We start from the raw sequence: 133181 nt of genomic DNA, 5'->3' as shown, positions 1-133181 counted from the left end.
GTCCGAAGGTTCTCTAGTTCGAAGGGTCGCTAGTCCGAAAACCAAATTCAGTTCGCGAATATAGAATAAGGGTTAGGGTTAGGGTTGGGGTTAGGATTAGAGTTAGTGTTTAGGGTTAGGGTTAGTGTTAGGGTTAGGGTTAGAGTTAGGGATGGGGTTAGGTTAGGGTTAGCGAGCCTTCTTCTATATTCGGACTAGAGAACCTTATTTATTGGTGGTTGTATATTTTCTCATCCGTGGTTCAGCAGCACAAAGAATTAATTTTACATGAAGCAGCTTTTCGCAAATTTATATCACATATAAAATATTCTTATAGTTGCAGGACGATGTGAAACTCTACCTGTTGGTTCAGCTGCTCCTGTCCAAAGTCATTTCCTACATGCAAAATCATGCCTTGACCACATGACGCTGACTATGCCACGCTCATGACTACCCGGTTACATGAAGCAACATTAGGCCTACATTTATTGCTTGTCATCAATGCAGATTATTCATATCTGTGAACAGATGAAGGGTATTTTTAATTATAACTCTGCAGAGTCATTTTGTAACAATAGTTGAAGGACAAAGTCAATGTTGTTCAATTTGTTCATTGTTTTCTTGTATGTCAGGATAAAAAATAAATGAACCTTAGAGCCCTTTGAAGCCGCAAGCCTTACACTAAGTCAGTATGCCTGGGCCATGAGCTAAAATGAGCACCTGGACCCAAATATGGCTCCTGGTCCTATAGTTTGTAGTGTAGTGTAAAATATTGGACACACAAGGAGCCAAAAAAAGCCTGGGTTCAACTTGAAAATTCCCCTGGACAAGGAACTCACTGTTAATTATCCTGTTGCAACCTGTACGGACTCAGGGTGCTGATCCTGGTTGTGAAAGCATACTGTGGCTTGTCTGGGGTTTGTGCTTCATAGCTGAGGCTATGTGGGTTTATGCTTGTACATGGAATGTGGGACATTATAAATCACATCATTTTTTTTAGGAAAAAACTCACAAGCATATCTCACTACTACAATAGAGCTTGCAATATCATCAGCTAAAAATGAATGAGTTAATGATAATAATAGTCAGAGAGATATTTAAGCTGGTCATATGTGCATACATTTCAAGTACCAGTAACAATCATGAGTATTTGCTAATTACAAACCATTTCTTTTATTTAAAGGGCCATAAATTGATCCTTGTGGAAGCCCACTGATCTAAAATTGAATTGACCATAATCTTCCAAATATTGCCCCTAAACCAGGCAATATGCTTGAAATACCACTGCTTGTTCAATAAATGTCTGCAAAAGTTGACTTAAATGCAAGGAAACACCCTGCAAAACTAACTGGAAAAGACTGAAGATCACAACTTTTCAGGGGCTATATGCACTGACTTCATCACAGATTGAGTCTTCCTCTTCAAAAGATGCTAACATCAGTACCTATAGCATATGCATCCTGCAAGTTTCAAAATATTTCTGCCCCACTGAGGTAAAAAGGTTGTCCACCCTAGTGTTTTTATGCAAAGAGCTCTTTTTCCAGCTTTTTGCTCACAAATGAATCTTGGGTTAAGAGATTAAAGGAAACACCAGAGACTGTGACTTATAATTTGGCTATTCCATTTGATATCCATACACCCCCCTATGGAAGATATGACCGAATCTCCCACACAGGGAGTGTGAATTTCAAATGGGGGTTACCTGAATGGCTGGCTCCATTTGAAATCAACACCCCCTGTGTATAAGGTCATGTCTTCCAGAGGGTGTATGGATTTCAACTGGAATAGCCCAATATTTGTATCTCCAGATGATGACAAAAATAAGTTGGATTCCGGCTGAGTCAAAGGAGGTCGGAAATGTACTGAATGGCCAAAGAAATAAGAATGTGTCATTAATCACTTGGGATGAGTGTACAAACCACATTCTTAATGTGGACATTGAGCATGTTTATACTGAGTACCTTGCACTGGGCTGGGGGGCACATCAAAAATTTTAGTGGGTATGTTCCCCGAATTTTGAGGTGGTGGGTCTTTGGGAGCTGACGGCGTAACGGTAAAAGGGGTCTTTTGGAGCTGCGAACCGGGCTTCGAACAAGTAAAATGGGGACTTTTGGACCTGCGAACAGTCAAAATCAAGGGTCTTTCATGGCTTTTTGGTTGACAATCGCCTGAAAAAACAGAAATATTAGGAATGAGTAATCTCTGGGTCTTTTAGAGCTGAAATTATCAAAATCAAGGGTCTTTCGTAGCTCTATTTTGGTCAAATATAGGGGTCTTTTCGAGCTGCGAAATCCAAAAGGTGGGTCTGGAAAAACGAAAATTTCCCTGGAAGATTATCAAAATTTCCCTTTAAAAAGACACATTTCCCTCCAAATTCTTATGTATTTCTTTGTTTAAGGACCTTAATTTCCCTCCAAACTTCCAAATTTCCTGGGAAGGAGCTTCCCACTTTCCACATTTTTTCCAGGCCATTAAAGTATGGTCATTTGTGTTGCGTTCATCCAATCTGTTTCTACTGGGGCTGTTACCACATAATCCTCCCATCGCCCCAAATTAACTCAAATTCACCATTAACAGTTTGCTCAGTAGAAATACACTGAATGCTACACTTGACTTACACAAATTGAATGCTTCCATAATTTTATCGAATCAAGTTTATGTGACAGTTACAGATGAATAGTATATAAGAAGTTTGTGTCAGTAGAAACACTGTTTGCTCAGTAGAAACACACCAAATGCTACACTTATACAAATTGAATGCTTCCATTATATCAATAAATGTATCGAATAAAGTTTATGTGACAGTTACCGATGAATAGCATATGAGAAGTTTGTGTCCAAATTTTATCACTTTTAAGGCACACTCCAATACCACAGCACGGGCCACAGCATCACACAATGACAGCATCGCATGAGGAACTCACACCCCGTGTGCAATATATCGGTATTACAAGGGGGCTCTATCATGATAGCTTATGACTTGGTGACCTGACCTTGCATTTCCAAGCAGCCAATCAGAAGCTTGCAATGCTGTGATCCAAGTTGAACAAAATTCAACTCTTGGCACAGACCAGATATTAACCGCAATGTGATTTTTATTATGGAGACATCATAAAAATTTGTCACAAATTTCATCACAGCAGTGACATATCACTCTTGCAAAGACACCTGACATAAAATAGTGATGGTGATGATGATGATTATAATGATGATGACATGCATACTTCATAAAATATGATATTATCACATTTTTATTTTTCCTGCTGATAAATAATTCACAGGTTTACACTACGGACATGACAGACCGGCATAACAGTTGCAAAATTAATTTTCAATACTAGTTTACCAGGTCCAGACCAGCGCTGGTCTAACATGCTGAAGGTGACATACCCTCTCTGTCACTAAAAGCGGGCTCAAGTGGCTGCTTCTACACAAGGGTGTCACAATCAGAGAAACTGAGCCAGTTCTAGTCCAGACCAGTTCTAAAATTAATTTTCAGTACTAGTTTACCAGGTCCAGACTAAGCGCTGGTCCAACGTGCTGAAGGTGACAAACCCTCCCTTGCACTCAGCGGACTCGAGTAGCTGCTTCTACTCAAGGGTGTCTTGATCATAGAAACTGAGCCACTTCTAGTCCTGACCAGTTCTAAATCTGACCGTTCACCGCAAAATAGGCTGCAAAGTTGGCATCTTCAATTTAAGATGTCAGAAAGGCTGATTCTCATGAAAATAAACTTTACAATGATATTTTGCACATCCCTATTGTTATAAGCAAATGAAATAACAATTCAATGAGTTGAGAAATCCTTTCTTTTCTATTGTTTATTAAAAGGTTCAATGACCATATGTCAAAACTAGTTCTGCCAACATTCCAACCCATTTGTGGTGGATGGTCTAAATCTAAAAAAAGATTCCACTGCTAGCCATTGGCAACAAAAACTTGCAGACATAGGGACTAGGTCTCAATTCAATACTTGGTGACAGAAGACATCTCAGAATTTTCCCCAAAACTTGCAAGATTTGTCTCTAATATTGTTCTTTGCTTCTTTAATTAAGTATAAAATCATCTCTAGAGCATCCATAGTCTGTACGTCTGGGGTCCATGTCTGAGGTTTAGACTGTTTAGAGGCCACTTTGGAGGCGGCTTGACCTTCTTCTTGTCTGGAGAAATGTCTGTTCCAACTCCTGCCACATTTTTTGCTTCACATGCACTAATTGTGTATTGTTATCCCTTGCAGCTAAATTCATGCTCTATATAAGTTAACTCTATGGGAATTGTCTCCTCTTTTGTCTCCAAGTTTTAACTTACTTTTCTTATTCAATTTCTCAAAATAAAAACATGCTATTTTCACCGAACAATGGCATGCACGTACTGCTTACATCTTTCCAAAATTGACCAAGGCATAAATGCAGCATGCCAAGAACAGGGCCTCAATTTTGTGAGAATCAAGTGAGTATTGACTGATCATTGTAACTTTACACATACAGAATGGATATGATTTGAGGAGAATCAAATCAGATTCTCACAAAATAAGGTAAATAAAAAATCGTTGTGAGAATCGATTCTCTGATTCCTGCCAAATTTAAAGCCCTGAAGACTATACTGGAAACAATATCTTTGGAATAGTCTTGGGGTTCCAACAGTAATTAAAAATGAACTTGAACCACACATCTAGGGTCAAGTAAAGCAATCATAGCTAACCAGTTTGCTTCATTTCCATTCCAGGATTACCCAAATAGAGTGCCAATGAAGACAGGATATGCTGCCAATTTGGAGAAGATCACATCTTAATCCATACCAACATGGCAAAGGTTGACTTCAATATCTCAAGCAAGTATAACCTTTCATAGGCACTGTAATTTATTTACTCAGTTAAACCTAAAAAATTACAGTTAAGGGACTCAATCTTTTGTGCGTAATTATAGAGGGCCAGGGGATTCACTCTATCATTTAAAAAATTATTTGAAGAAGTTAAAGAGCCCTAAGAATAAAAAACTGTAGTGCAATTCACGCCAGACACAATTTCTTTATATGACAAAATTTAATTTTTGTAATCGATCAAAAATCAAACGTTTTATATCAATTTTAAATTTAGCCTGAATCGGTAAATATGGTACCTCTCGCCATTTTTTAGATCAAGGTTGTTTTTACCATTATGCAGCGAACCATTGTTGAAGCTATTTCACATACATGTACAAAACATTCTAGAGAAAGAATGAGGCCATATACTGTTGAAATATCTTTTGTTGATTTCGAATGATAATGTCATGAAGTCGTAAATTTTAAGGTCAAATTCCTAAAACCAAAACAAAACATTGCGACGCAGATATTTCCTGACTTACGCAATTTCATCATCACATCAGTGTCTTTATTATTTGTTTGAAACCTTTCCCAAACGTTCGTGCTCTTTATGCATAAAGCGGCTAATCCATCTTTACAAAACGCTTCTTTTTTTAGTAAACAAAAGGCTAAAGATGGCATTATGAGATTTATCATTTATCATTACACTCCTCCAATCAACTCCCACCGTGGCTGAGCGGTAAAGCGCTAAACGCGTAATCAAAGAAAGTTCCGAATCGCTGGTTCAAATCCCAACAAAGCCTGTGGAATCTTTTTTTTTCTTCAAAATTCATGATCGCATTCCGAAATGAGTCACTTGTCGGTAAATCATGTATCGAAGCTAATGTGTGTATTGGTAAAACCCAAATTTTTGTATAAGTACAGCTTCTAATATCATTTATTTCAATTTATTCAAAGCAATAATATATAAATTTAAACATACTTTTTAGATCAATATATTTACTTGTAATCAAACCATTTGAAATAAAGTTTCATTTGTGACTCCTCGTCACAACTGAGCCCGGAAGTCGCCAATCATCATTTTTGAGATATTCAACCAAAATATTCTGCTTTAAATTAGCTTTAAAATGATGTATATCATGTCTATAGTACTTGACATTTAAGTAGTGAAAAATCAATAAAACAGTCAATAAATCCTTTGTTTCCTATTGTTTATTGTTAAGTTCGATGGAGCATATCTCAATAGTGGCACTGGCGACATCCGGGCTCAGTTGTGGCGAGGAGTCACATTTAACAAAAAATAGACAATGAGAACAACTACTGTAAAAACTTGATAGTTAGCATAATGTGCTTACAATCAAGCGCTTTTTAAAACATGCAAACATGAAGAGTCCCATCCACAAAAGTGTAAATGGTTTTGAGCAAATCATTGATACACATAGTTAATAAATACGAACAAGTAAACCTTAAAATATGTGTCTCAACCCCATTAGCTCAGTTGGTAAAGCGCCGGACTTTGGTACAATTTCATGTTTTTAAAAAGTGCTTGATGATAAGAAAGCACATTATGCCAACTATCGAGTTTTTACGGTATAGTATCAAAAGCTTAAATTATTAGAACTACATGTAGCACCGGTCGCAAACCACAACACCACTCAAATTGTGCGAGCAAAGCGAGTTAATAAGGGACCATTCACAAACACTTGTAAGGGGGGGCCTGATGCAAAAAAAAAATCATCGCGAAAGTTTTTGGGCCCCCCCCCCCTTTACAGACCTCAAAAATTTCAGGGCCCCCTTTTTGACATGAAAATTATGGGTCAACCCCATAGAAAAGCATATAAACTTAATTTTTCCAGGAAAATTTGTGGTCATTTTTTCAGGGCCCCCCCCTTAGGAGGGTCAAAAATTATCAGGGCCCCCCTTTTTGCATCAGGTCCCCCCTAACAAGTGTTTGTGAACGGTCCCTAAATGGGATATCTTGGATCATCATACAGATATTAGAGTTCCAGAAGAGCCTGTGCTTTGCACCTTCCAGGATCTGTGCTGTGCTATAACATAAGAACATTAAAAGTTGTTTCTATATTTGACCAAGTTGTCACTCTTATTTCTTGACATGCAAATCATTCTACATGATTAACTGCCAATCAAAGTGATTCGCAAAAGTTAGTTGCAAACTTGATGGGTGCGAAATAAAAATACAAAATGATTCAGAAATACATCTTTTGTGTTCAAGTGCTACCACATGCATGCCCTATGGTAAGGGAATTCAGGACTTACAGATGCATACTATTTCTAGAGCTTCAAAAGTGAATCACAGCTATAGCCAAAACCTTTATGACTTATGAGGAAATGTGATTCCTTTCATTACCAAAAGGATCATGTTTATTTAGCAAAGCTTTCAGTTCTGTATTACTCTCTAGGATCCTGTGATTACTTGGATACTGATCCCTTGAATGTTGGTGATTAAACATGCATTTAAGGTACCAGCACACTCCAACAATTTATTTGGCTGCTACTGACTGAGATAATTCAGAATCACTTCAAAAAGAGTGCAACTGTAGCGGTAAAACAGCTCATCTCAGCACTCAGATTGTAATTGACCCCTCGGCTAACAGCTCCCCAGTTACACCTGGGTGGGATGAGGAAAGCGAGGTAAAGTGCATTGTACAAGTGCAAAACATGTTGGCACTACAAGGACTCGAACCCAGAATCATAAGCTACCTCACGATTAAAGGGTACTTTTGATCTGAATTTGAAAAACATTTTTCCGCAAAAATAAATTGTTAATATCCAAAAAGTGGATATATACCCTATAAAAGTGGAATTGCTATTTTGAACAGTTTTACATGGAAAATGTGACCCCTTGGTTTGTTTTTCATTGCAATTTGGAACTTCTAGGGTACAAATTAACATTTTAACATGAAAAGTGGTCCTTTGTTGAGGACCACTTTGTTGAGGATCACACCCCTGTTCACCGCTCAGGATATGCGCCTGGATTATAGGAGCTAGCAACCTAAAAGCAAAAAATTTTGATGTTTAGTTCCATTATGGTTTCACAACTTTTATAAACCTTTTTTTTTCATAATTTTTCCACAGCTAATAATAGTTTGTCCATGGCAATACCGGACAACCGCTTAATTTGATTGCTGGTTCCAAGGAAGTTGGAATCAAATTCATCCACTTCCATCAAAACGTAACACAAGAAGCTACAACATTGACTCATAATTACTGCAATATCTTATCTATATAGGGCCTATACACAAATTTGCATGAAATTTGGAACAATGTAGCCTGAAATTGTCAGGGGCTATCTTTCAATCAATGACATTCATGCCAGCATGCAGTTAAGGTTGGTCTGAACCCTGGAATTATGGAAACTTTCGGCCTCATAACTTCTAAATTGTTGGTCTAAAGTATATAAAAGTATACATATTTAGAATGGCAAAGACTTGATAAGTTCATCTGTGAGGTCAAATTTGGGCCAAAATGCCATTTTGGCCCAAAATCTAAAAATAACGGTTTTGGCCCACTTCTTTTCAAAACAAAAACATTCTTGGGCCAAAATTTTTTTTTTATTAATTTTTAAAAACTAGATCAAAATATCTAGGACCCGTTTTTTTAAATTTCGACCAACTTTGAGAAATTTGCACCAAAAATGGTCAAAAATGCCGATTTTTCAAAAAAATCATAAAAAAGCCCGATTTTGGCCCAAATTTTCAAATATTTTTGGTGAAATTGGTTAAAATTCAAAAAACATTAGACCAACAATTTAGAAGTTATGAGGCCCGAAAGTTTCAATAATTCCAGGGTTCAGACCAACCTTAACTCAAACATCGCCAAAATGTTGCACTTTTCTGCCTGACCATGATGTTCATCCTTCCATTTATACATGGGTACGTCATTTCAAAAGATAATTTCATAAATTATGTTTAGTAAGCACTAAACAGCAGTCCTTTGACTAGAAACTCTTAAATTATACAATTTTAATTAAACTTACAATATGAATTAGACTAAAATAGATGCTTTTTAAAACAGTTAATGACCTACAAACATTCATGACCCAAAATTGTAGAAATGTTGTATAACTGCATCTTAAACCTCTAAAGAAGAACATGAAATTTAATTTGTATCCTTACACTAAGATCTGATATGTTGCCTGCTCAGTGCCAGAAGTGGGTAAGTGCAATAGTTGCCAATAGATGAGTACAATACACTGTGTGTAAATTGCCAAATGATCACAGGGCAGCTATTGCACTTACCCACTTCTGCCACTGAGCAGTCAATATGCTCATCTGTCAGTACACAGTTCTTTAACTGCAATAGGCTTCTACATGCATAGCATGACTTTTGGGTCTGTTGGGTACAAACACGCATACTCCAGAAATTGAGGTCAACATTTGCCATGTTTGTTACATCAAGGTTATTGAACTTCGCCATCAGAGTTGATATTGGGTCATAGTGTTTCTTGCTCTTTGTTGAAGAGCTATGATGTGTGGTTTGATCTTTCTACCAACGACTAGACTATTTTAAAGTCCCTGTGCATTGTATGTTATGAATTCTTGCATATTCGTAAGGGCCGAGCATTCGATCATGCCATATCACGCCAGCGTTGTGTACCTTCACATATACACATTAGCGTGTTGGGTGTCTGTGTGTTTAAGCAAAAGACTGTAAAAATATGCGGTAAGTGCGTAGCAGTTTTGCCTATCGCATTTCATGCAACGATCTGCCCTCATTATCGGATGATGCTAAGACTTTGTGGAGTTTGATAATCCATGTTTTCAAGAGATAAAACAGACATTTTGACTGACATAACTGGTTCACACTATTTTTGAAGTAATTTGTAACAATTTCTTGCTTTTAAATAGTTGTATTTTTAAAACAAATATGCAGTTTCAAGTTACTAAATTGGTTCCTGAGGAAATGCGTGTCAGGAAATTGGTCTGCTAATGTTTCCTTTAGACACATTTTTCTCTCTATTTCTGATTTCTGATGCACTAAAATCTAGATTTGAACAAACAAAATAAACAGAAAAAAAGTATACAAACTTATTTATACCACACAAGGTAGACAAAAGCCAAGTTAATTATATCCCGGGAAATATTGGAGAGCTACCATTTGAAGAAGGAATGAGCAGATAGAAGCAAACTGTTTTGAATGACCCACATAGATTAGATACACACACTATAGACCACAATGGCCTCATCCCAATGGCATAGTCCAATAACCTCAATTAAACAATCATTGTGCAAAAATTGACCTCAAGTTGCAGAATATTAGTTTTTGTACCCAAATTTTAAAAGGTCATTCAATGAATGTCACAATGTATTGGGGTTACAGTACTGTGCACTAATAGATGAGAATGTTTTGGATCCTAGTGATATAACTATTTTGGTACCCTTGTCCACTTTTGATCTCAACTTTACATCAACCAAACACTGAAGATAACATGGCATACATCTTCTACCCGATGCTAAGGATGCTGAGGAAATCAATGACTCAATGGTTGCAGGAATCAATGGGTGATAGGATGCACGCAAACAGGACGCCTGACTGCCAAGAAGCGTTTAATGTCACACAGCGGTAAATAGATGCTGTGACAAGTTCATCCCATGTTATATACGTACGTACTGGAGATGAAAGAAACGATGAATCTGTACAACAGAGCTAGTTTGTTGGATGGGTTGCATTGCATACATAAGGCAGGGGTACCCTAGTTGACAGTCAAGTTAGCTCAATCGATAAGGTGTTCGTCTATCGTGCGAGAGGTTGTGGGTTCGAACCCTGGCGGTGCCTAGTACGCTCTTGTGGGAAAATTGAGCTGGCTTGAAATTCTCCTCAACAAGGAACTAACTGCTAATTGTCTCGTTGTAACCCATATGAAACTCGAGGAGCTGATCCTGGTTGCAATGGTTATTTGTGGATTGTCTAGGGTGTGCGCTCTTGAAGCAGCAAAGTCCCTGATTTGAAAATGATGTGGGCCGTAGTGGTCAGCGACAACCTTTAAAGTGTGCTGTCAGGCTCATGGATCAACGTCTAGGCATTGTGCCTGTGTGTAGCGCACTATAAATCACTGCGCTTTTTCTTTGGACCTAATTAGTGCCCCTCCCCTAGCACCCCAAAAGAACTGTCTAAGCACACCCATTTATTAAATGCACCTGCACAACTTAATTCCATCAAACATACCCCTTGCACAGTGTCATCGACCCTATATCTTCATGGGAGAAATCGCCATGGTAGGTTGAATCCACAGCCACGATTGGCCATTTGGTTCAGACCTTTGAAGCTCTTTGAGACGAATAATTAGTCGAGGGACATGACTAAGGCTACTCACAATAGCCATGTAATTGATCTTGGTTGTGCGTGAATAAGCTTGTATACCCCATTGAAGTCAATGGTCATCGACTTTTATACTGCCTTATAGTAGTGAGTGCAGCTGTACTACACGATGTAGTCCATACAGGACCAACGCAATATAAAATTAGAGTTTTGGTCCGATTTTGAGTTCAAAGCGCACAGCCAATTTTCAAAGCGCATTCTAGCGACCATTATATCTGTTCAACACGTATTTTCAAGTGTATGAGACCACATCTGGTTTCTTGAGAAAAATTCATTTACGGGAGATATTCATCATTTTCTAACCCGGTATCCGAAGATTTTCGTCTGATATCAAAATCGTGCATAGCAATTCACGTGTATCGATCCCGTGTATTCATTTTAGTGTCTCTGCTACACCAAATAATTATTAGCCAGGCGGTGTCGGTGTACCTTGTTATGTTCATTTCATAATTTATAAGCACCCCCTGAAAATGGCTAACTTAAGCACCCAAGGTGACGTGCAAAGTAGTCAAAAACAGTATACAACTTATGCAGTTGTAGCACAGACCACACAAAAAGATTTTTAGGGGCTGTAATAAAAGTTTAATAGGAAAGGGGAAATGTATTCCATTGGGGATTAAATTCAAGACCTTCTGCATGAAAATGCACTCAAGTTCACATGGGGCAAAGTCCCCGGCAAAGTCAGCTGGGAAGGATGTGTAGTTGGATCACCACATCCACATTACTGCTTTTCTAGAGCCATGTGGTACACATCTGAGCTGTCAAGTTCAAAAACCTCTTTCCTACTCCCAAGATAACCCAAAGTGACCACTCCTTTGATCTGGCTCTTTTAAAGGCCCATTCAGTGATTTGCTCATCTGGACCATCGTAAATATCATCAAAATTCACATTTTGGTGCCTTTGTCATTGTCATAAACGTGCTAACATAGCAGGTTCAGCCGAAAGCCCTGTATTTAAGACAAAATTAGATATTTTACACGAATCTGTAATTTATATACTGACAGTATTTATTGACATGTATTTGACTGGGGCTTCAACTTCGTCAATATACTGCTGTTTTTTGTTTGTTTTTTTTGCCAAATTGTTCAATTCAAACATACCAAATGACAATTTGAATGACTTATCATTCACTTTTAAGCAATTTATATAGCTACTTTTAATTTTTTTTACACTTGTGCTGGGATGACTGAATGGGTCTTTAATAGGTTGCTTTAGCATATAGCCTTTTAATGGGAAAATTGTGGTAAGTTGTCTTTTGAATTGGATTTCTCATGCATTCCAACTTTAAAATGCTTATTTTGAGGTGGACACATACCCGGGAGTGGCGGGGGGTGTCTTCAACAAAAATTGTACAGCGATGTGCCACGCAGACTTTTGGATGCTGAATTTCTCTATACCTACTTTTTGCTGTTTTTACAACACATCGGTATACCCCTTTTTCCCAAAAAGCACCTCAATTTGCCCAAATTGGGGGGAACTTTTGCCCGTGAGCCCAATTTGGGATTTGGTCTTCACTAAAAACCCACCCATTGATCTACTAAAATCACTGAAAGATACCCCAAACTGTTGCACATCCTTGTATGCCTTCAACCTGAGGAAGACCCCTGCCAGACATCTAAGTGTTTTGTTCATAAATAGACCAGATCACCCCACTGTTTCCGGCGACGGTTCGCTATCTCTAACGACCGCTATCTCTAAGGTTCGCTATCCCTAAGGTTCGTTATCACTAATTACGAAAAAGGTCCACTATACCTAAGGTTCGATATCACTAATTTTTAATAAGGTTCGGTATTTCTAAGGTTCGATATCACTAATTTTAAATAAGGTTCGCTATCTCTAATTTTAAAAAAGGTCCGCTATCACTAATTTATTGAAGGTTCGCTATATCTCTAAGGTTCGCTAGCACTAATTTAAAATAAGGTCCGCTATCTCTAATTTTAACAATCCCGGTATCCCTAAGGTTCGCTATATCTAATTTTAAATAAGGTCCGCTATCTCTAAGGTTCGCTATCACTAATTTAAAATAAGGTTCGCTATCTCTAATTTTAAATAAGGTTCGCTATCTCTAATTTCAAATCAGGTTCGCTATAGCGGTCCTTATTTAAAATTAGAGATAGCGGACCTTATTTGAAATTAGAGATAGCGGACCTTATTTAAAATTAGAGATAGTGGACCTTATTTAAGATTAGTGATAACAAACCTTAGGTATAGCGAACCTTAATCGAAATTAGTGATAGCGAACCTTAGAGATAGCGAACCTTGATTAATTAGGGATAGCGAACCTTAAACAAAATTAGTGATAGCGAACCTTAGGTATAGAGGACCTTTATTGCAATTAGTGATAGCGAACCTTAGAGATAGCGAACCTTCAAAAAATTAGTGATAGCGGACCTTATTCAAAATTAGTGATAGCGAACCTTATTTTAAATTAGTGATAGCGAACCTGATTTTAAATTAGTGATATCGAACCTTAGAATTAGCGAACCTTATTACAAATTAGCGATATCAAACCTTAGAAGTAGCTGACCTTTTTTTAGGTATATATCGAGCCCTTTTCTCTATTAGAGATAGCGGGATTCTCATCTCCATATACTTAACACGTTAGTGATAGCGAACCTTAGAGATAGCGAACCTTAGAGATAGCGGTCCTTAGAGATAGCGGGATGTCACGCTGTTTCCCACATCACAGCTGTAGGTAGCCAGAATAAAGTTCACAGTAGCAACATTGCACTACTGTGTAATGAGTGAATGACGTTAATTTTATAGAATGCCCCTTTTTACCTTATTATGTCCACAATAGATAGGAAGAGGGGAAAGCCATCATTTCAAACACGAAAGACAAGCAAATCCTACGTCCATGACCAGATGACAGACTAAAGACCTGTTTCCCCTCCCAAGTTAACTATTCTGTGAAATTTACCAGCAAAAACATAAACTGCAAATTGGGCATTTGGTGATAGACTGGGTACCGTATAGCGTTAGATTATGCTTCAAATCCAACTTTAAATGCCACAAAATCCACCCCATAATCTTGGCATTTTTCAAAATTTCCTTATCTCCAGCAAGTCTTCCTTCCAATGGTACAAGACTTTTTCCTTTTTTTGGTGGGGGGGGGGGGGTAATAAAACCATACAGTATAATGTCATAACATGCTTGGATGTAACAACCTATGCAAGATCTGAAGGTCTGCTCTACTAAAGAAATTCAAACTGCTGGTCTTCAGTGCAACCACAGATATTGGAACATGTGTTGCAACAGAGGAGTCTGTGATAACATATGGGAAAAGCCTGTGGACCATGGCTCTCAAACTATCTAATGCAAGTATCAATTAGCAAGCTTGAACCTATACCCACCTCAAGCCTCGACATATTATCGATGTCGAATTGTTGCCGATGATTGAGGTCAACAAAAGTATGACCTCAATCATCAGCATCGAATTGATGTCGATAATATGTTGTTGAGGCTTGAGGTGGGTAGGTTCAAGCTTCAAATTGACGCTTGCATAAATACAAAAGAGCTGGATGGCTGTTAGTGTTAAAACAGAATGGACTATTCCATGTTAAATCTACACTACCCCTGTAGAAGATTTTGGAAGCATCTACCACAGGGGGAGAATGAATTTCAAATGGAATTAACACATAGCAGCTCCATTTGAAACTCACCCTCCCTCAGTTGAAGATTCAAGTTGAATTTTACTCAGAAGGTGTATGAAATTTTAATGGGACTGCTTAAAGTGTTTGTTCCATTTGAAATTCATACACCCCCTGTGGGAGATATTCCAAAATCTTCTACAGGGGTAGTGTGGATTTTAAATGGAATAACCCAATGCTCAGGGCAGTGTGCCATGTACAACATTCACTGGAGACAGCATTATAAGTAACCAAGATCTGTAAAGAGACCTTCCAAGAACCTCAGAGAAGATCAGGGAAAGAAGGACACACTTTGCTGGACACTGCTTCAGAAGTAAATACCTGCTGCTATTCTCAATTGCATGGACACCCAAGCACCAAACAAACAAGCAAGCAAGCAAGCAAGTTAAGAAATATGAAAGTCAGACATCTGGTCACTTTTTGAACCTTAAAGTCCAGAAATAGAATTTTAAAGTGATATCATTAAAATAATATATACTGGCCATTTGATGACAGATTGGACATGGTATTAGATATTAGTCAAATTTAACATAAAATGCCATATAAAATCCAACCCCATAATCTTGGAAGTTTCTCTCAATTTCCTGAATATGACCAATATGTCTTCCTTTCGATAACACAAGATTTCTAACACATTTCCTTTTTAAACTTCTGGAATAATAAAACTGCAATGGATGTCACAAGTTGGGGTCAGGTTTTGAGCCTTCAAGTCAAGAAACTGATCACTGATGGAATTTTAAGGGATACTCTGTGAAAGTTGTTTCTCATTTACTTGTGGGATACAATCAAAATTACTTTAACAAGTTTGACATTAGCAACAATGAGTTGTACCATCAACAAGCCATTATTTACCACAACAATGCTGCTAAACAATATGCAGACTATTGTTCTCATTTGGGAAACAAAGGCCTCAACAGTATTGTTACTGTGCATCCATCCACTGTTTGCTTTGTAATGGTGCATCCAACTGAAATTACTATACCTATAGTATCACAATCCATTGCAATATCATACAGGTAAATCAGACACACGTGTTTGTGGACTTAACATGGTTTGGAAACAAGCTCTTCAAATGTAAACTGTAAATTGGTCACCTGGTCTGACAGATCAGAAAATATTATCAGATTAGATGTTGAATACTGTATAAGTGGTAATTTTCGCGTACAGTTATTTTCGCGATTTGGAGTGAGAGACACATTTTCGCGAATGTTATTTTCGCGATTGCCCAGTCCTTCCCTATACTTGTAATACATTATTGCATACATTCGCGAGGTGTTATTTTCGCGGTTGGAGCTCTAATCGCGAAATTCGCGAAAATAAAACCCTTACGAAAATTATACAGTACCTCATAAGCCCACCCGAAAATAAACAATCCTATCTCCAGCATATTTTCAATCCTGGAAGCTCGGCATGCTCAGGACACGTGTCACACTACACCACTCTTGATCATCCCATTCCTGCATGGTCATTTGCATACCAAGCCAATGTAAATGACCAGTGAATCTTCCTTTCAACTCTGATAGAGACGTCTGGGACTTGTCTTTTTAACTTAAATGGACACTAGGATATTGTTATGTGTCCTATAATGGCTATATGAGATGTTCCAGTCCACATGACTTTTCCAGTTTCCTTAATATCTGTACATTTCCTCTGATCTGGGACATTTCTTGGCTATAGGATCCTGTGCCAAGAAATGAGATGTAACCGCTAAAAAATCTCAATTCCGCTCTACATGTATGTCCAGGAACAGCCAATTTGTTTACACTGGCCGGGCTACCATCAATCTCTAACCCCTGGACTCAAACATGTTGGCCTGATGGGATAGTAGATTTTGACTTCAATAAATGATATAAGCCACAACCAAAAGATTTAGTGATTTAGCCAGTGGCGTCGCTAGACCAATATGATTCGGAGGGTGTAGGCCTACAGTATGTTTTGCCGACGGAAATCAATTTTTCGGTGGTTTGAAAAAGTGAAGAGCAAGTAATGTATAGTACCATTGGGTAGGAGTCAAAAAAATTTCGACAAATTTTTATTAATGAGTAACTACTATAACAATAACAATAGCTATATTACATAACAACAGCACAATTTCGTAACACATTAATATTTTATATGACTCTTGCAATTTGCTGACAATCACACATAGCTTTGACTACATTTGCCGACAATCACATGGTTTTGACGACAACAGTCATTTTTTAGCGTCACCCCTGGATTTAGCTAATAAGCTCAAAACCCTGAGTTGGTAACCAGGACAAATCCAGGAGACAAATCAACACTTAAGGGGTGGGGTATGAACGTTTGGACAGTATTTATTGTGGGACATTAGAGCACATCAGACATATCGAATTGCATTCTGAATACGAAGAATGTCCTTCTGATATCAAATAATTTAGATTTTTTGAAATTTGCAATGTAAAACACATTTTATAGCAAATCATTAAAAATTGATATTTTGATATTTAACAGTACTCAAAGTAAACTTTATAAATCGCGAATTTCAGCGAGTGGACATAAAATCGCGAAAATAAAAACTCGCGAAAATTAAATTTTGCATTAGGTTTCTATTGTATCAATATCAAAACTGTTAAATTTAATTCTTGTGCAATTCGTCGGCTGTATTCCATAGTGGCGTATAGTGATTTTTGGTCATTTTTTTGAAAATTGCCACATATGTTTTTAATGATGTTCTCTTTCATTTTTCTAAGTCTCATCAGTCATAATTAGCTAATTAATTAGTAATTAATTAATTAAATGTATGCGTATAGTTACAAAGTGACATTTTTGTATTCCATAGTGGCGTATCGACCATACGCCACTTTTTATACACATTTTATAATTATGAAATATCGGCAAAAATGAAAAACATCGTATGTCATAGTGGCGTGACGCGTATCGGACCTATCGCCACTATGGAATACTGAACGACTGAAAAAGTAACGCCATAGGGATTACACGGCGACCGAGGTGGCGTGCACGGTTAACGTAAGGTTAGGGTATTATGCGTTTTGTTCGCTTTTCCATAGTGACGATAGTTTTATTGTCAGTTTGCCAGCAATAGTATGTATTTATTTCTTTTGAAAAATATATAACAATAAAATCTATTTAGTTTACTACAGAAATTTCACATCATTTACAAAATATAATGAATGTCTGATTTACACAACTCGATTTTAAATTGGCATTTCTTCAAACCCGATTTTCTCGAAAAGTTGTTTATTCATGGCGCCCACTATACGCCACTATGGAATACGGACGGACAATTGACAAAATCTTCAAAATATTGACTTTTACAGTATCTGTGTTTTAACTGGACAAGCTATAGTGAAATTTTCTTTAAAAATGTAAGGAATCGATGCTGGAGGAGGCCCAACTAGGTCAACTTAATAACATTCTTTTGTCCGTTATCACTACTGTCATCAGAAGAGGACAATTTGATGACAGCAAAACATCCATTATTTTTGTTCAAGTTCCTAGTAATTTTTATTATTGCACCATTCACAAATCATTTACCCATTTCCTTTCTGTACCAAAATGGAAATAATTTCTTTCAACATGACTTTTAAGGAAGATTTCTGTTCAAGTTTCCAAATCATTCAAAAGTGACAAAATGGCATATCATATTCTTGTGACTGTGACCTACTTCAAGGGGACGTACAGGGATCACCATGGACCACAATGGCCTCATCCCAATGACATAGTTCAATAACCTCAATTAAACAATCATAGTACAAAATTTCTGAACAGTCAGGGGAACCAAGACCTGTGGCCCCCTACTTTTGAAAACCTGGGGATGCCACTGAATTGGTGTAAGTTGGGACATGTGTAAACATTACAAATATGTGCCAAAAATCATTATAAATGCTTATACATTATGGCTTGGTTACCAACTCTTCAAGATGTGAATACAGCAATGGTCAAATCACTAGACTTGGCTTGCCAGCCATAACTTGAGTAACCCTTGTTTAAAGGAAGTCATTGGTTGTTATGATAAAAATATGATTCTATTCTTAAAACATGAAGCACCTGCTTGAGACATATGTAACATGCTAACACAGCAGGTGTACTAAATCACACCCATCCTCTGAACATGAAAACTGTAGGCAGTAGCATAGTCAGCGGGGGGGGGGCAGGGGGCAGAGTGCCCCCTGACAAATAAATGAAAGAAAAAGTGCCCTCTGACAAAAAATGAAAGAGAAAATCAGGAGGGCAAAGGAAAAGAAAAAGGGCAAGGAGCTCCTTTTCTAGCAAAATTCAGGGCCAAAATAGTGTAAAATAAAAAAAATTTCCGCACTACGCGCGCACATTGTAACAATAAAGCCCTTTTTAGCCGGATAATGGGCGAAAATACGCGCGCACATCATCCCAATAAGGCCCTTTTTGGGAAGCTCAAGACATACAGTCTCTATGTATTGTATGATGCAACTGCAATTTTTTTCGTCTGTGCCCCCCAAAATTGTATTTTGCCCCCCCTGACCAAGAAAGCTGGCTACGCCCCTGACTGTAGGGATATAACATTGATGTTAAGATAATATAACAAAAACCAGGGCCGAAGCAAGTTGAAAAATATGGGGCGGCCATCACAAATGTGGGGCGGCCAAATTACACATACATGCCCAAATTGAAATAAAGATATAAAGAAAAACAAAACAAATTTCTCAAAAGTAGGCGGCCATGGCATCCCGGCCGCCCGCTTACTACGGCCCTGACAAAAAACGCAGTATATTTTGGTGGCATATCAAAATTTTCATTAATATCTGGACCCTCCCCTACTGCTATAGTCGTAACATATCTACCTTGAGTCACTACTGGTACTAGCTTTGAAGTTTAGTGTGTGCTGCGTTGGCTTAGCGTGATTTCTTGCGTGTACATATGCGGCGCGTAAAAGTATTTACATGCACCAAGTAACACTAAGCTAACGCAGAACACACTGAACTTCAAAGCTAGTGCCGGTGACTCGAGGTAGATATAGACTATAGACAGCTGCGTGGCGACATTAAGTTATTACTTTACCTTGGGAGGGGGCAAGGTGGTGATATATCTAGGCCTATGATAGATGCACAAAACACCCACCTTCGGACACAAAATGTCAAAAATTACACACCTCAAAATGTCTCAGCCTGCACAAGTCTGAGGAGCAGGGCTGCAGCAAGGTTGAAAAATGTGGGGCAGCCATCACAAAAATGGGGCAGCCAAAATACAAAAATATGCCAAAATTGAAATAAAGAAAAACATAACAAATTTCTCAAAAAGTGGGATAGCCTCCCCAGCTGCCCTGTTTGATATGGCCCTGCTATATGGAGGCCACAAGTTCATTGAGTGGCAAGAAAAATCCTACCTGATTAACATGGAACACACCTGAAAACATATAAATATCCCCCATACACACACCACAAATAGATTATGCTATCGTATTATCTCCCATTATTATGATTATGGCTAACAAAATCAACTAACGCTTTCTTAATTTTCATCCGGTTTTTACATCATCGAAACAGTCTTTGTCCAAAAGCCCCTAGATAATGCCCTTGATACCTAGGCGAAATGTCAACCGTGCTAGCATGGTCAACCATGGTCAACCATGGTCAAAACATGGTTGACCATGGTTAACTATGGTCAGCGATGATCAGCCATGGTGGCTTGACCATGGTCAACCATGGTTGCCATGGTCACCATGGTATACCATGGTCGACCATGCTTTAGCATGGCCGAGCATGGTCAGCCATGGTCTTCACCTCACTTGACCATGGTTGACCATGGTCACTTTTAAGTATACCATGGTCAACCATGCTTTATCATGGGTGAGCATGGTCAGCCATGTTCATCACCTCACTTGACCATGGTTGACCATGGTCACTTCAAGTATACCATGGTCAATCATGCTTTAGCATGGGTGAGCATGGTCAGCCATGGTCATCACCTCACCTGACCATGGTCACTTCAAGTATACCATGGTCAACCATGCTTTAGCATGTGTGAGCATGGTCAGCCATGGTCATCACCTCACCTGACCATGGTTGACCATGGTTACTTCAAGTATACCATGGTCAACCATGCTTTAGCATGGCTGAGCATGGTCAGCCATGGTCATCTCCTCACCTGACCATGGTTGACCATGGTCACTTTTAAGTATACCATGGTCGACCATGCTTTAGCATGGCTGAGCATTGTCAGCCATGGTCATCACCTCACCTGACCATGGTTGACTCTGGGTAGTGAATGAGAAAAAGCACCCTCTGTTGTTATTAATCGTATTTAATGCGTATTTACAACGCTGTGAATAAATATTTGACACCATAGAATATAAAAACTAGTAATTTGATAAGTTAAAATAAGATTTTTAACGGAATAAATCTAAATAATATGATTATGCAGTTTATTCTGTTAAATATTTACCCTATAATTTTTGACCATGGTTGACCATGGTCACTTTAGATAGACCATGGTTGACCATGGTCTCTGGCCGTGGTGCCATTTTTCAAAAACATGGTTGACCATGGTTGACCATGGTCAAAACATGGTTGACCATGGTCAAAAACATGGTTGACCATGGTCAAAACATGGTTGACCATGGTCAAAACATGGTTGACCATGGTCAAAAACATGGTTGACCATGGTCAAAAACATGGTTGACCATGGTCAAAACCCTGGTTGTTGAACTATGGTTGACAATGGTTCAACCATGGTCAAACATGCTAAGTTTTAACCATGGTTGACCATGGTCACTTTAGATAGACCATGGTCAAAAGGTTAACCATGGTTGACCATGGTCTCTGGCCGTGGTGCCATTTTTCAAAGCATGGTTGACCATGGTTTGACCATGGTCAAAACCCATGGTTGAACCATGGTTGACCATGGTTAACCATAGTTCAACCATGCCTTTTTCGCATAGGTATTGTACTTCCACCCACCAATCTCATAATATATCCGCTCATTATGGAACCCAGTAGAATCGAGTCTATAGCAAATTCAGTTACGATGAAAGCATAAAAAGTTTACACTTTCAATTACCTATGCACTAAAGCCTGCACTAACTAGGGCTTAGTCATGTACTTTTCTTCATCAGAACCAGGACCCGATATGCACTGACAGTTTTGCAGTGATTCACGCCTCAAACTAGCCAACATGCTGCCAAAATAAGTAAAAACAAATTACTCCGAGAGATTTACCATTAGATCAGCCTTAGTCAGTTGTCTGTAACTATTACATCCTGTGCCTCCAGAGTTGTAATTCTGAGCTGGGATTTCAAATAATTTTTCACTTTATGATTTTGATCATGCAAATTCCCCGGCTAATTCAACAGTTCCTTGTCATTTTGTTGGCAAATTGTTCAGAATTTGGAGACAATCTATCATTATCATAGAATGAGAAATGAGAAACTGGACTCCATGTATTCCCATATGTAATATCCCTGTGGCAAACCTGCCATTTTGGATTGTCACCTATGGGAACAAAATGAGGTAGAACTCGACCAAAATTAGAGAGAAATGATTACCAAAGCTTGCACAAATAGCACTTAAGTCCTTATCTGCATTATACTGCATTCATGTTTATACATGTGAGGTCCCAAACAACCACACACCAAGTTTGTTGAGGGCATGGTATGCAATTTAACAGCAATTCAAAGGTACAGGGTCGTAGCAAGTGGGGCGGCAGGGGCAGCCATGGCCTAAGCTCCCCACCTTGAGCAATTTCTAATGCATTTCTTTATAACATCATATCAATTTGGACCCAAACCTGACTATGGCAGCCCCAAATTCTTGACGGCCGCAACAATCATATTTTCAAATACTACGTCCCTGCAAAAAATGCAAACTTGACAGGATCCACCTCAAGCCTTGAAATAAGTGGACTGAAACCAGGAGTAATTTGTTTTTGAACATTGCTCCTGGTTAACTTTGATTTTACAAGAACCAAGAGCAATATTTCTAAAGAAACAGGGGAAATTTTCAAAGAGTAAATATGCTTTTCTGCATATATACAATACAGCATACCAGCACTACTGCATCAAGTGCAAAACTGGAACCTTCAGGAGCAATTTGTTTTAGAAAATTGCTCCTGGTTCATGTGAATTTTACAAGGAGCAGGAGCAATTGGTGGCTTTACGAGGGCAAATTTGCTCCCAGTGGCCACTTCATTCAAGGCTTAATCCACCTTCTATGGCTCATTCTCTAATTATAAATAAATAAATACAGGGATTTAAAATGTGCAACTTATATCCACCAAGTGGATGTCAAGGTGCTGAAGTGCATTTAACACAGCTGTAACACAACAAGGTGATCTTGATAAAGCTTTGGGGAATCAAACCTGGGCCGCAGTGGCGAGAGGCCAGTGCTACTACCACAACACCAACCTGTCCTCCCAGGTTCTAAGTTCCTCCCTTTTACAAAATTACAAAATCAACAATTATTGGTAGCCTACTTTGTTTTACATGGTCCCCTACAATGTCACACATAGTTGTATAGGGTCTATGGCTTGGTTATGCTGGCTCATCATGCACAAAAAGATGCAGTTTTAAAAGTTGCACTTTTGTGCATTCAAATCTCACAAAGCATGCAGAATGTAATCTACAGTAGGTAATGCCTACTGCATTGATAGAGAGTTCAACAGTCTATAATATCGAATTGATTAATTCGAATTAAACCGCAATTCATTGAGTGGCCATGGGCAGCGCCATTAGACATGTTACAAGACTACCAAGTGACAGGTGATGGACCGTACACACACAAAAGAATAGGCACTTTTTTGATAATTTTCACTAAGGTTACTCAAAACTTACCTAGCTAATTTATTATACAGCAGGGGTCTCTGCCTTTTTAATATGTTATGAAAAACTTAATTTAAAAAATATTTACCGACGGAAATAAAAATCCATCGACGGATAGTCTTGTTATGCTCTCACAAACTTACAAAAATATCTGAAAAATCCAAAATTTTGGTCTAAAAATTGGCCAAGGTTACTGCTGTCTCATTCAAAAGCACAGGAAGACCACCCACAGCGTTGAGGTCAACTTTCTAGACTTCCTGTCTACTGGCAGTAATGGCTACTACCCAGTACTAACATCAATGAATTGTTTAATTCGAATTAATAAATTCGATATTATAGACTGTTCAATGGTCCAAAGTGCAACTTTCAACACTGCATCTTTTCTTACATGATGAGCCATTGTGACCAAACACAATGATGTGTGATTTTTGATTAAAGTTAAAACTTTTGATCCAAACACAAGAAATAATTCCTATTTCGGAATTTTCAACTGGCTCTCCATCTTTCATCAGCGACAATGAGACTGTGATGTGCATCATCTCCTAGACTCCTGGAAGTTTGTATCTGCCCCTGTCTTTGTTAAGAGAGGGCGAGATATTAACTTTGATTTGTAGTCTGTCCTTGACACCTTCGTCAAACCATCTGTGGTCACTGTCCAAGATCTTGACCTGGTGCAAGTCCACAAAATATCTGGGAGACTCAAAGTGAATGTTGTTTTAAAACGTCTGATTTAGAAGAATTTGGTCTTCCTTGTTCCAGAAACTGTGTTTTCAAGGAGCATTCTGTCTCCCCTATGTATGCTTCCTTACACTGGCTAAGGTTTCAAGGAGGCAGTGCAAATCAAAGTTAACCAGCCATCTCTCAACAAAGACGGAGGCAAGTACACACTTCCAGGAGACTACATGCTGTATCAAAAAGGTCGTGACTTGATGATACGCATCAGTCTCATGATGGGGAGCCATCTGAAAATTCTGAGGTAGGAATAATTTTGTGTGCTTGGATCAAAAGTTTAAATTTTTTTTTAATATACCAACAAGAACGATGTACGATATTGCAGATTGGACCAGCTCCCACAAAATGATGAGCGTAAAGTTGCAAGTTGGTAGTTTCAAAACCCCTGGCTGCTGAATTGATATTCTTTGTTTGACGCACACCTGTACATGCCAGAAGTACGTCTTTGTGAATGGGATATTCTGTCAGCCAGTAGTATGTCAAAGAAAAAGACGGGAACCAACAAACAAGACTCATCAGAGAAGCGATTTGGATTAGAAGGCGGGGGGACAAAACAGTCAACAGGGACATCGGCAGCTACTCTCTAGACCATGTATACGATCCACTTATAAGAACCAAGCCTCCGAGAGATGAGAAAATCACCGGAAGCAGTGGCCAAAACCAAGGGAAAAGTGGATCCCAATGGTCATTTCTGAAGAAGCCATCAGCCGAGATGGCGAAAGTCTAAAACTAGTGAGTATTTTATGGATTTGGCAATCATAAAATTTAACCAAGTTTAATTTCTACAATCCTACAAATGCATCTATTTCATCAGTAGTATGTCCTTTGTGAATGGGGCACAACATGCACTTAGGACATTCACATAGAAACAAAGTATTTGCTTGTTCCTGTGTGTATCAACTTAGCAGCCAGGAGATCTCCAAACTACCAATTTGCAATTTTATGCTCATTTTATAAGAGCAGGTCACATTTAACCTCTCAGCCCCCTCCCCTTGTAAATCCTGTGTCTAATGTTGAATACAGTGGCAGCACCAACCAAAAATTGGGGGGGGGGGGTATTGGGGAAAAGTGAATTTTAGGAGGGCAAAATCAACAAATTTTGCACAAAATTGACACAAAAGTGGAAATATTTGTAATTTGGGGGTTTTGCCTTAAAAGTGGGTAGGGAGGGGGGGGGCAAATGCCATAGTGCTGCCACTGGTCGAATATAGTATTACTTGACACTACTTGTGTCTCAATGTTATGTCTGTGACTAAGGCTTCCTTATGCGGTTGTGGCGAGTACACTCAATATCAAGACGGAAATTCAGAGAAACTGTGATATATGCAAGGTATGACAAGAACGAGCAATAAGCTTAAACTATATGAACAGTCAATTCATACATCTATTGCACATGTCAGAACCACCAACACACATCTCCCAAAAAAGAAATGTACATCTGCACAAAGTTAGAAACATAAACACATCTAAATCTATGTCAACTCGTAGCCGTCTTCAATTGCAGAACATGGGCTGCAATTTTGACAGATTTATAGGTGACATCCTATGAGTGAGATTTCTTCGACTGTATTCGGGGAGATACCCGTCATGACATATCACATGTGATTCCAATGACGGCCATCTATTTTACCTGCGCAGAAAAGAAAATAGATGAAGTGATAGGCGGTAGAGGTGTTCATCCGATAACTCGTCACTCTAATTGACAAGTTCCTGAACAAAAATAACGCTCAGGAATCAAAATTCTTACCCATCCATCGACAGCTTCTTGTAAATTGTACAGGTGTGTACAACTGGTTCAAAGTATTGAACTCTTTGAAGGTTAAGTTGATGGCATAAAGGAGATGGAAGGAATGAATGAGGAGACTACAGGAGTTCTCAACTGGTTGGAGATGTGGAGTACATCTACAGGCTGGCTGGTTCAAGCCTTAGTCAATTCCAGGATGGGGAAAACAATTTTTCTCTTCATCTTCTTTCTTCCATCCTTCTTTCCTTCCACTTACGCAAAAAGAGAGGGAGTTTGGGTTAAAGTGGCCTAAAAAAGTCCCAAAAACAATGATCCTAAAAGATGTAAAAAACAACTCAATTTCCTACACTTCATTTCAGGACTTTTAGTGTGATTTTGATACCCATTTAATATGGAATTGCTACAAGATTTGACAAAAAATTGAGTAAATTTGGTATCCCTTCTTAGAAAAACAGTGAAAATGTGTGATTTGGTTGGCCCATTTTGGAGCCCCCTCCCCCTTTTTTTCTATTTTCACCACCTTAATAGTCCTGCACATTGTCTCCTGCGATTTAAAGAGGAAATCATTTCATTCAATCATTTTGCTTTGCTCATTGAAGACTTTATTTTAAAGAGAACCCATCTATGGCAAATTTGAAAAGCTACAAACCACACAAAAAGGGTGTTTTGCTTATAATTCACTACACTATTAGAACACTGGGTAAAAATGATTGGGTAAGATTTTTTACCTAAAATTGGATACATTTTACACAACATCAGGTTATTTTCAATAATTTAACCAATGCTGGGTAAAATTTTCATTTTCATTTTCAAAAATCCATTTTACCCAATATTCGGTCAATTACTTAAAATAACCTGATGTTGGGTAAAATATACCCAATGTTGGGTATAACAGTGTAGATAGTGCCAGATTTTTGTTCAGAGTTTGTTTAAAACAACACTTTACAAAATTATAGAGAACATCTATTCTAGATCAGCTCAATAGCTTCAAGAAGCTTCACTCTATCACACATCATAATGCTACTGACAACAGCAATGTGTTTTAGACGGTTCAGAAAGTTTTACCACCAAATTTTTAAGTGCTGGTCAATTTGACGTAAGATCATTATACATCAGATACAGGTCCAGTGCCTCTAGCCGTCTTCAGACGCAGGGTTTTACACCCGGCGCAAGGTCGGAGTAGGGTCGGAGTAAGGATGGGTCGGCGGAAGGTCGTGGGAAATGTCGGAGTAGTGTCAATGTGAACGCTGGTCGTTTTAAGCTACTCCGACCTTCCCACGACCAATTTACTACCGACTTTTGTCAGGAGTAATGCGTAAACATGATCTGGTGGGACGGAGTAGCTGCCTGTGTAAACAAGTATAACACGACCAGTCGGTGTGAACTTTCACAATGACTGAGCTCGTGACTTTTTGTTTGCTTTTTGGGAAAGATCACCATTAAGCAAGATGCAAATAGTGCTCGATGCGATGTTCATGCACTAGTTCATACTTTTTCATCATTCTATTTACCACTGAGCTCCGCGCTGTTGATCATGTTGATGGGAAACAGTAGTGATGCAAGGGGTAGGCATGGAGAAATTAGCAGTAAAATGTCTAAAAAAAGTATTAAAAAGCAGAAGAACAAATTGCGGTTGACAAAAAAAGGGTAAAACACTGTTAGTAGGTATGTCACAGTGGCTGCACAATAATTCTGTCATACTGTGCACGCATACATAACAGTGAATCAAAAAGCGCGCGGATCAAAGTTGGCCAATTTTTGAAAACATACATGTCAAAAAACGATTTCCTAGTTATGTTTCATTGATCACAATAAGTTGTCTTTTTAATATATGGTAGGTGAAACATTTCCTAAATCACTATCAACTCCGCCCAAATTAAACACTGCCTAGTTTAAGAGTTAAGACCTGTTTTATGAATTTTTTAGATCGTCCATAAATCAATAAATATAGGTCTCTCGAAATAGAGGACCTAGTACCACCGGTCTGAAATACCAGTGTTTGTTATCATGTATTTTTTTTTTTTTTTTGGACAATGAGTGAAACACTTCCCTATACCAATTGAAAACTCGGTGCACTTAGGCAATTAACTGCAGTTTCTTTATTTAACATCACAGCAGGTTCATATTTGACAAAATCATGCTGTATGAATAAAACATAAATAAAACATTGAAAAAAGTAAAATTACATATGCCTAATTAACAATGGCATAAATATATAATTAGATGTAATTAGCTAATTTGCATAATTAATGACTTTTTGTGTATTTTTTGTTACCAAATGAAAGAACTTTGGGTACTTATGTGTGCAAAAAAAACCGCATCCTCATATCATGTACGGTTCTCTGTTGGCATTATTTTTGCATATTAATTAGCTGGACTTAGTCATTTTTTTTAAGTTAGGCGGGCAGCCTAACTTATTTCTTTCTTGCCATTTCCTCTTTCTTTCTTTCTTTCTTCTTTCTCACAATTTGCTACTACTTCCACATCCTTGATCGGATTTCGACCAAACTCAGTCACAAGCAGTATTGGGTAGCTGGCTACAAAAGTTATGGGTTGTTTAACGTCAGAGGTCATCAAAGGGGTCACAGGGGTCAAAAAAGGTCATTTTAACCAAAAATGTTCTGATTGAGCTGAAATTTAAATGCAATGATCCTTATGACATTCTAAACATGTTTAAAATATTTTAAAAATTATTTAAGGTCATTAAGGGGTCATAAAGGGGTCAAAGGTCAAGTTTTTCAAAATGCTCCATTTGAGCTTAAATTTAAATGCAATGATCCTTATGACATTCTTACCATTTTAAAAATATTTTAAAATTCATTTAAGGTCATTAAGGGGTCATAAAGGGGTCAAAGGTTAAGTTTTTCAAAATGCTGCAATAGAGCTGAAATTTAAATGCAATGATCCTTATGACATTCTTAACATTTTAAAAATATTTTAAATTTCATTTAAGGTCATTAAGGGGCCATAAAGGGGTCAAAGGTCAAGTTTTTCAAAATGCTCCAATTGAGCTGAAATTTAAATGCAATGATCCTTATGACATTCTAAATATTAAAAAAATATTTTAAAATTCAATCAAGGTCATTAAGGGGTCATAAAGGGGTCAACGGTCAAGTTTTTCAAAATGCTCCGATTGAGCTGAAATTTATATATGCAATGATCCTTATGATGTTCTGAACATTTTAAAAACATTTTAAGATTCATTTAAGGTCATTAGGGGGCAATAAAGGGGTCAAAGGTCAAGTTTTCAAAATGCTTCAATTGAGCTGAAATTTAAATGCAATGATCCTTATCTTATCCAGCACAGTATTGCTGCTTCATCAGATCGTCACAATCATCCGCCTAACTTACCTCGTGCCCTTGCAAAGGGCACAGTTGCTCTAGTTTCCTCTTTCTTCTTTCTCACAATTTGCTAGTACTACTGCCACATTCTTGATCGGATTTCGACCAAACTCAGTCACAAGCAGTATAGGGTAGCTGGCTACAAAAGTTATGGGTTGTTTAACGTCAGAGGTCATCCAAAAGGTCACAGGGGGCAAAAGGTCATTTTAACCGAAAATGCTCTGATTGAGCTGAAATTTAAATGCAATGATCCTTATGACATTCTAAACATGTTTAAAACATTTTAGAATTTATTGAAGGTCATTAAAGGGTCATAAAGGGGGTCAAAGGTCAAGTTTTTTCAAAATGCTTCAATTGAGCTGAAATTTAAATGCAATGATCCTTAAGACATTCTAAACATTTAAAAAATTCATTTAAGGTCATTAAGGGGTCATAAAGGGGGTTAAAGGTCAAGTTTTTCAAAATGCTCCAATTGAGCTGAAATTTAAATGCAATGATCCTTAAGACATTCTAAACATGTTGAAAACATTTTAAAATGCATTTAAGGTCCTTAAGGGGTCATAAAGGGTTCAAAGGTCAAGTTTTCAAAATGCTTCAATTGAGCTGAAATTTAAATGCAATGATCCGTATGACATTCTTAACATGTTTTAAATATTTTAAAATTCATTTAAGGTCATTAAGGGGGTCATACAGAGGTCAAAGGTCAAGTTTTCAAAATGCAAGCTTTCCACGATCAAGGTATATTAAAACCGCAATAAATTAAACAGTCTCATTAAAATTAATACTATCCAGCACAGTATTGTTGCTTGATCAGATCGTCATAGTCATCCGCCTAACTTACCTCGTGCCCTTGCAAAGGGCACAGTTGCTCTAGTTAAGCTTTTATTTGTCTGCAGATTGGTCAAAATGGCTAAAATTGTGTATTTGGTGGATTTATTACATTTATTCGAGGAGAGATTTTTTAATCTTTTTTTTTTTAACGAAGTCCGGAAAGATATGCAATTAATCTGTGATACTTAAATCAATGCTACCTTTTCAAGTAAGTATCCGAATAAGCATTACAAATCCCAAAAATTACCATTTTGCCATTTATAGCAATTTGTGGCAGGTTTTCACCCGATTTCCGGGTATCTTCAAGTTGATGTTACATCACTTTGCATTATCCGATTTCAATTCTGTTTTTTGTTTTTTGAAGCATTCATAACGATGATTCAATTAAAAGCGTCAAATAACATGTTTCTGCTGCGCTTATTTTTGGGGTGATATACCTACTGTTAGCAGCAACTTCTTTCAAAATGAACAGGACTCAAGCTTTAACATGGCGGACAGTGAGCCACGATAGAAAACGTCGTCGTGCAGGCCCATCTGTTTTCTCCATCTTCATGTGTTTATAACACCTCAATTATATTTCATTTGACGTATCATGATTTTCTGAACACTTCTGTCTTCACGATATATCAGCAGGTATTATAGATTTTCTAATATAAACTGATTTGTTGCTCATTTGATTCACCACTCCGTCGCTTTGCTTTGCTTTGCACTGTGTGTTCGCCCGCTTCATTCAAAGCCGTGTTATTCGCCGTGTCATCCATTGATTCTCCATTGCTTGTATTGTGTATACTGTATCGTGCTCTTCGGCGAATTTTGAACTGACGTGCTTCTTTTGACACCACGGTGTTACGCATCACTAAATCCTTTTGCACGGTTACGCTCTTCAGCAATTTATGAACTTGTCGCAATGGAGGAACTTAAAACAATTCTCAATGACATGAGAAAGGAAAACAAGAATAACTTTGCGGGTATTTCGTCACAAATTGAAACATTAAAGAATGATTTAACAGACCTGAAACAGGAAGTGACGGACCTGAAGCTAAGCGTTGAATTTATTGACTCAGAAATCAACGCTGTGAAAGAAGAAACGGTGCCGGCGTTACGTGCTGAATTAATGAAGGAAATACAGGCCATGAAAGCTCAACGCCTTTCGTCAGAACTGTATAGTAAAAAGACAAACCTTCTCTTTTATGGTATCCGGCAAGAAACACCTGAGGACTCTGAGCTGGTTGTTCGCAACTTTCTGAAGAACACTCTCAAACATCCCAGAGCAGATACGATGCCCTTTGTTAACGTGCATCGCCTTCCCACCCGTCAACCAGACAGCTCAAAACCAAAACCCGTCATAGTGAAATTCGTCAAGATGAAAGATAGAGATTCTGTCTTAAGCATGGCTCCTGATCTGAAGGATGCCCCTGTCAAATATGGCATTTCATCTCACCTTCCGCAGGAGATGCAACAACAGCGTCAGAAGCTTCTACCAATCAAACGACAAGCTATGGCAGCCGGCAAGAAGACCTTCATCAAGACTGTGGGCACCGACATCAAACTCTACATAGACAATATACTCTATGATCCTACTTGTATCTTCCCCCCTGTTTAACGCAGCCTTCCAAACTTTGTGAGGAATTGACGATGCATTATGATACACTACTTGACATTTTTGTGTGTCTTTAATGATAATGAACTGCATCCATAAATTGTATGACTTTGGATAACTAGTTAGAAAGTTGGTTCACTTAACTCATCAACTCTTGAACTTTTGCATTTTGAACTTTCTGCCTCACCATTCACAGTTTCAGTCAATTGTATTTTGATATCTATTTATCGTATAACCGTTTGTACCCAATGATCTTTATGCTTAAGGTTTAATAATTCTTTATTTGTATGTTCCTTGCTTTTGCATTGCAAGTCTCGTTCCTGCATATTATGTTTTTCACCCCCCCCCCCCCCCCCACGGTCTTACACGGAGAGGGATGCTGCTTTGAGATGTGCGTGGCATCGCCCTGGGTATGGGGTTTTGACGGCATTTTTCTCCGTGTACGCTGGCCTGTTTTTATTTTTCCTCCATCCATTCCCCGGGGTCCTCTCATTCCTTCCTTTTTTGACCTGTGATTGCGGACCCCGGGGTCTACTTATTCCCTCCAATTTTGGTCTGAGGTGTTAGACCCCGGGGTCCACACATTCCTTCCAATCTTGTCTGTTTTCATGGCCCCACTTATTCCTTTTATGCATCCTTGATCTGTTTTCATGGTCCCATTCCTATAAAGTATTATGTTTTTCCCATCAATGTTTACCTTCTTTCTTAATTATTTGGGTGTTTTGAAGTATTTTGGCCTGACCGTCGTTTCCTTTACTTTCTCGAAGCCTTGTCCACAATTATTATTATATATATTTTTATTTTTTTATAAGTAACTTCTTTTTTGTTTTTTTATGTTTGTATGTTGTATGTTGGCATCTTATGGCAAATACTTGTAATACTTGTTGTAAACTTATTTTAAGACATCAATCTCGTATTTTATGCAATTCATGCAACTCATGGTATCATAATCGTTGTGTGTTTACTGATTGTAATGTTAATGATGCGTGGTTTATTTGTTTTAAATGTACAGGCTTAATTATTTCCATTTAATCATTATGTTGATAATGATGAATTCAAATTTGCTTTATTCTGTCATGACAACACCATTGATTTTAATAGACTGCTAGGTCTCAAACTTAATCCTTTTGTTTACGATGATATTCTTTATAATAAATTTAATGATTCTGACAATTTAATTAATTATGATATTTCCAAATCGTGTTCATATGTTTTTGATCGTGACAATATCACCGCTTCTTGCAATGATGATTTCTCAATTCTTCATCTCAATCCACGTAGTTTCAATAAGAACTACGATTGTATTTTAATGAGTTTCTTTCAGGCTTAAACCATTCTTTTACTATTATTGCTTTGTCTGAAACTTGGTTTAAAGATGATGATTCAAATTTAATTGATATTGATAATTATGTCTTACTGAATGCCCCTCGCCGGGGTAGAAGAAGTGGCGGTGTTGCTATTTATGTTTCTAATTCAGTTTCTTATCATATCAGGAATGATCTCAAGCTTATCAATCATCCAACTGATGAAACTGATCATTCTGAATCTATTTTTATTGAAATTGTCGTCACAGGGAAGAAAAATATTATTGTCGGCAATATCTACCGTGCTCACCGCACCAATACTGATATGTTTATTACAGATCTTGCCCGTTGTCTTGCTCAAGTTAATTCCGAAAACAAACAATGTTATATTTCAGGTGATTTCAACTTTGATTTATTACTTCATGAAGATAACCAAACTATTAACGAATTTCTTTCTATTTTCCATGATCATGGCATGTTTCCTATAATTGATAGGCCTACAAGAATCACTCCTACATCCGCCTCATTAATCGACAATATTTTTTACCAATGTCCTTACTCATAAAATTAATTCTGGTGTCATCATTGCAGACATTACTGATCATTTCCCGATTTATCAAATAACTCAGTCGCTCCCAATCAGTTATCACACCGACAAGCCTACTCCTACTCGTGCTTTCAGTCAAGACAGAGTGAACAGCTTCCAGAACCATCTTAACCTTGTTGATTGGAATTTTGTCCTTGATTTTGATTCATCAGATGATGCGTATAACGCATTTATTTTAAAATTCACAAATATTTATAATGTTCACTTTCCTATCAGGTCTAAATGCAAAACTAGGCACAGTCATCGTATTCCACGCAAACCATGGATTACACCCGCGATTCTGACTTCTATCCGCCGTAAAGAAAGGATCTATAAAAAGTACATGAATCATCCGTCTGACTCGAATAAATTTGCCTATGTTACTCACCGCAACAAGTTAACTACTTTGATTAGGCTTTCTAAGCGTCAATATTTCGCCGAAAAACTCGAAGAAGCCAAATTTGATTCAAAACAAACTTGGAATATTTTGAATAATTTACTCGGTCGACATAAAAATCCGAATATTTCATCTTCTTTTAAAGTTAATGACATGCGTATTTCCAATCCGAACACAATTGCAGATTACTTCAATTCCTATTTTGTTCATGTTGGTCCCAAACTGGCATGTACCATTCCAAACCCTGACATTGATTTTAACCACTTTTTAACCAATATCAATTCCCCTCCTAGTTCACTTTTCTTTTCTCCCACCGACAAAGACGAAATAATTTTAATTTGTAAATCTCTTAAGTCTGGCTCTAGTGGTTGTGACGACATTAAACCTGACATTATTAAATCTGTGAGAGATTCATGCTTTACCTCTTGCTTATATCTTCAATTTATCTTTAAGTACTGGCAGCGTTCCAAACCAACTTAAAACTGCCAAGGTTGTTCCTATATTTAAAAATGGGGATAACGATATTATGAGCAATTATAGGCCTATTTCAGTTTTACCTGTTTTCTCAAAAAATATTAGAACGTTTAGTTCACAAAAGGTTGTATAGTTTTATTTCCCGATATAATTTAATCAACAAAAATCAATTTGGTTTCCGTTCAAATTTTTCTTCAGAAATGGCTATCCTTCAAGCATATGACAAAATTATTTCTGATTTGGATAAGAAAAAACATACTCTTGGCATCTTCTTGGACCTCTCGAAGGCATTTGATACCATAAATCATGACATTCTTTTATCTAAACTCTCCCATTATGGTATCCGCGGAATTGCCTTCGAGTGGTTCAAAAGTTACCTCACAAATAGGTCCCAATACGTTTCTTTCAATAACTACAATTCATCCAGTTCTAATATATCTTGTGGAGTTCCACAAGGCTCCATCCTAGGACCTCTCCTATTTATTGTATATATCAATGATATAATTCATACTAGTAATTTCTTCACTTTTATTTTATACGCCGATGACACCAATATTCTTGCATCGCATAAGGATTTAAATATGCTTATTAACACTGCCAACAATGAACTTTCAAAGATCTCCGTTTGGTTTCAAGCTAATAAGTTATCTCTCAATGTCAATAAATCAAATTTTATGATTTTCAAAAATAGATTTAGTAATCGCAAATACCAAGACATCAGCATTTTTATAGATAACTGCTCTATTTCGAGAGTTTCACAGACAAAATTTCTTGGTGTTATCTTAGATGAGTGCTTAACTTGGAAGCCACATACAACTTCTGTCGCTAATCTTGTGTCAAAGTATTCTGGAATTCTTTATCGTCTCAAACCTACTTTAAGTGTCAACATTTTGTTCTCCTTGTATACAACTTTAGTTTTGCCTCATATTCAATATTGTAATTTAATATGGGCTGATCGTAACAATTGTAATTTGAATTCCATTCATATCAAACAAAAGAGAATTATGCGCTTATGTACTGACTCCCATTTCCTTGCACATACACCACCCTTGTTTACCAAACTTAAAACTCTTACCGTTCATGATATTCATATGTTTCAAAAAGCCGTCTTTATGTACAAGTATCATAATAAATTACTTCGAGATAATTTTTCTGATTATTTTGTCCTAGTTAATGCTATTCATGATTATGGGATCAGGTCTTCTGATTTGTATCGCCCAACCAATTTTGTTACAGATCTTGCACGAAATACAATCAGAAGACAGGGTCCCATATCATGGAACAACATTGATATTTCTATTCGTAATTCAACATCAATCAAGCGGTTTAAGTCACTTTATAAGATTCATTTATTATCAAATCAGTAATCTCTTGTAGTACAAATGTTTATTGTAATAATTATTATTCTATACTTTTCTATGTGTATTAGTCTTGATTCATATTTCATTTGTCTATGCCAACATACGTACGTTGCCTGTCTCACTTGTCCTGTCTTCTTGTTGTTTTCACCATGTCTCTCTTTTTGTCTTTTGTCTTGTCCTTAGTCTCTTTGCACTTTTCAACATTTTCTTTGTTATAGGGTGGCCAAATATTTTCGAGCTGTGCTCTCATTTGGCCATCCTTCCATTATATATTTATATTTATATTTTGTATGACTTAGTGGATAAATAAATTATACTGAAATGAACTGAACTGAACAATATATAAACAAATTTCATTGAGCGTTTCGATGATACCCAATCATATTGGAACTTGTGCCACTTGTTGAAAGCAGCGACATGTATGCAGCATTGCCACTTTACTTCCAGAAGTTACTCTGAGTATTCAATGGTCCCCTGCGAAGGTTGTGCTAAATTTGTCTGCGAGCCCGTGGTAAAGTAGTCAGAGTAAGCGGGGGTGAACGTGTGCGTGTGAAATTAAGTAGATTCTTTGGAATGTCGGTGTAAATTTACGCCACCAAGTACCCACGTCTGAACATGGCTTCTGTGTACACGGTGTATGCACCACACCTAAAGTGAAATTTTCTTTTTATTATCTGCAACCATTAATTAATCAGTCTTCCTTTTAAAGGAAACAATTAAAGATACATAAACCCAGTATTACAGCACCAGACATGACAAACCAGGCAGTCAATCAAGAGGCCTATTAAATTACAGTGATGGTAAGCAAGAGACTGGTACAGCAGGATATTCCTATAATAAATTCCATGCAACTTTTAAGACCAAGCATCATAAGCGAGCAACTGAGATCTATCCAGTGGGTAGCCAGGCAGGGGCAGGGGCAGAGTGCCCCCGCAGAAAATTTCAGGGACAAAAGGGGGATGGTAAAGAGCAAAATGTCCTTAAAATGATGTAAAATCATGCAATATCAAGAATCTTAAAAACCTGTAAATGGGTTTTAGAAAATGGAAACACATTAGGACCTATACTGAAAACAAATAGTTGGCACATTTGTACCAATTAATTCAAATGCGTGCCCTATTAAAATTGGAGAGACGTGTGAAACATGCATGCAATATAGACTCCCCTTGTATCTCACCTTCCTCACTCCCCAATCTTTCAATGTTGGAGGGTCTCACAAACCTGTTGACAACATTGAACTTGGGTAGAGATACCAAAAGACAGGCTGGATTGCCTTTATTTTTGATATTTTGGTACATTTATACACCAAATTGTGGATAAAGATTTATGATACATGATTTGATTCTGAAATATAAAGTTCTACAATCTGAAACTTTCCTGTTGATTTTTTTTTATGCAAGTAAAGTTTGATATGATTATAGACCACTTGACTTGTGACGTCATTGCCCGGCAGTATGCGCACAAATTATGGCAATTTCCATTGTTCTTTGCCATACGCATCATAGTTTGCTCAGGTCATGTGCATTTTAAAATCGCCCACTGCATTTCATATAGTACAAGAAAGCCATTGAACAGTGTAGGGGTTCGTTCAAGCATATCGATAGACCAGTCCCTGTCTTTGTCGATAAACAATGATGTCAAGTGGTCTATACATGCAGTGTCACTTTGGTTCATATCATGTGACACTTTTCAAATGTAAACAAATAAACAAACCAACAAAGAACAAAGTTTCCTGGCACAAGCCCACAAAATAACTTTTCTAACTTGTGTCACTAAATGACAACCTTCTTTCGAATTTGAGGTGCAAGGTCATATGAAATTGGGATATGAATTGCAATAGAATGCTTATCATTATATCATTATAGAAATATTATACACAAGAGTGCCAGAAATTGTGTCATTTTTTGACACAGAGAGCTCCTCTTTCAATGTTCACTCACTATGGACCACAATGGCCTCATCCCATTGGCATAGTTCAATAACCTCAATTAAACAATCATAGTTCCAAATTTGACCTCAAGTTTCAGAGTACGAGTTTTTGTACCCAAATTTTCAAAGGTTATTTAATTAATGTGCAAATGTATTGGGGTTAATTGCCAGAATAACTGGGATTTGGCTATGTTTCATTTGGAAAAACAAAATAATAGTTTTTTATTCCACAAAATTAGTGCTGTATTTTTCTGGAACAGGGAGTACAGTAGAGTTATGCTATGGAAGGCCCTTGACATTTATAGGTCCCTGGATTGGAATTTTTTTTTTTAATCAAAATTAGTAACATCCTTTTCTAAATCAAGGCATTTTCCCTTAGTTTTAACCTATTTATAAATTGGAGCAGGGGATGAGTTTTGCTGTAAAATATTATAGGCCTATAGCATTTACCAAGTGGCAGAGGAGCAAAATGGCCACTCATGATTAGTAATGTTAAATACTGCAAGTGTACGTGTACCACAGATTGGAGAGATGAAGTAATTTCTATCGATTTAAATCGGATGTTGGATGTTGTGTCATATTTTCCCTGTTTTTAATTTTATCGATTTAAAGCAGCCTTTTTCGCCAGCGCATAGGGCGCTGGTACCTAATTCTGAGATGGGGTTTGTGTACACTAAAGATTAGCTAAGATTATAGCCTTCTTCTATTGGTATGAATTATTTTTTTACTTCTCGTGGTGGAAATGTTTTTGATGTCTGCTAATTCGATTTGCAAGGAAAAGAAAGTATATTTTGCCGTTTCAACGAACGAAAACGATTGAGTATTGCCAAAGTTATGTTTGAATTAATTATGCCTTAAAAAGTTATCATAGGTTAGGCCTACACATATAAACATAAACTTGTTCAGCAATCAGCATATCAAAAAATGACATGGTCAAAGCGGGGAATGATCACGAGGTCATATCACTATTATCAGTGGACTACTGAGCATAGCATGATGTTTGGTTGCCTGTGAGTGCATAATTGATATGTTGATAACAGATCTAATAATGTTGTGGAATCAAAATCTCCATTATATGGACCACATTGAAGTCAAAGTAATTATCTATCCTATCCTGTATCGTTTTATGGATAAAATTGACTCAATATGTTATTGATGATATTATTGCTATCTTTAACATCAGTTTTGTCTTTTCAACGGGAAAAATCCGATTGAAAATAAAGTTTTTAGGTGCTAGCTATAATATTGAACAATATATCCCATATTTTGACACGCACTTATAGAAAATAAATAAATTATTGTCTTACTTTATAAATGATAAATACTGTAAAATGACACATAACTAAAGTGAGGCCAATTTCTATCTTTTTTATTTGATTCATAAAATTACATTCAACAAAATGATTGAAGACTGAGAAAACACACAATGCAGACTACAGAATGGAGTAGGTAAGATGCCATGTCCATAGCTTTGCAGGAGTTTCGGACTAACAATCAACACATTCATAAAATACAGTTTAAAAGTGAAGATTGTAGTGAATGATCAGTCCTTTATCATGTGCTTGCCACTATCTACTTTATAGTAAACTATACATTGCGAAATAATATAAAATTATTTTAAAATAAAATGTGCATGTAAGTTGAGTTAACATAGCGAATTAACTAACAACTGCAGTGTATTTCTTGATTTTTATAATAAGCATGGGTAAAAAGCAGTAAAGACAAAAATACAGAACAATTTGGAGTAATGAATTAAAGAGTTGACAGGAGTTATAGGAGTTAATGTGTTTTGCTGTTTCAGTGTGCATGTTCTCACCATTGATGGTTTGGTGAACTGTCATGTAACATGGATGTAAGCGTGATCCTAAATAATGCCTTTCACGGTGACCCAAACTATTTACAAGACCTCTTCTGCATTGACGCTGGACTTCCCTTTTAAAGGGAATTTTTATCCAGACATCATAGACTTTGAGGGCCAGTCGTAAAAAATAATGACTGTCAACCTATTTTTTCCCAGCCAGAATGGATCAGGCTGTCGCTTAAAACCGAGTCCCTCCCTGTGAAGAAAAAATGATGTTTTTTAAGGCAAATTTGGCACATACCTCTATGGGACTCTGATTTGGTGGTGTGAGATCTCAATAGGGCCAAAGGAGACATTTTTGAAAAATTATTACCTTCAATACAAACATTAGGCTTATCATGTACTGAAAACACAAAAAGGTCTAGTATACTTGGTTCTGACATTTTGTGACGTGTATTTTATTGTTTTTCTTATTCCATATTTTTGCCTTCATCTCAATTTCAAATTTGGCGCCTATTTTAGCCCCATGGACCAGATAGTGTCACTTATGTTGAAATATAGGGGCTTACAAAGATGTGATAACAAGAGGCATGTCCGGTCAAATGCCAATGGGGACCAAATTCACCATACCTTACTCATTGTTTATGCTTGAAAACGCCTTTTTCATTGCAATTCCATCAATCAAATCCTGGAACACATCATTTATGCAAGTCATACAAGTAAGACATTTGGCAATGTACCATATTATACAGACAACAACAAATTAAGTTAAAACCAGCAGCCAATACCTGTACCCTTAGCTCTGATTTAAGACCTCGTTTGTTGAAATCGGTTGAGAATTAAAGAAACGGTAACCGAAAACCCAAGGAAGGAAAAAAGAGTTGCATTTCAATATTCTTATTAATGGAGCTACATTTTTCTCTTGTCCGAGAACGCTTTGTGCACAAATCGTAAGAGCATCTATATCATTTATGGAGCAATCTGCAAACTTTTGAATTTGAATCTTCTTTGGGACTTTGGATCACTGTGTCTTTATTTCGTGGCCTATTTCAAGAAATGAGCTAAAATGCAGTTATTTGCTGCTGGTTCTATATCTGTCTTTGTTTAGGATATATATATATGGGTGAAAATAACTGGTACCTTCATTCTTTTACATAATATGATCTGAGCTTCAGGATGGAATGCTACAGCTGCATTACTGTAAATCCCAGGTGTGTATCATGAAGGGTATTTTGAGATAATTGTGGAACATCTTTAACAAGATTTTTAATTACCTCCGCCACATCACACTAGCGGAAGCCATTTAACAAGATCGTTAGACCCACAAATAACATTATTGCCATACATGATCTCAACTACTCATGATCACCTACAAACGTTATATAACATGTATAACCATGTATCTGATTTCAGCAATTAAAAATTAACAAAAATAATACTTGTAAAGTGTTAATAACAAATTCTAATTCTGACAATGATAACTTTACTTGTGATTTGCCATATACACCAGGCACAAAAAGAAACTCATCAGTTATATTCATCCTTGCTGTTCAATAACTTGATAATTTTGGATTATTCTGAAATACACATTTTGTTAATTGATCTTTTCTTTCTCATTTGACACCCTGTTCGTGAACATGGAGCAAGAATTGACAAAGATAGGCGCCTCCAAACTCGTAAACCCCAAAATGAAAAGTTGCAATTTTAACGATTCAATTGTGCCTGTTACACTGTGTACTTTATTGATTGGCCCGTGGTGCTTGTGTGCAATACAACGATGCGTTCCCATTGAAAATCTTCGAAAATGCAACTTTTGATTTTGGGGTTTGAGACTTTGGAGGCGCACATCTTGGTCAATTCTTGTTCGTTTTTCACGAACAGGGTGTCAAATAAGAAAGCAAAGTCTAATTAACAAAATGTATATTTCAGAATAATCCAAACTTATCAAGTTTTTGAACAGCAAGGATGAATATATTAAACTGACGAGTTTCTTTTTGTGCCTGGTGTATTTGTAGGACTGATACAGCTTCATGAGCCTCATGAAATTCCAAAAATGTAAATTCACAGGATATCTTATTATACAAATAACAGATCATTTAAATTAAATAAAAAATCAACATTTTTTAGATATTATCATTAGGGCCATATTGTTCTGATCATAGGTATTAGAGGAAAACCTCTAATACCTATGTTCTGATGTACTTATGTGCATTTTACCATTAAGCCCAAAAAAGGGTTGGTTGATCAATTTTCAGACCATGCTGGTCATGGTGTATTTCTAGATTGCGAAATAATCTGCATATTGAATGTACACTTCAATATTGTAAACTGCTCACCCGACAGGGAGGATACATAGATGAAGCCAAGAGTAACATTGCAACTTATTATTCAGTAGACATGAATAACGACATTTCAGTGGTTAATGGCCAAATAATATAATTTCGTATTGTTCAGCGTTCATAAATTTCCGTACAATATATAGCCGTATTATTCAGCTCTTAATCAGTACCGGCAATTAACGGGCCTACATACTCGCGTTGTATTGTACACTGTGCTGATCGTGCATGCGGTAGAGACGGTAATTACGCGCTACCTCACGTCGCGTGCTAAGTGTGCGTCGTGCGTTGGCAATGCCGCGCTGTATTACATGGCCTGGCTGTAGTTGCATGACAGAAAACTGTAAAGCATGCATGGAAGAGTTTGGAGTAGGCCTATAACTTGATCATTTTATGATTGTGGTATTTATTCATTTATTTATTTATTTATTTATTTATTTGTGTTAAATTCATGTCTACTGAATGATAAATTTGTTACCCCCTGTCTGTTCATGCAATACGAAAAATATCACTGGTTTGGGGTCGTATCACACGAGGCCGCAGTGACATTTTTCGTATTGCATGAACAAACAGGGGACAACTAATATTATTTCAAAAGAAAGTATGCACCACTAAAAACCAAGAAAACAATCCAAAAGGCAGGTGATTTCTGGATGTTTTTGGTCGGGCGGTCAGGAAAGGGCAAACAAACCTTTCACAGTTTTTTGGTTTTTTTTTACCTCACAACAAATACAGTTTTAGCTCTCTACTGCAATTTTTGGTTCTTCAAATTAGAATTTTCCACTCACATGATTAGTCATGTTATGCAGCTGTCCGTTGCAATCCCTGCCCCCCCCCCCCCGACCCAAAACTAGTCTTGACTTTGATGGTGATGTAATCTGGAAACTGTTACAAACAAACCTGTGTTTCTACCCGCATACGGCCCAGAACAGTTGTGAGCACTCTTTTATAACATCCCAGCTACACCCCGGCCGTTTTGAGACCCATTACATCCTCGTATAAGTCCTGGCTATGACCAGGATTGTAATTGACAACTACATTACAGGGGGGGGGGCAAAATGCATTCATCTTCTCAACATTTTCTTGCTGTGGCAAATTTTCTACTGCAGCAACAATATGACCATGGTGACACCCAAAATGTTGAACTATTTACTGATGACCATTTTCTAAACATTATGGTCAGCAGCCAGGGTAGACCAGTGTTTCGGTTGATGTTGCAGGCTTTCAGAGATGACTGTAGTAAAACTACTATCATACAGCAGCTATACAACATTCTCCTCATTTTTATATCAATTGTATAAATAAGTTGTGCTCAGAGTTATGACTAACTTATACACATGGAGACTTCTTTTATTTAGGTCTTAATGTTTAAATTTAATTAGCCTAAAATCAAAAATGCCACACACATAATAATGAAAATAACTTCCCTGATTCCCATCAATCCCTCATCAATCCATTTTTATGACATAAATACGTAATATTTATTTTAAAAATCATCACACGATCGTGAGACTGACACCAAAAATTGTGAGTACTAGTAATTGAGAGATAATTAAACTAATATAATTAGCCATCATTAGCAATAAAATGCAAGTGATTAGCAAGATATTAATTAACCCAAATGACTCAGTCTTAAGGTGGTATATAAGGATATTTCTGGAAATTAGGAGATGCTCTGGACATGTTTTCAATAGATTAATTGAGTTGGGCAAAGTACACTGATCGCTTTTGTTTGAAGCAAATCGGACATACAGTTTTCATGATACATCAATTTATATTTTCTATGTATCTTACTGTTTTTATCAATCAATGTAATTTATGAGCTAAAATGATTGAAAAGGCTCAATAATATGTAATGAGCTAATTTGCATAAATGTAAATTAATTATGCAAATATGCAATTTAGAGGGCAGCTAGACTATATTAGAAACACTTTAACCAAGGCAAACACATGCAAAATAAAAGTAGCACTATATACCCTCAACATTTATGCATGGATTTTTAGCAACATATTGGCACCCAAAAAAAACTGTATGTCCGATAAGCTTCAAATAAAAGGCATATTGATCAGTGTTTTTTGCCCTAGTCAATAAAAAAAATATGTTTAAAAACATGCATAGTGCACTTCCAAAATGCCTCAAATACCACCTTAATTACAAGAATCACTTGTCTGCGATTTCTTTAATTAAATTATCTCCTATAATATAACATGATTCATTTATTTTGTATGTGTTAAACACTGATAGCTTTGTTTTAATTAAAATTATTATCATGATGAATATTTATTGGTCTTTATCATAATTATACAAGATGCGACGATTATTATGAGTTATCAAACCATAATTTCTCTGACTTGCTTTGTTTATTTCCGATCCTCGCATACATTAATTTGTGTCTCGCATTGTCTTACACCCTGCTAAAGTTTGTTCGGCTTATATAAGGCGGAAATTATTCGGCTTTTGTTACTGCACACGTCAATAAAGTCCCAACTCACGCTCGCGTAAATTCACATAAGCGTGCACCACTCACGCATTACGCAACACACAGCTAGCGTAAGCATTGCGACCAACTGCGTGCATGCCATTCTATATCAATACACGGTGTTATGAGTCCTATTTTTTCTGCCTTATATAAGCCGAACAAACCTTAGGGTGAGGCATATAGGCTGTCTCCTTCTTCATTGTTTAAGTTTAAAACTTGTGAGGTCATATCATATAAAACTGTAAAAAATGTGCACTTGAACAGTGTCCTAATAATACTTACTTAATATAGTAATATAGTAAGCCAAAGAACCAAAGACTCTTCCCTGATTGGTCTGTCTGCCTGTAAAAGGGATGAAGAAAGAAAGACAACACATACAGCTTGCTTAAACATGAATTGTGTAAGAATTGATAGTCAGGGTCGGGCTTATATGAGACCACCTCCTTTCCACTTTGGGCCTAGGCTTTGGCATCTACAATGTCAGCTTGCGGACCCTTACCCGGCCCCAACTCAACACAAAAGTTTGTAATCATCTGAGTTACCAAATCTTTCAAAGACCCCCTTTGCAATGATATTTCATCAAATTTACCCCCCTTTTTCGAAGACAAAACTTTGCCAAAAACAACCCCTTTGTTGTGGTTTTCAACGACTAGAACACCCCTTTTCAATGACACGAAATATTGACATAAAATTACCGGATTTTCCCAAGTACCCCTTTTATCCAAATTTTGTGGACACTGCAAATTAAATATACCCTATTTTGCTGATTTTGCTGTCCTCGCTACTGGTAAAAAATACCCCTTTTCTATGCTATTAATTTAACCATCTCATAAACTGTATAACAATTAAGGTGGTTTGGGAATCACTTGACCCCTGCCCACCACGGAAGTAAAAGGAGAGATCGAGAGATATCCTGTTAACAAGGGTTATAGCAATTAACCCTTTTTCACCTTTGACCCATGACCCACCTCCAAAGTTAACCAATGTCAACTTGAGATATAATTTAAGACCGAATTAAAAAGACTAGTTTACGTCTGACGTCAGGGCAAACGCGCGACGTTATTGGTTGCTGACCTGCGCAGTACAGCATTTTTGGTCTGGTTAATAGGACGTCATGGATACGCAAACTAGTTTTTTTAATTCAGTCTTCAATTATACATCTATGCCAAGGCCGTAGCAAGTGGGGCCGCCGGGGATGTCATAGCCGCCCCACTTTTTGAGAAATTTGTTATGTTTTTCTCTATATCTTTATTTTAATTTGGGCATATATTTGCATTTTGGCCGGCCCACATTTGTCATGGACGCCCCACATTTTTCAACCTTGCTACGGCCCTGATCTATGCAGTGAAGATGGACACCCATATTCACTTTGATCAAGATATCGCATTGGCAAGGTTATAGCAATTTCATCCAACTTGACTTTCAAAATCTGACCTTTGACCCATTATGACACATGACCTACCTCCAACATCAACCACTGCCTACTTGAGATTCACCTCTGTTGTGAAGATGGGTACCTTTTATACTAGCTTAGATCAAAAACTATCACGTTGACAAGGTTGAAGAAAACACACAGATGGACAAACATGCACACCCCCATCCACCCCCCACACACCCCCACACACCCACATAACGCCTAGCATTTCTAGAGCCCCCTTCTCTAATTCTTGGCAGGGGACCAATATTAAGTAACATATGGCAATTTTAAACATGCAAGATTTGCTCTAAAAATATGAAAATAATATTTATCAAAAACCACACAACATTATAAACAGATCCTTTACGACTTCCTGCAAGGATCAATGTGATATATCAAGTTCCTCTACTTTGGGTGAAATTTGTTGGGATTGTGTCCTACATAGCATGGGTGGGGTCAAAATTAGCTCAAATTTTATTAAAACCATACATTGTTTTTAACTTTTATGTTATTTTCAAGGGCAACAAATTATGACTTTATTAATAAACTGCCATGCCATGTTTAAAGAAAAAAGGATGTAAACAAATTTGGTGATTGCAAAAACAAATTCCTAAAGTATGTTTTTACAATCTTTTCACTTAGCATGTCTTCTATCAAACCTGTAGCTATTCTGATCAAGTTTACACATTTGGTAATTGATCAAATAATGGAGAAGTTGAAATTTATTTCAGAGCATCCCTGAATGTTACTTTTTACTGAATCTTCTTACCAAAATAAAACAAACAATAAAGACCACATTAAAATATACATATGGCCCAAACACAATCAAAAATCATTGTGGTGCATGTTTTTACATGATAAAGTTTAAATTGTTTTAATTCCTAAAACTTTATTTCCCAGTTTAGGCCTCAATCCAGCAACGCTCTTTGATTTCCATTCCTATTAATGAAAAGAAAATGTCCGAAGTATGTGTAAACGAGATATGCAATCGACAAATTTAAATGGGTTGGAGCTAAGTACCATGTGAAATAATATTTTCAGCATGAAATTGCTAAGGAAACACTTGTGATGTGTTTAATCAGTTCATGATAGCCTCAAATTGCGTTGAAATTGGTCACTCCCATTTCTTAAATGGCTATTTGATTTGCTTCCATCGTTGCCAGAGCTGTTATATGTGAGCCCAATTGGGATGATTCCACATGATTCCTGCTGTCATTTGTGGTAATAATTTGTCCCATAGAAACTTTTCAATGTCTTGTCACCATAATATTAAATCACTTCTTGCCATTGCTCAAAGGTAAAAAGGCTTAAATTGATCAATAAGAATGCATATGTTAATTGATATATATTTTTTAATTTAAAGGTTTGCTTGCTTGGTAATAAAGGTATCAATTGTAAATGGGGTCTATGATACGAAAATATGCTAGTGTGGACTGGGTCTTCGGCTAGAATATTCTGGCAACCCTGTTTGCCCTGTCATTTTTCCTCTCATTACCCATGTTAACTACACCATTAAGCACCTATTAAGTCTGTTGTGTTTGAAGTGATAACCCGATAACCTGTTCATCCATTAAATTACCTGTGTTTATACGAGTCAATTAGGTAGAAAATGGGACATAATTGGGTGTGCATAGGGCTTAACCCTACCTGTAACAGATGGTTCCTTTCTGTTTGGGACATCCCTTCTATGATTACTTTGGCATTGCAAAAAAAATGTGTCCTCAGAAGATATTGCACTGGTAAGCACCGTAGCAGCATGAAATGGAGTGAAACTGCACACCTTTGTATTTAAAATTATATTAAGTGAGGGTTTTTCCTATCAATTTACACGCTTTACCGCAAGCCACTTGATTTTGGGTTAGTTGTTAGTGTTCAGTTATGAGGCATAAAACCTAAGCGTGGGACCTTCCTGTACATACCTTCAATTTGCTCCAACATTCAGTATCAAGGGTGATATCGAGGGCAACAAACTGCCATGTCTCAGGTACAAGGAACCAAATGTAGGCGTTGCTATCCAGTGTTCTAAATATGCCAATAAAATATGACAGCCAGTCAGACATCAGTTAATTCTAGAAATATATTTCCAGTCAAAAGTTTCAATATGATCCAAAACTGGTTTCACTCAACTGTGACTGAAAAATTTCAATCACTGACAAAAACATGGCAATAAGTTTCACTGCAATAAGTTTTGATGCAAAAGTTTCACTTTTAGCCAAAATAGCCTCAATTCCAATGGCATGGTTCACTATAGTCTCCAATCAACATCAGCTCAACATCTGACCTCCGATTGTGAAGTATGAGTTTGCATACCCAACATCTTCAAAGGTCATTCTGTTAATGTACACACATATTTGGGGTCAGAGAACTTCGTTTTGACAGAGGAGCATGTTGAAATGCTGGTGTTACCGATTTTCAAAGTTTTTCATTTTTCAAGGTAGTAATCAAACATTTAAGTTTAGGATTCTTAACACTTTCCACGCGGGTGCTGACTGCAGACGACAAGTTTCAATTTTGTTTTAAATTAAAAAATTTCAGAATAATACATTTTCATGATCATATGAGTACTAACAAACCTTGTATTGGTTCAGTGGTTCTTGAGATAGCTCTTGAGAAAATATTTCAAAACTGAGTGGACTTTTTATGTTGAAGCCTATGGCCAGCATGCAAACCATTAAGATGGGTCAGCGGATTTGTAAAAATTTGTAGAAAATTGAAACTTGCATATACAGACACATTATAAAGTTGTGCAAACTTTGCTCTGTCAATTTCCCATACCACACACAATGCCTTTGTGCTATAGCTACAGTTCTTGATATCCTTTTAACAAGATCTAGACCTGGGTGTACTCCAAGACACACACCCAAACACCCTGCAGGTCTTCTAAACATGCTTTTGTCAAAATAAGCACAAACTTCAAACAACTAAATGCAACATGTGATATGTACATGTATGTAAAAGCCTATGGCAACTCAGATATTGAGGTTATGTTATACACTCCATTAACACAGGGTTGTATGCACACCAATCATTAGATCAGCATTGATTCAGTCTCAATACTGAGCTGGATTCATGTAATTTCTACAATCAACACCTTTAAAGTCTTCAGTTTTGGGTTCTCTATTGTTCTGAAGAAACACTACATGTACAATCAGAATGGCAAATGAATGAACACACCACCACAAAGGACAATATGTGGGCAGAGAAAAAATACTGATCAAACAAATCAAAAGCCATTATCAAAAATACCAACCAAATAATCTGCAGTGAGTTTGATTCACTTCCGCATTATGCAGCACACAAAGTCTTTGTCAATCAAACTGTTTTTGTTCATTTGCCATTCTGACTGAAGAACAGGCCAAAGTCCAGAAACCAACATTTTCTGTTCGTAATACATGTATATTTCCATTTAAATGTATGTCCGGAAAGTCAATCGAAGTCAATCAAAGTCCGGAAATGGTAATTCTGTCCATTATGATCATGAATGTCCAGGAAGGTCTATAATTATCTAGAACTAGCTACAATTTATCCATTATGTCCATGAAATTACTCCATCTTTCTATCCCTGCAGAAGTTTTGAAAATACTAGGTATGCAATAAATTCCCGGTGGGTTCAGTTTGTATTTAAAGGTAGGACGTATGACCGTTCCAGGATTTGAAAATGACCCCTATTTCACAGGGAATCGAGGACATTTGCAGCAATTTTACCCCCTATTTTGCTCGAAATCAAGGAAATTTTGCCCCCAAATACCTCCCCTATTTTTATCATTTTGAGGACACATTTTCATTTCCCCTTATCACGAGAAATCGAGGACATTTTTCTGAAATAAATACCCCTATTTTTACCATTTCAAGGACACTTTTGAATTTTCCCCCTATTTCACGGGGAAATGAGGACAATAACGAAAACTGTAGCGGTAAAACACGGACGAAAGTCCTAGAAATACACCCTATTTTTCATTTCAAGGACAATTTTGCTCCAAAACACCCCTAATTTAAACAATCGCGAACAATTTTGTCCTCAAAAATTCCGGACATCTCTTGAAAAGTACCCCTAATTGGAACCATCATGCATACACATTGTCAGTGAAGATTGAACCTACCGGGAATAAATTGCACTCCTTGCTCCTTGAAATATTAAGGTGATCAAGCTGCCAGGTGTGCTATAAACTGCACTTGGGTACAAGTTAAGAGTCTGGCAGATGTTATGAGGCAAGCTAAAACTCTCACTCTGATGGGCAAATTAAGGTGAGCCTTAAGATGAGTCCAGCCAGGGGCGTATCAAGAGCCTTGCATGAGGCCCATGGACAAGGAGCAGTGCGGGGCCCTTTTTACATCTCCTTTATCAGCCCATATTTCTTTTTTTTTTTCTTTTTTTCCCCTGAACCCTCAGGGCCCCTGGACTTCATCAACCCTGTCCACATGCTTGCTTTGCCCCCGAGTCCGACTTCAAAACAATTTGGACAATTGAGAAACATTGTGTGGTGCAGTATTTGACACAAAACATTTTACTGGGTTGAAGAATCGTGTGGACACCACCAGCATCTCACATCAGCCAACAGCGGCAGTAACAACCTTGATATGAAGGAAATCAAAGGCATCTAATTGAATCTCTTTTCATTTCCCTTAATACATAGAAGACCCAGACAATGTAGGCCTACAGCTGTGATTGTCTGTGATCCTTAACTGGAAATCATGTAACTAGGGCTTGTTACATGCCATCTACAAGTCAACATTTATGAGAATGTCAATTTAGTGTGAATTAGCATGTATCCTATGCTGATACGAATACACAGTTGAAACCATATGAGGAGACAGAACGAAGGATACTTTCTCTTTGTTACAATTTAAAGAGACATGATATATAGGCCTATATCTATATACAAGTAGTATGTTAGCATAACTACTTAAAGTAAAGAAGTGATCACGGAACACATAAATAGTGTCACAAACTGCTCACTTCTGGTCCTGCCACGAGCCCAGGACTCGAACCCACACTCTTGGGATTAAAAGGTGCGTGTGCTAGCGTCAGACTTGTAGTACCCGTACCCGTACTCGTACCCGTACCCGTACTCCAGTCCCAATTTCCGTACCCATGGCTCCGTACATACTCATGCCTTATTTTGACTTCGGACCCGTACCCGTACTCATGGACTGGGACCCTTACCCGTACTCATGGCTTCGTACCCGTACCCGTACTCATGGCTTGGGACCCGTACCCATACTCGTACTCATGACGGGTCCCAATACTACAAGTCTGGAGCGTATAGACCAAAAGCGGACATCCCCGTCAGGTCTATAACACTAACACAATTTATACCTCTGTGATAATAGGACATATGACGAAAATAGCTCATTGTCTTCAAAAATGGCTTCTAGCTCTGGAAATGAATTCTGTTTCCCTATCATTACAAACAATGAAACGAGACAGAACAAAGGATACATTTTCTTTTGTTACAACTTGTAAAAAGACATGCAAAGATAAAGGCCTCATTCTTTACAAAATAGCATATTTGCCTAAACTGCTCAAAGAATCGAATAAGGAACACAAAATAGGCCACATTGATCAAAATAACACATTGTCTTCAAAAATAACTCATCCAAGTTTTGCTTCAGGCTCTGGAAATGAATTCTGTTTCCCTATCATTGCAAACAATGAAAACGAGACAGAACAAAGAATACATATTCTTTTGTTACAATTTTTAAAAAGATATGCAAAGTTAAAGGCCTATATCTTTACAAAATAGTATGTTTGCCTAAACTGCTCAAAGAAGCGATCAAGGAACACAAAATAGGCCACATTGATCAAAATAGCTCATCCGTCTACAAAAATAGCTCATCCAAGTTATTCCTTCTAGCGCTGGAAATTAATTATGGTTGTCCTATCATTGCATCGTCTGCTAGTGTAAAGGCCTATAACATAGTTGAACTTGAATTCATGACATGGACTGGAACGAAGGATATATTTTCTTTTAATTTAGTTATAATATAAATTATAATGAAAATATTAAAGATACTCTGTATGTATTTCACAGTATCTTTGCCCCACAAATTGTTAATCTAAGTTAATTTGATCATAGTAGCTCCTGATTGTTTTGTTTTGTTTATAATTATTCCTTTTGCTATCAGTAAGCTGCAGTGGTATCCTCCTCCCCCCCCCCCATGCACACTTTTGTCATTCAGTTCAGTTGGGGAAATCCACCCAGTCTAGGAAATATGGGGGAGTTACCAATTACGGCGAGCCAAACAAGCTGAAAATTTTTGAGCAGTCGGGGGAATCTAGACCCATGGCCCCCTACTTTTATACATCTGCGGGCACCACTGGTAGGCTACAAAGCCTACACTAAAGTCAGTGACGTAGCGTGGTCATCATATTGGGGGGCACCGACCATGATTGGGGGGAACCGGTCTGATGCGGGGGCACAAGCCATTTTTCAGCAATTTTCCTATGGGATTATCTAAATTTTGCAATCGATTGGGGGGGGGCACATGCTCCTGTGAAGTACTCTCCGAACTACATGACATTTGAAATTACTTAATTAGGATGAAGGACAAAAGGCTGGACAAAAGGAGGCTATAAATTCTCATTTTGGGCTTGAATCCAAACCTTTGAAGCATCTGCCTGCACCATATGGGTGCAGATTATTGCACTATGGAGGTTATCAATATCATTCAAAGTGTATTATGGTGCTAAGCCTTCCACATTATCGTCTGACCTTTCGGACCAATTCTAGTGGCATCTGGTACCACCCGGTGCTGTTAGCATTGAAAAAGGAAGGGGAAAATTTGATGAGATACTTTGGACAATAAGAAGACTTCCTACAAAGACAAATCCACATCAAGCACAGAGTCTTATAGCTCCAATTATGGAATTATTTACCCCTCCCAAAGATGATTGAAAATGTCCTGTTTATGACAATATATTACTGCTTTAAATGAGCAAGGATGTCTACCCTTTTCATTATTATAATTTATGGACAATTAAATTGAACTTGACAGAATGAGCTTCAGGCAGCATTCACATATTTTGGAATATTTTGATGAAATTTTAAATTGTTTATTTTGTGAAATGCTGCTTTATCCCTTAATTTTTTATTACTACCAAAAGATTTTTGGTCTGAAAAGGCCAGTTACCAGTATTAAGCTACTACTACAGTAGGAATATCAATTGAATAAACACAGCTTTCAACAGCTGTACTTGATTCAACCGCAATCATATATCGCATATTTCAAACTTATGCAAACGCACAACCTTGGATACAATACTAACCAATCACAAGTGTGTTGGTATGGTTGGATTCACTTCCGCATTACGCATGCATAGTCGCACACGCTGGCGTACTAGTACATCACGCAGTGTACGCAGAAAATTGTCACGCTATGTCAGGCTGTGTTCATTTAATTGAAATTTCTACTGTAGATTGGATTCTATTGGGCTAAGCTACTCTATTGGACTTACTATCTCATACGGTACTTCAGACAGCCAGTGGGACCTGTGCTATGCAAGTGATCTCTTATTATTGACAAACAAATTATTCTGAAATAGTGGTTGTTGTTGCTAAATTTTTTATTCAATCAATATTATTATTCTATGTCATAATAATGTATAATTGAGGAAATATTCACTAATTTCCCTATGTGTTGTATGCTCTTTTAAAATTGCAGGTCCTGGCTTTACTAAATGTTGGTGATTTAATGTAAACTTCATCAATTTTTCCGCTGCCATTAGGATATATCAGAATCATTTCCGCTTCAACAAGTCTGCAACTGATGTGCAGGTACTCTCAACCAACTTAGATTTTGATTACTCCCAGCAGCTCCCTATTTTACACCTGGGTGGAGTGAAGCAATTGGGAATTAAGCCGTCTTGCCCAAAGACTCAACACACTGGCCATGGTTGGCTTGAACCCGCAACCTTTCGATTATGAAGCTCGCGCCCTAACCATTAGACCACCGTGTGCTTCCAACTGAATGAAGCACTCATTCAATCCTCCCAACTGACTGAAGCATTCAATGTCCTTTGAATGACTGAAAGAGATACAAACTAGTCATGGTCATCACAGCTCTGTCTCCTTTAGTGACATATTCTAGACAATGTGTACTTGCTCAACTCAGCCATTACACTATGGACCACAATAGCCTCATCCCAATGGCATAGTCCAATAACCTCAATTACATAATCATAGTGCAAAATTTGACTTCAAGTTACCGAGTATGAGTTTTTGTACCCAAATTTTCAGAGGTCATTCAATGAATATTCATAGGTATTGGGGTTAAAGAACTGTGCCCTGATAGATGAGCATGTTGTGGATCCTATGTCCACTTCAATTTGCTCTCAGTCTCATCTTTGTTCTTCCCAATACAAGGAAATTAAGGAAATCAGCACAATAATGCTGTCACTTTATGTACATGCGGGAAATGAATCATTTTATATCATTTGTCTTGTATAATTTCCACTTTTCAAAGTGTGCACACTGTAAATGATTCTTACGTACTGAGTGTATATACTGATTGTATGAAGTGTTATCAGCAATTTTTCGTAAAATCTGAAATATGATCGCAGATGACACAATAGATTTATTATTGACCTGATAAACGTCATGTCTTGCATGTTTTTAAAAGTTTTGCTATTGTGTCATCATGACAAATTTAATTTAAGAAAAGAGGCAAAAATTAATCTATTGTGATCTTTGATGAAACCTGAGTGGAAAATCTACATACAGTGCACACCCCCAATATTTGGGAAAAGAAAAGGAAGAAAAGGAAAGGAAGGATGTAGGCCTATTATTTGAGAGGCTATACTGCAACATAATTTTGAGTTTCCAAATATGTAATTCACTTAATTCACTTCATAGGGCCCTGGCCCCTTAATACTGTCACTTGCTTCACCATAGATAATATATGGGGAAGAAGATTATTTACTTGTAAAGTGTAAAATTTGCTCACCCAAGAGCTTAGAACAATGCAGAAATTGGTATTTCCCCCACCCAATATTTTTATTGCCCCCTACTTTTGAGGCCTTGACAGCCTTAAAAACCCAAGTTACAAAAATTTGAACTTTTTGCGGCACTTTTATGCAAAATTTGTTGATTTTTTTCCCCGCCCTGAAATTCACTTTGCTCCCCCTAAAAAATCCTGGCGCCACCACTGAGATGAGGTATCCTGCAGATTATTGACAACATGCCATGGAACTACCAATTGAAGTATGTAGGAAAGGGGCAATGACCACTGTAAATTAGATGTGTTGTTCATCATGTTCATCTATGATGTCACCCTATTATGATGGTCCCAGGAGTGTCTGTAACATCATAATTTATAAACACTGAATGCATAACCCTATCCACCTTGTCCACTTGTATGTTTGCCTGTTTGGTGCTTTTATTCTGAGTATACACTGGCATAGCATAAAGTAAATTGGGCCTACACTACTAGACATCCAACACCATACAGGACAAAGCAACTGCAAGCTCTGTGCAAGACCATGCATCCCACATGATCCGATTGCATAATCCTGTCAAACTAGATATGAAACAGTTGGCTAGGCGACAGTCACATGCATGGCTTGCTATCCCTGGTGTGGTGGTTGGCACTCGGATGAGTCTGCGGTTCAACAATTTTTCTCTTCTTTTTTCCTCCCTTACTTCCTTTCTTCCACTTACAGGCAAAAAGCAGCTTGGACGTTGGGACTAAATTTCCCTTCATATAGGTTTGCCCGACCCCTTACGCTACTAGACCATACAAAATCATATTTGACTGCAACACTATGCATCCCAAATGATCCAATTGTGTAAAGTCGGATTCAGACCCCACTTCGCAGTGCCATACGATGCTGCGATGCTTTTAAAACTGAAATCTGAGCCAGGTTTTTACAAGCTCGGAGGTAAAAATTCTCATCGCACAGTGGAAATTTTGTCCGCGATGAAAGTAGAATTTTGTCAAACGTTTTCACATTGCGCTGCGAAATATCGCAGCCATGCACACTTATGATTGGCTGCTGGAAAATCAAGGTCGGCAGAATGACCATAAAAAGAAATTGCAACGTACTGCGATATGGAGTCTGAATGGGACTTTATCCTGCCAAACCACATATCACACACAAAATCATTGGACAGGTGATGATCACACACATGGCTTGCTATCCAGGTGTGGTGGTTGGCACCCGATGTGTCGGTGGTTCAAAACTGGGGTGGGGAAAACAACTTTTCCTTCCTTCCTTCCACTTGGGCAAAAGTTAGCTTGGACATTGGGTTTAAATCTTGGTGGTCTACTGTTTCTTTCTCTACATTTTCACAAGGAACGATGGACTCCCCTAGCTCATCTTTTCCTGTCCCCGTCCCTGTCCTGTTTAACCCCATGAGAACTACCTGCCGATTGGCCAAAGAGAAGTTTTCATTATCAATTGGACCAATCAGCAACATTGTTAGAATAATTTCACCACACACAAAAATTGGGGTGAATTATTTGCAAAGCTCCATTCTGATTGGTGATTAAAGTGAAGATATCATGTAATTGACCAATCAGAGGTAATGTTAGATCGGCAGGTAGTGCTCAGGGGGTTAATAAAAGACAGATGAAAGATGAGCAATCCTATTGCAGACTATGAACAACTAATAGTGATAAGTATGTGAGCAATGACCATAGTAATTACTGTTGTGCATTATAATTATGATTATACAGTTCTAGGGGTCTATGATGTCACCCTATTATGCTGGTCCCAAGAGTGTCTACATGTAGGTATGCTCTGTGACAGCACATAAAGAATGCATCACCCTAAACTTGTACTTTGGGTTCTTTACCCTTAATTATACATTTGGTGTAGAAGAAAGTGAAGGGTGACTTGGTCTAATCCCAATCATGCCATTGCCAAAGGAGACAATATTTAAAATTTAGTTATCATTATCATCAACTTGCTCAGGTTGCTCATCCCTAGTATAGACGAATCCAATTTCACGCATTCCTACACCTCAGTGGCAGCCATATTTGGGTCCCCGTCAGCTCCATCTCACCTAAAATGTAAAATGATGCGGCCTTGGAGGGTATTTCAAACTGCATTCTGTCACCCGTGTTACACGTAGACAAAAGAATGATGACAGTTTACAACACAAAAGAATCTAACATCAAATTTTAAGCGGCTTTAATCCACCCAATTGGGCAGTCACAACACCAGTTTGGTGCTGCGGGAGCCAGTCAATGGCCGACGAAATCCTGACCATGACTTGGCTCATTGGATTCATCTATACTTGGATGTAAATTTATGAGCTATTTATATTGACAATTCGTTGGCTCCATCACATACTCTTGTATCTCAAAAGGCTGTCTTGTGTGATTTTTATTATCATTGTTGTATTTTATATTTCAGCACGCTTCTATTTTCTATGAATGGACATGAGATTGTAGTATTGTGAAAATACCTCAAAAAGTTATTTTACAGTGTATCGCATCACATATGATACCTGCAAGCCTGCAATAATGACAAAAAATGACACAAAGTAGCCTTTTGAAATATGATGGTATGTGACGGCAGAACAAATTTTCTGTACTATTTTATTGTTTTTTGTGCCATTCCTTTTACCTGTATCTCAATTTAATAATTGTTCCCTTTGGAAACATTGAATCAGATCACATCATAAATATGATAAATTATATTCTATTCATATAATAAATTATATTCTGTTCAGCTATTAAAAATAAATAAATTATGTTTGCCCATGGCTGCAATTTACTCAAAGATTTATGGTTATTAATTGTTCAATATTTTCTTTACCCTTTTCCCCATGGAGCTATAAGAAGTACATAATGTCATTTTCTTGAAATACTTTAAATTTGTTGAAATAAAATAAACTGGTAGATATTTATGAACATGCCAAGTTTGCAAGTTAAACAGCCACCGTGGTCCCCAAGCTGCCACATGGTTGTTTGATGTGATCATGTATTAATGTTTCTAACAAAACATTACATAATTTTCAATTGTAGACCTTTAAAATACCAACTGAGTTATCACACTAATATTCATATTATTTTTTAACTATTTTTAACTAAGATTTTCTTTTCTTTGTCAAATTTTTTTTTTTTCTGCCTTTTTGTTGTAATTCAATGAATTGAATACATGAATTCAAACCCCACCCAAGTCCATGGGAAGTGATTTTGAGGGAAAAAATGGTGTATCATTTTAATTCCTTCAGTTAGATTTATTTACCTGGTCAATATGGTAAGTTTTACGTGCAAATGAGTGGGTTAAACTGTATTAGGTATGACGATTAGCATTTCAGGGACTTCGTGGGCTGCATTTTAAATGCTGGACTTAGGTGGTTTTTTGAATCATATACAAAGACAACAGTGTTGGAATGAGATTACCACTAGTAAGATAATACAAAATAAAGCACACAGGTATGTATAATGTTGATAAGCATTCTGTCATGTAATATAAACCACACACTTTCCTTGATTAAACCCATTTTTTTTTTTCAAAAGTCACTCTCCAGCAATGAATGTGTTACAAGTGGACTTTTATATATACTGGATTTCAATCAATGTGTTACAAGACTCAAATCATGGACTTGGGTGGTTCTTTCATACAAGCTATTTTTCACATGCTCAATAGACACAGAGGATGAATTTGAGTTGTTCTTTCATACATATGACAGGCCTATGTATAGCAACAATTTTCCATGCTTAACTCAATTTGGCCAAAGTATGGACTTGGGTGGGTTTTGTATATTTGTGTGCAAATTGAAGGTGCTATTTACATTATATTTTTAATTCAATTTAGCCCAATAATATATGGGTTATTCCTTTCATTTCATGATGAAAAAAATTAGTTTGACAATTTTCTTGCTATATGCACCCTGTTAAGAGTAACTCGCAAGAGAAATGTCATCCCACACACATACACAATGATGGGTACAGAGCTGACTCAAATGGAACACCATCCCTATCTTGGAGTCGAGTTGTCATCTTCACTGGATTGGAAACATCATGTCAAATTGGTCACCGGGAAGGCTCGTAGGAACATCAACTTCCTCCAGAAATCTGTACAAATGCCCACCAGATGTGAAGAAACAGGCCTATACTGCGCTCATTAGACCTACCCTGGAATATGCGGCAACCTGCTGGGATCCATACCATCAACAAGATAAGAAGGCACTGGAAAATGTCCAGAGGAAAGCTGCGCGCTTCATCACCAACAACTACCGCAGAAGAACCAGTGTAACCGCCCTGTTGTCAGACCTCAATCTACCATCTTTGGAACAGAGGCGAGAATCTGCCAGGCTATCCATGATGTACAAAATTCACCACCAAGAAGTACAGATGGATGTGCCCAGCCACTACACTCAACCCAGCAGAATAGTTGTCAAAACAAGAAGCCACCACAGTGACCAGTACACCATAATCACACCCAGGACTGACGTTTACAAATACAGTTTCTACCCAAGAACGATACCGAAATGGAACAGTCTACCTATCACAACCATACAATCACCAACAGTCAAGAGCTTCAATGCATGCACCAACCAAGCTGAAACCAGTGGGATACCAGAGCTGTATATTGGCCAGGTCTCCTCAGCAGCTGGTCCAGCCTCCTTCTAGATCTCATCTGTATTTCCTGCACTTTTTAATCACCGTTATCTTTGCCATGCACATATGGTGGTGGGCCGTGTATTTGTGTTTTGTTATTACTGCACTGGATGTGATACTGCACCACTGGGCGCGATACCAGTCTTGATTGGTCTACCCAGAATTCCTGTAGATGTAGATATGTTTTTCATTTTAATGATGTTTTAATGCATATTATACAAGTGTCTACCCTTTGTAAAGATGCAAACAAGGATTAAGATAAATAGCGCCCTCAATGTTCAACTTTTCTTTAAAATAAATACAGTTCTACATCCATCAAACAACCATGGCCAATGACACCCAATATAAAATAATCTAATTACAAACGTATGTTACTATTCTGCTTTGCAGGCCATACAAAAACATGGTTTTCATCAAGTTTCATCATTATGAAAATGGAATCAAAAGTGCAAAACATTAACACTATCATCATTATCACTTTCTTTCACCCTTTTTAATGCCTTTTTAAGTAGAGACTGACCGATCAGATCGGGAGCTTCCTAATCGGGCCGATTATTAGCTTATCGGTAGTGATCTGCATCGGCCGATTTTTCCTTCATCCGCCGATGTAATGCACCGATCACCCAATATCTTGAAAGTAATTGTTGAAGCTTAACAAGTATTCATTTATTGGTATATTTCTTTCTTTAAATCAAGCGAAATTTAGCAAAAGAACAAGCTTTGTAGGCGATAAACATATATAAAATCATACCGTGATTCAGGCACGCAGCTGAGATAATCAGGTAATTGCCCGCATGCATACGTCCGGGTTACACACGCGCGCCAGTGTCAGATTGGAGAGAGCTACGGGTCGCGTGCAAAACTCAACACTTCCGGGTTACACACGTGCGTGTCAGCTACGGGCCGCGTGCAAAACTCAACACTTCCGGGTTACACACGTGCGTGTCCGCTACGGGCCGTGTGCAAAACTCAATACTGACTTGAACGTAAACACAATATTAAAATGGGGCGATCGAATGATTCGACGGACTCGGATATCAGGGGGAAAAGGTAAATTGAACTTGGAATAATCATGGTCAAATTAAGTATTGTAAATGAGCACGGGAGTGTAGTTTTGTGCTCAGAGCATACATAATTATGGTAATACTTTGCGTACACGTACCCTTTCAACATACAGGTGAAATTTACTCATGGCGATGGCAGCCATTGTTTACAATTGGGGAATTGGTAATCGGTGATCGGTGATCGAATCGGCAGATTAAAGAGGGAATTGATCGGCCAATCGGCCGATTCAGATAGGGACCTGATCGGTCAGACACTATTTTTAAGAACAACTTTCACTTTTCCTTGTAAAGTATAGGCCTACATTTTCAATTCATTAACAGAAACATCACAAGCAAAGTCCCCTGACATTAAACGAAGTAGGGTGGTTCTTGCACTATAGCTGGACCATGAGGCTTTGACAATATCATGGTATACCGGTATTCAGTAATGCATGCTGGGGTAGTGTTCATAACATTCCTGATAGCTTTAGATATTGAGGTCATCACTACCAATACAAGTTGGGCAAAGCCCCGGGCAAAGCTAGATTGAAGGTCTTTGTTGCAACGTAATGCACAAGGCCATCACGCAAGACCAAATCATGAGTAATAAGGGGTCTTTGTTGCAAGGTAATGGGTAAGACCATCACGCTATTGTGCAAGACCAAATGTGTACATCCATATCAAAACGATGCACTTGTCGGCTGCTACATATGTACATGTGTCTCATTTCACATAATAGCTATGAATAAATACCAGACTCATCTCAAGAGAAGGTCACTTCCAACCATCCCCAAGTCATAGGGTTTAGGAATACAGAGAACATTCCTTAACCCTATGACTTGGGGATGGTTGGAAGTGACCTACACTTGAGATGAGTCTGGTATTTATTCCTAGTTATTAGGTGAAATGAGACACATGTAGCAGCCGACAAGTGCATCATTTTGATATGGATGTACACAAATATGAGTTAGTAAGGTGTTTTTGTTGCAAGACCAGCAAGCTTTTGTGCAAGACCAAAACATGAGTTAGTAAGGGATCTTTGCTGCCAAGGTAATGGGCAAGACCATCACGCTATTGTGAAACACCAAAACATGAGTTAGTAAGGGATCTTTGCTGCCAAGGTAATGAGCAAGACCATCACGCTATTGTGCAAGGCCAATTATGAGTTAGTAAGGGATCTTTGCTGCCAAGGTAATGAGCAAGACCATCACGCTATTGTGCAAGGCCAATTATGAGTTAGTAAGGGATCTTTGCTGCCAAGGTAATGAGCAAGACCATCACGCTATTGTGCAAGGCCAATTATGAGTTAGTAAGGGATCTTTGCTGCCAAGGTAATGAGCAAGACCATCACGCTATTGTGCAAGGCCAATTATGAGTTAGTAAGGGTTCTTTGCTGCAAGGTAATGCACAAGATCATCACGCTATTGTGAAACACCAAAACATATGAGTTAGTAAGGAGTCTTTGCTGCAAGGTAATGCGCAAGACCATCTGAAAAATCACCCTAATGTGCAAGACCAAAACATGAGTTAGTAAGGATCTTTGCTGCCAAGGTAATGCATAGACCATCACCCTAATGTGCAACACCAAAACATGAGTTTAAGAGATCTTTGCTGCCAAGGTAATGAGCAAGACCACCACGCTATTGTGCAAGACCAAAACATGAGTTAGTAAGAGATTTTAAGGGATTTTTGTTGCAAGACCATCACTTTATTGTGCAAGGCCAAAACATGAGTTAGTAAGAGATCTTTGCTGCAAGGTAATGTGTAAGACCATCACGCTATTGTGCAAGACCAAAACATGAGTTTGAGTTTGTAAGAGGTCTTTGTTGCAAGACCATCACGTTATTGTGCAAGGCCAAAACATGATTAGTAAGGGATCTTTGCTGCAAGGTAATGCGAAAGACCATCACCAAAACATTAGTAAGGGTCTTTATTGCTAGACCAGCAAGCTATTTTGCAAGACCAAAATGTAAGTCAGTATATCGGTATTGGATACAGAGTTATAGAGCTGGTCCATAGCCCAGCTAAAAATTATAAGCCAAGACCTATAGATCTCTTATCTTTGCTATAGTTAATTAGTCTTCATGCCATAGTTGCTGTCATTCAAGCCTAATCTCTATTCAAAACAAGATAGAAACACTGACAGTCTCCACGGTGACTAGCACCTGAAGGCAAAGTCTAAAACATCATCAGACCACACTTCCTGAAGAATCAGGGAATGACAAACCGGACACTATCAAAAATGCCAAGTATTTTCTAAAAGATAAAACTAACAAGAACCCATATCAATTACTGTGCTCTTTCTTCTGTATTATTGGGCTATTCTAGTTAAAATCCATACCCCCTATGGAAGACATAACCTTAATCTTCCACACCGGGAGTAAGAATTTCAAATGGGGTTACCTGAATAGGTGACTCCATTTGAAATCTACACCCCCTGTATGGAAGATTAAGGTCATGTCTTCCATAGGGGGTGTATGGCTTTTAACTGGAATAACCCATTACTCTAGCAATGGGGTATTCCAGTTGAAATCCATACACCCCTATTGAAGACATATATCCTTAATAATCCACACAGGGAGTGTGAATTTGAAATGGGGTTATGGGTGACTCCATTTGAAATCTACACCCCCTGTATGGAAGGTTAAGGTCATGAATTTCACAGGGGTGTATGGTTTTCAACTGGAACAGCCCATTAATCTAGCATAAACCTTTCAGTGACTAGAGCAAGCATATCAAATTGGCCTATGGGTTAAAATATTTTTAGAAATAAATGGGGATCTGGGATAGGAAAAATAAACATCAAAATAGCCATGTAATTCCTGCGCAGAGCCATCAAAGTCCCTATGAATTACAAGCCATAGAGTTGAAACAGAGAGTGATGAAATATAAATACAAATAATGCAAATTACCCTTGGCATTGATGTATGATGCAAGATATTGATAGCGTAGTTACACCCAAATATTCCAGGCAAATATAAGCTGAAATAATTAGCATTATTAAAGGATCACAAAGAGATTTTAAAATAAGCTGTTGTATTTTTCCCATGAAACGGAACCCGGCAAAGAAGTGGCTGCATGATATGACCACTGGAATAGGAGTGATAGGACTCAGGCATGCTCTCTCAATTTTTCAAAGGGGGAATTCGCTTTATTTTCATCTGCTGGGTGTAAGGGTGTGAGCGAGTCCCGGGAATTCGAGTCCCGCCCGATAATCCTATTACCCGGCAGGAAATTCCCTGCCCGGTACCAAATTTTTTTTTTTTAAATAATTTGAATTGCATTTTGATATCATTAATAGAGTATGACATGAAAACTATGTATCAATTTTCAGATTAAAAACACAAAACAATGTGCAAAATTCAATTTTTTTTAATTTTTTTTTTTTATGGTCAACCATGATCCTAGCATTTAGGTCTAGGTCCAGAGACACTACAAAATCATTTTTCATTTTTTTTTTTTTTTTTTTGCAATTTGGTACCGGTTACCCGCCGAAAAATGCGCTGGTACCCGGGCACAAAATTACCCGAAAATCACACCCCTAGCTGGGTGTAAGGTTATGGTTGCAAAGGTGTGGAAACTTTCGGGAAATTTGGGAAACTTTCTGCGGAATGTTTCGAGAGTTTTAAATGGAAATTTTGGGAGTTTTAAAGTTTTGTCATACTGTAGTACTCCATCCACAGGCAAAACGAGGTTTGTTTTTGTTTTGTTTTTTTGACAAAAGAGATGAAATCAGTCACCATCCACAAAAACATAACTTGGAGTTCGACCAATTATATCACTGATACAGGAGGCTGTACAAACATGTATTATCTTTCGTAAAACCAATCTATTGTAATGTTTTTGTGGAGGGTGTCTGCCTTTCATCTCTTTCGTCAAAAAAAAAGAACTCATTAAGGGGCACATATGCTTGTCAGCTTGTAGACAGAATTCTACAGAATTTACAATTTGTTTAAAAGATTTTCTAGAAAACCGTTAAATTGAAATAATTATGCACTTATCACACCACTCAATTGTGACATGATCAAGGGGAATGAGTCGCATGTCGACTCTGGTCGGAAATGAGTTTTTCACATGTTTCTAAAGAGGACATTTAGAGCTTTCAGATACTGAAAACCCCATGTTGATACAACTTTTCTTTGCAAAGTTACATCAATTTATCAATCGCTGAAAACAATGTAAAACAAAAGAATTTTAACACTTTCTTTGGCAATATCTCAAAATCAATATTAGCGACATCAGACTCATTTCCCTTGATCGTGTCACAATTATGTTGTAGACTAACACAAGTAGTCATCATTTTTTGTTTGTGTAGAATATGGAAAATTACCAGGCTTACATAATCTGCATGGAGAATACGATTTGCTACTGTGTATTAAATCATAATTGATCAGATTTCATATGGGACTTTTGTATGTTGTTATTTTAAGAACAAAATCAGATTACTTTTCTCATTTTTTCCTGTTATGGTTAAGATATAATGTGTGGGAAATCATGTATGTCAGCAGTTGGAAAATTCCCCCACCATGGTAATGCTATAATAAACAATTTCTGTCCAATTTTGATTTTGTTATTTTTTGCCCAAAATTATGAGATAATTATATTAGCATCAGGAAGGTTTTCTGGTAATTTTACGCTGCCATAATAGAAAAACATTTTGAAATCTTTATGACCCAGAGAGGGAAATTGACCTCATACTCAGGGCCATAGAAAAGGGGGGGGGGGTGATGCAACCCCTCCTGCCAATCTGAATAAAAAGGTCCACTCTTGTCTCTAAAAACATGGAAATCTACTCTTTTTTACTCTGCTTTTTTTTGGGTAAAAACATGGAAATTAATTTAAATCTTAGCTTGCAAGCCAAAACATTCACCTAAAATCTGCATACATTTTGTGGCTCTTTAATAATCAGCACTTGATACAGGAGTTGTTCATATGATAACTACAGATTTATATCTGTATAAGTCATCAGTAAAAAGAGGATGCTAGAAACTATATATGTAAAAGTAGAAATTTTCGCGAGGTTTTTATTTTCGCGAATTTCGCAAGTGGACATAAAATCGCGAAAATAAAAACTCGCGAAAATAACCTTTTGCATTAGGTTTCTATTGTATCAATATCAAAACCGCGAAATTTAATTATCACGCAATTGACAAAATGTTCAAAATCGCGAAAATATCTTCTCGCGAAAAATATTGACTTTTACAGTACCATGTATTGTTGCTAATAGAAAATGAAAAAAAAAATCACTTTTTGCGCATGTGTATGCATGGAGAACCTGGCCTTGTTTTGATAGCAAGATAGATGGCAGATCCGTACAAAGGGGCAATAGTAGTATAGTCAATATAATTGTTTAAATGATAGAAAGTAAAATGTCTACTCCATCAATTCCTTTTGTACTATTTAGTTGATTTTTACATCATAACTCACCGGATATGCCAATGTCAGTGATATCAACTTCTAAACTGTTTGAGAATTTTATGGATTCCAAACTTGATAAGAAGATCCCACATATGATTTACAAGCTCTATTAAGTCGTCAAATCCTAGCTTCATCCGATATTTGAAGCAAAATTGCTTCCCAAACTCAAAAGTCAGTCTGTCACAGTCCGTCAGATTTTCTGACAAATGGGTTATTCCAGGGTAGGTAAATTTTATCTGTCTCGGATCTATGACAATGTTCATCTGGTAGATTCCAAGTCAAGCAACTCCAAAGAGCAGGTCATTCGCTCCGTCCTGAAGGCTCCCCTGTACTCCTGACACAATCACTCCACTCTTGATCGATCAATCAAACTCTCTATCTGGGTTCATGTTGAACTGGCTGGTTCCCTTAATCTTTTTTGTATGTATATATGTGTGTGTTTTGTAAATATTTAATGTGAAAGTTGAACAGGAACCTCCTGTTTTGCTAGACTTAGTCACATCCTTATAATCATTAGACTTCTCCCAAGCAACAGGCAAGTTTGGGATAAAATATTGTCAAGTTTGAATTGTTTGGTAAGTAAATTGCCTGGAAAATGTAGAAATCAAGATGCTCCTTCCAGGAAAAATATGTTTGGAGAAATGTTTTTTTTTCCAAGTTGATACAAAATACATAAGAAATTGTTACAAAGTTTGCTACTTTGGTAGAAAATTTGGCTTATCTTCCAGGAAAATAACCATTTTTTCCAAACCTGTTTTTTAATTTTTCAAAGCCTGCAATATCATTATTTTACAATAACAAATAATAATAAACTTAAACTTAATGCAACATATTCATTTTTAGGCTAACATGATGGGGGAAATTCCTTTTTGTGACAAAGAGGAAGAAAGGTCACTTTCTGTTGGCTACCCAAACCCTTTATTTCTGCAACAAAAAAAGCTGCTCACAAGACCCTTTAAAAATAATTGCAACATAGTGACCAAGACTCCCAACTCTGCAAACTTACACCAAAACACCTAAGTTTCATTTGTTTATGCCCATACCCCCCACCCACCCACCAAATTTGCAAAAGTATATAAAAAAGTTCCCAAAAATCGAGAGTGTAGTGAGCAAACAAATTGGCTTTTTATGCTTTTTTGGTCAAAAAAGATCCAAATTTTAGGAAGATGATCCACTTTTCACAAATTGCTCCCCCTTCCTGGGAAAAAAAGTCAACTTTTTAAAAATTTGCACCCCTCCTAAAACCCTTAACAGACCTGCCTGCTGTCACCCATATCCTTACTAGAATGGCCCCTAAAAGTCCAGCATGACCAGTATATCACAGAGGCCATTGACACCTACCCCTAATAAGACATTTTATCAGTTTCCAAGTAACCACTATGTGCTAGTCATCATTTCATGTGCTACGAATGATCCTCATGGGTCTTTACATCCACACTTGATAACGTCCATGTTTCTGCAACTTCACAAATGGGAATTGAAGTTTAAACCCAACAGGAAAACTTTGAAGTTCAGCATCAGGACAAAATACTTATCTGAAGAGCACGATCAGTGCAATTATCTATATACGAACTATGAAGAATGATAGAATGTATAGCAGTGTGATCTAAATTGATCTTTAAAAAGGGTTTGGGGTTCGAACCCCACCACAAATAAGCAAAAAATTCTGATCCTGTCAAATGAAGCTCCAACCTTCCCCCATACAAGGATATTTGCCTTTCTTTTTTTTTTTGTTCAATTTTGACCATCCCAAATGACAGTTTCAACCTCCAGCCTAAATGAAATTTATCATAGACCACACCGAAGTAGTAGAATATATTTCGACATGTTGAATAATTAGAACCGATCCACTTATTCAGGCCTACAAAATACATAATTTTGAAATTGAAAAAAAAAAAGATATGCAGCAAATTCAACAAGAATATGAAAATTTTGCACTGTATCTCAGAATAAAATTTGCCGAGTTTACGGCTCATTCGTAATGTCCACTCACATATTGTCACAAGTTTTGAAATAATTAAAACAAAGCTGAATGTATCCAACCTTTACAGTCTCATACTCTCATGTTGTTACACTTTACATTTAAAATGATGAATAACATAGACAAAGAAAGTTAAAAAGAAAGTTTGTTGTATATATATCAAATTCAATATTATTATATCTTTTGGGGTCACCTTAATATTAGAGTGAATTGTAATAAAAAGTTAACAAGGCTGATGATTCAATCTTTACCATCCCATAATATACATATTAAACTTAACATTAAATATGGTGAATAACTCAATATATCCTAGACCAAACATTCAAAGAAGTTTGTTGTGTTGTATCAATTTCAATAAGTGTACTTTGGGGTCACCCTAATATTAGAATGAATTGTCATAAAAATTTGATGAAATAATATTAACAAGGCTGATGATTCAATCTTTACCATCCCATATTACACATTAAAACTTAACATTAAATATGGTGAATAACCCAATGAATAAGCTAACCGAACATGAGCAGGAATTACCACAATAAAATCCCAGGCAATCATAGATGAACAGCAAGCCTAAACTTCCTGTGCACTGTAAATTAACATCCCCCAAACCCAGCCCCCTGGGACAGGGGATCCTATGACACATTAACTGTCTGATAGGTGCCTTTAGCTCCACCGTGTCCTTTCCCCTCCCAAGATCAGGAAATGCACTCTTAAATGCTATCTGTTACTGCAAAGGTTGGCTAATTCACTGCCTGATACACAGACGTATACTACAGGTAGCATCAATGTATCCTCCATCCTGTTTATACCTTAAATTATTGTCTCTTATTTATATCGCTGGGCCAATATTCTCGTATAATTCTCTTAGGGGGCGTGTATTAGATGTGCATCGACCGCCATGTACAACGTGGCCGCGTTGCTGTTACATGGATCCATAATATACTATACACCCGCCACCAAGGCCACCTGGCAGATGCGAATTCATCACCAGATTAAAACAGGTGTTGCAGATTTACACAGATTTCAAAATATCTGCTACTTACACCGCCAGTGTAACTATAGTCTGTCTCATCTCAAGTTGAGAGTATAACGACATGTTTGATTTTGCAGTGGCAGATTTGAATCATGCAGCACGCTAACCTAATCGTGCGGGGCGTACATACACAATTTGTCCGTAAACTGGCAATGCAACTGCATAAACGCATTGATTTGAATATACCACACTATAGGGTGTAGCCAGCCACATCCAAAGCAGCCAATCAGTACGGGCATGTTGATACAGCCCGTTTACAAAATATCTTATAATCAATTGCAGTAAACCTTTGACTAGCGCATATTTTAAGCATACATCGCGTATTTACTGCGTTGGACGCACTTGTCTCTGATTGGCTGCTGAAGCGATCTGCTGTTGCCGAGTGGAAATTTATGAATGAACTGTGCGCCGTACGCGTTGTTAGCTCCGAATATGCAACATCACAATAGTCATGCTCGTCAAAGGTTTACTGCAAAAGAGTATAGGATATAACTGCTGATAAAGGATGTAGAATTTTCCAGTATAGTAACTGGCTCCAAATAGGGGGGCACTTTCCTATATATTTAGAACTGGCCCAGTTCCCTCTGTTTTTGCAAGAACAGCGACCATTTCCTCAATATTATAAAAAATATATATTTAAATTATATTTTGACATAGCAGTGCAATAGACCTTTTCATATTGAGCAATTCCCATAAAACCTGAAGCATAAAATTTCCCCTATCGCACGCGCATAAAAGTACTCTTCAGCATCATGCACAGTGCAAAGTTCCAATGTGTAATAGGTATCATAAACTATGATGAACTTTCGACAGTCAATTATGGATGAGAGAGGTACTTTTGCCAAAGATACTTAATGTACAATCAAGAGTGTGGTGTTATGTCTACGTTGTGTAAGAGACTGACCTGTGGAAGAGGTGATGCATAAAACAAAAATTTAACTGACGAAAAATGATGAAAATTTTATCATATCTTTCCATTAGTATCTTATTGTGAAAAACCAAGTAGCGGAGGTGTTAGCTCAATATGCTACGAAAATATTATAACCGATGACCGCATGTTCATGTTGGCTTAATAAGCTGTATTTTGGCGCAAAAGGGTATCGTAATTCATGACATTTCTTGTACGCAAGTTTGGGTACAATTTGACCCCCTAGCTTACTGGATAAATAGCATGGTTTTCCGAACTTTTCCTATCTTGATATGAAATGGTCTATACTAGAGAAATTGTAAAATTGCACAAAAAATTACCAATGTTCAAAATTATTGGCCTATTTGAACTAACGTTATTCACCCGTCACTGTAAACCATGTAAGAGATCTAAGATTATACCTTTGTATGTTGTATGATCACTATAAAGTACAGCAGGCCCTGCTCCTAATTTTCCCTTCATCTTAATTCTCGCTATTCGCAATAAGGGCGCCGCCAGCGGTTTGCGATGTATCATGTTAAAAATCGTGATGTATCATGGGAAAAGGTTCCAAGTCCATGAAATCGAATATTACCATGCTATTACATAGGAACACGTGACAATATTTTTTAGTTTGTCAAAATAAAGGTGTTACACGCGAATCGATACTCAATAATACTTAATAATGTGATTTGAAATGTGCACAATTAATTTTTCTCTATTGATTTGCGTGTAATACCGTTATATTGACAACTAAAAAATATTGTCACGTGTTCCTATGTAATAGCATGGTAATATTCAGATTATGCGACTTGATGTCGACCTTTTCCCATGATACATCACGATTTTTCCCATGATACATCGCAAACCGCTGGCGGCGCCCTTATTGCGAATAGCGAGAATTGTCCTTCTATACTGCATGATGAAATGGAATACCTCAAAATGATATTTCAGTCAATAAATAAATTTTAGATTTATATAGCAAACCTTTCCGTACTTAAATTGTAACATCCACCAATTATCTGGGTAGCTCCTCAAATTCCATTGGGTAAAGGAAGTTTTTGAAACCAAACAACTAATCCCCAATTTTGAAAGCAGGAGGAAACCGGAGATCCATTCCCAGAGGAAACCTGTGATCGAGCATGGAGCAGGGTTAAGCAATTGCACATACAGTCCTTGGGCAGAGCCGGGACTTGAACCCGGGACTCCAGTGGTGCAAGGAGAGGGAATACCTGCTGCGCCAACTCACTCCTGCAACTTGCACACCCATTTGAAGTGTTAGTACTCCACAGTTCAAAATAATGTTGTAGTGTAAGATCTTTCAATTTTACTACTGTCCACTCATAAGTGCAAGAAACTTCCTTTAGCATATCAACAATCAAAAGGAGAAAGGTTTCATGGGGGACAACTTGTTGCACAATATCATAAAACAAATCAAAAAACAATTTGGTTTCCACAGTAGAGAAAAATTTGCCGTTCACCTCGAAAGCCCGAAAGTGCACATTTTGTAAACATGGCTACATGTCATATCCCCAAAATGTAAATCATACATCCAAAAAGCATACAAATTATTATATGCCTTGCCAAAAGTCACATTCTTTTCGACATCGTCATTCCAAGTTTCAAAATAAGACAGTAAATCAGTTGGGATAGACCTAGTTACAGGCCAGGACATTTCATTTTAGAAGTTCATGAACAGTATTGAACACCAACATAAAACAAATTGAACATTTCATCGTAAATTACAAGAAACTCAAGCAAGGTCAATGAAACAGGTACTAAAGTTTAACATGAGCGCAACAAACTGTACATAACGCTGTAACAAATTAAAGGGAAATTAAAAGGAAATGTGCAGGAAATCAGGCTTCACACAACAGAGGTAACATGCAACGATGCCTACTTAGGACTGTGGCCAGAATACCAATAGCATTATTATAACCAGAATAATTGCATTATAGTTATGCCTTGTTTATACCACATATTCTAGAAGGTTGTGTTTATACCCTACATCATTGGGTGTGCAGGGGGGCAGTGTTGTAGCCAAGGGTGGGGAAAAGCTGCTCCCGTGAGAAATCTTGCCCCACCCTCCCCAGATGCGAGCCACACTGATATTTAAGATTTTTAAGCCTTTTTTGCACTTTTTAGCCCGTTTTGATAATTTTCATCAAATTTTCCCCCTTGAACAAGTTGCCTTCCCCCTCTTTGCCTCCCTCTAAGAAAGTCCACTGAGGGGAGGCTGACCGGGTCAGGGAAATTTGAATTGTTTGCATAATTTTGCATCTGTTTAGAGATCAATCAAGAGGACCAGACCTCTTTGCCTCAGTGAAATCCTGTGCATATATCTACTTAACTTCAGATCTACAACATGTATCTATGTCAAATGTGATGTCAAAAAGCATTCAACAGTACATAAAAAACTGTTAATTTGTGTGACCAGCTCTAGTAAGAACCCCACTCCCCCAGTCACTATGATCCACAAACAAGTTCGAAGCTGAGGTCTTATGCTGATACACTCGCTGGGTCACTTCACTGCCCACTGGCACTTCACGCTTGAAACATGTGGGAACTTACTGAGCAATTTCTGACCCTCAACGATGATCAAATATTCATTATGTAGACAATTTTTTCATAGCGGTATTTGTGACAAGCTGGCTCAAGTTTTTTCACGATATCACAGCTTTGAAATGGGTATACATCAGGCATAACATGTCCGCACACATAAGGCTATAAACAGAACACAGGCATGTCCACCCTGTACACCTAGCCGACCACGTAACTAACCAATCCTCAATGCTCACTAACCATGACATTGCTTAACACATAATGTGACGATTCGTTCACACCTTTAAGCATGAGGCCTATATATAGCAATCCCTTGTCTGCTATACCTCCTCAGGGAATAGACCATAACAATAACCGTTTATAGGTCCCAGGGTGGGCACTCACCTCAAAGCAAGACTTTTGGTCAGAATTTGTTTAAGTTTGGTGAGAATCTACTTATTGATTTTCCTAAAGATTCTTGTTCTCAAATATAGTCGCGTTCACATTTTGAGTTACACCTGGCGGAAACTTACGCGAACACTGATAAAAATTCCACAAATATTTTCGCTACTCCTATCGCGTGTCCACACCTAGCACTACACCGACCACTTCCACCAAGCATTCACTTCTGGTCGGCGTAAACATTGGCTACAACTTCCAGTGTTTCTGTGACCTTTTTCAACCACGCAAAATGTATATGTCTTAGTTCCGACCAACAAAAGGTCAAACTTACACCGGGTGTCAGGAGTAGCAGCGTTCACATTGCAACTTACGCCTGGAGGAGGTTACACCCAGCTCGCTACTCTTGACTTTTGTCAGGAGTAAATCGTCCGACGTACGCCTGGCGGAACTTACACTGACTATCGTTCACACTGCCACTACTCCTGGCAGTGCCTACCGCTACTCCTAGCAACTTGCGCCGACCAAGTTCCGCCGGGCGTACGTCCGACTATGTGAACACAGCTATTAATGTTTATTTGCATGAATCAAAGTGATTCTGGTAACTCTCAAAGTCTACACAATAAAAACTTTCTATGTTTCAACTACTTTATACGTATTTGACAACTTACATGAACTTTTCCTTTCACAAACCATGTCAACATTAGGCTGACATGTAAGCCTACACAAGTTTGTGGTTGACAACAGGGTATAGAATGAAATACAATCTGTCTGTAGACTTTGTGAATCATTTCAAATACGCAGCATAATCATTTATTTATTTTATTTATTTATTAGACTCTATACACTGGAGATTGCACAATATCATAATAACAGTTAAATATAAAATAGCAAAATACATTCTGAAAAGATTACAATAATATACATGTTTAAAATACGAATTAATACCAGTGCAGAGATAATCATGATAATCATAATAATCATGATAATCATGATAATCATAATAATCATGATAATCATAATCATGATAATGAATTGCATTATAGCATCAATAAAATTGATTCTATGATATTCATGTGAAAAATACAGATAACTTCATTATATGCTATCATATTTTGTGTGCTGATGATCCAATTCACATGTCCTATAAAAACACACATGACTGATATACATTACTGTACCGCAAAAGTGGAAATATTCGAGCTACATCTATTTTTGTGTTTTTCACTTTCCAATTAGCTACTGCGAAAATAACAAAGCGCAAATACACAATCTTATTATGCATACACTGTAGGTCTATGTAAAATTCTTAAAATTGTAAATTTAAAAACAAGTAAAATAGTTCAAAATCGGTAATGTGTGAAAAATTATACGCACAAAAATAGTGCTTCAACAGTAACCCATTTTTGTATCCAGTAGAAAGTTTTAATCAAGTTGACATATATCATGTTAGTTTTGCGAATGAATCATTCTGAGAATATGACGGTGCCTCCCATTAACATTTCCTCCCAGCTTATCCGTATAATTGAAATAAAAATGCAAGTCGTAACTTATCAGAAGAGAGAAGTTCTCGAATCTATTACCACGTCCATTAAATTATGATATTATATGGTCTTCAAAAACAGAGATAAACATGCATGAATGTTTCTGAATAGCTGATAATAAGTAATGTGACCTTTTAAAGTGTCATGATAAATGAGTCTGTGTGAGGATTTCTCTTTCATTATTTTTTAAAGTAATCGAACCTGGAACTAAATTTTGCAACTCACTTTGCTATGTTGCGTCTGATACCATCATACTTCATCAGGCATCTGATTGATGATGGTATGATGTCAGACAACGGGGGAGGGGGGAGTCTTGTAATGCTGGGTCCCATGTGCGTGACAATTGGAAGTGCATGGAGTTCCCCTTTCTTCTTAATGGCTGGCTCCTCCACTCTCTCCCGTAAGGATTTACACCATCCTGCAACAAAACCAATACTAACCATAAGTATCACCTTCACCTACAAATGCCGACATAATTTCAAAACATAATTCAGTCAAATATAGCACAGTCAGAATCACTTATGAATAAAAATCCTAAAAATGCCTTCCACCTAAACTAATTACAAGACCTCTTCTGCATTGAAGCTGGCTTTTCCTTTTAAAGGGAATTTTTATTGATAGATGGGATAGGTTTATGCGTATCACTTGTTGGGAGTGAAAGTGTACAAAATAATGCATGCGTACTGAGCCCCGAAGGGGGGTGCATTAGACGCATCCACATCTCAGTAAAGTGCATCATTTTGTACAATTTTTCGAGCAACAAGTGATACACATTTATTAACCTATTTCATACACAACTTAAAATCCTGTGATTTTTGCTATTTTCATAACAAAATTATCACTAAAAATGTTGGAAAATGCAGCAAAATATAAAATATGCATCTACCCGCAGGAGAAATGAACGCGTCCGGAAGCACTGCAAGTACTACGCAGAGTGCGCGCCAGTGCAATTATACAATATTTATGGACGGCTAGTAATTTACTAACGTTTGCTTTGATTGGTTCTCACTATCTAGGAGTCTATGAATTCCCATTAGATAACCTCATTTGTGACGATAACTTATTCCACGGCTGAGTCACTTTCTTTGAAAGACAGAGAGGTCTCAAAGAAAATGTGCCAAACTGACCATTGCCTGCGCTCATCTCATTGCTTTGAATGAATGAATGATAGTGGGTTAATGCATGAATAAAAGAATGAATGAAAAGTTGTTTGCAGAATTTCATTTTGAATGAAAAGTGCTAGGATGGGATTAACAGTTCTACAGGTGGATACAAATGGATCAACGCAAGTCAATCTCTCTTGCTGGTCACTTCTTCATAGTGGTCATTTGCAAGAAAGTTCAAATCAACCATGGTTCAATTATCAAATCTGGATAAGGCTCGAGCTATTGGTCAGCTTGAGGCTGGCATACCTCAGAATCAAGTTGCGGCAACTTTAGGAGTTTCCCGCAGTATGATCTCCAAGCTAATACAAGTTTTGTCATACCGGAGATGTCAAATACAGACCCAGAAGTGGCCGCTCAAGAAAAAACAACTGCTGCAGAAGACTGGTACAACAGGCTGGCAGCACTTCGAAAAGGTTTTTAATGAAACAGTGTGATATTCCTTACTCAGGTTTACTGATGCAAAGGGCGCAGACAATGGCAGATATGGCATATTTTGTTTGAAACCTCCTTGTCTTTCAAAGAGAGTTACTCAACCATGGAATAAGTTATGGTCACAAATTTGGTGTCATTTTTGACAGGAAAGAACAATGTTTGTATTGATATGAAACAATATGCAAACAGATTTAAAATATTTCTGATATATAGCCATTTTTGAAAGTTTCCAAACTTTTTTTGAAGAGTTTATTAGCTTATATTTGTGCACTATTGAGGGACTGAAAACGAAACCAGCAGTCCTCATGACATGGTTCACAACCAAAGAACAACATCCAGGAATGTGAATGTGTATGTTTCCTTACCTAAATGTTATCATTGGTAATTGCACACACCTTAGCTGTAAGGTTTATCACACAGAGGCAATAGACTGAGGAAACTATCACTTCCATGAACAAACCATGAATTTAAAAAGGGAAAGTAATAATTTAGTTTAACGTGTTTGCTTGTCTCAAAAGGAAGGAAAAACAATGAACCTTTAAGTTTTCTGAGTGCTTGTTACAATAGAAAAGAATAGTTTAATCATTGTGTACTAAAAAGTTATGCCATGCCTCTGTGGCGGTTAAGATTGGAATTTCCTTTTCTGGCCCAAAGGCGGACAGTAAAATTGTTCACATGATTCGTTTTCCTTGCAGTTTTAATTGTAATTTTCCTTGTAATTCTGTTCCTGTCTTTTCTTTCTACATACATCTTGTATAATTTTTATTTTCACTTTTTAGCCTGGCTCAAGCATTTTCCTTGAGCCTGGTCCCATCAGGACTCAGTGTGTACTCACATAGCATGACATTTCAAACAATCAAACAGACAAACCAAATGATCTACAATTAAGACTTAAGACAAAGCAAATTATGAGAATTACCATGTGTCAATGAAAACCCCTAATAAATAATAAATGTTGGTATTTATACAGCGCCTTTCACATGTGAACATGTACCAAAGCGCTTTACATTTATTCCTCCGTCGTTAGAATATGTCAGCTGCCATACAATGCCCAAGGCATGCTCATACCTTTGGGCGGCGCTCAATGGACAGTATTCATAACAGCTCCCCATTTCACACCTGGGTGGAGAGGAGTAATCATTACTCGTTGACTGCCGATAAACGTCCCAATAAATCGGACTTAGTCACCGGTCAGTTCTCATGATAGATATCCATGGCTAACGATGGTTAACTATGAAAACATGTTAAAAGACATCAAGAAAATTTTCTAAGTTATTTATTTTGAGCTCTTTCGAGTATCGACGAGTAATGGATATATTCTGTAGATTTAGGTTTTGTCTGTGACTGCTAATGTGAGGCCGTCGAGGTCGTCACGGGGCTCAAACTCGGTGGGTGGGTGTAGCTCTGTCCTGGCAAGAAGAAGTTTATGTTCGTTAAGTCATCCGACCCCGGGCCCCCTCCCATGGGTCATTTGAGGTCAAATGACTAAAAACTGTCATATGGGCATGAAACTAGGTCGACGGGACTCAAACTCGGTGGGTGGGTGAGTTCTGTCCTGGCAAGAAGATGTTTATGTTCGTTAAGTCATCCGACCCCGGGCCCCCTCCCAGGGGTCATTTGAGGTCAAATGACTACAAACTGTCATATGGGCATGAAACTAGGTCGTACGGGACTCAAACTCAGTGGGTGGGTGTAGTTCTGTCCTGGCAAGAAGATGTTTATGTTCGTTAAGTCGTCCACCCCGGGCTCCTCCCAGGGGTCATTTGAGGTCAAATGACTAAAAACTGTCATATGGGCATGAAACTAGGTCCCACGGGCTCAAACTCGTGGGTGGGTGTAGTTCTGTCCTGGCAAGAAGATGTCTATGTTCGTTAAGTCATCCGACCACGGGGCCCCTCCCAGGGGTCATCTAAGGTCAAATTACTAAAAAGTGTCGTATGGGCATGAAACTTGGTAGGTACAGTCAACATTTAAAGCAGCATTTTTTGAAGGTCATTTTGGGGTCATCCAAGGTCACCACGGGTCATCTGAGGTCAAATTAGTAAAAGCTCATATATGGGCATGAAACTTGGTAGGTACAGTCAACATTTAGAGTTATAAGTTTAGGTCATTTTGGGGTCATCCAATGTCACCCTGGGGTCATCTGAGGTCAAATTAGTAAAAATGTCATATGGGCATGTCACCATCAGCCTGGTAATCGCGCCCAGCCGAGAACCGCCAAATATGGGTAACCGCCTAGTCTATTTTAAAACTGATGCATCAATGACTATGTTCATCATGTCATATAGAGGCCTTGCATGCGACGTATCATCCCGTAAATATGGCGGACTACTCAAATGCATTCAACAAAAGCATGATTGCAATCTACCGTGACAGTTCGTCTCACACACATAATCCTGCACTACGATCAAATAGGTTGATGACAACATTTGATTGAATGGACTGCACTCCGCCATAACTACGGTGAAGGACACCGGTTGAAAACCTTTGTTTGGAGCCAATCAATAATTTCATGCAGGGCCTCTATTGTATCATTCTCACATAGATATAGAAATACTAATTCGTTCACTATCTATATTTTTACTTCTAGTAGAGCTCCAATCTAAGGGTTAAAGTTATGTTTTAGGTTAGGTTAGGATTTTTAAAAGTACCCAGTACAGTGAACCTTATGGTACAAATGCGCTGAAAAATTTTAGCATAGGCCTATTGAAACTAAACTGGTGAAATATGGGACAAAAGTGGAATAAATTGCATAAAGCGCTAAAAATGGCATTCTGTGGCTATAAATGGCCAAATATGAGGTTAATTTCGACACAAACCAATAACAGGCGTCAATATTGGGGGTGATTATATTGACCATCCCCCTGGCAAAATATTGTGGCATTTATCCCCCGATCTCGCCTATGTAATTTAGAGCCCTGTGACTCCATCGGTCTCCCTCTCCTCTCTCTCCTTCCCCCCCCTTCCTTCCTTTTTCTTCCTCCCCTATGCGACATACGTAATCTATTTCCTCTTCTTTCTATATCTAACCTCCTTGGGCCTACATATTAGTACTGATATATCATACGCTGGCGAAATTACGTAATTAATCGGATTAATTAACATACTGAGAAATAGGTGAAAACAATTTTGACAAAAGGAGTTGTCCTTGTCAATTTGTAGACATGTACTTTTGATTATTTACATAGCTTCTTCTCCAATCACTGTGTAAAACATCCATCCAAAAATCTGATTGCTATTATTATATGGATGAATGGACATATCACAAAAGGATTGCTTATCTCAATAGGGCATGTACTTAAGCATTTTTTAACTGACCGGCGTTATTCAGCATCGAAGTGGTTACGTAATTCTCTTGGTTACCGGATCACGCTACTTTGGTATGCCTTCGAGTGCCATATACTTTATGTGGTGATCATTTCGATCGTGGTTCATTACTCTAGCGCGTGATCCCGCTGACATAGTAACATTACGTAACTTCGATACTGAATTGGGCGCTTTTATCGGAGGTCACCGAGTAATGCCAAGATCAAAATCGATTTTATGTATTGTGTATGTATCATAGGACGCTCAGACAATTGTCTCTATGCGCTTGAGAATTCAACAATATAAATAATGGTAGCTCTATTATAATACACATTAATGTTTTAAGCAGATAAAATTCCAAAATATAATACGCTTTCTGCCTTTGCTTGTCACGTGGTAGGCCTATGTTGAAGTTGCGATTATATTTTTAAATAAGTTTCAGCTGAATAACAAGAAGACAAGTGGCCTAGTGGTCTAAGGCGCTAGGCTCATAGAGTACTAAGCGTTGCACCGTGAGTTCGAACCCCGCCTCTGCCAAACTTTAAAAGAAGTAAATTAAAATTTGACTTTTTTTAATTTCATATTTGGGAAATGTGACTGGGAGAATTTATGTATGGTGTGGAGTGGTGTGATAGGGCATGTACTTTAACTGGCGAGCGTCCGGTGACTAAGTCTTTATTAGGCGTTTATCGGCAGTCAACGAGTAATGGATGCAATTATTAGCGCTATTTTGCTATTTTCTAGTTATTCATTACTCGTTGACTGCCGATAAACGTCCCAATAAATCGGACTTAGTCACCGGTCAGTTCTCATGATAGATATCCATGGCTAACGATGGTTAACTATGAAAACATGTTAAAGGACATCAAGAAAATTTTCTAAGTTATTTATTTTGAGCTCTTTCGAGTATCGACGAGTAATGGATATATTCTGTAGATTTAGGTTTTGTCTGTGACTGCTAATGTGAGGCCGTCGTAGGTCGTGCGGGGCTCAAACTCGGTGGGTGGGTGTAGTTCTGTCCTGGCAAGAAGAAGTTTATGTTCGTTAAGTCATCCGACCCCGGGGCCCCCTCCCAGGGGTCATTTGAGGTCAAATGACTAAAACTGTCATATGGGCATGAAACTAGGTCGTCAGACGGGACTCAAACTCGGTGGGTGGGTGACGTTCTGTCCTGGCAAGAAGATGTTTATGTTCGTTAAGTCATCCGACCCCGGTCCCTCTCCCAGGGTCATTTGAGGTCAAATGACTACAAACTGTCATATGGGCATGAAACTAGGTCGTCGGGACTCAAACTCGGTGGGTGGGTGTAGTTCTGTCCTGGCAAGAAGATGTTTATGTTCGTTAAGTCGTCCGACCCCGGGCTCCCTCCCAGGGGTCATTTGAGGTCAAATGACTAAAAACTGTCATATGGGCATGAAACTACGGGCTCAAACTCGTGGGTGGGTGTAGTTCTGTCCTGGCAAGAAGATGTCTATGTTCGTTAAGTCATCCGACCACCGGGTCCCCTCCCAGGGGTCATCTAAGGTCAAATTACTAAAAAGTGTCGTATGGGCATGAAACTTGGTAGGTACAGTCAACATTTAAAGCAGCATTTTTTGAAGGTCATTTTGGGGTCATCCAAGGTCACCACGGGTCATCTGAGGTCAAATTAGTAAAAGCTCATATATGGGCATGAAACTTGGTAGGTACAGTCAACATTTAGAGTTATAAGTTTAGGTCATTTTGGGGTCATCCAATGTCACCCTGGGGTCATCTGAGGTCAAATTAGTAAAATTGTCATATGGGCATGTCACCATCAGCCTGGTAATCGCGCCCAGCCGAGAACCGCCAAATATGGGTAACCGCCTAGTCTATTTTAAAACTGATGCATCAATGACTATGTTCATCATGTCATATAGAGGCCTTGCATGCGACGTATCATCCCGTAAATATGGCGGACTACTCAAATGCATTCAACAAAAGCATGATTGCAATCTACCGTGACAGTTCGTCTCACACACATAATCCTGCACTACGATCAAATAGGTTGATGACAACATTTGATTGAATGGACTGCACTCCGCCATAACTACGGTGAAGGACACCGGTTGAAAACCTTTGTTTGGAGCCAATCAATAATTTCATGCAGGGCCTCTATTGTATCATTCTCACATAGATATTGAAATACTAAATTCGTTCACTATCTATATTTTTACTTCTAGTAGAGCTCCAATCTAAGGGTTAAAGTTATGTTTTAGGTTAGGTTAGGATTTTTTAAAAGTACCCAGTACAGTGAACCTTATGGTACAAATGCTTGCTGAAAATTTTAGCATAGGCCTATTGAAACTAAACTGGCGAAATATGGGACAAAAGTGGAATAAATTCGCGCAAAGCGCTAAAAATGGCATTCTGTGGCTATAAAATGGCCAAATATGAGGTTAATTTCGACACAAACCAATACACAGGCGTCAATCTTGGGGGGTGATTATATTGACCATCCCCTGGCAAAATATTGTGGCATTTATCCCCCGATCTACGCCTATGTAATTTAGAGCCCTGTGACTCCATCGGTCTCCCTCTCCCTCTCTCTTCCCCCTCCTTCCTTTTTTTTTTCTTCCTCCCTTGGCGGAAACTCTAATAGGCACAAAGGACCAATATGCGATACGTAATCTATTTCCTCTTCTTTCTATATCTAACCTCCTTGGGCCTACATATTAGTACTGATATATCATACGCTGGCGAAATTACGTAATTAATCGGATTAATTAACATACTGAGCAATAGGTGAAAACAATTTTGACAAAAGGAGTTGTCCTTGTCAATTTGTAGACATGTACTTTTGATTATTTACATAGCTTCTTCTCCAATCACTGTGTAAAACATCCATCCAAAAATCTGATTGCTATTATTATATGGATGAATGGACATATCACAAAAGGATTGCTTATCTCAATAGGGCATGTACTTAAGCATTTTTTTAACTGACCGGCGTTATTGGGCGTTTTATCGGAGGTCACCGAGTAATGCCAAGATCAAAATCGATTTTATGTATTGTGTATGTATCATAGGACGCTCAGATTAATTGTCTCTATGCGCTTGAGAATTCAACAATATAAATAATGGTAGCTCTATTATAATACACATTAATGTTTTAAGCAGATAAAATTCCAAAATATAATACGTTTTCTGCCTTTGCTTGTCACGTGGTAGGCCTATGTTGAAGTTACGATTATATTTTTAAATAAGTTTCAACTGAATAACAAGAAGACAAGTGGCCTAGTGGTCTAAGGCGCTAGGCTCATAGAGTACTAAGCCTTGCGCCGTGAGTTCGAACCCCGCCTCTGCCAAACTTTAAAAGAAGTAAATTAAAATTTGACTTTTTTAAATTTCATATTTGGGAAATGTGACTGGGAGAATTTATGTATGGTGTGGAGTGGTGTGATAGGGCATGCACTTTAACTGGCCGGCGCGGTCCGGTGACTAAGTCTTTATTGGGCGTTTTATCGGCAGTCAACGAGTAATGTCGAGATAAAGTGCCTTACTCAAGGGCACAACACGATGGCGTCGCCGGGGCTCGAACCAGCTTCTGATTATGAGTCGAAGCCTGTTCCGCTCGGCCACCGTGCTCCCTACTATAAAACAATCAGAGAATACCGTTGACATTGGAATCGGACCAATTGCCCTTGTTGTTATATCTCTTATTTGACCTGTTCTTCTTTGATAATGTTACTGAACACTGTTTGAAATGAGCCAAAAGGCCCATTCAAGTCCATGGGTTAGATATCAATGGGCCTCTCATCAATTTTCATGGGCTTTTTCATGAATGTTACACTGGTCCACATTTTGTGACACTTTGTAAAACTCACTAATCAACAACAGGTAATACTGTAATAAGGATGATTTTGGTGCCCAAATGTCACAGGCCTGCGACGGACCCGTAGGGTAGTGTATCAGCCACAGACCACTACAAAATCATGTTTCAACAGTCAAAGTCCCCATGCATTGTATGCTGTGAATTCTAGCATATTCATGAGGGATGATTGTTCGATTTAGCCATGTCTAACAATCACGCCAGCGTTGCGTGCCTTCGCATATACGCGGTAGAGCTTTGTATGCCTTCACGATTAGGTGATAGACCATAAAAATATGCGGTAAGTGCGTAGCAGTTTTGCCTGTCACATTTCATGGAACAATCGGCCCTCATTATCAGCGATACTGAGACTTTGACTGCTAATTGTATGCGGTCCGTTATATTTTTCGTCCATGGTATCAGCACACAATTGCTGTATTCTTTTGTAAGCATGTTTTTAACATGATACTTTTCTCAGAAAAAGCTTAATATTATTTAGCAGAGCTATATAAATATCCTCTTTTAAAATGTCATGATAATGTAAAAAAGGTAAAGGTAAAGGAGGCGAACCTGTATAAACAGTGAACGGAGTGCCCATTTCATTGGCAATTGGGCCAGACTCCTCCATGTAATGTTGCTGTGGGGGGATCGCTACACCTCCTCCACAGCGAGTCTGTTACCTTCCCAGCGTTAAAGAATGATGGTACCCATTTATACACCTGGGTGGAGAGGAGTAATCGAAATAAAGTACCTTACTCAAGGGCACAACACGATGGCGTCGCCGGGGCTCGAACCCGCAACCTTCCGATTATGAGTCGGTGCCCGTTCGGCCGTTCCGCTCGGCCACCGTGCTCTCCGAGATATGTAGCCTACATTTACATGTCACCACACATATTTGTACCTTTGTCAAATTTTACAGGGTGTGATACTTTCAATACAAACCTGTTGATAAATTTGAACAACTTGATCTGATCAATTTGATCTAGATCCAAATGTCAAATCAATTTGATGAAATTCTAAATTTAAAAAAATGTTGATTATTTTTTGGGTGTTCTAGTTCATGTAGACTTTAAACACTAATTCAGTGGATGCATGCCATTTCTTTATGTACCCCACCCAGGCTACCCTCTGGCCTCCTCATACAATAATGATTGAAATCTATACAGCTATAACAAAATTGACTTTTGGCAGTAGTCTTAATGTGTCAAATTATTCTCTGGGCAACAATCCAAAGGAGGAAAAAGGGTTTAGATGCATAACCCTTAAAACAAACTTGCTGTAACTACAACAACATGTATGTGTATGATCAATATGATGTGCTCTCTAGTAAAACAAGTTTTATATTATTTATTAGTACATGTACATCTCGTAACTATGCTACTTTATTGTTATTGGTCAATCTCAAATAACAATGCCCCTTTTCCAAGTGTAATAGTTTTCCCTATGGTATAGGGCGGACATTTTATAAATGAATTGTGAAGAGCATGACATCACTAACATTAGGTATATCACCCCAAAAATAAGCGCAGCAGAAACATGTTATTTGACGCTTTTAATTGAATCATCGTTATGAATGCTTCAAAAAATTTTTGGGATTTGTAATGCTTATTCGGACACTTACTTGAAAAGGTAGCATTGATTTAAGTATCACAGATTAATTGCATATCTTTCCGGACTTCGTTAAAGAAAACAAGATTAAAAAATCTCTCCTCGAATAAATGTAATAAATCCACCAAATATACAATTTTAGCCATTTTGACCAATCTGCAGACAAATAAAAGCTTAAAAAATGACTAAGTCCAGGTAATTAATATGCAAAAATAATGCCAACAGAGAACCGTACATGATATGAGGATGCATTTTTTTTTGAACACATAAGTACCCAAAGTTCTTTCATTTGGTAACAAAAAATACACAAAAAGTCATTAATTATGCAAATTAGCTAATTACATCTAATTATATATTTATGCCATTCTTATGTTAATTAGGCACACGTAATTTTTACTTTTTTCAATGTTTTATTTATGTTTTATTCATACGGCATGATTTTGTCAAATATGAACCTGCTGTGATGTTGAATAAAGAAACTGCAGTTAATTGCCTAAGTGCACCGAGTTTTCAATTGGTATAGGGAAGTGTTTCACTCATTGTCCAAGGAAAAAAATACATGATAACAAACACTGGTATTTCAGACCGGTGGTACTAGGTCCTCTATTTCGAGAGACCTATATTTATTGATTTATGGACGATCTAAAAAATTCATAAAACAGGTCTTAACTCTTAAACTAGGCAGTGTTTAATTTCATGGAGTTGATAGTGATTTAGGAAATGTTTCACCTACCATATATTAAAAAGACAAATTATTGTGATCAATGAAACATAACGAGGAAATCGTTTTTTGACATGTATGTTTTCAAAAATTGCCCAACTTTGATACGAGCGCTTTTTGATTCACTGTTATGTATGCGTGCACAGTATGACAGAATTATTGTGCAGCCACTGTGACATACCTACTAACATTATTACATTTCGGATGTTGCATCTATATCATGCTAATAGGCAAAAAATGGAATGTGCATATTTATTTTAGGACTATTTTCCTACAACTAGTGTCTATGTAGTTCTATGGAGAGTATGCCTGCTGAGCGTGCTAAAACCTCAATTTTTAGTCAAAAAAAGGCCAACATGTAGAAATATAATCAAATAGTTACCCTATCTGCTCTCCTCCGAAAAAAAATTAAGTCTTAAAATACCTCAATGATAATGAAACTTAGGTGTGGTGATTACACACAAACATGGGATCATTGTCAGCTACAAGTACATCTAGAATAACTATCACAGCCAGGATCAGCTCCTGAAGTTTTTGTTCTTGCCCATGACAATTTCAAGTTGACTCAATGTTGTCACACAAGCAACCAACAGAGGGCTCAAGCTGCGTTGACAAGCATGAAGCACCCTTGCTCACACACACACAAGCGCCAGAATCGAGCACCTTACTTATTGAGCTGACTTGACTTAATTCACTCTAAGCTTACCATGCCATTCAATATCTTCATTTGGCTTTCTTGATTGGTGGCTCACAGGTGAAACATGGTCAATGGACTTGCAAATGCTGGCTTACAACCTAAATAAAACATGAGTAAACATGGACTAGTGAGAAGATAAAAATATGAAATTATAATGTCTCTTTATTCTATACGGAATATAAGACGGAGAGCTTTTGTTTATAATGTGAATCACTTAAAATGTATATCTGTTAAAAATATAATAAATCTTTCTTCCAATGGTTTGAAAGAGTTCTTTAAGATTTTGTGCTAAAATTTCAAATATTACTTACCCAGGTAACATTGAACCCTTTCATAAACTAGGAGATAGTTAAGAAATTATTTAAGGATGGAGTGACTTGCTTTTCAGTACTTCAATGTATTGAACTGTTATACTTTCAGTACAGGGGTCAATGGGCTATTCCATCTAAAATCTACACTCCCCATGTCCATGTGGAAGATTTTGGAAATACCTTCTGCACAGGGAGTATGAATTTCCAAAGGAATGAACACATTAGACAGCTCCATTTGAATTTCATATATGTACCTCTGAGAAAGATTCAACCTGAATCTTCCACAGTGGGAGGGTGAGTTTTGAATAGAGTTGGTTAATGTGCTAATTCCATTTGAAATGCATACTCCCCCTGTGGAAAATATTTCCAATATCTTCCACAAGGGGAGTGTGGGTTTTAAATGGAACAACCCCATACAAAGAAACTTATAATTTTTCACAAGGTCATATTTTAAAATCCTGTCCATAAAAAAAACAAGAATTACACACAGCATTACTTCAACACTCTACTCTAAACACATGTCAGTAACCAAGCAGTTGTCCAACTGACACAACAGTAAAATGCACTGACACGGAACAGCTTCGGGACCACATTCACAGGCTTAATAATTGGAACCCATAGCAAAAGAAATCTATGAGAATGCGCTTAAGATCCTTACACAGGTGGTTATTTCCAAAGAGTAAGTGGAATAGTGTGGAGCTGCTTCTGCTTTTCACATACTTTCTTCAAGAAACAGGTCTTGTTCCACACTATTCCATTTACTCACAGATTTCTTGTGTTGGGTGCCAATTATTGGGCTGTGAATGTGGTCCAGGAAGCTGTTCCATGTCAGTGCATTTTGCTGTTGTATCAGTTGGACAACTGTTTAGATACTGAACAGTGTTTACAGTAGAGTATTGAAGTAATCCTGTGTTCAATGTTTGTTCATTTTTATGGACAGGAATTTAAGATATGACCTTGTGAAAAATTATAAGTTTCTTTTTGAGGCCAGTTTATTTGCGACATTGAAAGAATGGCCCTGTAGCTACAACGGGCGTTCTTAAAAAAAGTGAGACTCTTAAGCAACAAGTATGCGAAATAATTAAAACAACAAAAAAGATTCTTGAGGTAAAGCAACGTTCAAATTGTTAATTTTCCAACTAATATGGATGAATACTGCATTACCATAGGTGACCGTCCACCCCCAAATGGGTTGTAATGTCAACATTTTAATTACTTGAGATATTGGACAGGCATAATACAACTTAATTTCCACAAAATAAACTTTGCATTGTTATATTACATGTCCCTGTTGCGTGTTTACTAGGTAATAAAATATCAGTAAAAGAGTTGGGTAATCCTTTGTTTTCTATTGTTTTTTGACCGGTTCAATTGACCATATCTCAAAACAAGCTCTGTTGACATTACAGCCATTATTGTGGTGTTTAGTCATTGTGTGATCGAACCAAGGTACACCCTCCCCAAACAGTCAAAATAAATGAGTAAATTTTCACTGGGAATTTTTTCTATACATGTGACACCCATGGGCACAAACATTATTTTTAGCATTATGGAAAATTCCTCCTTTGATGCAAAATAAGTTACTCATCGCAATATTTTTTTTTTTCGTAGGTAGATATTTCTGAAATTACATTTTGATGATATTGTGAAGAAATTAAGATTGCATAATATTCAATAAATTTGCAATGCACAAATTTCTATTGAAATTGCGGCCAAGAATACTATTGTAATTCAAAATGACTAAGACTTGAATAGCGAGGTCACCGCCAGGGGTCAGGGATCAGGCTCGAGGTTACACTCATATTGATACGCATTGGTCATGTGTCCAGAAAATTTGCCCATGAAAATTAACCCATTAATGTTGACTGCCAAAGACTTAAGTGGACACCAGCTTGTACAAACAACATCATATGCTTTCATAATCAAATGACAACACGTGCCTACAATTACTCCAGTCTATATTTAAATCACAATTAAAACTCCTAATCCTTTTCAAAGCAATGCTTAACCAGCTGGGTAGAACTTTCAGGAACTTCTTCTCCTCTAAGTCCAACATAAACTAAAGTTTGTCTCAAAGTAGCAGTGTATTTGTCTTATTTGGCCTATTTTTCTCCATGGCATTGTCTTTTTAAAGACAGTTCTTGTTTTCTCTATTTTTTTGTTGTTGCAAAAATATTGGTAAATATATCTCTTTAAAATAATTTAATGGAAGAATTGTGTAATTAAACACATAAAGATTTATAGTAAAAATATTTCAGTATGTGTATAAGATTGAATGTAAGTATTGAAAGTCCCAAGCATTTCAATCTTAAAGGAAATATGTACCATAAACTAATCAATGGCTATATAGTTGCAGTAATAATAAAAACGACAAACAGTAAAAGTCCCAAGCTTATATACGTCCAAATAAAGGAGAAATTCTTTATTCCTTACGACAATCAACGGTCAGTTTGCAATCCATGGTGGCTGCCATATTGATACTTATTTTTTATTACGCTGTAACGGTACCCTGATTTTGAAACCAGCGAAATCCGTGCCACAAGCCTCGTCCCTCGTGAACTTTGGTGACACAAAGCGAATACTACCAAAGTTCAGATTCAACATTTGTTCAAAAGAAAACGCGACAATTTTTACCCATACGACTACAGAAGAACATAAAAAAATGTATTTTAAGTAATATTTATGATCAACAATGTCTTTTGAGAACGAAAAGTGTAAAAACAGCACTAAAAACCAAAATTCGCTGTGGGGGTCGCAAATGCCATACAGCAACACACCCTCGCCGAAGGTGACACAGGTCTGTGTGAAAGGTTACACTACCGCTTGTGGCAGAAAGGATTCGCAAGCAGCTATCATGGCGGCTTCCTTGAATCGCAGGAATAAAAGTGCTTTTTCTTTGTTAGGAATATTCCGAAATTCATATAGACTGTCTGGTATGTTTAATTTAGGGGTATATAACTATATTAGCCATTGATTAGTTTATGGTACAGATTTCCTTTAAGAAAAAAAAAAATTTGCCTGTCCATAGCCCTGGCATGCCTGGGTCCATAGATCACTTTCAGAAGTTGGGTCGGCTGCATTTTAAGTTCAACAGCTTTTTACTTATACAAATTATCAAAACCCTCAGCCAGGTACGACTGGACAGGGAAACAAGCAGGAAATGTTTTTTACAACATATCTTTTAAATCTTCAGTTTTTCAAATGAAAAGTTCATTCATTTTTAGTGAAATTGAAAAAAAAAACTTTTTCAAAAAACAAAAGTTCTACCGTCGAAACTGCCAAGACGGTCAGTCAGACGAGGACAAGCAAACAACTTTTTTGGGGGCTTTATTTTGACTGAGTTTGAATTGGGAAATAAATAAAACAAAAATCAAAAACAAAAAGGAGGAAAAACTGCATTGCACATAAGATTTTAAAATCTTTGCAAGTTTTGACACATACATTTTTGCTTAATCAATAGAGATATCACTCTTCAGGAACTCCACCAAGCGACATGGTTGTTAGGAACCAACAAAGCATACCCATATGCGGAAGAATGTCTCAACGTTATTCATACCCCACCACAACTAAACCTGTTTTCACAATTAATTTACATTAGTTATATTTTTGGCATCATTTTCTGGATTTACCCAGGGTCTACTAATAAAAGTGTTTCTTATCACGCCCTATTACGGTAATTATTTTTATACCAATTAGTAATGTGAGAAATATGGTTGTACACCCATTAGTAAACTTACTTAGGTATTCCCCAGACGTTATATTTCCTTCCGATGTTAAATGCCATCAGTTTCTGGTGCTGCTAAATTCCATCTGGTGCAGGTGGATTTTAGTGCGCTGCAAATTATGTTCATCAAATTAATGCTGAAATGCATGCACTAGATAGTCTCATAAGATCTGTGGAAGAAATAAAAAAATGTGCTATGACATCAACAAAGCAACTGACATTAAAATAAAAAATTGCATACATTCCAGGAAAATGAAACAAGACTTTTTAAAGTATCTTATGTGGATATTTTATGAACTCCTTGATTGTGGTAAATGGGCACTTTATACATGCAAGAAATACAGAGAAAGACCCTTGAGAGTGCCATTAAAGGCTCTCACCAATTCCCGGGTACCTAAGATCCTGGCCGTCCTTGGCCTAACCGGGTCAAAATTCGGATTACAGGTTACCCAAATGCCACTTTCAAGAAGAAGTTCATGGTAGTACATTAGAAGTATGTACTAGTTTTGCATTGTTTTCGCCTCTTGGTCCCTGACCAACACAGATATCAGACTATGATTCAGCAAATAAAACATGTTTAGCAGGAAATATTGATCTGCAAACAAGTCATTTCTTCATTTTCCTGACCACAGTAAATTGGAAAAAATTGAATACATGAATACAAAAGCCACCTAAGTCCATAGGAAGTGATTTTGAGAGAAAACCTGTGTATCATTTTAATTCCTTCAGTTAGATTTACCTGGTCAATATGGTAAGTTTTACGTGCAAATGAGTGGATTAACCTGTATTAGGTATGACGATTAGCATTTCAGGGACTTCGTGGGGTTCATTTTAAATTTTGGACTTAGGTGGTTGTTTGAATCATATACAAAGACAACAATGTTAGAATGAGATTACCACTAGTAAGATAATACAAAATAAAGCACACAGGTATGTATAATGTTGATAAGCATTCTGCCATGTAATATAAACCACACACTTTCCTTTATTAAACCCATTTTTTGTTCAAAAGTCACTCTCTAGCAATGAATGTGTTACAAGTGGACTTTTATACATAATGGATTTCAATCAATGTGTTACAAGACTCAAATCATGGAATTGGGTGATTCTTTCATACATGCTATTTTTCACATGCTTAATAGACACAGAGAATGAATTTGAGTTGTTCTTTCATACATATGACAGGCCTATGTATAGCAACAATTTCCCATGCTTAACTCAGTTTGGCCAAAGTATGGACTTAGGTGGCTTTTGTATTCATATATTCAATTGTAATCTTTGATGTTGAGTATTATTTAATCAGATTTATAAATGAACATAAATGTAGACTTACGGTACTGAATTCTGCAATCATACGATACAGGTTCCATGATTCCTGCCCGAAAATTCAATTGGGTACCCGAGTACCCATTATGTGACACTGTGACAGCATTAGAATGTTAATTCTCAATGCCTGTAAAACAATAAGTAGTCGGGTGGTCAGTTTTTGTTTGTTTTATTTCTTCTTGAACCAGGGACACTCAATCAGTTGCATTCATACATCCATATTAAGATAGCCTCTTCAATCTTATAGTCAATCTTCTCAGAGTAATCAGACTTTGGGAGGGGACAGGGACTGTCATTCAGGGCCTGCTATCTCGGTGCCAGACTCCCATATAACTGTCTCCATGGGTCATTTTTTCCACAACCACAAGGTTTTAAATTGCTGCATTCCTGCAAGGGTGTTGCCTCAAACTTGAATTTTATAAAGTAAGATAATAATTAAAGCCTGATGAGTTATTATATCTAGGTAAAGGTACAAGGCTGTGACCATGTGCACTACTGCCAAATAAGTAGTTTATAAAGACTCCTGGCTCCCTGGCTAACATAAAAGTGGCTAACCAAATTATTCAGTTTTTAATGACCCCTTTTTCGCAATGATTTTTCATCAAATTCCCCTCCCTTAAATTTTTTCATGCAAAATTGAGGACAAAATTGGACATTTCTGATTTTTTTAGCCCTGTATATAATTTGTCTACCTACCAACCAGGTGCACACACTACTGTAGCATTTCCCTATCTATATTTCAATTTCTGAGAGATCCGGCAATTCATTAGTGGTATGTTGGTTTGTGGTCTTTGACACTGCTGTAGAATTTCCATGAATTTCGGAGATTTGGACAATTCATTAACTTTATGCGGATTTGGGGTCAGTTTTTGTAAAAGTTAGGCGCTTTCAAAAGTTGGACTCTTTATGAAATTAGCCTTAGCAGGACAAAGCCATTTCTTTTGATGGAATAATTCAAGATATTTGATGAAAGTAGTAATGAAAATAAGGTTTTCCGTCAGAATGTTTGGGACTGTCAGTCGCACAAGGACACTCCCAGGCAAACAATTTTATATTTTTGCCTTACTTTTTGACCTTACTTTACTTAGAGAATGAGTGCCTTGGTGAGATTGTAATTCTCAAAGTGCCTTTTGGTGAGATTTTGGATACTCAGCACCCTGGAAGGTAAGGGGGGAACTCACTAACGATGTGCAGCCACATTAACCCCCATTTTTCAACCTCCTCTCACCCAATGACCCTTTTCTTTGTTTTACTGAGCTCCTTCTCACCCAATGACCCCTTTTTTGCTTTCTTGTCACCAAAAGACCTAATTTTTCAAAAATTTGGAATGGCCCTGTTTTTTCATTATTTTTCTTCAAATTATTTTTGGGAAAATTTGTCAAATTTTGATGAATTTTTTCAAATTTTGTTCACAGTCTCACTGAATGATCCCCTGTTTTGGTAACAGATTTTCCCCAGTCTCACAGAAAGACCACCTTTTTTGGGGCCTTCTCACTGAAAGACCTTCCTTTTTTTGGTGTCTAGGCTCTCACCAAAAGACCCTTAGTTTCAAACTGCTGTCCACACATCCTGTCACTTCAAAAGTCAAATCCCCCGGGCTCTGCCTACTACCCTAAACAATAATCCTAAGTACAGGTACGTGGGGTAAACCAGAATTATGCGGAGATATTACTTACAAGGCTCAAATTTATGACTTGACACTCAGAAAAAGTAGGCCAGCCATGTTACATCTTGCCTATCAAAAACATAATACGACTTCAATAGCTAAAGGGCGAGTGCTAAATTTAAAGCCCTCAGCCCAGGGCATTGTCACTGAGCTATTGCGGTTGAAATCCCTACACCCCCTATGGATGATATGTCCCACAAAGGGAGTGCAGGGACTGTCTTTTGGATTTTGCAGGCGAACTTAAAAGAGCATTAAATAGCTCTCCTGGAGCCTTCAAGGAGAGCTATTTAGCGATTTACAATAGAATGCAAGGAGAGAATGCTCAACTAAGGAGAGCTAAAAATCACTCTCCTATATCAGATTTAAGGAGGGCAGTAGAGAGTGATTGCTCTCCTCAAAAGGCAGTCCCTGGGAGTGTGCATTTCAAATAGGAATACCTGAATGGGTGACTCCATTAGAAATCTACACCCCCTGTATGGAAGATCAAAGACATATCTTCCATAGGGGGAGGTGTATTTCAACTGGAATAGCCCAATTGGCACGTTATCTGGTAGGACATGGACAGGAAGAGTGAGTTGCAGTTTACTTAAATCAATTCATGTATGCAGATTACATTAATCATGAAACCATCTTGAGATGTTATGGTCATTGTATATACATCCTTCCTATACATGTATGAGTCTGTCACTGATCAAACTCTATCAAACTAGGTCAGTTCAGCTAAATGTATAGGATATATAGGGACTTGTGAAGCCCTGACAATATCGACCTAATTACAATGTGGCTGTATATTATCACCATGATTTAGGATTGAGCTATATTTCATTTGGACAAAATAGGATAATAATTTTTATAACCATGAACAAAAACAGTGCTTTTTTCTGGAATCTGATCTATGTTCATAAAACTTCAATGCTCAAAAACTAAATTAAGCCAAATATTATCAATATCAATAGGTTGTAAAACAGCAAAAACAAGGTATACAGAAAGTCGCATCTGAAAGTCTCCATGGCACATCCGCATACAAATTTGTTTCCCCCCCCCTGAATCTTCTAAGCCTTACTAAGATGAACTTACCTTTGTTTCTTATAAATACTTCCAGCTTGATCTGGGCATAAGGTTCTGAAAAACAAAATAATGTCACAAATGATACCATTTATGGCAGAAATAATAGTATTGCCATTTTAAGCAATACAAGTAAGAATAATTGTCTCATTGCAATAGTCAGGAACCAATCAAACTGCAGGATGTTTCTCAAATGCATGTTTAAGAATATTGTCCAAAAATATGTCAATGCAATTTGAGCCAGCCCGTCCCAACGAGACCTAAAAATGCTTTAACCGGTACAAAACTTTTAAACAAATAGTGAAATACATTTAAGATGTTACCAAAACAAGGTTTCAATTTCTTATAGTTCAGACTTGATATGAAATATGGAATATTTCTTCACAAAGTGCCAAGACTAATCTGAAAGGGGTATATATAAACCACCATAATGTAAATTCATGGAGAGCACATTTTCTATCAAACAATTATTTTACACCATCTTCCGACTGACACACCTCAATAAATATTCAACCTATGCGGTTTATGCATAACCCTCTCAGATTAGTCTTGGCACTTCATGAAGAAATATTCCATACTTAATGTCAAGTCTGAACTATAAGAAATTGAAACCTTTTTTTGTTCAAATGGCAACATCTTAAATTTTACCCATATCTAGGCCTGTCCACACGGAAGGCTATTTGCTCGAGCACTGCATTTCTCAAACACAGACTCGGGGAAATATGTCGTCTGAACGTTTTCGAGGATTCCGGTCCTCGAGTTTTTCCCCAAATTTATCTCCAAATTTATACACAAGAAATTTAGGAGATTTCACAAGTTTCCCGAGTGGTGCTCGAGCTCTACTATCGTGTGAACAATACATTTTTGCGATCCTCGAACACTGAGCTTGACCTGTGACCATCCGCTTCAATAATATGCAAAAGTGCATGCCCGGAGGGCATGGTGGTGGATATTGCAATTGTTGCTCATTCTGCCTCTTCATTCTCAACAACTCTCTTCTCCCAATCATATGTCAAAAACTCAACAGTATCGATGCCAAATCTAGAACATCATCACCACTTTCCATCATGAATTTAGTACAAACAAGAGCAAATGCTCTTCTCAGATCATGAACCCAATCGGTGCCGTGATCGATAGTGGTATGGATGTTCTGCCAAGTTCAATTTCGCGCGATACTGCAGAGGTCACATACAGTTTCAGGTTGTAATTCTCTAACTGACATCATCATGCATTGCGCTTGTGAAACTCGAGGATTGCAGGCCACGACGGAGTTGTGTGGACACGCACTTGGGAATTGACTTAGGGGTCGCAATCCTCGATCACGCCAATCCTCGAGGATTCTATGACCATCTGCACACGGCTACTGACTAACCATTTTGCTTGTTTACATCACACAAACTGAATGGATCAAAGTTGATAAGTAATCAAAATTCAGTACCTATAAACAGAACACATCCTAATTTTCACCAGGACTTTTTTTTTTAATTCCGGAAACCTTAACCATGATAACACTTGTACTTTTCAATTAAGAAAATTACTGCTTTTATTAATACTTCCTTTTTTGGATAACTGAGTAATTTTGATGGAATACTTCCATGTCTTTTTAAGTTGTTATAATTCAAGGTTTTAGATGGGTATTTCTTTGAATTTTCTATAAATCTGGAATGAAAATTGAAAGCACCTGCCCACCCTTTAACAAAGTTCTATATATATCTTTTGGCTATGAAACAACATAGAAGAACATGCCAAGCTCAGGTAATGAGCACCTTGAAGTCACCTCTCAAGCAGGGCGTAGCCAGCTTTTTTTGGTCGGGGGCAAAATAAAATTTCGGGGCACAGACGAAAAAAATTACAGTTGCATCATACAATACATGGACGATGTGCACGCGTAGCACGCAAAAAATTTGGTATTTGACACTATTTTTGTCCATTATCAGGATGGAAATGGGCTTTATCTTGTGTTTACTTTGAAATACAGAAATTGCCGCGAACCACAAAATTTGACACACGTATGGGGCCGGCATGGGGTGCTAACAAGCGCGTCGGGGTGCTACTGAGCGCGTCCGTTAGCACCCCCGCTACCATGGCTACGCATTCAGTACGCGTGCCCAACTGTCAATCATCGGGGGTCAATCACCTCGAGGTTGACAACGATGATCTAAGTAGACTATCGCCAAGTCTTACGTGTAGGCGAATAACCCGGGTTAATTTTCATGTTTGAAAACAGTATTTTCTTGTATATCTTGGACCGGATAGCGGGATTGTTGGTTGATTGGATGTATTTAATAAAAATTAGTTCATGGATGCGCTAAAAAATGTAATTAGAATATTAAAAATAGCTGTTCAATATTTGAAAAACTGTACTGTAGCAGGCTTGAAAAAGTCTAACCTTGGATGCAGCAAGCCGTGATTTTTTACGGGAAATTGTATTACTTGAACGCGGAGCATGGGCGCGATGCAGCCAGTAGAAGGCGTGGTAGTGTTCCAGGCCTACGCGATGACAGGGTAATGGCGGCTTCCATACTTAATTACTTTTATCATCGAGCTGTCATATCCCAATTTGTTTTATCTCTGCTAAAACTGGCGCTGGCCAGTAAGGGAGGGGAATGTGTACTCAACTGCAGGCATGAAACACACCTTTGTGGTTTGGGGGCGGCAATGGGGGATGTACCAAAATGTTCCTGGATTGGGTCCGTCCATGTCCCCTGCCCCTAGATAAACCACCCAGTACCCTACCTCCAGCAGCTTGTTTCTTTGTACCACCCATTTTAACTTACCGTACTCTTTGCAACAACCATGGTTTATGATGCAGATTATCATTCTATTCTGAGTATCCTGAAATCTGCTGAAGGCACCTTATTTTTGGTCCCTATAAGTGTACACTGAATATGGCAGACTTCTATAGCAGAGTAAATACCTTCTTCAACTAACCTCTTTGGGCTTCATCTACTGTGTTGCCATACCTTTTTATTAAGCCCATGGTGAAATGTACAAACTATGGATGCAGTTCCTCGAACATCTCCTTTGCTCTTTCAAAACAAACAAAACTGAAAAAAAGAAAACATGAAAGTCATGAGCTTTTACAGACAAAACTCTGGGACAAAACACAGCATTTATGATCAAAATCCATTAATTCTCAAAATCCATACATATCATAAGGCTTTCAGTTTGACAAATAACCATTATACAGCCCAAGAAGTTATGGGAGGATTTTAGCGTGTGATTCAAAAACATTTGATGGTCAAATAGGGTCTTTGGGTGATATATTCAGGGAAAAACATGTAATTTTTATTATATGTGTAGAACTGTTGTAAGTGGTGTTGTAAACTTTTTTCTTCCTTCCATTAAACTTTTCACCTCTTTAAAAGTTCAAGTTTTCTAAAAGTAGCTCATATAGAACAGCTAGAACAGTTGATATAGCTGTTGTCTATGCATCCTGTGATTATCAGTGTATGCACAAGCAATTAAAGCAGTTATCCATGCTAGCTACAAAAATGAATGTCATACACAAAATTCAAATTGAAGTCTGCATACAGTCTGATAATTCTAACAACATGATCATCTATTTTCTGTTTTTCCTGGATACCAATGTCAATACCATGTCAAAAGAATATAGAAACCCACCATTTTTAATTTAGTATAGCTTTGTTGCAAGTTAATTTACTCCATACTATTAAATATTTCAAGTTCGACAAATTCTTCAACGACTGTTGCTGAATATCCACACTTGAATCGCTGTTGTATTGCACGTTAAAATATGACCGTTGCTAGGTCAACTGGCTCACGCTTTCTTTATTCGAACCACTGATCGAAATGATCACAACACAAAGCCTATGGCTTTTTCAAAATTCGGAACAAGTGTATGAGCCCAGGCTTGAACCAGTAACCATTGTGCACTACAACAGCGAATATAGCTATTCCAGTGTCCGTACACTAATTACACCCCTATGGACAGTATGAGTGACCTTAATCCGCTCCCACACAGGGTTACTCAAAACCTTGAAGTTTAAAGAGCTAATGAGCTATTCAGCCCTCGAATTAAGGATCTGAGGGGGCACGGCAACTTTTTTAGGGCAAGTTGAAAATTGCCTTGGATTTTCACTGAAAAGGCAAGGCAGCACGGCAGTTTGTAATATTTCAAGAGGGCATCATGGCAACTGTTCAAAATTTGAGAAGGGCACCAAGGCAATTTCTCAAAAGTGAAGAAAACACACACAAACATAGATATAGATGATTCTATAATGAAGGGGCAGGGCTGGGGCAACGACGGCAACTTCATTAGAGGGCACGGCAAGTGACTGCCTTGGGTAAAGGACATATTTTGAGGGCATTACGGCAGTGGGGATGGGCACCATGGGTGCTGTGGGTTAATTCGAGGGCTGGAGCTATTATACTATGTTGCTGTTCCGACCATTTAGACATATTGCTATATATATATCTGTGATGGAACACTAAAATCTAATTCAATAACTTAAGATTTGTTCGGAAAATTGTTTGGTTTTTGTTCTAGTGTGCACGTCAATAAACTCCCAAATCATGCTCACATAAATTCATATCAATACATGATGTTATGAGTCTCATTTGTTCGATTGTGCCGCACGTGTCTAACAATCACGCAGCGTTGCATGCCTTTGCGTATGCGCAGAAGAGCATTGTGTGCATTCGCGATTATGTGATAGACTGTCAAAATATGTGGTAAGTGCATAGCAGTTTTCCCTGTCGTTATGCTAAATTAAAAATGTAGAGTTTCTTTAGACCACCCTGTACATGTGTTATTTTCCCTGGCATTAGTCATGTTCCTATATATACTCACATGTACATTTTGTATATACCCTGGTTTCTCCTGGCACCAGTTAAATGACATTAATCAAAACATTCTGTATTATTCATCCTATCAAAAGTTTGCAGATCACAATGCCCTTAAATCAAAAGGGTGAGCGGTCGCAAACCAACTGATGAGCACAGAGCATGGTACATACATGTATCTATTCAATCGCTGCACTTTTTTTTAAAACTATTAACATATGTTAACAGATGGATTTTAAACAAAATAAAACTCAATAACATGAAACATATTTTGCTTTTCAATGCTGTGGCCTTGTATTGGCAGAAATAACGACTTTGTATTGAAATGTACTTCACACTTTTAAAATGTATATTGCTAAAAGTTTCCATACCTTACTTTAAAGCCCCACTATCAAAGTTATCACTTTGTATTGAGTTTGATATTTATAATTTAGCTATTAATCAGGCCCTTCAAAACAGTGAACATGCCCCATTAAAAAATTGAATTTTGTAAGCAAGGACTTTAGTGTTTGCTTTTTCATGTCAATGCCTGCTACCCATGGACGTCAATTCGAGGGTCGGGCAGGGTGAGGGGGGACAGGGGTGTGTGTCCCATCCCCATCTTTCAGCAAAATGACCCCCAAACATTTCAAGCTAGATTGGCGCTAATGCTGAAACCTAATAAAGTAATCTGTTGTGGTGTAGTTTGTAGTACACATTGCTGGTCATATCTCAAAATGTATTTAACTGATTGCATCTGACTCATTGTGGATGATCACACATTACATTAGGTGCAACATCAATTCAAACTCAGTGACTAGACAGGAAACAGAACATCAGTGATGCCAACACCGCGCCTCATGCACACAAATGGGCTATTTGGCAATCACTTGCTGCTACTCAGAAAACTGTGCCGCTACTTGCCTAAAATTGGGCTAATTTGCAAAACTCAGTAGTTTGATGTATTTTCCTCTCAATTTAGCCGATTTATAAAGGTTTTGAGTCTCTGAAGCTCCGAATTTCAATTACAAATGGTTTTGTGACCATTTATTCCACCCAATTGGGTGATTTGTGCTCTAAATTAAGGTCAATCTGCCGAAATATCCAGTATTGGGAACTTTTTTTAAGCTTAAAAATTGGGCTACTTGAGACTCCTTTACTGCGGCCTGGTGAGCCAATGTGCTGCGCCTTGGCGCTGAAAAGTTTTGGCAACATTGGTGAACATTCCATCACACCATGTATCTTGTGATTCACCCCAAGTATAAGGTGATAAAAAACCCTGTTCAAGCCTTGAAATAAGCAGGCGCAGGGAGCAAATTTGCTCTCGTAAAGCCACCAATTGCTCCTGGTCCTTGTAAAATTCACATGAACCAGGAGCAATTTTCTAAAATAAATTGCTCCTGGGTACAGTTTTGCACTTGATGCAGTCGTGCTGGTATGCTGTATTGTATATGCAGAAAAGAATTTAATATTTGAAAATTGCTCCTGTTTCTTCAGAAATTGCTCCTGGTTCTTGTAAAATCCCAGTGAACCAGGAGCAATGTTCGAAACAAATTGCTCCTGGTTCCAGTCTGCTTATTTCAAGGCTTGCCCCTGTTCTATGGGTGGGCGGAGTCCCGCGGACCTTTCAAGTTTCAAGTAGGGTGGGGCCTAGATTTTGACGAGAATCACAGAATCGATTTTCGTAATGATTCTCATAAGATTCGGTTGCGAGAATCAACTTCTCTCATTGCATCAACCAGTAAGTGCAGTGACTATGATGGATTTTGATTCTCGCAAACCAAGACAAAAGCTAGGCTAGGGTGGATCCGTTTGGTGATTTTTTTTTTGTTTTTGCGGAGGTTGCACATTATTTCCTAATTCGCCCAGCTCAAACGTAAATAAACTATTTTCGATTGCGCAGACCCCCCCTTTTATCCCCCCTTACCCCCACCTGCAATAGAAACATAATCTAATTTATGACTGTAACACCAGACACTTGGGGAACACCGCTCTTCTTGGACGGCTGCGGACATCGCTGCTCCCCCATCTCAAATCTCTCTCGCCCCACTCGACTTACCCGGAAACGTCCTTGCATAAATTATGCAAATGGGGTCACTGCTAACAAAAGAAAATATCATTACCAATGAATTTTTAAAAACCTTTAAAATCACCAAAACCTAAAAAAAAACATTTGCTAAAAAATTTAAATGTTATGTATGTACCGGTACGCAAGTCGTAAAGAAATTCCAGATAAATTGTAAAGTCACTGCATGTTTTGATGAATTTTATTTCACAATTTCACTTAAAGGCCCTTTCAGTGATTTCACAGGAACATTAAAAAAATGGAAATTTGTCAGAGTTGCTTAGAAATAAAGAATAAGTCTACAGAATTTCATTAAACCACTTTTCCCTGAATACATCGACAAATTAGTCAAAAACAGAAGTTTTAGAAAGGTTTTCTACTTGAACTCAGATCGACTCGAGAAAATCGAGATTTTTAGTACAGTGCTTCCACCAATCGACTGGAAAAACTTCCTAGTCCAGTGTTTCTAACACGGGGAAGTAGAGTCTAAATTGATTTAAAACAGACGCTTAATTTTTGTAGTAGAAAACAAAATAAGCAATTAAAGGTCACCGAGGCAAACTAAAGGTCAATTCAAATATGAAAAACAGTTAAAATTGAGTAAAACAAGAGTGTTTTTTCATACTAATAATAGAAGTCTACCCACCTGAATATGTTGATACAAATACAAATTGCATTAATCTACCGATTATGCGAAACACAAAAAAGCTCTCACACAGAGATTTTTCTGACCTGTCCCTAAGACCGACCTATCGGAGCCCTTTGAGTAGGCGCATGCGTGCAACGATCCCTGTTCACTCCCCACCGCCCAGAGAAATAACATACCGCAAGGGGGTTAAGGGAGGCGGGATCAACATATTCAGGTGGGTAGACTTCTATTATTAGTATGAAAAAACACTCTTGTTTTACTCATACTTATACATAGAACTACCCACCTTCAATGTTGATACAAATACAAATTGCATTAACATTGACTAGCACCGCTAATAGGTGGTAGAGGTGCGGTCTGTTATTTAGACGCGAGGTCAGGAAAATCCCATTTTGCTTAAAAAGCAAGATACCAAGAAGATTGCTTAAAAGCAAAAACCCTGAAAATTGCTTGAAAAGCAAAAACAAGAATTGCTTAAAAAAGCAAAACATAGACTAAAAAGACAATAGGATTTCAAGAATGTCTACAAGTAAAGTTATTCAATACACTTACGACCTGGTCATTCCTGAAAACAAATAAGGTTAGACAATCAATGATTAAGACATTAATGCTAATTGTTATCTTACCCTTATTGTCTGTTAGTCGAAGTCCTCGTCAAGACTGCTTTAGCGAACTTGACCCTGGAGTCGCCCTCTCCGACATTACGCAGATATGTATCAGTAAACGTGAGGCGGTGCTCCAAGATATAGTTTCGCAAATCTCGTTCAGAGTGACCCCTTTCTGAAATGCCCACGAGCCTGAAACTGCTCTAGTAGAATGTGCCGCAGGGGCACATGTTCCTTCGAACGCTTTAGCATCTACTATGAGAGAAACCAACCATCGTGCTAGTGTCTGTTTCGAAGCTGCCTTGTTAGGTTTAGCATGGGTTATAAAAAGTTGGTCAGTCGATCCCCTAATATTACTGGTCCTATAAATATAGTGTTCGATAGCCCGCACAGGGCACCATAGTCTATCTTCTCGTGCGGATGACTTAGTGCCAATCCTCGGAAGCAAGATGGACCCGTGTTGAAACGTCTGGCGTTCATTTTAGCTATGAAACCTACTTTAAAGGTCATAGAGACGCCATTGCGTGAAAAAACAAGAGTTTTGAACGATAAAGCTTGCAATTCCGACCTCTGACGGCGGTTGCTAAGCGCTACCAAAAAAGACCGTTTTGAGAGTGATCTCTCGTAACGTGGCAGATTTCATCGGTTCATATGGTGCTCCTTTGAGAAGCTCCAAAACTTTGCTTAGATTCCATGCAGGAACGATTCTACGTTTAGGGGGCGAGAATTGTACATGCCATTGAGGAGAAGACGGATGTAGTCATTCTTATATAGAGTTGATCCGTCCTCAAATCCCCTATGGATCGCTGCGATAGCCGATTTATAGTTGCTAACTGTGGCTACCTGTAAGCCAGAGTCGAACACTTCCGTGAGGAAGTCGGCTATCTGAGACTGAGTTGCTCTGGCAGGAGAGCAATATGTCTTTTCGCACCACTTGTAGTATCGACCCAGACGTCCAGAATAGATTCCGAGTGTTGAGTCTTTTCTACCGTGGGCGATGAGGTTAGCAGCTTTTTGTGAAAAGCCGCTCTCCTCGCAGCGTTGCCTGATAACGGCCATGCAGTTAACCTCAGATGACCCAGCTGAATGGTCGGCACCACTGTCTCCAGATCCTGCTGTCTCAGGAGGTCTGGTAACTGTGGAAGAAACCGAGGTGTACCTATGAGAAGGTTCACCATGGGCGAAACCATAGATGCCTTGGCCAAAAGGGTGCTATGAGTATTATGTTGCAATCTTCGCTGGCTATTTTCTGTATTACTCTCTGTAGCAGCGAAATTGGAGGAAATGCATAGGCCGTCATTCCTCTCCAGTTCAAGTGTAGTGCGTCTACCGCCAGTGCTCTTGGATCTCGCATCCTGGAGCAATATACTGGTAGTTGGTGGTTGCTTGCTGATGCAAACAGATCCACTGTCGGATAAAACATTACTCGGAAGATGGTTTGGACCACCTGAGGAGACAGTGCCCATTCTGTCGGGCCCGCACCTCGACCTCGAGAGAGGTCGTCCGCTAGAATGTTTGTGACCCGGCTATGTGGATAGCCTTGAGTGACATTCCTCGATGGTGACACTTCTTCAACAAGCGAAGAGTGTGCATGCACAACAGGGGCGTATTTGTACCTCCTTGTTTGTTGATGTATGCTACCACCGTCGAATTGTCCGACTGCACTATGAACTTGCAACCCATCAACTGATCTTCGCACGCCTGGATCGTTCTTTCTACCGCCCAGAGTTCTAACAAGTTGATGTGAGACTTGGCTTCCGTTGGGGACCACAGGCCCGAAGCCGTCTGATCCTGAATATGACCCCCCCAGCCCATCTTCGACGCCGTCCGTCGTCATGGTAAGCTGAGGGAGGGGGGCAGGAAATCTGACCCCTATGTTCAGGTTGGCCGTCGTGGACCACCACTTGAGTTTGTCGCGGATCAGTTCCGACATTGGAACCATCCTGTAAACTGAGTGGCAACTGGGTCTGTAAAAAGCGCCAGTAGGTGCAGCTGAATTGGTCTCATATGCATACGACAATTCGGCACCAGGTCTACTAGACTGGCCTCGAGTCCTAACACTCTTAGCCAAGCCGCGGCTGGAGCGTGACTTTCTGCACTGAGAATCTTGCCGCATTGTATTATGTTCATAATTCTCTCCGGAGAGGGCCTGGCCAGGCCCTCCGATAAGTGCAGACGGGCCCCAGAAACTGGGGATCTGTGTCGGGACGAAGTTTGATTTCTTCACATTTATGACAGAACCCAAACTCGTCACGGTCTCTTGAACCATTTTTATATGGTGCAGAGCCTCTACCAGCGACCGACTGTATATCAGCCAGTCGTCGAGGTAAACGCACAGATTGAGGCCCTTTAGTCTGAGATAAGCCGCCACTGTCTTTACTATCTGAGTAAAGACCCGTGGGGCTGTGGAAAGACCGAATCGAAGACATCGAAACATGTATGTCTGGTCTTTCACCCTGAACTTGAGCCATTTCTGGTCGTTCGGGTGGATGGGTACATGAAGATACGCATCTTTCAAATCTATTGGCGTTGCCCAACAATCTTTGAGTGGACATGTCAGAACAGTTGCCAGAGTCTCCATCCTGAATCTTCGTGGTTTGATATATTTGTTCAATGGTTTGAGATTCAGGATGGGGCGCCAGTCTCCAGTCTTTTGGGAGCCAGAAAGAAGCTCGACCAAAACCCCCTTGAAAGGGGGGGGAAGACTGGGACTATGGCATTTTTCTGAAGTAGATTTGAAACTTCGGAGAGCAGTACCTGCCTCTGAACTAGAGAGGCTGGTAATCTTGTCTCCCTCTGCAGGTTCTGCGACGGAGGGGTTGTGGTAAACTCTAACTGATAACCCCTGCTCACTACCCCAAGCACCCATGAGCCCGGGCTGATGGTTTCCCATGCCCGGGCGTCTGTCTGTAAGCGGCCGCCCACCTGTGGGGAAACCCCTGGTGGAGGGTTCACCAGTAAAGGTGAACACGCGGCCGCCGTGCCCTCAGGTACGCCACGGCTTTCCCCCGCGAGCGTAGTTTGCTCTTGGAGGATTGCCGCCCGCTCCTGTGCCTGCTCTCTTCTTACCCCGAGGGGCGGAAGAGGCGGCGCGGGCAGGTGCTTGAGCTTGTGGCGTCACATTGGAAGAGGCTTGTCCGGTCACCTTGACTTTGGCATGACCTCTTGACCTCCTCTTCCTAGACTTGCCTTTCTTGGTTAAAGACGAAGTCTTTTCCTGCAGATCTCTCTCTTGGGTGAGTTTAGTTGCGAGTGTATCAACCACTGAACAAAACCCATCACCAAAGAGTGAGGCTTGTGCCACCGGAGTCTCTTTCAACTTTTCTGACAAGTCTTTGTTGAAAACGAGATTCAACGAGGCACAAGCGTTCTCCCGCCTAAGTAGGACTGCTCTGTGAGTCAGTAGCATAGATTCCTCCATGATAGTAGAGGAAAGCTTTGCCGCTAGCTCACAATCCCGATAAAGATCGGAATCCTCCCCACACAGCTCCTTCACTTGATGACCTACACTCGAGGTCAACAAAGAAGAAAAGGCTGAAAGTCTGGTAGATACTCTGAGAGAATTATCCACCGACTTTAATTGTTCCTCCCAATATGGGGAGAACGATTGTGGGTGGTTCTTATTCACTTGGTGAGGTAAGAACTTAGCAACGTCCCCTTCTATACCTGGGCACGGAACATTCCGTTATAGTCCTTCTCAGACACACGGAACGTTTTCCCGTGGGCGGCCCTCTATAAGACAAGGATCCACGATGATCTCCTTTCTTATCAAGAGCCTGCCAATAGCCAAGTATTTCGGCAGGAAGAGTGACACCAGATAATGTGTGTAGTCCACTACCTACCCCCAAGCCTCCTAGAATGACGCTTGGTGTCTTCTCGGTTACCTCAGCACCATACGTCACGTCTAAGTTACGAGCTAGACGACGTAACGTGTCCGGGTCTCCTTCGGAAAACCGGGTGGTATAGAATCTACCCCACTAGACGTTGACTCACTTGCGCCCTCAGTGCGGGCGGAGGAAATGACGTCATCTCATGTGACGTTCCCTCCTCGCCAGAGTCTTCCTCACCCTCACTGGTATCTGAATCCGACCCAACACCGATCTGTGATTCAGACTCCTGTGTTTCAGAAGTGTTTGTCATGGTCGATCCCTCAGTGTAACCTGATAGGAGACCCGACATAACGCCAACTGAAGGGGAGGACACGCCTGCACCTTGCGATGCATTAGGTGTCACTGGGAACGTAGGCTCGCTACTTGCCGTTACCGGTGTCGACCGCCTACTCGGCTGCTGTCGCACTGGTACCGACCTAGGTGCTCTCGTTCCCTACCGAAGTACCCGAGTATTCTGAACTTGAGTCTGTCCAAGTCCGAACATCTGCGGGTTAAACCAAGGAGGAACACATCCCCACATTGCTGCCGGATTCATCCACGGCCCAGCATTGGGGAAATTCCCTTGATTAACGGGTATATCAACTCCTGGCACCCCCCATGCTTGTTGCCACTGTCCGGTCTGTGGTACAGTAGTATACAAGTTGGGATTGGGCGCGAAGTTAGCCGCGGTTGGCAACTCTCGACCTTGCGGGAAAGTTGAATGACCGCTGGGTCCCTGCTGACTAGTTGATTGATAAACACTAGTATAACCTCGAGGATTATCGACCGTATTGGGAGAATCCGAGGTCAGCGCTAACTGGATTGAACACTTGATGTAGTGAACTATGGGAGTTATTCATCATTGAATAATTCGACCCATCAAGCATGACCCTAGGTGATCGAATATCAAAAGGATGAACATCCTCTTGAGACCGCTCATGAGTAACTTGAGCAGTCGGATCAATACCTGATGATAATAACTTATCAGGGGGCTCCGCCCATGTCCACGCTACCCTGGATATCCCGGGTTGCATGTAACGGGTGCCAATGATAGGCTCGAGGTAGCACCTTCCGCATCTACCGATCCTTTCATTACTGATCTAGTCTCGTTCACGGGGACCCCGTTACTAGAAATTGGGTCTACCACTGGCTCCGTTTCTTTCGAGAGGTTCCCCCTGTACTCCGAACTAGGCCTAGTGGGTCCCTTGTCACTTTCGGGATCGCTCCCTTACTCGTGGCAACACTAGATCCTGCCCCCCGTGTTCAACAGAACAGACTGTTTACTAGCGAGAGAACCAGTATCAGATCCTCCTATTTTCCGGGGTTATTCACCCCTGTACTAATGGGTAGATCTTTGGAACCAACCACTTTCCGGGGTGACCCCTGTACTCATGAGTAAGTTCGATGAACCCTGCACTTTCCTGGGGTTTCCCCCTGTACTAATAACTGGGTTCATTGTATCGAGACCAGCTGTGTTCCCCGGCACTTGCGCACCTGTACTAACTGCTGGTCCCAACTCTGACATTTTCTGTGGCACTACAGTCGCCCCCCTACTCGTGTCTGTGCCTTTAGACCCCAATTCAGGATTCCCGGGAACCTGAACCAGAGAAAAGGGCAGGAGCCCTAGCATCGGTAGCCCCTTGCCGCCTAACTTAAGCGGTGCGGCCTCCTTTGCTATCACGCTCGTTTCTCAACTAACTTACCCGACTAACCACCTTTTGAAGGTCTCTGCTTGGATGGTCTAATTCCCAACTGCTGACCTCGCCCCAAAGCGTCAAACTGCTCCTCTGAAATCCCTATACATATGGTACATCTGGCGGAACGCGAACACTCACGATGAACATAACAAAGTAAATGAGGGTCCCAGCCAGGAACCGGTGATGGGCACTTAGCACATCGACGGGAAGACATAATAGGATACAGGTCACTTCAAAGTACTAGCAAGATGGTATAATCTTTATTATGGTAATTAGATTTCGATTAAATTTTATTCAATCTACACAGAGAAAGCGGCACAAAATAGAGATTATATAGAATATATCTCTATAAAATATGACTATAAAAACCGTCACTCGACTTGATATAGCTTCACTGATAGTAGCAATCCACCATCACACAACTTTCACCTACTGTACGTCTCTGGTATGTTGTCACTAGTCTAATTCTAACAACTGCCAAGAACAACAGGGAAAACGCTATATGAGTATAACAAGTTACGGATATCATATATAGAATAAATTGTGTGATTAAACTATACAGCGGACGCTCTAGCAATGCCTTCCGAAAAGCTAGGCAATCACACGGTAACAAAGGGCGTATCCTTAGATTAGCGACCGCCATGTTTTGGGCGATCGCGGGAATCGAAAAATTCGACTAAAGGACACATCCCGATAGTTTAATGAGTTTAAAAGTTCCCCATGATACTTAACACTCTCCGCTATAACTGCTATCCTTCCGATTGCAATACACGGCTGTTTTTAGTACACAAAATCGTTCACCAACAAGCACGACCGTCGGAGCTCATAAGCAACACGTCTTTCTTGGGCGGTGACAAAAAATTTTGAACAGGGATCGTCGCACGCATGCGCTCAACTCAAAGGGCGCCGATAGGTCGGTCTTAGGGACAGGTCAGAAAAATCTCTGTGTGAGAGGGTTTTTGTGTTTCGCATAATCGGTAGATTAATGCAATTTGTATTTGTATCAACATTGAAGGTGGGTAGTTCTATGTATAAGTATGTGTATTTTGTTTAAAATAGTAGCTACTGATGTAATAAGTAGTAGAAACAATACGCAACGCGTGTTGGTACGTGGAGAGTGAGCTTCTTTCGATCTCGAGTCGGACTTTTTGTACTGTCAGTATCAAAAGTCCAGAATCATGCAAATGCTTTATTTTGTCTAAAATACACGGCTTTCGACCGAACCACTAGCAGGCTATGTTAGCACATCTATGCCAATTACAAAGGTACCAAAATCTGAATTTTGATGATTTTTACGATCATCCGGATGAGCAAATCACTGAATGGGCCTTTAAAAGTGAAAAGGAAAGAAATGCTTTATTGAATCAGCAACGTAAACAGTGGGGCAAGTAAGAGTAACAACGCATGGTTATTTTGTTCGATTTTAAAGGGCCGGTCCACTGTTTTAATGTTTTGTTTTATACATCTTACATTGAGGCCAACCAGCACTATTTTTTAAAACAATATAATTACCGGTATTTGTATCCCGATTTTTGTATAAAATTGGATCAACAAAACTCATCACAGACCAATCAATATTCATATTATATTGGGTGTAAATCATTCAATTTTATGTTTTTGGATCCAATATCTGATCCTCAAACGGCATGGCCTGCACTTGGATTCATCAACACATATTTGAGTTGTTTTATTGCTCACAGTAATTTGGTATGAGAAGCAAAAATGTTTATAATAATTATTAACTAATGCTCATGAGGATTTAAAGAGATATATTACCACAATTCACCACATTTTCGTTCATAAATACCAAGTTCTTGCTGTAAATAAAATGTATACTGGTACTTTCATGTGTCTTACATGAAGAAGCTATGTCACTTTTACTACTATACACAGCTTCCCTAACGATTTATTAAAAGTAAATATTTTCAATCTTTAGTGGTCGGAGGTGTGCATTTAGCATACCGGGTACATACATTTAGCATGTTTAGTATACGGAAGTATCCTGATTATGATGATTTAACCTAGTTCACCACGTAAACTTATATGGCTCAAAATTCGGACCGCTCGCCAATAACAGATAGTATCAGTTTGTGAATGAGGACATCGTATAAGTTCCTTGACCTTGTACTCGAACCCTAACTTCAGTTCACAGTGTGTCAAATTCATTGCTATCGTTTTTGGGTCGGTCAGCATTGACATTTTTTACAAGGGACGTTTATTCTGTTAATGTTGAAATATGGAAGAAAGTTTTTATGACATTTTATTATGTCGTCAATAAAAAAATAATATTAATTTGTAAGCTTACTTACCTCATCATGCCTCAGCACAGGCTCATTGGGCTTTTAAATTAATGCACCAGTGACCAGGCCATGTTTATCTTGTTTGCACACATGCATGTGACTTATACCGATGTAAAATGCTGGCACTAAATACCTGTTCAGAATCTTCGGGACAATTCAGGGGACAATTTGCACTTTACAGACTTTCGCTTGACAGTGAACTTTTTAAAAACCGCAAAATTGTGCAAAGCAGCTTGTCGTCCAATTTTAAGCTTATTTACAGCCGTCTCCCACGATCCGATGTCAACAAGAAGTTCGTGATTTCATCATTCGAAAACTGTCGATTTTGTTCCATATTTTTACAGTGACACGTACCTGTGCATGTTGTGAAGATGAAGAAGCAGCAAGTTCTCAATTGTAGCTTTTCGTCGTGGTACCAGTTATTCAAACAAATCACCATCGAAAGGTAATTAAGTGGAAGAAAACCAATACTCAATAGTCAGTGATAGTCAATTTTTAAGCTTCCCTAATAATTTTATGTCAAAAATTATACCTCATGATAGTAGCTTACCATCAAAAATCGTACTGCAGTAACTGCACTATTCTCTCCTACCTCTCTCCTTTTTGGCAGGCTGAGAGGGGGCAAGCGAATTTTGGCGAGCCATTTGGGAATGCCCCCCCCCCCCTAGTCCCGGGCCCTAGTCTAGGTATGTGAGCATTCCTTACCTGAGCATACGCAATATTCAGCCTCTCTCAGCATAGGGAAATCGCGCACCCGGCGCCATTTTGAAAATTCGTTACTGGTAGTAAATTTTACGGCGATGTTTTTGAAAAAAAATTTGGGGGGAATTAGACCGAGTTAAAAGCAGTTCCAAAGCTTACAAGGTCAAGTCAAAAGGTTGAACTTGATCATAACCCGGAAGAGGTCAGATGATTCGCACGTGGTCGCGGCAAATTTTGGCGACTTTCTAGTGGGTTTGAAAGTGACGATTTCGATCTAATTTTTTTCGGAAATTACTCTCCAAATATCTAAATAACGGAGTTGAGCGGTAAGTTAAATGGAGCACGCGGTGAATAAAGGTAGTTTTTTGTACATAAAAATGTTTGGTTTGATGAGATTGGATGGATGCCTTGCGCAAAAGTGAGTGAACTGGGGACTTTGTGTAGTACTGCAATTCGGCGACTTTTGCCAGTGAGTGAACATGTTCATGGTTTGCGTACATACTAATTGAATGGGCTCATGCTGTGGATGCTGGGATAGATTCTCATTCTGTGCCGACTTTGAGTCGGGGGAAGAAGCAAATTTGGACCTTTCCTATTCCTATCCCATCATGCATAGCGCTAGCAGATTTTTTTGCTATGATAGATGCATGAATGACTGTGGCCGGGGGGGGGGGGACACATGCCGTTTTTTGGCCATTTTCCTATTTGATTTTCTAAATGTTCAAATTGATGGGGGGCGTACTCCTATGACGCTTCGTCATGGGGGGTAACTTGAGCAGGAGTGACCCCATTCTGATGATCAAGTGAACTGGCCCTCGAGTTTCCGCAATGATCTTTGGAATAGGGAGCATCGCCAGCCAGTGCTCCAAAGGGTGCCTGCTTAAAGACAAAACTTACGCTGGGGAAAGGGCGGGGGTTCATACTTGTGCAGGAGTGACCCCATTCTGATGATCAAGTGAACTGGCCCTCGAGTTTCCGCCATGATCTTTGGACTAGGGAGCATGCGCCAGCCAGTGCTCCAAAGGGTGCCTGCTCAAAGACAAAACTTAAGCTGGGGAAGGGGTGCGGGTTCATACTTGAGCAGGAGTGACCCCATTCTGATGATCAAGTGAACTGGCCCTCGAGTTTCCGCAATGATCTTCGGAATAGGGAGTATGCGCCAGCCAGTGCTCCAAAGGGTGCCTGCTCAAAGACAAAACTTAAGCTGGGGGAAGGGGGTGCGGGTTCATACTTGAGCAGGAGTGACCCCATTCTGATGATCAAGTGAACTGGCCCTCGAGTTTCCGCAATGATCTTTGGAATAGGGAGCATCGCCAGCCAGTGCTCCAAAGGGTGCCTGCTCAAAGACAAAACTTAAGGTGGGGGAAGGGGTGGGGGGGTTCATACTTGAGCAGGAGTGACCCCATTCTGATGATCAAGTGAACTGGCCCTCGAGTTTCCGCAATGATCTTGGAATAGGGAGCATGCGCCAGCCAGTGCTCCAAAGGGTGCCTGCTCAAAGACAAAACTTAAGCTGAGGGCAGGGGTTCATACTTGAGCAGGAGTGACCCCTTTCTGATGATCAAGTGAACTGGCCCTCGAGTTTCCGCAATGATCTTGAATAGGGAGCATGCGCCAGCCAGTGCTCCAAAGGGTGCCTGCTCAAAAACATTTTCCTGGGGAGGGGGTGAATGCATCAGCTACTGCTTATAATAATTAAACATTTTAAAGGGTGCCCCCTCAAACAAATTACCCCCCTTGTATCAGTGAAAAGGTGTACTCAGTGGGTAGTATCAAAACCGTGAGTTTTTCAAAAAAAAAAAAAAAAAATAAGACACTTCAACACAAATTTCATCTTTTTGAATAAGTTTTTCTTTATTTTTGCATAATTTGCTGTTGGCCCTCACTGTGGTTTCCCAGGGACTGCCTTTTGAGGAGAGCGAGAGCAATCGCTCTCTACTGCTCTCCTTAAATCGGATATAGGAGAGTGATTTTTAGCTTTCCTTAGTTGACCATTCTCTCATTACATTTTATTGTAAATGTTCTAAACAGCTCTTGAAGGCTCTAGAAGAGCTATTTAATGCTCTCCTGCAAATTCCAAAAGACAGTCCCTGGTTTCCATCCTCTGTCAAACCTGGAATCTGCATCAGAAAACAGAAATAAAACAAAAATGTTACTCATACATGTTCATTTGTATATTAGGGGCTATCATTTTCATGGGGCTCCCAAATTTACAAAAAGTCAGCATCAATAAAATTACACCCCCTCCCCCACCACCCACTGATACACCTTACATGTACCCCCTGAAGAGGCTAAAATTGTATTCAGTCTTTTTGAATAAGATAAACACACTATCTGTGGTCATCTTGCGACTCCCTACATTTTGGTCATCAAAAATTTTATGACCCCCCCTATTTTTCTTTCCAAAAAATTATGACCCCCCCCCCTGTATATTTGGGAACCCCCCTTCCCAAGAAAAATGATAGGCCCTTATGTTCACATCAATACAAATTCAATCAATCTAGGATTACATTTACAGTTCAGTACCAGTAAATAGCAAGACAGTGCTTGTTTCTTAAAATTGTGTACTCACAATGCACAGTATAGGCCTATAAGCATTTTAATATGTGCATGCACAAAAGTTTGTACAGGAAATTGGCTGAAATATTGAGCCATTCAAATTAGCATATCTCCGCAACCACATGTCGTATGCATATGACATTCATTTATGCCTCATCAGTTTTCTTTCATTTAGCTCTTTAATATGAGATTACTTTGATGAGAATCAAAAAAAGTTCAATTTTTTTGGTATTATACCTACCCTAGACTGCCTAACTGGCCTGTATCTCGTTTCGGCCAAAGTACGTCTGTAATACATACCTGTTTTTAATGACTTTGCAACAATGTTTCTATTGTCAGCAATAACAGCTTGCATTCACACTTTTGAGTTTATATGGTGAATTTTCGTACACATCATAAATAAGTGAAATCAGAATATCCTGAAAGGAATTTAGGTAACGAATTCAACGACACTGACCTCGCAACAGCTAATGTTTTCATGTAAACATGGCGTCATTAGACATTTTTAGCCTACGTTTCGTATCCTACAGTAGGATTCCTACTATCGGATCGTTGAAACAACGAAACCTCAATCCCCGGCCTCATTCACGAATTCACTCACCTTCCTACACCACCAGTTGAAATAAAACTCGAAACATCCCGTGTTATTCCTCAAAACTACATGCACCTTCATTAATAAAAAATTGAAATCCTAGTAGAAATCCGTTATTGAAAATTGTTTGATATAAAACGTCACCAAAAGTAATTTTTCTGAAGAGTAGATACCGCGTGTCAAAATGGCGGCCGCAGTCGCATCCCCCCAGCTTTGTATGTGTACCCAGGTCACGGTATGTCTACGTGACGAACAGTCAAGGTCAGCGAACAGCGCAAACTGTCTGCTGTCATGACGTAATATAATGGCTCCGCCCAATGAACGGCGCTGTCAATCATCCTTATTGCCTTTGTCGAACAGACTTTTACGCAGGTAAGAGCTCACGCTGTCCTCACTTTTAGGATCGACGAGCCAGGCGTGGTCAGGCCGACACAATCTGGTTGTGTAGGAGACTATCATCGTGATGCCCACGTTGGAACCATTGGATTACGGAAGAAATATTCATACCAGGACTGAAGCAAATGTGGCCATTTCTATGTTTGTACCGGGCAAGTACCGGACATTTTTCAACACGGAGCTAGCGGAAAATACTGCAAATTCGTCCAAGGTAAGCAAAGGGTTGGGGATCGCATTTTTAACTTTGACTAAACTGTTTCGGAGTTAAGGCACGCTAAAAGTAGACCATTTCGGGGCTGTATTTGGTGTACATGTGACGTTTTGAAAAGAGTAAAAACGACCACTTATTAAGCTATTGCTGAAGTATACCCGCTTGAATCATGTACCAATACACAAGGTATTGGTACATGAGATCAAATATACCCCGGCTCATAATTATTGCCCAGGCCACACACAGCAGCACTGGTGAGCAACTTCTTTTCAGATTGCCCTTTGTGCTACTGCTGCTAGACTTCATATTTGGAAGTGTTGCGAAGTATTCGTCATTTGAAGCCAAAGTCAAAAATGTTGTGTTGACGTTTTCCAACGGCTAACGCATTAGGCCTATAAATTTCAACGCATTTTTAATTTAATTAATACATTTTCTGATTCTGGATAGGGTAATTCCAAGCTAGGAAGCCCAAGTTGTCAAATTTATACTGATTTTGGTCTATATACCGGCTCCATACATTCGATGTATGTAGTCTACATGGTAAATGCAGTAAAAACAGGGAATTTTTTTTAATTCACATGTTACACATTCATGAAATTGTAAGTCCGGATCTTCATCTATAGTTTAATCAAGTAAAATAAAATTGTGACCATCCACCACAAAGTGGTAGTAAAGTCGGCTCTAGATCATTTTCTGTTTATTGCAGATTTTGAAAGAATGCACTTTCAGCTTTACAATGACACCTCAACCAGGTTGATGGGACATCTAGAAGTAAAGTTATGGTTCATCAAAGGTTAAATTCCTAATATATTTTACATAGCAATCCAATACTGTTTTTGATTATCTCAAAATGGAAAATGCCGACTTTACGACCAGTTTGTGGTGGATGGGCACAAATGTGCATTTATATCAACATTCATAAAAATGCACAAACCTTACAGTTTCGGGACCTGTATGTACACATGTTTCTGTCTACCAAATAAAGGTATGAAATGATAATTTTGTTCTCATTGTAACTATGGGGCAAAAAATTCATGAAATCGCTAAAAAAAAGGGTGTTTTTGCTCTGAAAAGTTTGTGAGATGAGATGCAAAAGTTGATGCTTTTAAAGTTTGCCTACGAGCATGAGTACCCAGGGGTATGAAGTTTATAAATAACACAGTAACTCAAAATATAAACACCAGAAATTGATGTATTTTATTATAATAAAGCCCGTCCCTGCCAATCGAAACAAAAATCAAGCTGTTTCAGACAACGTGTATTACTGTCTTTCTGTACGGGTGCGAGTCATGGATAATTACCAAGGACATGGAAAACAAGATCAATGCATTTGCAACATCTTGCTACAGAGTCATGTTAAACATCAAGCGTGTGGATCGGATTCCAAACGAAACCATCTACAACCTGACCAACACCACTCCACTGGTTGCCAGAGTCAAGATTCATCAACTCAAATTTCTCGGCCATATACTGCGTCTTGAAGATGGCGAGCCTGTGAAAGAATATGCGCTTTATATTCCACCACATGGGAAGGGGAAACCGGGACGGCCGCGCACACTGTACTTACAGTGTGTTCAGCACCTCCTGGGAGATACTGAAGGGATGCTGCAGCCAAACAAAATTGTTTCGCTTGCCCAAGATCGGATTAGTTGGAGAAAGCTTGTAGTCGCCTGCTCCGCAGCCGACTGATGATGATGATGATTATATCTTCTTTAGCATGATTGATTTTAAAAAAAACGTTCTGCAATGCAAAAAGTATTTATTAGCACTGCAATTTTAAAATAAGGTTGATTTTCATTGAAACTAGAATGCAAAGCAAATTTATTCATCCCTAGATCCAATATGCCACAAAAATAATTTTCAAATGTCTAACATAGTACCAGTAACAACCAATTCGTCGCTGTTTTGGCATAGTGTCGTATGACAATTTTTGGGCAAAATGAGTTATAAAACTTTCAAAATCTATGAATGAAACTCTATATATATTCACAAAGTTTTGAGACCTAAATGTAATTAGTTAATGAGATATGGCACTAATTAGTACTGTATGATACGACATGTTTTTATGTAACCCCCCCCCCCCTAAATCTTCATTCTGTGTTTTGGCATACAGTCGTATCATGATAAGTCACCATAGGCCACCGTGTATCTGCAGTTTCCTACTGTTTTGGCATATACTGTCGTATCACATGGCGTATCATATATTTTTACATAGGTTGTCAAATTGTGCATATTTTGGCATACATGTACTGCCGTATGAGTTTGCAGATTAATTACTTCTAATTAGTGAATGAATAAATAGTTTGTATTATGTTGGGAACAAAGACAAATATATTATTGATTATGTTCTTTGATAATAATAAACATATTTTACTTTGGTGCTCTCCAGTGGGTCTTCAAAAATTGGAAAAACTTTAAATGCGATTTTCTCAATTTCGGCATTTTTCATCATACGACAGTATGCCAAATCAGCGACGAATTGAAAGTTGCATCATTCCACAACTAACAATAAAACACCGGTCAATTTTATATAGTGAGGTCCAGATTTGAAAGTTGCACTATATACAACAATACAAAAACACTCAGATATCATTACACAGATTTCCTTCCATTATACTGAATGCAAATCATTAGAATTTACTGCAACTTTCAAATCTTGGGTAACTTACATTGATTTACAATTACACGTATGCTGTGACATCAATATTTAGTCAATTGCTACAAATGAGGTGTCAAAATGTGCAGAAATAAATTCTGCTTCCGACGCATTTTACAGATTTGTAATACAGTAGCCCGTTTTTGAATAATGGGCATTATTTAAAGGGGTTAATTACTATTTTTGAGATGTTTACTATATATATTGCCTACTATTGACAGACCGATTGAGTGAACACCAGCATTGTGTACAGTGCACATGCCTGATGCATCAACTTAAAGTCAAAGTACATATACCCTGTCTGATTGTATCAAAAAGGAATTCTGCTTTTATTTTTAGTGCCAGGCACCTAACCCGGTTGGTTCAGTTTGTATTTAAAGGTAGGACGTATGACCATTCCAGGATTTGAAAATGACCCCCATTTCACGGGGAATCAAGGACATTTGTAGCAATTTTACCCCCTATTTTGGGCGAAATCAAGGACAATTTACCCCCAAATAATCCCCCTATTTTTATTATTTCGAGGACGCATTTTCATTTCACCCCATTATCATGGGGAATCAAGTACATTTTTTCTGAAAAAAATACCCTATTTTTACCATTTCAAGGACACTTTTGAATTTTTCCCCTATTTCACAGGGAAATGAGGATATTTTTTTATAGAAAATATACCCTATTTTGTGTGAACTATTAAAAAACGGACAGAAAAAGTACAAAAAAACAAAAACTGTAGCGGTAAAACCCCGAACGAAATACACCCTATTTTTCATTTCAAGGACAATTTTGCTCCAAAACAACCCTAATTTGGACAATCGCGAACAATTTTGTCCTCGAAAATTCCATGGACATTTCTTGAAAAGTACCTGTAATTGGAACCATCATGCGTACACATTGTCAGTGGAGAGTGAACCCACCGGGGCACCTAATTGCTATTGTTTTCTGGAGTACATACCAGCAGCGTTCGAAATATTGGTTGTCTGTTGGCCCGGGACAACTAAAAAAGTCGCCGGACAACCAAAAATACTGATTCAGTTGTCCACCGGACAACCATAAATCAGTAGCCAAAACTCACCTTTGTATCTTTTAGGCAATGGTAATATTTAAAATGTGAAACTTTATCAAGCCCCTCGATACAAAAAAAAACAGTTTATGCATCACGGGGGGAAGTTCCCTTTGTATCCGATGAGTCATCACTCGTTCACACAACAATCAATCACGTGCGCAATTACTACTTCCGCATTACCCGAATGCCGATTGTGGTAAGCATGAACTGTGCCCGTGTTATGAGTACACATGTGGTTGTGGGGAAATTCTCACATTCGCGATTACCAGAGTACAAACTTGTTATTATAACAGGTTTTCACTTTCAGTTTCGAACACTGCATACCAGTATTGAAATAATATTTGTTTTTGTTTTTTTAACAGCAAGATTATATCATTACCGAAGGAGTTCATAGATTACCTAAATGAAGATGGAATAGTTCTACCTGAGGGGTGAGTATGTAAAATATGACAATGGGCTTTACCACTTAAAATCTATACATCCCCTATGGAAGACATTACCTTAATCTCCCACAGAGGGGGTGTAGATTTCAAATGGAGTTGCCCATGCAGGTAACCCCAATTGAAATTCACACTCCCTGTGTGTGAGATTAAGGTCAAGTATTCCATAGGGGGTGTAGATCTCATCTGAAATGGTCCCATTCATGCAACTTTAGTACAGTACTTTAATGTTGACCATTTTTACCTATGTACATTATAGCATCCCATATGCTGTAATATGGACCACTGTGAAAATGATGTACCGTAATCAAATATTTTTTGTTTGGAGTTTTTCATGAAAAAAAACCAAACAAACAAACACAGCAGTGGCTCCAGAACCGGAATAAGGGGCCTGGCACCCTCAATAAATTTTAGTGGGGGCCCCTCCCACACACACCCCTTTGGCGTTTCATGCTTCAGAGCAGGCCTCATATTGATGCCCCCCCATGTCAAAAATCTTCTGGAGCCTCTGACCAATGTGACCAGTATATACCATTATATTACAGTGATATCATTCAGTTTAAAATTGGACCCAATTCAATGATACATTTTGAATTATTTTGATAATTAGGTTTAATCCATATTATTGGAATCCTCATACTGTCTAATAGCCCAACTATAAAAAAACATTGATCTCCACTTCCCATATTTTTCATCAAGATACCATATCATAAATGTCCAAATCCTTGATATTCTTTCAGGGACCACTCAAGGAATGATGAAGCGGATGATGAACAAGAAGAGAATGATGAACAAAGACAGGTATGTGTTGTGCCCAAAGAAGTTGACTAGACGAGTTTGGATGCTACCATGTGTGTGTTGCTATTCAATTTGAAGTATAGAATGTAAATTTAAATTGTAATAATAAAGGTTCACTCAGTTTTCCCATTCTCATGTCAAACTTACTGTACAATTGGAATCTACTGACTGATGACATTGATCATTCCAATTTCAGGTACCATCTTTCCCTGATCTTCAGCAATCCATTCACAATGCTCTACACAGTCTTGGAGGTGCTGTCTTTCCAAAGCTTAACTGGAGCTGTCCAAAGGTGAGATAAACAGGATGACCAAGTCCCTGCTTGTTCTTGTGAAATAATTGAGCTACAATCCAGGAAAAAAAGGTTGGGACACTTTGCTTGTCTTTTGGTATATCTCTGCCCCCGCTCCTCCAATTCAATGTTGGACCAAGCCATGTTGTCAACAGGTCCCTGAGACCCTCCTACATTGAAAGATGGGGAGTGGGGAAGGGTGAGATAGAGGGGGAGTCTGTACTTCACATATATTGCATGCATGTATCACTCGCCTCTCCAATTTTGATAGGGCACTCATTTCCATTGTTTAGTGCAAGTGTGCCAACTATTTTTTTCCTGGATTGTAGCTTGAAATTCCCTTCGGCAAATCAATCAATCAATCAATTTATTTCATCCATTCATTATACAACAATATAATTATGATACAATGAGATACAATAATGATGTATTTTATATACAATAATATAATGGAAAAAGCAACTATTTTTATGAAAAACGTCAATGAGATGGATGAGGACACTGCTAAACGCAGAGCGTGAGGTGCAGTGCCCTCGGCCTAAAGTTACAACATACAACATTTAACAACAAAAAAAATACGCTCGGTACAATTTTCACTCAAAATCGTGCACTGAGTGCCTATGGACGAGATAGTGAAAGCAAAAATTAGCAAGCAGTTATGGCCACAAGGCTGTCCATGCTTGTCTTGGTTACCCGTATGAGAACTTGGGTATCTGATCCTGGATGCGATGGTTTATTGACATTATTGTGGTATCATATGTATAGGGTGTGCGCTTCTTACTAGCTGCAAGTATCCGAGTGAAGGTAAATGTTATATGTGATGCAATCAAGCAAAATGAGTCGGATATCGGAAATATTGATTTTGAGATATAATCAATAGTAGTATCCAATTTCCTTTGTATTTTGTTGTTCTGAGCAACACTAAAATGGCCATATCTCTGGAACCATAAGTCTAATATTATGATGGGGTTTTCAGCAAAATAAAGCTCTGAGAATGGCTTATATAATGAGATTGAAAACTGAATTTTGATTTTGATCAACATCAGACTCATTTTGCTTGATCGAATCACATATATGGTATTGTTTGGACCACAGGGGTCAGCAAATTTCTGTATAGTATGCTAAGGCTTGTGGGTCATGCATGTACATAGCGCACTTGTATCTTTTTTTCAATTTTTTTTATGTCATGTGCCATGCAACTTCAAACTTGACAAGAGTATGTAACTCAATAGCATATTTATGATACCTGTTCTCACAAAATGAGCGGAAATTAAGTTGCAAGGGAAGAAAAGGAAAACAATAGAAAACAAAAGAATTCTCCGTTGAAATATTGACTTTTGAAGACCAAGTGAGGGAGCAAAATAAACCTTTAATGATCCAGAAAATATGTATCTGGACAAATTTGCAACTTTCCTCTCATTTTGTGGGGACAGGTCTCATACAGGGTGTAACAATAAAATTTGTACAATTGCATTTTGACTTCTCAGGAAAACACTAAAAGAGTTACGGCACAAATGTTATAAGCAATAGAATTAGTAATATCTTGGCTAATAGAAGACGTTTAGTTGGTTTCTTTGCTAGCTTGGGTTCAAAAGTTATATCCGATTACTTTAATCGTCCAGAAAACGTGTTGGGCCACTTTTGCCTTGTTAGCATATATCAAGTTTGAACCGCTTTTCGTGATTAAACATCACAGAACTGACACAAAAGAATTATAAGTGGTGTTTCTTCATATTATTAACATGAACTTAATAATAATATGATATTTCTTTAAATGAAGTCATGAAATTTCTTTCAAATTATCTTATAAATAAAGTAATTTCTCATATCCCTGAGATATCAATTTTGCCCCCCCATAAGTACAAATAATACAAAATTTGAAATTAAGCTCAGCTGGGCTTCTAGCTGTTCTGGGGCGACCACTATTGCCAGCATTTCTGTCAACAAATTTTACATACTTATCATAGTTATATGTAATTGTATGCCTTGATGGAAGACTAGAGTTTGGAAAATGAGCTCTAAACTATCTTATCGTTTCTGATTGACTCCATGTGATACCTAATGTAACAACCATAAAAATACGCTCTTCCAACGTGAATTGGAGTTGAAGGTATGGAGCTGCAGCTACGATTTCTAGTAAACGAGGTTTTTATGTCAGTTCTTAGTTGTGACTGAGGAGATATTCTATTATGTAATCATTTCTACCATTTCGAATACCCCATTGTTTAAAACGACCTATCATAAGAGCACCGTCCAACTGGTCCATGGTTCAACTCTATTTCAGTCACTTTTGTAACACTTAGACCAAAGTAGCCCAAGCGGTTTTAAGACTAGGTTACATAGTTGGCTATATCTTCACTTGTATAATTACGATTTTATTGGAACAATGCTTATCTGGTGGCTAAAGAAATTATTTTGACAGACATATAAATATCAAACCAAAAATATAAGCGGCATGCTTGTGTCATACTATTTTCAAAATTGTACAAATTTTATTGTTACACCCTGTATAGGAAAAAAGTATAGATAATACTTAAACATTCCTGACATTGTTTGTTTTTGTTGCTCATTTTTAGGATGCCAGCTGGATAGCTTGTGGTAACACACTCAAGTGTCACACACCAAATGATATCATTCTTCTCCTTAAGAGCTCAGACTTTGTCACCCATGATGTAACTTGTCCGTAAGTTTTTCATTTGTGGTTTAAAAGTCACTCTGGATCAGGTGTTTTCAATAGGCGGCCCGCAAGCCAGATCTGGCTGTCGGACCAATTCTCTTAGTCGGGCTGATGTCACAAAGGGGAAATAGACTTATAAAACCAGTGTGCGCATGTGCAGTTTCCCTTTCTCGAGCTGGTTGCTATGCGCGCGCTTGTGCGAAGGGGACAATGTTCCCGGATGTCTGACCGAGTGAATTGTAGTTGGCCCTTGAATGGCTTTCTGAAAATGTACAATAAACATAGCAACTAATTCTATTTGGCCTTCAACAACAGATCTTTGAAATGTATTTGGCCCTCTGTGGCCCATGAGCCAGATCTGGCGTGCGGACCAATCGTGGTTGGCCCTTGAATGTGGTTGGCCATCTGAAAATGTACTGTAAACTTAGCAACAAAGTATTTTGGCCCTCAAAAACAGATCTTTGAAATGTATTTGGCCCTCAGTGGCCTGCAAGCCAGATCTGGCTGGCGGACCAATCGTGATTTAGAGAATAAATCGTAGTGGATGCCGGCTGCATGATAAAATATTGGACCTGCCTGTCGTCTATCATAGGTAGAGGATGTTAAAAACAAAAATTCCTATCATTTGTTCTCATTCTTTACAGTTATTAAAATAACATCTAGCTATCTTTTAAGCAAAAACCAAGTTACCGTCATAAAAACTCCCCTTATTATAAAATGAACGAAACTTGTTTATAACTTCACATATTCTGTTGCGCGTACTGCTAGCGTGTGCATGTATTCCGCACTTGTCTACGCATACAACGCAATACATACACGCACCTCTACACGCGTGTTACACGTTATCAACACTCCTGATAACGTGGGGTCGCCTACGGCCTGATTACGGCACCCAAAATCATGCAATTGTCCAATCAGATTATGTGTCTACAAACTAGATCACTCCCGCTGACTAAGAATGGCCCTCAAGCATCTCTGAAATGTACAGTAAACATAGGAAAACAAGGTGTATTTGGCCCTCAAACACACATCTTTGAAATGGATTTGGCCATCTGTGGCCTGCTAGCAAATATAATTGAAAACCTATTCCCTAGATTTGAACTTGTGACACACACATGTACAAAGAGGAAGTCATCCCACCATTTTATACCATGCTCTTGTTTTGGAAAAACAAAGTGAGCAATGTAGCTTTGGAAATGGAGGATTTCTGATTATTACCAACGATGTTAAAGTCTTAATGTCATATGGCAAATTAAACCCCACTTGTGTTTGATAGCAATTTTGCTTCCCTGTTTTACATTATGTAATGAATTTCAATTACATAATGCCAGCAGTTTTACTACAACTTGTTGTTCCTATGAGAGGGAGCTCACACTCATATTTCATTGGTAAGAAAATATATTTTAACATGTTAACAAAATTATTCACAAATTGTTAGAGGGTGCTATATCAAATGGTTGGCGGAGTGTGTTAGTTACAAGTTTAATTAAGATTACCCGTCATTTGAGATTAACTTGCCTCTTTCTAAATGGGCTAGTTATTTAAAGTCCACACTCCCTCTGTGGAAGATTTTGGAAATATCTACCACAGGGGGAGTATGAATTTCAAATAGTTTTCTAAGTTTAAAGAAATATTCAGATTACCCAATCATTTTTTTTTTTTTTTTTCTTTTGCAGGTTTGATTCTTGTGAAGATGATGAAACAGCATCAGATGAAGTTCAATTTGAGGTAAGATGTCATTTGAATAGAAAAACTGCTGCATATATGAAATACAGATGAACTTTGTTTTACATTTTATAGGAGTATTTTGTGATCCTAGCATCCTCTTTTTATGACATTTTTCAGTAGATATCCACAAAAAAGCTTATTCCCAAAATTACAGTTCATTGATTCCGATTTTGCATTTGTCAATTATGCATGATTATGTGTATCACATTGTTCCATAGACAATGTGTTGTGATTGTATACCAGAACGAAATTCAAATTTCACGATATCTTTGCTAAACGAATTAATCTGCACTGAAGACATTTTTTGTACATAAACATGTAGCCAGAGGTTTCCAGTGATATAAAAATCTCAACTTTTTTTTGAGAAAAGTGAGGGGATGATGCTGTGGATCACAAAATGCCCTTTTAAGAATGAACCAACCATATCACACACTATGTAGCTGTATTTGAGAAAAGAAATATCAATTCGCCAGGGAAGTGTTACGTGTAATCCGATTATCACTCAACTGGATCACGCTTTTGAGTTCTGCACCTCGATCGAAATGATCGCAACACAAAGTCTAAGGCATGTACTATCAATTCCAAAAGGTGTGTGATCCAGTTACCAGGGAGTTATGTAACCACTTCGCTGGCGAATTTAGAATTATTACAAGTTTACAATTTGTTTTATTATGAATTGTGTATATTTGCAGCTTATATTGAGGAAGTGGGTGGACGTCTCCCAAGCTATGGAATTTAGAGTGTTTGTAAAACATGATAACATAATAGGTAAGTATCTTGACTATGGGTTTACCTATGTGTGTATATCCATATCAAAATTGGCGACACTCCTCACATGGACATTCACACGACATCGGGTACCACCCTGATGGTCTGCGATGACTTTAATTACTTAGGCTGTAACGTGGCAGATAACACTAGTGCTTTCCAGCGAAGGAGACAGGTTGCATGGGTCGCAGCTCGGCGACTTACCACTGTGTGGAATAGTACGGCCAGTGATGGCGCCAAAATGCAACTCTTCAAGTCCACTGTCGAATCTGTTCTCCTATACAACTGTGAAGCTTTGGTTATCACAGACACATTGGGCAATTCTATTGACGCTTCTCACCGCGCCCTGATGCGCTACTGCCTTGGAGTGCATTTTCCAGATCGCCTATCAAACGACAATCTGTATGCCCGGGCAAAAGTTGCACCCGCGACATTGACGGCTTGTGGGCCACGCAAATAAGGAGACCGGAACTGCCACTTTCCATCATTCTCCATCCTAACAATCAGGCCACAGAAGCCTATCGCCGTGGTGGAGCACTTCGCCGCACATATCTAGCTCAGCTCATAGGCGATCTCAACACCATTAACTTGACAGTCAAGGACGCCTTCAGAGTAGCGCAAAACCGCACTGAATGGCAGAGACTTGTGGGATCTGTTAAATAACTGTATTTTATAACTCTTTCAGTCACAACGCCTCGTGTTCTTGAACTTGAGTTGCGTCACCTACATTAGTACGGTAGTATCAAAATGATGAACTTGTCGGCTGCTACATGTGTCTCTTTTCACATAATAGCTAGGAATAAATACCAGACTCATCTCGAGTGAAGGTCACTTCTAATCATTCCCAAGGCACATGGACTAGGAATACAGAGAACATTCCTAAACCATGTGACTTTGGGGATGATTTGAAGTGACCTCCACTTGACATGAGCCTGGTATTTATTTATTCCTATCTGGGATGTGAAAAGAGACACATGTAGCAGCCAACAAGTACATCCTTTTGATATGGATGTACCATTGTAGACTATATGCAACACTGAAAATATGCTATTTGAGTTATTAAGGGATCTGGAATGAGTGTTTCGACAGTATTTTTTGTGGGCCATGAGAGCACATCAGACATATCAATTGCATTCTGAATACGAAGAATGTCTTTCTGATATCAAATAATTTTCATTTTTGAAATTCACGATATAATACAAATTTTATGACAAATTATTAAAATTTGATATTTTTCACATTTTCGATATATAACAGTCCTCGAAGTAAATTTTATAAATCTAATGATATATTTCTTAAGTGTATGTAGCTGGGAGGAAAAGCCGACGATCAATTGAAAATTTTGACCTTTCATATTGAAGATTATGGATTTTTTTCCCAAAAGACCTAATTTTCTTTGGTGTTTTGGGGAAAAAATTCATATCTTCAATACGAAAGGTCAAAATTTTCAATTGATCGTCGGCTTTTCATCCCACCTACATACACTTTAAGTATAAATCATCAGATTTATAAAGTTTATTTCGAGTACTGTTAAATATCAAAAATATCAATTTTTAATCATTTGCCATTACATTGCGAATTTAAAAAAATCAAAATTATTTGATATCAGAAGGACATTTCCTCGTATTCAGAATGCAATTCGATATGTCTGATGTGCTCTAATGTCCCACAATAAATACTGTCCAAACGTTCATACCCCAGCCCTTAACACAGTGACACAGCATATAAAACAGTGTGCCATGTTATGCAAAAACATGTTTTCCTTTGAAGATTGTCCACATAACTGGGATAGCCATATCATATAAGTGAGGTCCGGGGTCTGGATTAGTGAGGTTGGACTGAGCATGTAAGTCTTTTCATGTTAAGTCTTTAACCCCCGAGCACTACCTGCCGATCTAACATCTCCTCTGATTGGTCAATTACATGATATCTTCACTTTAATCGCCAATCAGAATGGAGCTTTGCAAATAATTCACCCCAATTTTTTTGCATGGTAAAATTATTCTAACAATGTTGCTGATTGGGCCAATTGGCAGGTAGTTTTCATGCTGTTAATATGGAATTTCTCATTTCATTACAGGTATATCACAGAGGGACCCTACTACATATTTTCCAGTCTTGCAATCAATGAAGGAACATATAGGAGGTAGAATATGCAATTTTCACAGAAAATACATCCAGGGAAAATTCCACGATGAAGATTGTAAGTACCATTTGACATCTTGAATGCTTGCTCAGTGTCAGAAGTGGATAAGTGCAATAGCTGCCCTGTGAACATTTGACCATTTACACACAGTATATTGTACTACTACACATGGCAGCTACGCATGGCAGCTATTGCACTTGCCCACTTCTGGCACTGAGCAGTCGATCTGTTTGATACTGATAAGAGCAGTTGGCCATGTGGTCGTAGCAGGATGACCATTTTCCAGGAAATACTATTAAACAAATGTATCATACCTCCCAGGTAGATTCTTGTGATTTTATTTTATCATGAGAAACCCAATTTAGTGACTGGATATTTCCGGTATCCTACCATCTGTGCATAAATACGCCCTGTATATGGTCAGTAAATGCTACCTATTGGTGTTGCATGCTGTCATGTAAACATATGTGTTGCCAACATTGTTTTACCTGTTAGACAATAATAACTTTTATGAGGTCATTGCGGGAAATCGGATGGTTCTTTTTTGGGCCGAGGTAAGCGCAGCTGTGTATTGAACATCAGAATCAGTTTATCCTCCATATGGGCTATTCCATTTAAAATCCACACTACCCATGTGGAAAATTTGGGAAATATCTTCCACATTGGGAGTATGAATTTTAAATAGAATGAATCCTTTAGCAGCTCCAATTGAAACTTGGCCTCCCTCAGTGGAAGATTCAGGTTGAATCTTTCTCAGAGGGTGTATGCAATTCAAATGGAGCCACTTACACTGGGTTTCAGAGAAGAATGGCAGTCCCTTGCTCAGATTGATGCGAGCGCCCTGTTAATGAGCGACATACGCTGAGCTTTGTGTTCACTTCATGGACGCCGATCTGCACCGACCAACGATTTGACGCACAATCGGCCAATCAGATTATCAGTCTGTTGCTATGATTGTCAGACGATTGATTCAGCCAATCAGAACCCCACTTCCGTGTAAATTACGCACTGCATGCTCTCAAAATGTATACAAGTGCTGTTCTTCTCTGACAAAAACTTTAATGTGTTCATTCCATTTGAAATTCATACTGCTCCTGTGAAAGATATTTCCAAAATCTTTCACAGGGGGATTGTTGATGTCAAATGGAATAGCCCATTGTCTGTCTGTACATTGATTGTGACTGTCCAAACAGCAAAATTGACTGCGAGATACATGTATGGGAGCGGCAGCTTAACGTCCCCTCCTCCCTCTGAAGGAAATAGTACTTTCATTATTCATTTACAATTCAATCTACAGATGTTGCCAATTAATTTCAGCTTTTTTTCCAAATCCATACCCCAGCAAATCTCGACTGTCAGGAATTGAACCAGAAACCTCATGTGCTAAAGTCAAGTACACTAACCATTAGGCCACACTCTCTCTACTATTAATTATGCATGTCTTTTTCTTCTTTCAGATGTGTTTGACGTTTATTTCAAAAATGAGGTAAGTATATAATATAGGGTCCACAAGTTATAAGTTCCCCCCTAAATACTTTTTAGAATAAATCGAAAAATATTTAAAGAAATGCAAACATGTAAAAGGTAAGGGTAGCCGTGTTTGTTTTACAAATACGGACCAAATATAGCGTCACACGTCATTATGTTCAGTCACAATGGTTCATTGTGTAAAAAAAGACACCGTTTTAAACAGTGCTAAAAGTTGCATCTGAGTCCATAGGATTCAACTGTCAAACAATACAGTCAACCAGGTCTATTCATGTGTTTGTTAAAGAAAACCAGACTGCTATGGACTCAGGTGCAACTTTTAAAACAGCCTCTTTTCTTGCACAATTAACCATTGTGACTGAACGCAATGATGTGTGACGCTACAAATTGGTCCACATGTGTAAAACAAATTTTTACATTTTGTAAAATATTTTTTTGACTTATTTTAAAAAGTATTAGGGGGGAACTTATAAGTTGTGGACCCTATACATGTAACATTGTAATCCTCTTCACAGGAACTACTCCCTATTCCAGAAAAATAGAGAACTAATTTTTTGAATAAAAAAATATTATCCTGTTTTGCCAAATGAAACATAGCTATATCCTAATCCTTATAGTCCTAACTAGCAATAATGGTCAATTTTTAATATTTAGCCAATGTTTGGAAATAAGGGCCAAAAACATGCATTTTTAGGGTGTTTTTCGTATGTAGTGACAATGAAGCCCAAAGACTTGTACTAAGACTAATTTCAGTTTATGCATTCTAAATTTTGGAAAAGACATGTTTCATTCTTATAACCAACCATTTAATTAAAGTAACACAAAAAAGTGAAAATTAGCGCAAAATTTCGGCATATACCGTACTCAAGATTTTGAATGCTTAGACTTGTTCCAAGTCTGTGATTTTTGTGACTCGATTGTCAGAAAACATGCCGAAATGCATGGGTTTGGCTCTTTTTTCAAGTAATTAGTAAAACTTTTTCTTTTATCTTCAGTTAGGACTAAACGAATGATTATGATTGAGCTATGTTTCATTTAGCAGAACTTGATAATATATTTTTTTAATCCCAAAAATGAATGCTGTATTTTTCTGGAATGGGGAGTACATGTATGAGTGAGATTTTTCCTTGAAGGGCCCACACCACAATATACATTCTCTGTAAATTTAAAATAGGGTTAGAAAATCAGTCTTCTGACAGGAGTGATTCAGTTCTTACAAACATTTTAGACTATTCAAATTAGCCATTTTCTGATTCCTCTAACAATCAATAGATTGAGAGTCTTCTTTCTGGCTAGCTAGATATGAAAGATGATTAGGCCAATAATAAAAAAAACTAGTATGTCTCAAAGCTTGCGAAGATCAGACCCAGGTGGGTATGTGGTTGGGTTGGTGAGTGGGTAGGGAGGGAGTGGATGACTGTGGCGTCGCGTCATGGTCGGTGCCCCCCATTCAAATATGATTACCCATGCTACACCACTGGTGGACAAACAAGGAATTGAGGGGTGAGCTAGCAAGTTAGTGAGTGATTAAGTGGGTTAGTGAGTATGACATTGATTTATCCTTTGCATGATTGATTGATCAATCATTCATTTGTTGGCATTTGCTTTTCTTTTTTCAGAAAAGATAATGTTACTAGATTTCAATCCATTTGGTGAAGTGACAGATGGGTTGATGTTTGAATGGTCTGAATTGTGTGGAGAAGAATTACAGTTGGAAGATGGTGATGCAGCCGAGGACGACACGCCAGATTTAACAGTATGTACAGATACATATAGACAGACACAACCTCAAAAAAGATACAGACAAACGTTTTAGCAGTAGTACATATGTTGTTTTAGTGCAAGTATCGGAAATACTTTCGGTACAAATTACCGACTTTTGGTATATTAATGGGTTCAAATTTCATGAAAAATTGGTCTAATGATGAGTCCACTTTTGGCACTTTCAAATTCTCAGTGGCACACCAAATCAAGCTTGAGTACCCCCCCTTTCTCCCTTTTGAATAAATCAATTTCATCTGGTATGAATTAGTAATAGTTTACAAGCACCTCCAATATTGAGGTAGCTACCTCATAAATGTTTTATTAGTATTTTGATCATTTCTGAGAAAGTGCATCCTTATTCAATAATTACTGACATCTGTAGCCTATTATATAGTACCATGCATAAAATAATTGAATACCTGAGTGGAAGAAGGGCCCAACTCCAATTTTTTACAAAAATGAGTTAGACCCAGCATTTTATTGCCAGCAGACTGTTCTTCCTTGTGTGTGAAAGATGAGCCAAAATCCACTTTCCAAATAGTCTTCCACGTACACTTAATCCTGGTTTTCATGGAAGAAAGGCCCAACTCCATGGAGTTGGGCCCTTCTACCACAAATATTGGGTTAAAGAGGAATTTTGTTCATCCATGAAATTTGCTTTTCACTACAATAAACTTTCTTGCTAACATATTATATGCTTCTGCTTGTGCAATTAATGGATAATTTCCGAATTTCTGTAGCTTTTTATAACACATCTGCTTACGGAACTGGCACTTGCAGTATATTAGTGGAAGAAGGGCCCAACTCCAGCTCGTATTAAGACCTGTACCGTTGCCATGGAAACATCATATATGATTTCGAATGTATGTAATACTGTATGTTCATGTATTATAGGTCTCCTGAAGATGAAAACATTCTGTCTATAAAACTTTTCCAAATATTCAGTTTTTTCTTAATATCTCAAAAACAGTTTTGATGGAGTTGGGCCCTTCTTCCACTCAGGTATTCAATTAAGGACACTGTTGTGTTGTATACTAATAATTGACTTATAATTGCATTGTTTGTACATTTTGTATGCTTATTACTAGCCGGTAATTGCATTGTTCGTACACATATTACTAGAGGTATATATTGTTTGTATGTTTATTAGTGAATAAAAGTAGTGTATATTAATATTGTTGTACTCTAATTACCCACAGGATCTGGTGAGAATAGTAGAGAGCGGCACCTCCGTTCAACCAAGCCCTTATAATAGCTATCGTGTACCCACTGACGTCATTGATATAGCAACAGGAATGGACTCTAATAAACTCATTGATTTTCTCCAATTGGTAAGATAACTCATTAATTAATGATAATTAGCACTTGATTATGAAATATTGATGATGGTTGATTTATTGGAATACCATGTGGTGTTATTTATCGGAGTCAATATATTGTAAAAGGTGAATGGTATTTCTTGTCTAATCACCCAAGGCAGTGATGACGAAAGCAGGCAAAACTAGTGGTTCAAGAACCGCCTGACGAAGGGCGAGGCCCGAAAATTTGTGTAATAAATATTCTTTTACGACATTATTATTATTATTCGCTTCTTTACTAACTAGTCGTAGATCCCGGTGGATGGGGGGTATAAATCACCCCCAATATTTTGATAGGGGGATGGTCCATACAATAATCCCCCAATGTTGATGCCTGTATGTGGGTTTCTGACCAAATTAATGTCATATTTGAGCATTTTAGCCAAAAAGGTGTCATTTTTTGTGCACTTTGTATAGATTTATTCCACTTTTGCACCATATTTCCCCAGTTTAGCTTTAATATAGCAAATTTTTTGTGCGCGATTTGTACCGTAAGCTTATTCTGACGCCAAAAGGTGCTAGATTCACTATACTTAAAGAAAAAAATTTCAACCCCATCCCCCCAATGCCAAAAAGAAATCTACATCACTGCTTGTATGCTATGCCAACATATATCCCCTTCACTTTTCCACATAATTGCTACTGGCTAAGAATACCCTTTCTTTTTTTGTTGATTATATTTAACTTAATCTCTGAATGTACCTTTAAGTAAGACATTTCTAAAGGGGTGCTGCCACCGTGAAAGATTAACTGACATTTTTTGATGCAAAACAATGCTACTGTGCAGGATAATGGTAGTATGAACTTTAAACATGTTGCATAGCCTTACATATTTTTAATTGAAAAATCTGTGATTCAATTAACAGGAGGCAAGACAACAAGGAAATGAAGAAACAGAGACCAATAATGAGGAGAACAGGTGATGAATATACCAATATGATGAGGATGCAGTACAGTGGATTCCTTAGGAGGATGCGAACCAGTGACTGAAAAGTACAACTGATAGTGAAGAAAACATAAAAAAATGAAAGGAAGAAAAGTCTCCCTTATAATTTATAAAAAATGGAAAGAGAAAATCGGGAAGGCAAAGCAAGAGAAAAGGGAAACAGAGCCTATTTTCCACCAAAATTTACCCATTTTACGATCATGGGCCAAAATAGTGTTGAATGTACATTTCATACACTCTTTGATAGCGAGAACCAATCAGAGCAAGTGTTAGAAAAATCTAAAACATGCATTGATTGTGTCTAATGCACGGGCGCGCACTACGCGTACAATGCGCAGTACTTTCAGATGTTTTCATTTTTCTTGTGGGTTGACATATTTATATTAGCTTGTATTTTCCAACACTTTTAGTGACAATTTTGTTATAAAAATAGCAAAAGTCATGGAATTTTTCTTGTGTATGAAAT

At 38.3% G+C, this 133181-nt stretch overlaps 2 protein-coding genes and 1 long non-coding RNA gene across 3 annotated transcripts; 1 reads left to right on the top strand and 2 right to left on the bottom strand.

Moving 5' to 3' along the window:
* Positions 1–74261: 74261 nt before the first annotated feature.
* On the bottom strand, positions 74262–94220 carry LOC140147606 (uncharacterized). The gene is made up of 4 exons (XR_011858364.1): positions 94174–94220; positions 90118–90274; positions 86079–86167; positions 74262–74728 (listed from the first exon to the last, which is right to left on the bottom strand). It is a non-coding gene; the product is annotated as an uncharacterized lncRNA (long non-coding RNA).
* A 9216-nt stretch (positions 94221–103436) lies between these two features.
* Positions 103437–104846, bottom strand: LOC140147028 (uncharacterized). Its single transcript, XM_072168800.1, has one exon. The coding sequence runs from the start codon at positions 104844–104846 to the stop codon at positions 103437–103439; it is 1410 nt and encodes a 469-aa protein (XP_072024901.1).
* Positions 104847–110386: 5540 nt separating this feature from the next.
* LOC140147027 (translation initiation factor eIF2 assembly protein-like) lies at positions 110387–132742 on the top strand. Its single transcript, XM_072168799.1, has 12 exons — positions 110387–110576; positions 118673–118741; positions 119491–119551; positions 119745–119840; positions 122417–122523; positions 124194–124245; positions 124938–125013; positions 127094–127216; positions 128617–128649; positions 130267–130403; positions 131611–131742; positions 132636–132742. The coding sequence occupies exons 1-12, from the start codon at positions 110503–110505 to the stop codon at positions 132690–132692; spliced, it is 1017 nt and encodes a 338-aa protein (XP_072024900.1). The 5' UTR covers positions 110387–110502; the 3' UTR covers positions 132693–132742.
* Positions 132743–133181: the final 439 nt, after the last annotated feature.

The sequence above is a fragment of the Amphiura filiformis genome, chromosome 3 (assembly GCF_039555335.1).
Source record: "Amphiura filiformis chromosome 3, Afil_fr2py, whole genome shotgun sequence".
Lineage (NCBI taxonomy): Eukaryota > Metazoa > Echinodermata > Ophiuroidea > Amphilepidida > Amphiuridae > Amphiura > Amphiura filiformis.
The sequence above is the reverse complement of the archived record's forward strand: the minus strand, read 5'-3'. Positions and strand labels throughout refer to the sequence as shown.

Bases quoted from the DNA above. Each gene is read 5' to 3' on its own strand.
- LOC140147028 (XM_072168800.1), bottom strand. From the start codon at position 104,846: ATGGAGACTCTGGCAACTGTTCTGACATGTCCACTCAAAGATTGTTGG.
- LOC140147027 (XM_072168799.1), top strand. From the start codon at position 110,503: ATGAAGAAGCAGCAAGTTCTCAATTGTAGCTTTTCGTCGTGGTACCAG. The intron at 119,552-119,744 runs GTATGTGTTGTG...TTCCAATTTCAG, and splicing joins AGAATGATGAACAAAGACAG to GTACCATCTTTCCCTGATCT. The intron at 124,246-124,937 runs GTAAGATGTCAT...GTATATTTGCAG, and splicing joins CAGATGAAGTTCAATTTGAG to CTTATATTGAGGAAGTGGGT.